Source organism: Arachis stenosperma, chromosome 10 (assembly GCF_014773155.1).
Source record: "Arachis stenosperma cultivar V10309 chromosome 10, arast.V10309.gnm1.PFL2, whole genome shotgun sequence".
NCBI classification, from domain to species: Eukaryota; Viridiplantae; Streptophyta; class Magnoliopsida; order Fabales; family Fabaceae; genus Arachis; species Arachis stenosperma.
Window position 1 is genome coordinate 86,360,587 of NC_080386.1, and position 144,179 is coordinate 86,504,765.

General features: G+C 37.1%; 2 protein-coding genes, 1 long non-coding RNA gene, 1 other non-coding gene and 1 pseudogene across 4 annotated transcripts; 4 read left to right on the top strand and 1 right to left on the bottom strand.

The window, feature by feature from the left end:
• Window positions 1–12,040: 12,040 nt before the first annotated feature.
• On the top strand, window positions 12,041–55,598 carry LOC130957298 (probable ADP-ribosylation factor GTPase-activating protein AGD6; annotated as a pseudogene).
• On the top strand, window positions 55,282–56,759 carry LOC130957299 (aspartic proteinase-like). The gene is made up of 6 exons (XM_057884166.1): window positions 55,282–55,392; window positions 55,759–55,942; window positions 56,044–56,084; window positions 56,198–56,262; window positions 56,405–56,523; window positions 56,693–56,759. The coding sequence occupies exons 2-6, from the start codon at window positions 55,773–55,775 to the stop codon at window positions 56,757–56,759; spliced, it is 462 nt and encodes a 153-aa protein (XP_057740149.1). The 5' UTR covers window positions 55,282–55,392; window positions 55,759–55,772.
• Window positions 56,760–57,356: 597 nt separating this feature from the next.
• LOC130954335 (uncharacterized) lies at window positions 57,357–59,019 on the top strand. The gene is made up of 5 exons (XR_009076280.1): window positions 57,357–57,370; window positions 57,460–57,519; window positions 57,627–57,679; window positions 58,733–58,808; window positions 58,891–59,019. It is a non-coding gene; the product is annotated as an uncharacterized LOC130954335 (long non-coding RNA).
• Window positions 59,020–62,911: 3,892 nt separating this feature from the next.
• On the bottom strand, window positions 62,912–68,867 carry LOC130956014 (WAT1-related protein At4g08290-like). Its single transcript, XM_057883037.1, has 7 exons — window positions 68,603–68,867; window positions 67,846–67,908; window positions 66,776–66,892; window positions 66,219–66,462; window positions 65,349–65,507; window positions 63,596–63,747; window positions 62,912–63,311 (listed from the first exon to the last, which is right to left on the bottom strand). Exons 1-7 carry the CDS (start codon window positions 68,809–68,811, stop codon window positions 63,164–63,166), a joined length of 1,092 nt encoding a protein of 363 aa, XP_057739020.1. The 5' UTR covers window positions 68,812–68,867; the 3' UTR covers window positions 62,912–63,163.
• Window positions 68,868–92,752: 23,885 nt separating this feature from the next.
• LOC130959304 (small nucleolar RNA R71) lies at window positions 92,753–92,856 on the top strand. Its single transcript, XR_009078396.1, has one exon. It is a non-coding gene; the product is annotated as a small nucleolar RNA R71 (small nucleolar RNA).
• The last annotated feature ends 51,323 nt before the right edge of the window (window positions 92,857–144,179 follow it).

Sequence of the window (144,179 nt, forward strand, 5' to 3'; positions counted from 1 at the left end):
AATAAGCAAAAACAAATATTTACAATAACCAATAATAAGGCACACGTTTGCAATTCCCCGGCAACGGCGCCATTTTGACGAATGGATTTTTGCGTGGTCTAGAATTTCACAAATAAGTTCTCATTGCAAGTATAGTTTCTAAACCAACAAGAATCCTTTCGTACAAAAACTTGGTTGTCACAAGTAACAAACCCCTAATAAAATTGATAACCGAAGTATTTAAACATCGGGTCGTCTCTCAAGGAATTGCAGGGATGTGTTCTTATTATTTGTTATGAGTTGTGTAAATTGGGGGTTTGGATTGAGAAATAAGAAGAGAAAATTCCAAAGAAAATAAATTAATAACAATAAAAAACCTTAACTAGGAGAAGATTAATCGGAAGTTCTATCCATGTTGGACGTTCCCAAGATCAGTTGATAATTGATTGTTGTTCCTACTTAGTTATCCCTTACCGAATAAAAGAAAGTCAAGTAGTGAGCCAACTTCTATTCACAAGTCCTAATCCTCTCCCTTGGGAAGGATTAGTGTTAGTAACTAGAGTGCTAGCCAACAACTTCCAATTACCAATTAATTCTTGAGTATTCCAATTCAAGGGTCTCCTCTGAATCAACTCCCAAGTTAAGTTAGGAGTTACTCTGTCAACATGAATACCATCTTCCTTGTTATGAAAAAGGAGTAGAAAAGAGACATGATAATTGGAATAAAATTGGAAGCAATTAAATAAATAATAAAATTAAATTCATAAAAGCAATAATTTTGAACAAGGATTAAGAATATGGAAGAGTAAGTGACAAGTAAGAAAACAAACTAGAATGATGAAATCCTCAGCAGAGGTAATGACTCTGTAAATATCCAATCCAACAGTATAAACCTAGGAATCCTAAATCCTAGAGAGATGAGAGAGCCTCTCTCTCTCTCTAGAAACTACATCTAAATTATGAAAAGTGAGTAGTGAGAAGTGTCTCTATGATCCCTCCACTCTCTAGCTTCTATTCTGTATTTTCTGGGCCGAAAACTGGGCCGGAAATAGCCCAGAAATTACTGGGGGTGATTTCTGCCATGCTGAGGGTGGATGCTCTTTCAGTCTGTGGTAATCCTCCCATCTACCATGAGTCTGTGGTGAATTGAATTTTGTTTGGAGATGAGTTGCTCATTTGTATTTTGGAAAGCCACACCATTGAAAATTGAAATTACTCATATCACAGATGAGAATTTCTTAGTGAGGCATAAACTCAAACACTTGGTTTCAATCTAAAACAGGAACAAAAATAAAGAAAATGCTGATCTAGACCACACCTCACTTAATCATTGTCAATCTATTCAATCCCCGGCAACGGCGCCAAAAACTTGATGTGCGGAAAACGATCCGACACAAAACTCACCGGCAAGTGCACCGGGTCGCATCAAGTAATAAAAACTCACGGGAGTGAGGTCGATCCCACAGGGATTGAAGGATTGAGCAATTTTAGTTTAGTGGTTGATTTAGTCAAGCGAATCAAGATTTGGTTGAGTGATTTGTGATTTGTAGAATTTAAATTGCATGGAAAGTAAAGGGAATGTGTAAAATGCATGAAATTAAAGAGAGCAAGAATTAAATTGCTAAATCTTAAAGAACAAGTAATATAAATTGCAGAAACTTAGAATGCAAGAAATGTAAATTGCGGAATCTTAAATTGCAAGAAATGTAAATGACTTGAAATGTAAAGGGAATTGGGAATTGGATTTGCAGAAATTAAACAAGGCAAAATAAATTGCATTAAACAGAAGAGTAAAAGGGGATTGGTATTGAATCGGATCTGAAGCAGAAGAGTAAATGAACATGAAAAGCAATAAACAGAGAATTGGAAATTGGAAATTCAGATCTCAGGACGCAAGAGACTAGATAATCGAGTCTAGATCTCAATGCCTTCCTAGATCCAACAAGAACACTTGCAAAGAAATTGTAAATAGCAAAGAAAGTAGATGAAGAGCAATTAACAGAAATTTAAACTCAATTATGTAATAAAGAAACAGAGAGATCCAAGGATGAGATTGAAACAGAATTTCTTCAATTCTCCAACCCAAGATCCAAGACAAAGTAATTGAGATTGAAAACAATAAAACTAAGAGGAAGGGAATTGAATTCTCCTTCCCCGAAACTAAGAAATTAAAGATTACTCAATACCAAAAGCTCTCCAAAAACTACTAAGCAAAACTAAAAGGAAAACTAAAAAGAAGAGCTCTTTGAATAACTTGAATTCTATCCTATTTATACACTTTCTTCAAATGATCTTCAGGCCTTGAGTTGGGCCTTTGCTCTTGGTGGAATTGGGTTGAAAGAGGCCTTGATTGATTGCTCTTGGAGTTTGGAGAGGAACCAAAGTGAACCAATTGAACCGGGTTGGAGTTTTGCAAAAGTTGGAGTAAAAGTTTGAGCAAAAGTTAGGGGTCTAACTTTTGCTCCAACTTTTCATATCAGCTAGCCTCTTTTGCTGATACCAACGTTGGTGCAAAAGTTAGGGGTCTAACTTTTGCTCCAACGTTGGCCCTTCCTAGTGCACCTATGGCGCCAACGTTAGCCCAAAAGTTAGGGGTCTAACGTTAGCGCAAACTTTTGCTCCTCCCCTTGTATTTTCATGTGCCAACGTTAGCCCAAAAGTTAGGGGGCTAACGTTGGCGCAAACTTTTGGTGGCCAGGGAGGCTTTTCTCATGCCAACGTTAGCCCAAAAGTTAGGGGTCTAACGTTGGCGCAAACTTTAGGTGCCCAGGGAGTGATTTTCAAGTTCTAACGTTAGCCCAAAAGTTAGGGGTCTAACTTTGAGGCTAACTTTTCACCCAAAAGTTTGTGCAAAAGTTTGAGGCTAACTTTAGGTCCAACTTTTTGCTTCCTGGTTCAATTTCACTTATTCCCTTGTCCTCTCTTTACTCCTAGCCATTCCTTCTTGCTTCAACCTTTCTCCAAGCTTTCTTCACCTATCATTAATCAACCAAACATATCAAAGCTATGCTTAAAATCATGAGATATTCATTCTTTCCTAATATGCATCAAATATAGCATAAAACCTCATGAAATTGCATTAATTCATCTATGGTTAATTCAATCAAAGGAAGCATGAAAATCTACCCAAATTGGCTTGCTTAGACCTCAAGAAAGTGCATAATTCAAGTGAAAACAAAAGAAAGAGACTAGTGAAACTAGGCTAAGATGACTTGTCATCACAACACCAAACTTAAAGCTTGCTTGTCCCCAAGCAAGAAATGAATTATGTTCAGAGGTTCTTTCAATTAAGATGGATTGAAGAACACTTGTAAAGTACAGTGAGTGAAGTGATTAAGTAACAGTGGGGTGAACTCTAAATTATATGCTCATGCAAGGGCTTCAGTGCTCACTAGTCCTTACATATTGGGAGTCGTAGGTCTTAGGATTTTCATCCGAATGGTATCATAGAGATCTCTTTATATGTAATCACCTTGAAGCAGCTTATGGTTTCTGTGCTTTGGCCTCGACTCTAAGTATCATGTCTCAAAGCGGCTCTTTAAATAAGTTTTCAATCAATACTCCTAAACCAGTTGGTTTTAAGGTATTAGGTGTTAAAGCACCCCTAAGGATTTACTTGCTCAAGCCTCTTTCCTTGACACACTTCAACCACAAGCATTTACTAGGATAGCAACTCTTTGAGTTTTTGTTTCTTTCTTTCTTTTTCTGCCTAGTAATTGATGCTCAGAGCCTTGGGCCATCTTTTTGTTTTTGTATTTTCTTTACTTTTCTCTCTCTTTTTTTTTTTTTTTTTGCTGCTTCTCGGATCAATTGATTTTTGAGAATCTCCACAATACTTCTTTGAACTTCATATCCTGCCTATGAGCTCCCATGCAAGTTTTCACAAGCATGCAACCACAATACATAATCGTACAACTAGAACCACCACTTCTCCTAATCTTTTGCTTACCTCAAAATTGTTTAATTCCTCAATCCTTCGTTTCAAAGAACTTTCATGTGATGCATTCTTGAAAATTGAGTGCAAACAAGTTTTGAAGATAAGAATGTTGTGAATAATCAAGCATCTTGCTTATTGAATTATAAAAAAAAAGACTATGCTATGCAGGCAGGCAGGGGTATATAAAGAAAACTATACTATGCAGACAGGCAAGACAAATAAGGATACAATCCAACTTTCAATTGCAGCAATATTTTATGTAAATTAATCACTTAACAATACAACCTGTTGGAGTTCACTTGCTTTCCTTCTTCTCATCATCATCAATGCTGACTTTCATGTTCATCTTTCACCTCTTTGGTTGATGATGCTAAAAATCTCCAAAAGTTTGTATGATATTCTGCAGTGATATTGGAAGTTGCTTGTTCCCCAAGCACTTGAGAGGTAGTTAGCATGCATGTATGCTTGTGATTCTGTGAACCTAAGTTGGTGTGGGAACACCAAACTTAGTTCCGTGCCTACTTCTATATGTAGCAAAATAAATACATGCATGAAACATCAAGTACTTTTATTAAGGAAATAAACTATGAACTAGAAAATAACCAAAAACTAGAAACATGACAATTGTTAAGCAGTTTCTCTGATGGTTTGAAGCCGATACTGATCATGCTGAGGGTGCAATGTGTTCTTAATGAAATTTTTGGTGGAACACCAAACTTAGCATCCAACATTCACCCCTTAACTATTTTGGTGTGCAACACCAAACTTAGCTCTTTGCAATACAGAGAAATCTACTCAACTCTTTTATTAAATTAGCTATGAAGAGAAAATTACCTCAGGTTGGGTTGCCTCCCAACAAGTGCTTCTTTATTGTCACTAGCCTGACATGTTGTTCTTCACTTTCTTCCTCTTCTTCCAGTTGGTTAAGAGGAATGACCTTAAGGGGGGGAAAGTTTCAGCTGTTGTCCCCTTTCTTAGTCTCTTCTCAGCAAGCCTCATTTTGTACACTGCTTGATTGAGCTTGCTTGCTAGTTCAGGGGAAGGATTGTTTGCAGTTGACCTTCTTTTGAATGTTGTCCTTTGTAGCTTGGTCACAATCCTCTTCTCGGTGCTTTTGTCAATTGCCTTCACTTCTTGGATGTCAAGACATGGTTGCTGTGTGATTATTGGAATGATTTCTTCATTAAGAGCCTCTTGTATTGGTGGTTCCATGTGCCCTTCCTTCATGTGATTTTCTGCTTCACTTGAGTGTGAATTTTCTGGAATGACTTCCTCACTTTCATGCTCCTCCACTCCTTTCTTTGCACCCAACATTTGCTTTAATAGCTTTATCATGGAGGAGGTTTGTTGATCTTCCCAACATTTCTTCATCTCCTCTTCATACCTTTCAATCATGGATTCAAGTGTTGAGGCGTTTTGGTCCAGGGAAGTTTGTGAGAGTTGTGAGTCTTCATGTTCTCTTGTCATCTCAAGTGCAGTTTCAGGTTCAACCACCTCTACCTCATTTTTTATTGAAATTTCTCTTGACACAGAGGCTTCCTCATCTTGCTTTTCCACTTCCTCACCCACAAATTTGTCTTCATCCGTACTGTTTGATGGTTCTAAGTTCCTCTTTGTTTGCTCTAAGGACCCATTTATCTGCTCAAGGATGGTTTCTTCCCAAGATGGGGATTTTGTGTAGAATTCCACTAGTTTTTTCTGTATTTCAATGGCTTCAAGGTATTCCTCATCTGTTAATTCAATGCCTTCAAGGTATTCCTCATCTGTTAATTCAAGAGATGAAGGTTGAGAGTAATTTTGGTGACGTGAATGTGTTGTGGTGAAGTTGTGTTGAGGGGTGTGGAATGAGTTGTGTGATTGATGGGATGACTGGTATGGATTTTGGAGGAAACTTTGTGTTGAGGCATAATCAAGTGATGAAGAACTTTTAATTGAGGAACTGGGACGTGAGGGTGGATGCTCTTTCAGTCTGTGGTAATCCTCCCATCTACCATGAGGATAATAATATGAATTATTTTGGAGTGGAGGTTTGTATCCCATATGCTTTTCCTGCTCATCTTGTGTTTCTGAAGCAAGTCTCCATGGAATGGAGTGCTCAGAATCTGTTAATTCTTGGTGATATCCCCAGCCACCATTAGAGGTTGGTGCTAGTGGGTGATATCCTGAAAAATTTTGTTTGACTGCAAGATGAGTTGAACTCCATTTGTATTTTGGAAAGCACAACACCATTGAAAATTGAAATTACTCATATCACAGATGAGAATTTCTTAGTGAGGCATAAACTCAAACACCTTGGTTTCAATCTAAAATAGGGAACAAAAATAAAGAAAATGTTTGATCTAGACCACCACCTCACTTAATCATTGTCAATCTATTCAATCCCCGGCAACGGCGCCAAAAACTTGATGTGCGGAAAACGATCCGACACAAAACTCACCGGCAAGTGCACCGGGTCGCATCAAGTAATAAAAACTCACGGGAGTGAGGTCGATCCCATAGGGATTGAAGGACTGAGCAATTTTAGTTTAGTGGTTGATTTAGTCAAGCGAATCAAGATTTGGTTGAGTGATTTGTGATTTGCAGAATTTAAATTGCATGGAAAGTAAAGGGAATGTGTAAAATGCATGAAATTAAAGAGAGCAAGAATTAAATTGCTAAATCTTAAAGAACAAGTAATATAAATTGCAGAAACTTAGAATGCAAGAAATGTAAATTGCGGAATCTTAAATTGCAAGAAATGTAAATGACTTGAAATGTAAAGGGAATTGGGAATTGGATTTGCAGAAATTAAACAAGGCAAAATAAATTGCATTAAACAGAAGAGTAAAAGGGGATTGGTATTGAATCGGATCTGAAGCAGAAGAGTAAATGAACATGAAAAGCAATAAACAGAGAATTGGAAATTGGAAATTCAGATCTCAGGACCCAAGAGACTAGATAACCGAGTCTAGATCTCAATGCCTTCCTAGATCCAACAAGAACACTTGCAAAGAAATTGTAAATAGCAAAGAAAGTAGATGAAGAGCAATTAACAGAAATTTAAACTCAATTATGCAGTAAAGAAACAGAGAGATCCAAGGATGAGATTGAAACAGAATTTCTTCAATTCTCCAACCCAAGATCCAAGACAAAGTAATTGAGATTGAAAACAATAAAACTAAGAGGAAGGGAATTGAATTCTCCTTCCCCGAAACTAAGAAATTAAAGATTACTCAATACCAAAAGCTCTCCGAAAACTACTAAGCAAAACTAAAAGGAAAACTAAAAAGAAGAGCTCTTTGAATAACTTGAATTCTATCCTATTTATACACTTTCTTCAAATGATCTTCAGGCCTTGAGTTGGGCCTTTGCTCTTGGTGGAATTGGGTTGAAAGAGGCCTTGATTGATTGCTCTTGGAGTTTGGAGAGGAACCAAAGTGAACCAATTGAACCGGGTTGGAGTTTTGCAAAAGTTGGAGTAAAAGTTTGAGCAAAAGTTAGGGGTCTAACTTTTGCTCCAACTTTTCATATCAGCTAGCCTCTTTTGCTGATACCAACGTTGGTGCAAAAGTTAGGGATCTAACTTTTGCTCCAACGTTGGCCCTTCCTAGTGCACCTATGGCGCCAACGTTAGCCCAAAAGTTAGGGGTCTAACGTTAGCGCAAACTTTTGCTCCTCCCCTTGTATTTTCATGTGCCAACGTTAGCCCAAAAGTTAGGGGGCTAACGTTGGCGCAAACTTTTGGTGGCCAGGGAGGCTTTTCTCATGCCAACGTTAGCCCAAAAGTTAGGGGTCTAACGTTGGCGCAAACTTTAGGTGCCCAGGGAGTGATTTTCAAGTTCTAACGTTAGCCCAAAAGTTAGGGGTCTAACTTTGAGGCTAACTTTTCACCCAAAAGTTTGTGCAAAAGTTTGAGGCTAACTTTAGGTCCAACTTTTTGCTTCCTGGTTCAATTTCACTTATTCCCTTGTCCTCTCTTTACTCCTAGCCATTCCTTCTTGCTTCAACCTTTCTCCAAGCTTTCTTCACCTATCATTAATCAACCAAACATATCAAAGCTATGCTTAAAATCATGAGATATTCATTCTTTCCTAATATGCATCAAATATAGCATAAAACCTCATGAAATTGCATTAATTCATCTATGGTTAATTCAATCAAAGGAAGCATGAAAATCTACCCAAATTGGCTTGCTTAGACCTCAAGAAAGTGCATAATTCAAGTGAAAACAAAAGAAAAAGACTAGTGAAACTAGGCTAAGATGACTTGTCATCACAAGTCATCATATACCCATTTTTCAAGCTAATTTCACTTGTTTTATTAGCATTTATGCACTTTCTTGCATCCTAAGTAAGTGATTTGGAGTGGAAATGCATAACTTCTTTAAATCAAACAACCACCATGAAATTAATGTTAACTCGTGAGGTTTAAGCTAAATTTAATTGATTTTTAATTGATTTATAAGCCTCTTGAATTTAGTGATACTTTGAGTGGTTGTTTTGGTTTATTGTAGGTGAAGAAAAGAAAAAAAAGGAAAAGCGTGGCCTAAGGAAGTGTGGCCCAAGGAGAAGAAAATGTGGTCACAGAGAGAAGAAGTGTGGCGCACAAAATGAGGAAGGCAAGCATTGCCCTCCACAAGGGCACACTGCCCTCTAGGAGGGCAACATAAGGGAACAAAGCATGAAAGGCAACTCTGCCCTGCCCACTACAAGGGCAGAGCACAAATTTGTGCCTTGGAAGCAAGAAGAACAAAACCTTGCCCTGCCCTCCACAAGGGCAGTATCGGGCTCACCAAGGGAAGAAAATCAAAGGAAAATGCCTACAATGCTTGCCACAAGAGTTGAACACGGGACCATGAGGAAGCAAGGAATTAAGCCTCACTTTGGTACCAAGAAAGCCAAGGAAAATGGGTAGCGTGTGTAGCATCCAAGTTTCGAACTCGGGACGTCAAAGTGGAAACACTGCCCTGCCCTCCGCGAGGGCAGGGCAGCATTTTGTTGTGGCATGAATCTGGCGCACCAAGGCACAATTCGCCCGCACCACGCACGCACCAAGCACCAAATCTTGCCCTGCCCTCCACAAGGGCAGGGCAGCCTCCTGGAAGCAATCCTTCATGGGCTAAAATTGGATTAAAAATCCAATAAAATTCAATTCTTCACCAAATCAAAAGCCCATACAAATCCCAAGATCCAAGAATAGAAAGTGTATAAATAGGAGTTAGTTTGATGTAAATAGGACTTGACTTTTCACTTTTACTTTTCACCTTTTCTTAGACTTTTGCATTGGGCACTTTCTGGGGAACTTTGAATTTTGCAACTTCTCTTGGTGACTTCACTGAGATTTCAGAGAATTGGGGAGGAGAATTGATCTCTCTTCTTCCTCGTTCTTGCTTGGGCACTTTTACTTTTCTTGTTTTGAGTTTTGGGTGTGAAGAATTGAGGAAATTCTGTCTCAATCTCCATTCAAAATCTCTTTAATTCCTTTCTGCACAATTGAGTTCAATTTCAATCTCCTTTACTGCTTCTTCTTCTATTTCTTGTCAATTGCTTTGTGAACTTGGATCTGGGAAGGCAATTGAGATCTAGACTTTGCTTTCTAGTCTCTTGAGACCTGAGATCCCATTTTCCTGGTTGGTTCTTCTGTGAACCTCTGCAATTTAAATTCATTTTCTGTTTGAAATTTAGTTTATCCCAATTCATCTTCTACTTTATTAATTGTTGCAATTTACTTTCTCTCGCTGGAATTTTAAATTCCAAATCCTTAATTCCCCTTTTATATTCAAGCACTTTACATTTCTTGCACTTTAAGTTACTGCAATTTACATTTCTTGCACTTTAAGTTTCAGTCATTTAATTTCTTGTTCTTTAAGATTCAGCACTTTTACTTTCCTGCTCTTTAATTTACTGCAATTTTCCCTCTCCATTTACATTCCAAGCAATTTAGCTTCTGTTAAATACAAACCACTCAACCAAAACTTAATTCGCTTGACTAAATCAACCACTAAACTAAAATTGCTCAATCCTTCAATCCCTGTGGGATCGATCTCACTCATGTGAGTTATTATTACTTGATGCGACCCGGTACACTTGCCGGTGAGTTTTGTGTCGGATCGTTTTCCGCACATCACACGCGTCGACCATGCGTGCATGTCACGTCTCGCTGGTCAGCTTCATTATTTCTTTGTGTTCCTTCCATTTTTGCAAGCTTCCTTTCCGTTCTCCAAGCCATTCTTGCCCTATAAGGCTTGAAACACTGAACACACAGATCACGACATCAAATGGTATAGAGAGGGATTATAATCTAACAATTTAAAGGCTTAGGAAGCAGGTTTTCAATTATAGTATTAGATCAGGAAGGTAAATGTATAACATGCTAATTACATGGATAAATGTGGAAAGAATCTGATAAAAACCACTCAATTGAACACAAGATAAACCGTAAAATAGCGGTTTATCATAACTCCCGTGCCGTCAACAAATACTTTTGTAAATTTTCATTATTACATTTAAATTTTTTTGATAATTGTTTAGTGTTCCTTGCTAATTAGTCGCTAAAGGGGAAATACAGATATTAAATGCCTAGGACTTAAGTAGCAAGCAATTTGTGACCGTTTAACAACCGATACACTTTGTTCGCTGATTTCAAGTCGCTGGTTAGCTAGGGAAATACATTTGTCGCTAAGTTGTCGCACATTTAATTTAGCGAGCGACTTGGCAACAGCAATATTGTTGCAAAGCAAAAGCTATATCCTACCTATTTTGTTGTAAATTACTCGCTAATCTCGTTGGAAATCCATCGCAGAGTTATAACAAATCCAAAGCTAACCAAGAAAATGTTAGAAGTAACTGGTCGCAATTGAGTCACTAATAAAAAGCTTATTTAGTGAGGAATTAGCGACCGCTTAACAACTGATAGACTTTCCTCACTTATTTCAAGTTGCTACTAATTTGTGAGGAAACACGTTAGTCCTTATTCCGTCACTACTTTAACTAGTGGTTCACGTGCCTGTTCAGCCACTTTTCTATTGAGTTTAAGAAATTAATTTTATATTTTCATTTTTAAAATTATAAATTTAATATTAATAATTAAAAATAAATTATAAAAAAAATAAAATATCTTAAATTATTTAACATGTAAAATGTATAAAATAAATAAATTAAAATTAAAAAATAAGATTAAAAAAATATTTTGTTGTTATTATGTGTTACAAAATCAATATAAACACTTACTAATATTATATAAAGATTAGTTATTTATAAATATTATTAAATTTATTTATTTTCTTAATTCTATTTAATTAGAAACAAATTTAAAAATTTATATTCAAATTATTCTTTATCTCCATCCATAATTCTAATAGCTAAAAAAATATATTTCTTCAATCTTATCTTGAACATATTTAATTTTTTTAATTTTATTATTTTTTAAAATTATTAATTTTTATTTTTATTATATCATCTCATCATATTATACACTATCATTTTCAATTAACTTTCTTTATACATGTATAATTATTATTGTCTATGATTAATATAACTGACATCTTAAAAATTGGTCAAAAATATAATTATCAGTTAATTTTTTTTCCTTCTTCTTACCGTTACTTTTTTTATTTTACACATAACTTTTATTCTTATTGTCTTCTTCTTTATTCTACTGAGTAAATGTAGTACTCTTTTCTATCTTTTCTTATCCTTAGTAAAAAAAATAAGAGAAAAGGACAAATAGGTCCTTGACCTTTTACCCCGCGGATATTTTCGTCCCTGACCATTGGAAAATACTTTTAAGTCCCTAACGTCCTTAAAATTAGGACGGATCAGTCCCTCCGTCAAAAAGCCACTGTCAGGCCCAATGAAAAAATCTGACGTGGCTCCCCTTCTGCTTACCTGGCATGACGGCTACCCACGTGGCACGTTAGGGAGATGGAGCATTTTAAAAGTGGACAAATAAGTCCCTGGCGCTCAAAACGACGTCGTTTAACGGTGTTGGTGATTCACGAACCACAGGGCACTCAATCCCAAAATATGTGTCTTCAAATCTCAAAACTCTTCTGAGTCTCCGTTTTCCCCTTTTTCCTTTGCCCCACACTCGTTCATTTCCAATTCCCATTTCTATCGTTCTTTCCGGATCGAATACATAAAAGACATGGCGGCATCACAGCGGTTGTGGGAACTGCAATCCCAGGCGGCAAACAAGATCTGCGTCGACTGCTCTCAGAAGAACCCACAGTGGGCCTCTGACTCTGATGAGCGGATAATTTATACGCCTTTTGGCATTGTTTTTAGGTAGTTTTTAGTAAGTTCAAGCTACTTTTAGGGATGTTTTCATTAGTTTTTATGTTAAATTCACATTTATGGACTTTACTATGAGTTTGTGTGTTTTTCTGTAATTTTAGGTAATTTCTAGCTGAAATTGAGGGACTTGAGCAAAACTCTGAAAAAGGCTGACAAAAGGACTGCTGATGTTGTTGGAATCTGACCTCCCTGCACTCGAAATGGATTTTCTCGAGCTACAGAACTCCAAATGGTGCACTCTCAACGGCGTTGGAAAGTAGACATCCAGAGCTTTCCAGAAATATATAATAGTAAGTACATGCTGCTGTCTGGAGTTAAACGCCAGAAACACGTCATGATCCGGAGTTGAACGCCCAAAACACGTTATAACTCGGAGTTCAACTCCAAGAAAAGCCTCAGCTCGTGGATAGATCAAGCTCAGCCCAAGCATACACCAAGTGGGCCCCGGAAGTGGATTTATGCATCAATTACTTACTCATGTAAACCCTAATAGCTAGTCTAGTATATATAGGACATTTAACTATTGTATTAGACGTCTTTTTGACCACGTTTCATCTTTGGTCTCAGTTTTGTTTTATTCTTCATCTTAAGAGGCTATTGATCACGTTTTAGGGGGCTGGCCATTCGGCCATGCCTGAACCTTTCACTTATGTATTTTCAACGGTGGAGTTTCTGCACACCATAGATTAAGGGTGTGGAGCTCTACTGTACCTCAAGTTTCAATACAATTACTATTACTTTCTATTCAATTCTCTTTTATTCTTATTCCAAGATATACATTGCACAACACTTTGATGAATGTGATGATCCGTGACACTCATCATCATTCTCACCTATGAACGCGCGTGACTGACAACCACTTCCGTTCTACCTTAGGCCGGGCTCAAATCTATTAGATTCCCCAATAGAATCTTCGTGGTATAAGCTAGATAGATGGCGGCATTCATGGGGATCCGGAAAGTCTAACCTTGTCTGTGGTATTCCGAATAGGATCCCAGAAATCCGGAAAGTCTAACCTTGTCTGTGGTATTCCGAGTAGGATTCCGGTATTGAATGACTGTGACGAGCTTCAAACTCCTGAAGGCTGGGCGTTAGTGACAGATGCAAAAGAATCAACGGATTCTACTCCAACCTGATTGAGAACCGACAGATGATTAGCCGTGCTGTGACAGAGCATTTGGACCATTTTCACTGAGAGGATGGGATGTAGCCATCAACAAGGTGATGCCTCCAGACGATTAGCCGTGCAGTGACAGCGCATAGGACCATTTTCTCGAGAGGATTAAAAGTAGCCATTGATGATGGTGATGCCCTACATACAGCTTGCCATGGAAAGGAGTAAGAATGATTGGATGAAAGCAATAAGAAAGTAGAGATTCGAAAGGATTCTAGCATCTCCACACGCCTATCTGAAATTCCCACTATTGATTTACATAAGTATTTCTATCCTATTTTATTTTCTGTTTATTTTTATTAATCATATTTGATTTTCTAAATTCCATAATTTTATCCTCCTGACTGAGATTTACAAGGTGACCATAGCTTGCTTCATACCAACAATCTCTGTGGGATCGACCCTTACTCACGTAAGGTATTACTTGGATGACCCAATACACTTGCTGGTTTAGTTGAATGAAGTTGTGATCATAAATTCCAATAGAGCCAATTTTTAAATCTCATGCAAATACAAAGAGGATCACAATTTCGTCCACCAAGTTTTTGGCGCCGTTGCCGGGGATTGTTCGAGTATGGACAACTGACGGTTCATCTTGTTGTTCAGATTAGGTAATTTTCTTTTCAAAAATCTTTTTCAAAATTTTTCTTTTCTTTTTCGTTTTCCTAACTTTATTTTTGAAAAAAAAATAATAATAAAAATCCAAAAAAAAAATTAGAAAATCATGAAAACCAAAAATATTTTGTGTTTCTTGTTTGAGTCTTGAGTCAATTTTTAAGTTTGGTGTCAATTGCATGCTTTAAAAATTTTTCTTGCATTTTTCAAAAATTCCATGCATTCATAGTGTTCTTCATGATCTTCAAGTTGTTCTTGGTAAGTCTTCTTGTTTGATCTTGATGTTTTCATGTTTTGTGTTGTTTGTTGTTTTTCATGTGCATTTTTCGTTTGTTAGAGTCCGTGCATTAAAGATTTCTAAGTTTGGTGTCTTGCATGTTTTCTTTGCATCAAAAATTTTTCAAAATTATGTTCTTGATGTTCATCATGATCTTCAAAGTGTTCTTGGTGTTCATCTTGACATTCATAGTGTTCTTGCATGCATCTTGTGTTTTGATCCAAAATTTTCATGTTTTGGGTCATTTTTATGTTTTTCTCTTTCATCATTAAAAAAATTCAAAAAAAAAATCAAAAATATATTTTTCTTATTTCTCTCCAAATTTTCAAAATTTTGGGTTGACTTGGTCAAAAATTTTAAAATTAGTTGTTTCTTACAAGTCAAGTCAAAATTTCAATTTTAAAAATCTTATCTTTTCAAAATCTTTTTCAAAAATTATATCTTTTTCATTTTTTCTATTTCTCGAAAATTTCAAAATTCTTTTTCAAAATATTTTCAAAATCCTTTTCTTATCTTTATATCATATTTTCGAAAATTAGCTAACAATTAATGTGATTGATTCAAAAATTTGAAGTTTGTTACTTGCTTGTTAAGAAAGGTTCAATCTTTAAGTTCTAGAATCTTATCTTTTAGTTTCTTGTTAGTAATTAATTTTAATTTAAAAATTAAATCTTTTTCAAACATATCTTATCTTATCTTTTATATCTTATCTTTTTCAAAATGTTATTTTTTTCAAAATTTGATTTTAAAATATCTTATCTAAACTTCTTATCTTCTTATCTTTTTAAAATTTGATTTTAATATCTTTTTCAACTAACTATTTGACTTTTTGTTTGTTTCTTATCTTTTTCAAAACCACCTAACTACTTTTCCTTCTCTAATTTTCGAAAATATCTCACCTCTTTTTCAAAAATTCTTTTTGTTCTAAATTTTAATTTTAATCTTATCTTATCTTTAATTTTCGAAAATTACTAACCCCTTTTTCAAAATTATTTTCGAAATTTCCCCTCTCTTTTCTTATTCTATTTAATTATTTATTTACTAACACTTCTCTTCACCTCCCCTATCCTTACTCTTTATACAGACTATTCATTCTTCTTCACTCTTCTCCCCTTTCTTTTTCTACTAACATAAAGGAATCTATATACTGTGACATAGAGGATTCCTCTTCTTTTCTTGTTTTCTTCTCTTTCATATGAGCAGGAACAAGGAAAAAGGCACTCTTGTTGAAATTGATCCTGAACCTGAAAGGACTCTGAAGAGAAAATTAAGAGAAGCTAAGTTACAACAATCTAAAGGTAACCTTTCAGAAACATTAGAACAAGAGAACGTTCAAATTTGATGGAAGAAACATCTCCATTCCTGCCATTGGAGCCAACAACTTTGAGCTGAAACCCCAGCTAGTTGCCTTAATGCAACAAAACTGCAAGTTTTAAGGACTTCCATCTGAAGATCCTTATCAGTTTTTAACTGAGTTCTTGCAGATCTGTGAGACTGTAAAGACGAATAGAGTTGATCCTGAAGTCTACAGACTCATGCTTTTCCCTTTTGCTGTAAGAGACAGAGCTAGAATATGGTTGGATTCACAACCTAAGGATAGCCTGGACTCCTGGGATAAGCTGGTCACAGCCTTCTTGGATAAATTCTTTCCTCCTCAAAAACTGAGCAAGCTGAGAGTGGATGTTCAAACCTTCAAACAAAAAGATGGTGAATCCCTCTATGAGGCTTGGGAAAGATACAAGCAGCTGACCAAAAGATGTCCATCTGACATGTTTTCAGAATGGACCATATTAGATATATTCTATGATGGTCTATCTGAATTTTCGAAAATGTCATTGGACCATTCTACAGGTGGATCTATTCACCTAAAGAAAACGCCTGAAGAGGATCAAGAACTCATTGATATGGTTGCAAACAACCAATTCATGTACACTTCTGAGAGGAATTCCGTGAATAATGGGACACCTCAGAAGAAAGGAGTTCTTGAAATTGATGCTCTGAATGCCATATTGGCTCAGAACAAAGTGTTGACTCAACAGGTCAATATGATCTCTCAAAATCTGAATGGATGGCAACATGCATCCAACAGTACTAAAGAGGTAACTTCTGAAGAAGCTTATGATCCTGAGAACCCTGCCATGGCAGAGGTTAATTACATGGGTGAACCTTATGGAAACACCTATAACCATAGTTATCAGAACCGGACCGGACCGGCCGGTTCGACCGGAAAACCGGTGAACCGGTGGTTGCAGACCGTTTCTGCAATTAACCCGGTCAACGGCGGTCAAACCCGTTGAAAACCAAACGAGTCAACGCGAACCGGTGCGGTTCGGGCGCATGAACCGCGCGTCTCCACGGTGCACCGGCGGGCATGCTAATCACAGTAGAAGCACCTTGTTAATTAATTCACAAAAATGCATCACCTGAGATTCGAACCAGGAAGCTTGTGCAAAATCCTCAACTCCCTTGCCACTATGCCAATCATTCTTCTTTGGTAATTATAAGCTAATAATAATATATAATAAGAAAATTTACATGACAATGCTCTAAGCTAACAACCATACACTAGTTCATATGTCTAACATTAATTTTATTTATATGTAACTTTTTTTTAGATTAGATCATTAAATTAAAGGCTAATAATTTATATAAATTATATATATATTATATTAAAGTAATAAGCTAATGAAATTTATATATAATTTATTTAAATTTAAATAATATAAAATATTAAACCCTAATTTTTATTTTTTAATAAATATTGTATTATAATTTTATATATTTATTTAATTATTACCGGGTTAAACGGTTCGACCACTGACCCATCGGTTGAACCACTAACCCAGTGACCCAGTAACTTCACCGGGTCGATTGCCGGTTCGATTCTGATAACTATGCCTATAACTCATCATGGAGAAATCATCCAAATTTCTCATGGAAGGATCAACAAAAGCCTCAACAAGGCTTTAACAATGGTGGACGCAATAGGCTGAGCAATAGCAAGCCTTTCCCATCATCTTCTCAGCAAGAGACAGAGAATTCTGAACAAAACACTTCTAATTTAGCCAATCTAGTCTCTGATCTGTCAAAAGCCACTTTCAGTTTCATGAGTGAAACAAGATACTCCATCAGAAATCTGGAGGCACAAGTGGGCCAGCTGAGTAAGAAAGTCATTGAAACTCCTCCCAGTATTCTCCCAAGCAATACAAAAGAAAATCCAAAAGGAGAGTGCAAGGCCATTGATATAATCAATATGGCCGAATGCACAAGGGAGGAGGAGGACGAAAATCCTAGTGAGGAAGACCTCCTAGGACGTCCCTCAAGCAAGAAGGAGTTTCCTATTAAGGATCCACAGGAATCTGAGGCTCATATAGAGACCATAGAGATTCCATTAAATCTCCTTCTGCCATTCATGAGCTCTGAAGACTATTCTTCCTCTGAAGAGGATGAAGATGTGACTGGAGAGCAAGTTGCTCAATATTTAGGAGCTATCATGAAGCTGAATGCCAAGTTGTTTAGTAATGAGACTTGGGAAAGTGAACCTCCCTTGCTCATTAATGAACTAGATACCTGGATTCAGCAAACTCTACCTCAAAAGAAACAAGATCCTGGCAAGTTTTTGATACCTTGTACCATAGGCACCATGACCTTTGCAAAAGCTCTGTGTGATCTGGGGTCAGGGATAAATCTTATGCCACTCTCTGTAATGGAGAAGCTGGGGATCATTGAGGTACAACCTGCCTTGTTCTCATTACAATTGGCAGACAAGTCATTGAGACAAGCTTATGGAATAGTGGAGGACGTGTTAGTAAAGGTTGAAGGCCTTTACATCCCTGCTGATTTCATAATCTTAGACACTAGGAAGGAAGAGGATGAATGCATCATCCTTGGAAGACCTTTCCTAGCTACAGCAGGAGCTGTGATAGATGTCAACAGAGGTGAACTAGTCCTTCAATTGAATGGGGACTACCTTGTGTTTAAGGAACATGGCCATCCCTCTATGACAAAAGAGAGTAAGCATGAAGAGCTTCTCTCAGTTCAGCGTCAAGAAGAGCCCCCACAGTCAAACTCTAAGTTTGGTGTTGGGAGGCCACAACCAAACTCTAAGTTTGGTGTTGGGACTATACAACATTGACCTGATCACCTTTGTGGCTCCATGAGAGCCATTGTCAAGCTATTGACATTAAAGAAGCGCTTGTTGGGAGGCAACCCAATTTTATTTATCTCATTTTTATTTTATTTTATTGTTATTTTGTGTTTTATTAGGTACATGATCATGTGGAGTCACGAAAAAAATATAAAAATTAAAAACAGAATCAAAAATAGCAGAAGAAAAATCACACCCTAGAGGAAGCACAGACTGGCGTTCAACGCCAGTAAGGAGCATCTGGCTGGCGTTCAACGTCAGAATAGAGCATGTATCTGGCGCTGAACGCCAGAAACAAGCAACATTCTGGCGTTTGAAAGCCAGGAATGTGCCTAGAAGAAAAGCTGGCGCTGAACGCTAGTAACAAGCATGAAACTGGCGTTCAACGCTAGAAACATGTTACATATGGGCGTTGAACGCCCAGAATGTGCACCACTCGGTGTTTAAACGCCATAATGGTGTGCAAAGGCATTTTACATGCCTATTTGGTGCAGGGATGGAATTCCTTGACACCTCAGGATCTGTGGACCCCACAGGATCACCTCAAGATCTGTGGACCCCACAGGATCCCCACCTACTATATTCCCACCTTACCTCCTAATCCTATTTTACTCTTCCCCATGTCACACTTCCCAAAACCCTTCACCAATCACCTCAATCTCTCTTTCCAATCACCTATTCACCACTCACATCCATCCACTCTTCCCCATAAACCCCACCTACCTTCAAAATTCAAAAACATTTTCCCACCCAATCCCACCCTAAATGGCCGAACCTACCCTCTCCCCTCTCCCTATATATACCCTTCCATTCTACTTCATTTTAACACAACACTACCCCCTCTACTATACCTTGGCCGAATCCATCTCCCCTAACTCTCCTCCATTTTCTTCTTCTTCTTCTCTTCTTTCTTCTCTTGCTCGAGGGCGAGCAATATTTTAAGTTTGGTGTGGTAAAAGCATAAGCTTTTTGTTTTTCCATTACCATCAATGGCACCTAAGGCCGGAGAATCCTCTAGAAAAGGAAAAGGGAAGACAAAAGCTTCCACCTCCGAGTCATGGGAGATGGAAAGATTCATCTCCAAGAGCCATCAAGACCACTTCTATGATGTTGTGGCAAAGAAGAAGGTGATCCCTGAGGTCCCTTTCAAGCTCAAGAAAAATGAGTATCCGGAGATCCGACATGAAATCCGAAGAAGAGGTTGGGAAGTCCTAACCAACCCCATGCAACAAGTCAGAATCTTAATGGTTCAAGAGTTCTATGCCAATGCATGGATCACTAGGAACCATGATCAAAGTATGAACCCGAGACCAAAGAATTATCTCACAATGGTTCGGGGGAAATACTTAGATTTTAGTCCGGAGAATGTGAGGTTGGCGTTCCACTTGCCCATGATGCAAGGAGATGAACGCCCCTACACTAGAAGGGTCAACTTTAATCAAATGTTGGACCAAGTCCTAATGGACATATGTGTGGAAGGAGCTCAATAGAAAAGAGACTCCAAAGGCAAGCCAGTCCAACTAAGAAGACTGGGCCTCAAGCCTGTAGCTAGAGGATGGTTGGAGTTCATTCAACGCTCCATCATTCCCACTAGCAACCGATCTGAAGTTACTGTGGATCGGGCCATCATGATTCATAGCATCATGATTAGAGAGGAAGTAGAAGTTCATGAAATCATCTCTAATGAATTTTACAAAATAGCCGAAAAGCCCTCCACCATGGCAAGGCTAGCTTTTCCTCACCTTATTTGCCATCTATGTTACTCAGCTGGAGTTATCATAGAAGGAGACATCTCCATTAAAGAGGATAAGCCCATCACCAAGAAGAGGATGTAGCAAGCAAGAGAAACCCTCAACGGTTCTCAAGAGATGCATGAGGAAGCTCATCATCAAGAAATCCCTGAGATGCCTCAAGGGATGCACTTTCCTCCCAACAACTATTGGGAACAACTCAACACTTCCTTAGAAGATTTGAGCCACAATGTGGAACAATTAAGGGTGGAACATCATGAGCACTCCATCATTCTCCATGAAATAAGAGAAGACCAAAGAGCAATGAGGGAGGAGCAACAAAGGCAAGGAAGGGACATAGAAGAGCTTAAGGACATTGTTGGTCCTTCAAGAAGAAGACGCCACTAAGGTGGATTCATTCCTTGTTCTTATTTCTTTTTGTTTTTCGGTTTCTATGTTATGTCTATCTATGTTTTGTGTCTCTACTTCATGATCATTAGTATGTAGTAACTATGTCTTAAAGCAATGAATAAAATCCATTAATCCTTCACCTCTCTTAAATGAAATATGTTTTAATTCAAAAGAAAAAGAACTACATGAATTTCGAATTTATCCTTGAATTTAGTTTAATTATATTGATGTGGTGACAATACTTTTTGTTTTCTGAATGAATGCTTAAACAGTGCATATTTTTTATCTTGTTGTTTATGAATGTTAAAACTGTTGGCTCTTAAAAGAATGATGAACAAAGAGAAATGTTATTGATGATCTAAAAAATCATGAAATTGATTCTTGAAGCAAGAAAAAGCAGTGAAAAAGAAAGCTTGCGAAAAAAAATAGAAAGAAAAAGAAAAAGCAAGCAGAAAAAGCCAATAGCCCTTAAAACCAAAAGGCAAGGGTAAAAAGGATCCAAGGCTTTGAGAATCAATGGATAGGAGGGCCCAAGGAAATAAAATCCAGGCCTAAGCGGCTAAATCAAGCTGTCCCTAACCATGTGCTTGTGTCATGAAGGTCCAAGTGAAAAGCTTGAGACTGAGTGGTTAAAGTCGTGATCCAAAGCAAAAAGAGTGTGCTTAAGAGCTCTGGACACCACTAACTGGGGACTTTAGCAAAGCTAAGTCACAATCTGAAAAGGTTCACCCAGTTATGTGTCTGTGGCATTTATGTATCCGGTGGTAATACTGGAAAACAAAATGCTTAGGGCCACGGCCAAGACTCATAAGTAGCTGTGTTCAAAAATCAACATGCTTAACTAGGAAAGTCAATAACACTATCCAAAATTCTAAGTTCCTAGAGAAGCCAATCATTCTGAACTTCAAAGGAAAAAGTGAGATGCCAAAACTGTTCAGAAGCAAAAAGCTACAAGTCCTGCTCATCTAATTAGAATTAATATTCATTGATATTTTGGAATTTATAGTATATTCTCTTCTTTTTATCCTATTTGATTTTCAGTTGCTTGGGGACAAGCAACAATTTAAGTTTGGTGTTGTGATGAGCGGATAATTTATACGCTTCTTGGCATTGTTTTTAGGTAGTTTTTAGTAAGTTCAAGCTACTTTTAGGGATGTTTTCATTAGTTTTTATGTTAAATTCACATTTCTAGACTTTACTATGAGTTTGTGTGTTTTTCTATAATTTTAGGTAATTTCTGGCTGAAATTGAGGGACTTGAGCAAAACTCTGAAAAAGGCTGACAAAAGGACTGCTGATGCTATTGGAATCTGACCTTCCTGCACTAGAAATATATTTTCTGGAGCTACAGAACTCCAAATGGCGCGCTCTCAACAGCGTTGGAAACTAGACATCCAGAGCTTTCCAGCAATATATAATAGTCCATACTTTATTCTGGAATTGACGACGTAAAGTGGCGCTCAAAACACGTCATGATCCGGAGTTGAACGCCCAAAACACGTTATAACTTGGCATTCAACTCCAAGAAAAGCCTCAGCTCATGGATAGATCAAGCTCAGCCCAAGCATACACTAAGTGGGTCCCGGAAGTGGATTTATGCATCAATTACTTACTCATGTAAACCCTAGTAGCTAGTCTAGTATATATAGGACATTTAACTATTGTATTAGACGTCTTTTTGACCACGTTTCATCTTTGGTCTCAGTTTTGTTTTATTCTTCATCTTAAGAGGCTATTGATCACATTTTAGGGGGCTGGCCATTCGGCCATGCCTGAACCTTTCACTTATGTATTTTCAACGGTGGAGTTTCTGCATACCATAGATTAAGGGTGTGGAGCTCTGCTGTACCTCAAGTTTCAATACAATTACTATTTCTTTCTATTCAATTCTCTTTTATTCTTATTCCAAGATATACGTTGCACAACACTTTGATGAATGTGATGATCCGTGACACTCATCATCATTCTTACCTATGAACGCGCGTAACTGACAACCACTTCCGTTCTACCTTAGGCCGGGCGCATATCTCTTAGATTCCCCAATAGAATCTTCGTGGTATAAGCTAGATAGATGGCGGCATTCATGGGGATCCGGAAAGTCTAACCTTGTCTGTGGTATTCCGAGTAGGATCTCGGGAATCCGGAAAGTCTAACCTTGTCTGTGGTATTCTGAGTAGGATTCCGGTATTGAATGACTGTGACGAGCTTCAAACTCCTGAAGGCTGGGCGTTAGTGACAGACGCAAAAGAATCAACGGATTCTACTCCAACCTGATTGAGAACCGACAGATGATTAGCCATGCTGTGACAGAGCATTTGGACCATTTTCACTGAGAGGATGGGATGTAGCCATCAATAAGGGTGATGCCTCCAGACGATTAGCCGTGCAGTGACAGCGCATAGGACCATTTTCCCGAGAGGATTAAAAGTAGCCATTGATGATGGTGATGCCCTACATACAGCTTGCCATGGAAAGGAGTAAGAAGGATTGGATGAAAGCAATAAGAAAGTAGAGATTCGAAAGGATTCTAGCATCTCCACACGCCTATCTGAAATTCCCACTATTGATTTACATAAGTATTTCTATCCTATTTTATTTTCTGTTTATTTTTATTAATCATATTTGATTTTCTAAATTCCATAATTTTATCCTCCTGACTGAGATTTACAAGGTGACCATAGCTTGCTTCATACCAACAATCTCTGTAGGATCGACCCTTACTCACGTAAGGTATTACTTGGATGACCCAGTACACTTGCTGGTTTAGTTGAATGAAGTTGTGATCATAAATTCCAATAGAGCCAATTTTTAAATCTCATGCAAATACAAAGAGGATCACAATTTCGTCCACCAGTCTCCTACGGCGTGTTCATGTGCCTCGAGTGCTCCGGCAAGCACCGCGGCCTCGTTGTCCACTTCTCCTTCATCAGATCCGTCACCATGGACTCCTGGTCCGAAATCCAGATCAAGAAGATAAAGGCTGGCGACAATAAAGCCCTCAACGCCTTCCTCTCTCAGTACGTTATTCCAAAGGAAACTGATATTGTCACAAAGTACAACACCAACGCCGCCAAAATCTACTGCGACCGCATCCAGGCCCTCACCGAAGGCCGTCCCTGGCGCGATCCTCCCATTGTTAAGGAGGATCTCCGCTCCTCTGCCAAGAAACCTCCCTTGTCGCACACCGGCGGTGGCAGTGGTGGTGGAGGTTGGAGGCAGTCGAAATTGGAGGCCTCCGCCGCTAACAAGGAGAGCTTCTTTGCTCGGTAGATGGCAGAGAATGACACGAGGCCTGAGGGGCTCCCACCATCGCAGGGTGGAAAGTACGTCGGGTTCGGATCGAGCCCTGCCCCTTCGCAGAGGAACATAAACCCCCAAACGACTATCTCTCTGTCATTTCGCAGGTGGTTCTCGATTGTAGTGAATTGAGTGTGTTGTTTGTTAATTTGTTTATATTTGAATGGAGATGTGTTTCTCTTTGTGATTAGGGGATTGGTAAATTATCATTGGTTGCTGCATCTGCCGCTCAATCTGCTGCTAGTGTTGAAGAAACAAGTATGCGGGTTAATACATTTATCTCATTATATCAACTACCAAGTCTTAGGTGTTTATTCTTTTTTGTTTTTTTTTTTAATTTTTAATGTATAATGAGAAATTGAGATGTATAATATATAATGAATTTTATGGAAGCAGGATCACATTTGTACAACGAGATTGAAACATCTCTAAATAAGTGAGTGAATAGTTACTTTTATATGATATTGTAAATGAGCTTTTTCCTTTATTAGTTTACTAATTGAGTTATGTTTTTTTAGGGCTATTGAATAGATAGAATAGGCATTTGATCAAGTCAAAGACTTGGTTATTATTAGGTTAAGCTTCAATATCCAATTTTTTCAAACATGATTTGAATTTTTTTTTAAGTATTTATAATTTTGATGAACTAATTATATTTGTATGCGCTATAATCTTTTACTTAAATGACTCAAATAAAAAATAATTTGAGGTTTATTTTAGTATACTGAAAAAATTGGTATTCTAAACTCGTCGATGATGGTGACAAATTAAAGACTATATTGCGACTAAAATATTTGTGAGATACTTTTAGATTTGTTACTAGTTTAAAAGGAATTTGTGATGATATTTTGCGATAGTATTGCAACTAATTAACTACATGTTATTTCCTAGCAAATTGACGACTATTTCATAACTCTACTTTCTCATTTCGAATAGCTTTGGTTTAGCGACAACATTCCTACAAATTTGATTAAGGATTTTCAAAGATTAGCTATAGATTTGCTACAAGATGTGACAGATTTGCGATCATATTAGCGGACAACTTGCGACGAGCTAGGTTCGAAAAAATTTCTCGCTAATTAGCGTCAACTAAGCATTCTATTTTGTCTACGAAGTTAGCTTGCATTTAGCGATGACTCTGCTACATTAGAGTTTGTCGCTAATTAGCGACTACCGTTTAGTCTATTTTTTCTATGGAATTAGCTTTTACTTTAATGATGGATTTGTGACTATCTATTCAGTAGCTAAAAAATTTTCCGATGAATTAGCGACTATTGTGTTTGCCTCACTAATCTGCGACTTGTAATTAGCGAGGAAAGCATTAGTTGTTAGGCGGTAGCTAATCCGTCACGAATTCTATTTTGCGTCAGATTAGCGACGATTTTACGACTCTTTTTGTAGTAGCTAATCGGCCATATTCTTGTAGTGCATAATTGTCAAAAAAAAAATCCAATTTGATTAGCTATTTAACTCTGTTGATTAACAGAAGAAAATTTGGTTGCTGCTTCTTTTATTTTGTTTTATTACTTCTAGAATAATTTTGTTTATGGTTGATGGTACTTTGTTAAATTTTTAGAATAATTTTGTTGATTTTGAAAAACTAAATTACACAGTGATGCGAATAACTACAAGAAATTTTCTTTTTTGGAGATAATCTACTTCATAAGAATTTCTAAAGAATTTGATGGTATATTTTTTTATGGCTAAAGTTTTATTTTGTTTTATGTAATTTATACTGTATGTGATTCCTGAGTTTATTTAGTTAAAAATTTATTGAATTTAAATATTGAAAACTATATATTAATTTTTTCATAATTTTATTTTATATTTAACTAAATCGGTTAAATTACGCTTAGATCATTGAATTCCGGTTGAATTACAGTTAGACTATTGAATCGGTCATTCTACCAGTTTATTGACCAATTCTCGCAACTTTGGTTGTGATCCCTATGATTAGTTTGTGTTCTTAAATATTGACCTAGCATGCAAAGTTCTGAAAATCGGTTCGAACCAATCGGTCGAAACTGATCAAATTACAAACTGATAAATATACAGTTTGAACTAAAGTCAAAACCGAAAATTTAAGAAATTGATATTGAACCCTCGAACTGACCAAAAACTGATTGATCGAAGTGAACCAGAACTCAGCCAGTTTTCTGAATTTTAGCAAAAATGGCCCCGTATGATTAAGTGTGTGTTTGGATTACAGTTTGCAAACGGGAGTTTGTACAAAATTGATTTTGCAAACTTGATTTTGATGAAAAGTAAGTTTATATTGAAGTGATTTATGTTTGGCTATCTTTATATCAAAATAGATTATAGTATAATAAATATTGTTTGGATTACACTATTCAAAATCACTTTTAGATGAAAAATTACTAAAATAGACATCAAGATTTATTTATTTCACTTTTTTTTTGTTTACAAAGCTAAAACAAGATTCAGAGGTGACACTAGAAACTCATACACTAGAAGTTGACATTTTTTTAACTAAACTTAAAAGTGTCTCAAATTCGCATAATAAGAATGAACACTACAAGATTTCTATTTATTTATGGAATTTTTTTTATGGAGGTTTTTTAAAACCTCCCCGATCTATTTTATTTGTGGCATAATCTGAAACTCCCATTAATTACTGCTAGTTAAAATTTAAAAATCTCAAGTCCAAAATAGTCCAAAATCCAAATCAATGTTTATGTGAGATCTGAAACCCTAGATCTACCGCCACCACTTTCATCTCTTCTCCATTATCACCATCAAGCTCGCTCCAGTGTTCGAGATCAGAGGGAGAGTAAGCTCGCCACTGTCACCATTCATGTCCTGGTCGTTGCCGCCATTGATGAGCGGATAATTTATACGCTTTTTGGCATTGTTTTTAGGTAGTTTTTAGTAAGTTCAAGCTACTTTTAGGGATGTTTTCATTAGTTTTTATGTTAAATTCACATTTCTGGACTTTACTATGAGTTTGTGTGTTTTTCTGTGATTTCAGGTAATTTCTGGCTGAAATTGAGGGACTTGAGCAAAACTCTAAAAAAGGCTGACAAAAGGACTGCTGATGCTGTTGGAATCTGACCTCCCTGCACTCAAAATTGATTTTCTGGAGCTACATAACTCCAAATGGCGCGCTCTCAACGGCGTTGGAAAGTAGACATCCAGAGCTTTCCAGCAATATATAAGAGTCTATACTTTATTCGGGAATTGATGACGTAACTTGGCGTTGAACGCCAAGTACATGCTGTTGTCTGGAGTTAAACGCCAGAAAAACGTCATGATCCGGAGTTGAACGCCCAAAACACGTCATAACTTGGAGTTCAACTCCAAGAGAAGCCTCAGCTCGTGGATAGATCAAGCTCAGTCCAAACATACACCAAGTGGGCCCCGGAAGTGGATTTATGCATCAATTACTTACTCATGTAAACCCTAGGAGCTAGTTTATTATAAATAGAACATTTAACTAATGTATTTGACATCTTGGGACGATTAGTTCTCAGATCATGGGGGCTGGCCATTCGGCCATGCCTGAACCTTTTACTTATGTATTTTCAACGGTGGAGTTTCTGCACACCATAGATTAAGGGTGTGGAGCTCTGCTGTACCTCAAGTATTAATGCAATTCTATTTTCTTTTATTCAATTCTCTCTTATTCTTATTCCAAGATATTCACTCGTACCCAAGAACATGATGAATGTGATGATTATGTGACGCTCATCATCATTCTCACCTATGAACGCGTGTGATTGACAACCACTTCCGTTCTACATGCAATAGAGCTTGAATGTGTATTTCTTAGATTCCCCAACAGAATCTTCGTGGTATAAGCTAGAATTGATGGCGGCATTCATGAGAATCCGGAAAGTCTAAACCTTGTCTGTGGTATTCCGAGTAGGATTCCGGGATTGAATGACTGTGACGAGCTTCAAACTCCTGAAGGCTGGGCGTGATGACAAACGCAAAAGAATCAAGGGATTCTATTCCAACCTGATTGAGAACCGACAGATGATTAGCCGTGCTGTGACAGAGCATAGGAACGTTTTCACTGAGAGGATGGGATGTAGCCATTGACAACAGTGATGCCCTACATACAGCTTGCCATGGAAAGGAGTAAGAAGGATTGGATGAAAGCAATGAGAAAGTAGAGATTCAAGAGGAGTACAGCATCTCCATATGCCTATCTGAAATTCCCACTATTGATTTACATAAGTATTTCTATCCCTTTTTATTTTATTTATCTTTATTTATCCAATCTAATCACATTTGACTTTATGAGTCCACTTAACTGGGATTTACAAGATGACCATAGCTTGCTTCATACCAACAATCTCCGTGGGATCGACCCTTACTCACGTAAGGTATTACTTGGACGACCCAGTGCACTTGCTGGTTAGTTGAACGGAGTTGTGACTTCAAATAGAGCCAATTATTAAATTTCATACAAATACAAAGAGTATGTGATCACAATTTCGTCCACCAAGTTTTTGGCGCCGTTGCCGGGGATTGTCCGAGTATGGACAACTGGCGGTTCATCTTGTTGCTCAGATTAGGTAATTTTCTTTTCAAAAAGTTTTCTAAAATCTTTCAAAAATATTTTTTTTATTATTTTCGTTTTTTTTAATATAATTTTCGAAAAAAATAATAAAAATACAAAAAAATCATAAAATCATAAAAAACCAAAAATATTTTGTGTTTCTTGTTTGAGTCTTGAGTCAATTTTTAAGTTTGGTGTCAATTGCATGCTTTAAAAATTTTTCTTGCATTTTTTTTTTAAATTCATGCATTCATGGTGTTCTTCATGATCTTCAAGTTGTTCTTGACAAGTCTTCTTGTTTGATATTGATGTTTTCTTGTTTTGTGTTGTTTGTTGTTTTTCATATGCATTTTTCGTTTGTTAGAGTGCATGCATTAAAGATTTCTAAGTTTGGTGTCTTGCATGTTTTCTTTGCATCAAAAATTTTTCAAAATTATGTTCTTGATGTTCATCATGATCTTCAAAGTGTTCTTGGTGTTCATCTTGACATTTATAGTGTTCTTTCATGCATCTTGTGTTTTGATCCAAAATCTTTATGTTTTGGGTCATTTTTGTGTTTTTCACTCTCATCATAAAAAAAAAATTTCAAAAATCAAAAAATTAACTTTTCCTTTTTTAACTCCTAATTTTCAAAAATTTGAGTTGACTTAGTCAAAAATTTTAAAAATTAGTTGTTTCTTACAAGTCAAGTCAAATTTTCAATTTTAAAAATCTTATCTTTTCAAAACTTTTTCAAAAACTAAATCTTTTCCTTTTTTTATTATTAATTTTCGAAATTTTTTTTAAAATATTTTTCAAAATCTTTTTCTTATCTTTTACATCATATTTTCGAAAATTAGCTAACAAGTAATGTGATTGATTCAAAAATTTGAAGTTTGTTACTTTCTTGTTAAGAAAGGTTCAATCTTTAAATTCTAGAATTTTATCTTTTAGTTTCTTGTTAGTCAAGTAATTAATTTTAATTTTAAAATCAAATCTTTTTCAAAATATCTTTTTTTATCTTTTTAATCATATCTTTTTATCTTATCTTTTATATTATATCTTTTTCAAAATTTTATCTTTTTCAAAAAAAATTTTGATTTCAAAATATCTTATCTAACTTCTTATCTTCTTATCTTTTCAAATTTGATTTTAATATCTTTTTCAACTAACTATTTGACTTTTTGTTTGTTTCCTATCTTTTTCAAAACCAACTAACTACCTATCCCTCTCTAATTTTCGAAAATACCTCTCTCTTTTTTAAAAAAAAATCTTTTTAATTGTTTTGAATTTTAATTTTAATTATATCTTATCTTTAATTTTTGAAAATTACTAACCACTTTTTCAAAATTATTTCGAATTCTATCTCTCCCCTTTCTCTATTTATTTATTTATTTACTAACACTTCTCTTCACCTCTCTTCATCTCAAATCACTACCTCTTTCCTCAACCATTCTTCTTCAATACTCTGCCCTTTCTTTTTCTACTAACAATAAGGATCCTCTTTACTGTGACATAGAGGATTTCTCTTTCTTTTTTCTTTTTCTCTTCTCTGTCACATGAGTAGGAATAAGGATAGGAACACCAAAATTACTAGGAATCATTCAACAGAAGCAAGGAAGAGACATAAAGGAGCTCAAAAAGCACCATTGGACCTTCAAGAAGGCGCCACCTTCACTCAGGTGGATTCATTCCTTGTTCTTATTTCTTTCTGCTTTTCGGTTTTTATGTTGTGTTTATCTATGTTTTGTGTCTCTACTTCATGATCATTAGTATGTAGTAACTATGTCTTAAAGCTATGAATAAATTCCATTAATCCTTCACCTCTCTTAAAAGAAAAATGTTTTAATTCAAAAGAAAAAGAAGTACATGAATTTCGAATTTATCCTTGAATTTAATTTAATTATATTGATGTGGTGACAATACTTTTTGTTTTCTGAATGAATGATTGAACATTGCATAATTTTGATCTTGTTGTTCATGAATGTTAAAATTGTTGGCTCTTGAAAGAATGATGAACAAAGAGAAATGTTATTGAGGATCTGAAAAATCATGAAATTGATTCTTGAAGCAAGAAAAAGCAGTGAAAAAGAAGAAGCTTGTGAAAAAAAATTGCAAAAAAAAAATTTAGAAAGAAAAAGAAAAAGCAAGCAGAAAAAGCCAATAGCCCTTAAAACCAAAAGACAAGGGTAAAAAGGATCCAAGGCTTTGAGCATCAATGGATAGGAGGGCCCAAGGAAATAAAATCCAGGCCTAAGCGGCTAAATCAAGCTGTCCCTAACCATGTGCTTGTGTCATGAAGGTCCAAGTGAAAAGTTTGAGACTGAGTGGTTAAAGTCGTGATCCAAAGCAAAAAAGAGTGTGCTTAAGAGCTCTGGACACCACTAACTGGGGACTCTAGCAAAGCTGAGTCACAATCTGAAAAGGTTCACCCAGTTATGTGTCTGTGGCATTTATGTATCCGGTGGTAATACTGGAAAACAAAGTGCTTAGGGCCACGGCCAAGACTCATAAGTAGCTGTGTTCAAGAATCAACATGCTTAACTAGGAAAGTCAATAACACTATCCAAAATTCTAAGTTCCTAGAGAAGCCAATCATTCTAAACTTCAAAGGAAAAAGTGAGATGCCAAAACTGTTCAGAAGCAAAAAGCTACAAGTCCCGCTCATCTAATTATAATTAATATTCATTGATATTCTGGATTTATAGTATATTCTCTTCTTTTTATCCTATTTGATTTTCAGTTGCTTGCGGACAAGCAACAATTTAAGTTTGGTGTTGTGATGAGCGGATAATTTATACGCTTTTTGGCATTGTTTTTAGGTAGTTTTTAGTAAGTTCAAGCTACTTTTAGGGATGTTTTCATTAGTTTTTATGTTAAATTCACATTTCTGGACTTTACTATGAGTTTGTGTGTTTTTCTGTGATTTCAGGTAATTTCTGGCTGAAATTGAGGGACTTGAGCAAAACTCTGAAAAAGGCTGACAAAAGGACTGCTGATGCTGTTGGAATCTGACCTCCCTGCACTCAAAATGGATTTTCTAGAGCTACAGAACTCCAAATGGCTCGCTCTCAACGGCGTTGGAAAGTAGACATCCAGAGCTTTCCAGCAATATTAATAGTCCATACTTTATTCGGGAATTGACGACGTAACTTGGCGTTGAACGCCAAGTACATGCTGCTGTCTGGAGTTAAACGCCAGAAAAACGTCATGATCCGGAGTTGAACGCCCAAAACACGTCATAACTTGGAGTTCAACTCCAAGAGAAGCCTCAGCTCGTGGATAGATCAAGCTCAGTCCAAACATACACCAAGTGGGCCCCGGAAGTGGATTTATGCATCAATTACTTACTCATGTAAACCCTAGGAGCTAGTTTATTATAAATAGAACATTTAACTAATGTATTTGACATCTTGGGACGATTAGTTCTCAGATCATGGGGGCTGGCTGATGAGCGGATATTTTATACGCTTTTTGGGGATAATTTCATGTAGATTTTAGTATGTTTTAATTAGTTTTTAGTTAAATTTTATTAGTTTTTAGGCAAAAAATCATATTTTTGGACTTTACTATGAGTGTGTGTATTTTTCTGTGATTTCAGGTATTTTCTGGCTGAAATTGAGGAAGCTTTGCAAAAATCTGACTTAGGCTGAAAAAGGACTGCTGATGCTGTTGGATCCTGACCTCCCTGCACTCGAAATGGATTTTTTGGAGCTACAGGAGTCCAATTGGAGCGCTCTCAACGGCGTTGGAAAGTAGACATCCAGGGCTTTCCAGCAATATATAATAGTTCATACTTTTCGCGAAGATAGACGACGTAACTTGGCGTTGAACGCCAAGTACATGCTGCTGTCTGGAGTTAAACGCCAGAAAAACGTCATGATCCGGAGTTGAACGCCCAAAACACGTCATAACTTGGAGTTTAATGCCAAGAAAGGCCTCTACTCGTGGATAGCTTTAGTCTCAGCCCCAGCACACACCAAGTGGGCCCCAGAAGTGGATTTCTGCACCAATTATCTTAGTTTACTCATTTTCTGTAAACCTAGGTTACTAGTTTACTATTTAAACAACTTTTAGTGACTTATCTTGTACCGGATGACATTTTCAGATCTGAATTACATACTTTTGACGGCATGAGTCTCTAAACTCCATTGTTGGGGGTGAGGAGCTCTGCAGCGTCTCGATGATTTAATACAATTCCTTTGTTTTCCATTCAAACACGCTTGTTCTTATCTTAGATGTTTATTCGCGCTTAATTATGAAGAAGGTGATGATCCGTGACACTCATCACCTTCCTCAATCCATGAACGTGTGCCTGACAACCACCTCCGTTCTACATCAGACTGAATGAATATCTCTTAGATTCCTTAATCAGAATCTTCGTGGTATAAGCCGGATTGATGGCAGCACTCATGAGAATCCGGAAAGTCTAAACCTTGTCTGTGGTATTCCGAGTAGGATTCCGGGATTGAATGACTGTGACGTGCTTCAAACTCCTGAGGGCTGGGCGTTAGTGACAGACGCAAAAGAATCAATGGATTCTATTCCAACCCGATTGAGAACCGACAGATGATTAGCCGTGCTGTGACAGAGCATAGGAACGTTTTCACTGAGAGGATGGGAAGTAGCCATTGACAACGGTGACACCCTACATAGAGCTTGCCATGGAAGGAGCCTTGCGTGTATTGAAGGATTTCAAGGAAAAGTTGAAGTCAAAGGACAAAGCATCTCCAAAACTCCAACATATTCCCCAGTACTGCACAACAAGTAACTCTATTGTTCTCGTTTATCTTTCCAATCAAATCTAATAATTCCAACTTACAATTTTAAACACTTTGACATCCTAACTAAGATTAGTAAAATAAATATTGATTGCTTCAAACCAATAATCTCCGTGGGATCGACCCTTACTCACGTAAGGTATTACTTGGACGACCCAGTGCACTTGCTGGTTAGTTGTGCGAATCACAAATTCGTGCACCAAGTTTTTGGCGCCGTTGCCGGGGATTATTGAGTTTGGACAATTGAAGGCTTATTTTATTTCTTAGATTAGGAATAATTCCTTTTTGTTGTTATAGAGTCATCAAATTTTGATAGGATAATTTATTTTCAAAATTTTTTTTTTCTCTTTCTTTTCAAAATATATTATTTTTCTTTATTAGTTGCTAATTTTCGTGAGTTTAGTGTCTTGTTCTAAGTTTGGTGTCAATTGCATATCTTATATTTTTCTTTAAAATTTTCGACTTGTGTTCTTTGTTCTTCATTGATCTTCAAGTTGTTCTTGTTTATTTTTCTTGTTTGATCTTTAATTTTTCTTGTTCTGTGTCTTTTCTTGTTTTTCTTGTGCTTTTTCAAAACATTAGTTTTCAAAAATTTATTTTATCCATAAAAATAATACATCTTTAAAATACGTTACATTTTTAACTCAGTTGGTTATAGCGTTGGCTTATGTTCTTGGCAATTGGGCACCTTCTTTTTAAAATCTTTTTTTTCAAAAATAATTTTTCTTGATTTAATCTTGTGCCAAACTTTAAGTTTGGTGTTTTCTTGTTAATCTTTTTATAATTTTCGAAAATTTTATTAAAGTTTTCTAAAAATCTTAAGTTTGGTGTTCTTCCTTTTGTTCTTGGTGTTCTTGTGAATCTTCAAGGTGTTCTTGAGTTTTTCTTGTGTCTTGATCTTAAAATTTTTTAAGTTTGGTGTTCCTTGGTGTTTTCCCTCCAAAAATTTTCGAAAAATAAGGAGCATTGGATCTAAAAATTTTAAGTCTTGTGTCTTTTATGTGTTTTTCTCTTTCATCATAAAATTCAAAATTCAAAAAATTTTATTTTCTAACTAATTTTGAACTACATTTTTCGAAAATTTTAGATAAAAATTCAATTTTCAATTTCAAAATATTTTCACTTTCTTTTATTTATTTCGTTTTTATTTTATTTTATAAAAAATTAATTTTTATAAAATAAATAATATCAACATATATACCATTTCTTTTATTCCAACATGGAATTAAGTGGGAATGAACAGTCCAAGAGGACTCTGGGGTCATATGCTAACCCCACTACTGCTTCATATGGGAGTAGTATCTGTATACCCTCCATTGGAGCTAGTAGCTTTGAGTTGAATCCTCAGCTCATTATCATGGTGCAGCAAAATTGTCAGTATTCTGGTCTTCCACATGAAGAACCTACAGAGTTTCTGGCACAATTTTTGCAAATTGCTGACACAGTACATGATAAGGAAGTGGATCAGGATGTCTACAGATTATTACTGTTTCCATTTGCTGTAAGAGATCAAGCTAAGAGGTGGTTAAATAACCAGCCTAAGAACAGCATAAAAACATGGAAGCAGCTGTCAGAAAAGTTCCTGAATCACTATTTCCCTCCAAAACGGATGACACAGCTAAGGCTAAGCATCCAAGGCTTCAAACAAGGGGATAATGAATCTCTTTATGATGCCTGGGAGAGATACAGAGAGATGCTAAGAAAATGCCCCTCTGAAATGTTTTCAGAATGGGTGCAATTAGACATCTTCTACTATGGGCTTACAGAAAAAGCTCAGATTTCTCTAGACCACTCAGCTGGTGGATCTATACATATGAGAAAAACAATTGAAGAGGCTCAAGAGCTTATTGATACAGTTGCCAGAAATCAACATCTGTACCTAAGCAGTGAATCTTCTTTGAAAGAAGAAGCTAAAACAGTAACTGCAGAACTCAGTCCAGTGGATCAGGCTAATGAATTCAATCAGCAATTAGACTTTCTAACTCAGCAGCTAGCCGAATTCAAGGAAATATTACAAGAAACAAGAATGGCTAACAGGAACATGGAAGTACAATTAAAGCAGACAGAAAAGCAACTGTCAAAACAAATAACAGAAGAATGCCAAGCAGTTCAATTAAGAAGTGGGAAAACATTAAATACCTCACTTCAAAGCAACAGGAAGCTAAGAAATGAACAGATGGCCAATCAAAATCCCTCTGAGGACAATCAGAGCCCAGAGAAGAATAATGCTGGCGCTGAACGCCCAGCCCATGCTCATTCCTGGCGTTCAACGCCAGAAACAAGCATGGATCTGGCGTTGAACGCCCAAAGGGAACATGGTTCTGGCGTTCAAACGCCAGTAACAAACAAGGAGGTGGCATCTAACGCCACTCCAGCTTCCACCCCTGGCATTCAAATGCCAGTGGGGGATCAGTCACATGCAAGTGCTGGTGACAACCCTTCTAAAAAGGCTTCCCAATCCACTCCTGTAGGTAATAAACCTGCAGCAACTAAGGTTGAGGAATACAAAGCCAAAATGCCGTATCCTCAAAAACTCCGCCAAGCGGAACAGGATAAGCAATTTGCCCGCTTTGCAGACTATCTCAGGACTCTTGAAATAAAGATTCCGTTTGCAGAAGCACTTGAGCAAATACCCTCTTATGCTAAGTTCATGAAAGAGATCTTAAGTCATAAGAAGGATTGGAGGGAAACTGAAAAAGTTTACCTCACTGAAGAATGCAGTGCAGTCATTCTGAAAAGCTTACCTGAGAAGCATAAAGATCCTGGGAGCTTTATGAAACCATACACATTAGAGGGTGTTTGCACCAAGCAAGCTTTATGTGATCTTGGGGCAAGTATCAACCTAATACCTGCATCTACTATCAGAAAGCTTGGTTTAGCTGAAGAAATCAAACCAACCAGGATATGTCTTCAACTTGCTGATGGCTCAATTAAATACCCATCAGGAGTGATTGAGGACATGATTGTCAAGGTTGGGCCATTTGCCTTTCCTACTGACTTTGTGGTACTGGAAATGGAGGAGCACAAGAGTGCAACTCTCATTCTAGTAAGACCTTTCCTAGCAACTGGCCGAACCCTCATTGATGTCCAAAAAGGGGAAGTAACCTTGAGAGTCAATGAGGAGGAGTTTAAGTTGAATGTTGTCAAAGCCATGCAACATCCAGACACCCTGAATGATTGCATGAGTGTTGATATTATTGACTCTCTGGTAAGAGAAGTCAATATGGCTGAGAGTCTTGAATCAGAGCTAGAGAACATCTTCAAAGATGTTCAGCCTGATTTGGAGGAATCAGAGAAGATAATAGAACCTCTGAAAATCCCTCAAGAAGAGGAGAAACCTCCAAAACCCGAACTCAAACCATTACCACCATCCCTGAAATATGTATTTCTGGGAGAAGGTGACACCTTTCCTGTAATCATAAGCTCTACCTTAGAGCCACAGGAAGAGAAAGCACTAATTCAAGTGCTAAGGACACACAAGACAGCTCTTTGGTGGTCCATCAGTGATCTTAAAGGCATTAGTCCAGCCAGATGCATGCACAAGATCCTATTAAAAGGTGACGCCAAGCCTGTGGTCCAACCACAAAGGCGGCTGAACCCAGCCATGAAGGAAGTGGTGCAGAAGGAGGTCACTAAATTACTAGAGGCTGGGATTATTTATCCTATTTCTGATAGCCCCTGGGTGAGCCCTGTCCAAGTTGTCCCTAAGAAAGGTGGCATGACAGTGATTCATAATGAAAAAAATGAACTGGTTCCTACAAGAACAGTTACAGGGTGGCGTATGTGCATTGATTATAGAAGGCTCAATACAGCCACCAGAAAGGATCATTTTCCTTTACCATTCATAGACCAGATGCTAGAAAGACTAGCAGGTCATGAATACTACTGCTTCCTGGATGGATATTCAGGTTATAATCAAATTGCAGTAGATCCCCAGGATCAGGAGAAAACGGCATTCACCTGCCCATCCGGAGTATTTGCATACAAAAGGATGCCATTTGGCCTGTGCAATGCACCTGCAACTTTTCAGAGGTGCATGCTCTCAATTTTCTCTGATATGGTGGAAAAATTCCTGGAAGTCTTCATGGATGACTTTTCAGTATTTGGAGACTCATTCAGCTCCTGCCTTAACCACTTAGCACTTGTTCTGAAAAGATGCCAAGAGACTAACCTGGTTTTAAACTGGGAAAAGTGTCACTTTATGGTGACTGAAGGAATTGTCCTTGGGCACAAAATTTCGAACAAGGGAATAGAGGTGGATCAAGCTAAGGTAGAGGTAATTGAAAAATTACCACCACCTGCCAATGTTAAGGCAATCAGAAGCTTTCTGGGGCATGCAGGATTCTATAGGAGGTTTATAAAGGATTTTTCAAAAATCGCTAAACCTCTGAGCAACCTACTAGCCACTGACACGCCATTTATCTTTGATAAAGAGTGTCTGCAAGCATTTGAGACTCTGAAAGCTAAATTGGTTACAGCACCAATCATCTCTGCACCAGACTAGACATTACCATTTGAATTAATGTGTGATGCCAGTGACCATGCCATTGGTGCAGTGTTGGGACAAAGGCATGACAAGCTTCTGCACGTCATTTACTATGCCAGCCGTGTTTTAAATGACGCACAGAAGAATTACACAACCACAGAAAAAGAACTACTTGCAGTAGTTTACGCCATTGATAAATTCAGATCCTATTTAGTAGGATCAAAAGTGATTGTGTATACAGACCATGCTGCTCTTAAATATCTACTCACAAAGCAGGATTCAAAACCCAGACTCATCAGATGGGTGCTGCTTCTGCAAGAGTTTGATATAGAAATAAGAGACAGAAAAGGGACAGAGAATCAAGTGGCAGATCACCTGTCCCGAATAGAACCAGTGGAAGGGGCGTCCCTCCCTCTCACTGAGATCTCTGAAACTTTTCCGGATGAGCAACTGTTTGCCATCCAGGAAGTGCCATGGTTTGCAGACATTGCAAACTACAAGGCAGTGAGATTCATACCCAAAGAGTACAGTAGGGTGCAATCAAAGAAATTAATCACAGATGCAAAGTACTATCTTTGGGATGAACCATATCTCTTCAAGAGATGTGTAGACGGAGTAATCCGTAGATGTGTGCCTAAAGAAGAAGCGCAAAAGATTTTGTGGCACTGCCATGGATCACAATATGGAGGACATTTTGGAAGTGAGCGAACAGCCACAAGAGTCCTCCAAAGTGGCTTCTATTGGCTTACTCTCTATAAAGATTCTCGAGCATTTGTGCTTAACTGTGACAGTTGCCAAAGATCAGGCAACCTACCTCACAGTTATGCCATGCCTCAACAAGGAATCTTGGAGATTGAGTTGTTTGATGTATGGGGTATTGACTTCATGGGACCCTTCCCACCATCATACTCAAACACTTATATTCTGGTGGCAGTGGATTATGTATCCAAATGGGTGGAGGCTATTGCAACACCCACCAATGACACTAAAACAGTGTTAAAATTCCTCCAGAAACACATCTTCAGCAGATTTGGTATCCCTAGAGTGCTAATTAGTGATGGGGGCACTCATTTCTGCAATAAACAGCTTTATGCTGCTCTGGTTCGTTATGGAGTTAGCCACAGGGTAGCTACTCCATATCATCCACAAACTAATGGGCAAGCTGAAGTCTCAAATAGAGAGCTCAAAGAATCCTGGAACGGACTGTAATTAACCGTAGAAGGGATTGGGCAAGAAGCTTGGATGATGCTCTGTGGGCATACAGAACAGCATTCAAGACCCCCATAGGGACCTCTCCATACCAGCTTGTGTATGGAAAGGCATGTCACTTGCCAGTGGAACTGGAACACAAGGCCTATTGGGCAACCAGATTCCTGAACCTTGATGCCAAGCTAGCCGGAGAAAAACGATTGCTCCAGTTAAATGAGCTAGAGGAATTTAGACTCAATGCTTTCGAAAATGCAAAGATTTACAAAGAGAAAGCGAAAAAATGGCATGATAAGAAATTGTCATCCAGAGTCTTTGAGCCGGGGCAGAAAGTTCTGCTATTTAACTCTAGGCTCAAATTATTCCCCGGGAAATTAAAATCCCGATGGAGAGGTCCATATGTCATTACAAACGTATCACCATATGGATACATAGAGCTTCAGGATAATGACTCTAACAAAAAGTTCATTGTTAATGGACAAAGAGTCAAACATTATCTTGAAGGCAATTTTGAGCAAGAATGCTCAAAACTGAGACTTAATTAAAACTCCGTAATGGTCCAGCTAATGACATTAAAGAAGCGCTTGCTGGGAGGCAACCCGGCCATTTACAAAGTTTATTTACTAATTAAATAAATTTTCTTTTTTTACAGGTATGTGTCCAAGTATCTTCAAAGGGTAAAAATAGCAATTGATTGAATTTACAGAGTTACAGGGAAATTTGGAAGCTCACTAGCGTGAAAAAGCCAGTAAGAAAGATTTTGGACGTTGAACGCCCAAAAGAAGCACCCACTGAGCGTTCAAAGCCAGTAAGGGTAGCCATCTGGGCGTTAAACGCCAGAAAGGAGCATCTTCTGGGTGTTGAACGCCAGAAAGAAGCACCTTCTGGGCGTTTAACGCCAGAGTGTTAGCATCCTGGGCGTTCAGAAAAACACCCAGTGACAAAGGACTTCCTGGCGTTCAACGCCAGAAAGAAGCATCAGCTGGGCGTTGAACGCCCAGGAGAAGCAGCATTTGGGCGTTAAACGCCCAAAACATGCATCGTTTGGGCGTTTAACGCCAGGATGGTGGGGAGGAGGTAAAATTCATTTTTCTTTACAATTTTTCTAATTTTTTATGTTTCAATTCATGATTTCTTGCATAAACATGTTTCAAAATGTCATTCTTCAAAATCAAATTAGTTTTCTAAGAACCCTAATTTCTAAAATCCCTTTTTTCAAAAATATCAAATGTATCTTAATTCATAAACACAAATCTTTTTCCAATCCAATTCTTTTTCAAATATTTTTAATTTCTTCTCATATCTTTTTCAACTCATCTTATCTTTTTTCGAAACTGCCTCTCCTTCTACTCCTCTCCTTTCCTTTCTTTTGCTTGAGGACAAGCAAACCTCTAAGTTTGGTGTGATTTGCCATGATCACTGAGTTAAAACTCATTAAGATCATGGCACCTAAGAGAACAGGAAGAGCAAGGATGTGAACTTAAGGGAGCTGAAGCGTCAGAAATTAATTCTTGAAGGCACCCCACAGACTAGAGGAACATCCACTTCCCAAAATACAGGTTGTTAAGTTCTAATTCTAGCTTTAACTCTGTGATAGTATTATTATAGGATTTTACCTTAGAAGTTATATAGGAGTAGTAGTAATTAGCATATCTATTTTGGCTTTATTTCCAATTAAGTTATAACTTATTTTTCTCATCATCATCAAACATGAATAAAATAGTAGATTTGTAGAATAAAGAGGCAATTTAATTTTTTCGAGTTCTTAATAAGGAAAATTCTAATTATTTATATGTGGTAGCAATACCTTTTGTCTTCTGAATGAATGCTTGAACAGTGCATATTTTTTATATTGAATTTTATGAATGTTAAAATTGTTGGCTCCTGAAAGAATGATGAACAAGAGAAATGTTATTGATGATCTGAAAAATCATGAAATTGATTCTTGAAGCAAGAAAAAGCAGTGAAAAAAAAAATCTTGCGAAAAAAAAATAATATTTGGATCAAAAGGAATAAAAGCCAAACAGCCCTTAAAACCAAAAGGCAAGGGTGAAAAGGATCCAAGGCTTTGAGCATTAATGGATAGGAGGGCCCAAGGAAATAAATCCAGGCCTAAGCGGCTAAATCATGCTGTCCCTAACCATGTGCTTGTGGCATGCAGGTCCAAGTGAAGAGCTTGATACTGAGTGGTTAAAGTCGTGATCCAAAGCAAAAGAGTGTGCTTAAGAACTCTGGACACCTCTAATTGGGGACTCTAGCAAAGCTGAGTCACAATCTGAAAAGGTTCACCCAATTATGTGTCTGTGGCATTTATGTATCCGGTGGTAATACTGGAAAACAAAGTGCTTAGGGCCACGGCCAAGACTCATAAAGTAGCTGTGTTCAAGAATCAACATACTAAACTAGGAGAATCAATAATACTATCTGAAGTCTGAGTTCCTATGGATGCCAACCATTCTGAATTTCAAAGGATAAAGTGAGATGCCAAAACTGTTCAGAAGCAAAAAGCTACAAGTCCCGCTCATCTAATTAGAATCTGAGCTTCACTTGAAACTCTGAGATATTATTGTTTCTTAATTTCTTTTCATCCTATTTTATTTATCTAGTTGCTTGAGGACAAGCAACAGTTTAAGTTTGGTGTTGTGATGAGCGGATATTTTATACGCTTTTTGGGGATAATTTCATGTAGATTTTAGTATGTTTTAATTAGTTTTTAGTTAAATTTTATTAGTTTTTAGGCAAAAATCATATTTCTGGACTTTACTATGAGTGTGTGTATTTTTCTGTGATTTCAGGTATTTTCTGGCTGAAATTGAGGAAGCTGAGCAAAAATCTGACTTAGGCTGAAAAAGGACTGCTGATGCTGTTGGATCCTGACCTCCCTGCACTCGAAATGGATTTTTTGGAGCTACAGGAGTCCAATTGGCGCGCTCTCAACGGCGTTGGAAATTAGACATCCAGGGCTTTCCAGCAATATATAATAGTCTATACTTTGCGCGAAGATAGACGACGTAACTTGGCATTGAACGCCAAGTACATGCTGCTGTCTGGAGTTAAACGCCAGAAAAACGTCATGATCCGGAGTTGAACGCCCAAAACACGTCATAACTTGGAGTTTAACGCCAAGAAAGGCCTCTACTCGTGGATAGCTTTAGTCTCAGCCCCAGCACACACCAAGTGGGCCCCAGAAGTGGATTTCTGCACCAATTATCTTAGTTTACTCATTTTCTGTAAACCTAGGTTACTAGTTTACTATTTAAACAACTTTTAGAGACTTATCTTGTACCGGATGACATTTTCAGATCTGAATTACATACTTTTGACGGCATGAGTCTCTAAACTCCATTGTTGGGGGTGAGGAGCTCTGCAGCGTCTCGATGATTTAATACAATTCCTTGTTTTCCATTCAAACACGCTTGTTCTTATCTAAGAGTTTATTCGCGCTTAATTATGAAGAAGGTGATGATCCGTGACACTCATCACCTTCCTCAATCCATGAACGTGTGCCTGACAACCACCTCCGTTCTACATCAGACTGAATGAATATCTCTTAGATTCCTTAATCAAATCTTCGTGGTATAAGCCGGATTGATGGCAGCACTCATGAGAATCCGGAAAGTCTAAACCTTGTCTGTGGTATTCCGAGTAGGATTCCGGATTGAATGACTGTGACGTGCTTCAAACTCCTGAGGGCTGGGCGTTAGTGACAGACGCAAAAGAATCAATGGATTCTATTCCAACCCGATTGAGAACCGACAGATGATTAGCCGTGCTGTGACAGAGCATAGGAACGTTTTCACTGAGAGGATGGGAAGTAGCCATTGACAACGTGACACCCTACATAGAGCTTGCCATGGAAGGAGCCTTGCGTGTATTGAAGGATTTCAAGGAAAAGTTGAAGTCAAAGGACAAAGCATCTCCAAAACTCCAACATATTCCCCAGTACTGCACAACAAGTAACTCTATTGTTCTCGTTTATCTTTCCAATCAAATCTAATAATTCCAACTTACAATTTTAAACACTTTGACATCCTAACTAAGATTAGTAAAATAAATATTGATTGCTTCAAACCAATAATCTCCGTGGGATCGACCCTTACTCACGTAAGGTATTACTTGGACGACCCAGTGCACTTGCTGGTTAGTTGTGCGAATCACAAATTCGTGCACCACTGGCCATTCGGCCATGCCTGAACCTTTTACTTATATATTTTCAACGGTGGAGTTTCTGCACACCATAGATTAAGGGTGTGGAGCTCTGCTGTACCTCAAGTATTAATGCAATTCTATTTTCTTTTATTCAATTCTCTCTTATTCTTATTCCAAGATATTCACTCGTACCCAAGAACATGATGAATGTGATGATTATGTGACGCTCATCATCATTCTCACCTATGAACGCGTGTGATTGACAACCACTTACGTTCTACATGCAACAGAGCTTGAATGTGTATTTCTTAGATTCCCCAACAGAATCTTCGTGGTATAAGCTAGAATTGGTGGCGGCATTCATGAGAATCCGGAAAGTCTAAACCTTGTCTGTGGTATTCCGAGTAGGATTCCGGGATTGAATGACTGTGACGAGCTTCAAACTCCTGAAGGCTGGGCGTGATGACAAACGCAAAAGAATCAAGGGATTCTATTCCAACCTGATTGAGAACCGACAGATGATTAGCCGTGCTGTGACAGAGCATAGGAATGATGAGCGGATAATTTATACGCTTTTTGGCATTGTTTTTATATAGTTTTTAGTAAGTTTGAGCTACTTTTAGGGATGTTTTCCTTAGTTTTTATGTTAAATTCACATTTCTGGACTTTACTATGAGTTTGTGTGTTTTTCTGTGATTTCAGGTAAATTCTGACTGAAATTGAGGGATTTGAGCAAAACTCTGAAAAAGGCTGACAAAAGGACTGCTGATGCTGTTGGATTCTGACCTCCCTGCACTCGAAATGGATTTTCTGGAGCTACAGAACTCTAAATGGCGCGCTCTCAACGGCGTTGGAAAGTAGACATCCAGGGCTTTCCAGCAATATATAATAGTCCATACTTTATTCGAAGAATGACGACGCAACTTGGCGTTGAACGCCAAGTACACACTCTTTTCTGGAGTTAAACGCCAGAAAAACGTCATAATCCGGAGTTGAACGCCCAAAGCACATCATAACTCGAAATTCAACTCCAAGAGAAGCCTCAGCTCGTGGATAGATCAAGCTCAGCCCAAACATACACCAAGTGGGCCCCGAAAGTGGATTTATGCATCAATTACTTACTCATGTAAACCCTAGTAGCTAGTCTAGTATATATAGGACATCTATCTATTGTATTAGACATCTTTTGACCACTCTAAGTCTTTTATCATTCGGTCACTTGATCATGGAGAGGGCTGGCCATTCGGCCATGCCTGAACCTTCTTTTACTTATGTATTTTCAACGGTGGAGTTTCTGCACACCATAGATTAAGGGTGTGGAGCTCTGCTGTACCTCAAAGATTAATGAAGTTCTATTTTCTTTTATTCAATTCTCTATCTTATTCTTATTCCAAGATATTCATTCGTACTCAAGAACATGATGAATGATGATGAGTTAGATAACCCTCATTGTTATTCTCACTCATGAACGCGCGTGATTGACAACCACTTACGTTCTACATGCACACAAGCTTGAATGTGTATCTCTTAGATTCCCCAACAGAATCTTCGTGGTATAAGCTAGATAGATGGCGGCATTTGTCTGGATCCGGAAAGTCCAACCTTGTCTGTGGTGTTCCGAGTAGGATCCTGGGAATCCGGAAAGTCTCACCTTGTCTGTGGTATTCCGAGTAGGATTCCGTTCATGAATGACTGTGACGTGCTTCAAACCTATAACCTGCTGGGCATTAGTGACAAACGCAAAAGAGGGATTCTATTCCAGTAGGGGAGGGAACCAACCGGTGATTGGCCGTATTGTGACAGAGTGCGTGAGCATTAGCTTTCACTGCGAGGATGGGATGTAGCTATCAACCATGGGTGATGCCTCCAGACTGGTTAGCTATGCGAGTGACAGCCGCATAGGATATTTTCCCGTGAGGATTGAAAGTAGCCACAGCTGATGGTGAACCCCTATACAAAGCTTGCCATGGAAAGGAGTAAGAAGGATTGAGTAGAAGCAGTAGGAAGGCAGGCGTCCGAGAGCTCTACAGCATCTCCATTCCGCTTATCTGAAATTCCCATCTATGAATCTACATAAGTATTTCTATCCCTTTTTAATTAACTTCTTTCTATTTTATTTAAACCCATAAACTATTTTAATCTCCCTAACTGAGATCTACAAGGTGACCATAGCTTGCTTCATACCAACAATCTCTGTGGATTCGACCCTTACTCACGTAAGGTTATTACTTGGACGACCCAGTACACTTGCTGGTTAGTTGAGCGGAGTTGTGACTTCAAATAAGGACAATTATTGAATAAATCCAATTACAATGAATCAGATTAAAGAACAGTGATCACAATTTCGTCCACCAAGTTTTTGGCGCCGTTGCCGGGGATTGTTCGAGTATGGACAACTGACGGTTCATCTTGTTGCTCAGATTAGGTAATTTTCTTTTCAAAAATATTTTTCAAAATTTTTCTTTTATTTTTCGTTTTTCAAAACCTTATTTTCGAAAAAAAATTAATAAAAATACAAAAAATTAGAAAATCATAAAAATTAAAAATATTTTGTGTTTCTTGTTTGAGTCTTAAGTTAATTTTTAAGTTTGGTATCAATTGCATGCTTTTAAAATTTTTCTTGCATTTTTTTCGAAAATCCATGCATTCATAGTGTTCTTCATGATCTTCAAGTTGTTCTTGATAAGTCCTCTTGTTTGATCTTGATGTTTTCTTGTTTTGAATTGGTTGTTGTTTTTCATGTGCATTTTTGCATTCATATTTTTCATGCATTAAAGATTTCTAAGTTTGGTGTCTTGCATGTTTCCTTTGCATCAAAAATTTTTCAAAATTATGTTCTTGATGTTCATCATGATCTTCAAAGTGTTCTTGGTGTTCATCTTGACATTCATAGCATTCTTGCATGCATCTTGTGTCTTGATCCAAAATTTTCATGTTTTGGGTCATTTTTGTGTTTTTCTTTAAAAATTTAAAAATTAAAAATATCTTTTCCTTATTTTCCTCCAAATTTTCGAAATTTTGGGTTGACTTGGTCAAAAAAATTTTCAAAATTAGTTGTTTCTTACAAGTCAAGTCAAAATTTCAATTTTTAAAAAAATCTTATCTTTTCAAAATCTTTTTCAAAAATCATATCTTTTTCATTTTTTATTTATTTTTTCGAAAATTTCAAAAATCTTTTTCAAATTATTTTCAAAATCTTTTTCTTATCTTTAATATGTAATTTTCGAAAATTAGCTAACAATTAATGTGATTGGTTCAAAAATTTGAAGTTTGTTACTTTCTTGTTAAGAAAGGTTCAATCTTTAAGTTCTAGAACCTTATCTTGTAGTTTCTTGTTAGCTAAGTAATTTTAAAAATTAAATCTTTTTCAAAATATCTTTTTCTTAAAAATCTTTTTATCTTCTTATCTTATTTGTTTCAAAAATTTTATATTTTTCAAAATTTGATTTCAAAATATCTTATCTAACTTACTATCTTCTTATCTTTTTCAAATTTGATTTCAAATCTTTTTCAATCAACTAACTAACTTTTTGTTTGTTTCTTATTTTTTTTTAAAAACCACCTAACTACTTTTCACTCTTCTATTTTCGAAAATATCTCTCTCTTTTTCAAAAATTCTTTTTAATTAATTAATTGTTTCATGTTTTAATTTTAATTACATTTTATCTCTAATTTTCGAAAATCACTAACTCTTTTTCAAAATTATTTTCGAAATCCCTCTTCTCTTTTCTTCTTCTATTTAATTATTTAATTACTAACACTTCTCTTCACCTCTCTTCATCCATAAAACCGAATCCATTCTTCATTCTTCTACCCCCCTTTCTTTTTCTACTAACATAAAGGAATCTCTGTACTGTGACATAGAGGATTCCTTTTTCTTTTCTTGTTTTCTTCTCTTTCATATGAGCAGGAACAAGGATAAAGGCACTCTTGTTGAAATTGATCCAGAACCTGAAAGGACTCTGAAGAGAAAATTAAGAGAAGCTAAAATACAACAATCCAGAAACAACCTTTCAGAAACATTAGCACAAGAGGTGATGGCCGAAAATAATAATAATGATGCAAGGAGAATGCTTGGTGACTTCACTAAGCCAACATCCAAGTTTGATGGAAGAAGCATCTCCATTCCTGCCATTGGAGCCAATAACTTTGAGCTTAAGCCTCAACTAGTTGCTTTAATGCAACAAAACTGCAAGTTTTATGGACTTCCATCTGAAGATCCTTACCAGTTTTTTAACTGAGTTCTTGCAGATCTGTGACACTGTAAAGACAAATGGAGTTAATCCTGAAGTCTACAGACTCTTGCTTTTCCCTTTTGCTGTAAGAGACAGAGCTAGAGTATGGTTGGATTCACAACCCAAAGACAGCCTGGACTCATGGGATAAGCTTGTCACTGCATTCTTAGATAAGTTCTTTCCTCCTCAAAAGCTGAGCAAGCTGAGAGTGGATGTTCAAACCTTCAAACAAAAAGATGGTGAATCCCTCTATGAAGCTTGGGAAAGATACAAGCAGCTGACTAAAAGATGTCCATCTGACATGTTCTCAGAATGGACCATATTAGATATATTCTATTATGGTCTCTCTGAATTTTCGAAAATGTCATTGGATCATTCTGCAGGTGGATCTATTCACCTGAAGAAAACGCCTGAAGAGGCTCAAGAACTCATTGACATGGTTGCAAACAACCAGTTTATGTACACCTCTGAGAGGAATTCCGTGAACAATGGGGTACCTCAGAAGAAAGGAGTTCTTGAAATTGATGCTCTGAATGCCATATTAGCTCAGAACAAAGTGTTGACTCAACAGGTCAACATGATCTCTCAAAATCTGAATGGATTACAACATGCATCCAACAGTAATAGAGAGGAAGCTTCTGAAGAAGCTTATGATCCTGAAAACCCTGCCATGGCAGAGGTTAATTACTTAGGTGAACCTTATGGAAACACCTATAACTCATCATGGAGAAATCATCCAAATTTCTCCTGGAAGGATCAACAAAAAACCTCAACAAGGTTTTAACAATGGTGGACGTGCAAGGCTGAATAATAGTAAGCCATATCCATCATCTTCTCAGCAACAGACAGAGAACTCTGGACAAAACAATTCTAATTTAGCCAACATAGTCTCTGATCTGTCAAAGGCCACTTTCAGTTTCATGAATGAAACAAGATCCTCCATTAGAAATTTGGAGGCACAAGTGGGCCAGCTGAGTAAGAAAGTTATTGAAACCCCTCCCAGTACTCTCCCAAGTAATACTGAAGAAAATCCAAAAGGAGAGTGCAAGGCCATTGATTTAATCAAAGTGGCCGAATGCACTAGGGAGGAGGAGGACGAAAATCCTAAGGAGGAAGACCTCCTGGGACGTCCCTCAAGCATGAAGGAGTTTCCTATTAAGGATCCAAAGGAATCTGAGGCTCATCTAGAAACCATAGAGATTCCATTAAATCTCCTTCTGCCATTCATGAGCTCTGAAGAATATTCATCCTCTGAAGAGGATGAAGATGTGACTGGAGAGCAAGCTGCTCTATATCTAGGAGCTATCATGAAGCTGAATGCCAAGCTGTTTGGTAATGAGACTTGGGAAAGTAAACCTCCCTTGCTCATTAGTGAACTAGATACTTGGATTCAGAAAACTCTACCTCAAAAGAAACAAGATCCTGGCAAGTTCTTAATACCTTGCACCATTGGCACCATGAGCTTTGAAAAAGCTCTATGTGATCTTGGGTCAGGGATAAACCTTATGCCACTCTCTGTAATGGAGAAGCTAGGGATCATTGAGGTGCAACCTGCCTTGTTCTCATTACAACTGGCAGATAAGTCAGTAAGGCAAGCATATGGATTAGTAGAGGACGTACTAGTGAAGGTTGAAGGCCTTTACATCCCTACTGACTTCATAATCCTAGATACTAGGAAGGAAGGTGATGAATGCATCATCCTAGGAAGACCTTTCCTAGCCACAGCAGGAGCTGTGATAGATGTCAACAGAGGTGAGTTAGTCCTTCAATTGAATGGGGACTACCTTGTGTTTCAAGCACATGGCCATCCCTCTATGACAAAAGAGAGTAAGCATGAAGAGCTTCTCTCAGTTCAGAGTCAAGAAGAGTCTCCACAGTCAAACTCTAAGTTTGGTGTTGTGAGGCCACAACCAAACTCTAAGTTTGGTGTTCAAACCCCATATCCAAACTCTAAGTTTGGTGTTGGGAATACCACACTTTAATTGACCTGATCACCTTGTGGTTCCATGAGAACCACTGTCAAGCTATTGACATTAAAGAAGCGCTTGTTGGGAGGCAACCCAATTTTATTTATCTAATTTTATTTTATTTTGTTTCTTTGTTATTTTTGTGTTTAATTAGGTACATGATCATGAGGAGTCACGAAAAAATCAAAAAAATTAAAAACAGAGTCAAAAACAGAAGAAAAAAAATTTTTCACCCAGGGGACGCACGGGCTGGCGTTCAACGCCCAGAAGGAGCATCTTTCTGGCGTTCAACGCCAGAACAGAGCATCTTTCTGGCGTTGAATGCCCAAAACAAGCAACAACCTGGCGTTAAACGCCAGGATGCGCACACAGAGGACAATCTGGCGCTGAACGCCAGAAACAAGCATGAAACTGGCGTTCAACGCCAGAAACATGCATAACATGGGCGTTTAACGCCCAGAACGTGCATCAATGGGCGTTTGAACGCCAGAATGATGCATGAAGGCATGTTACATGCCTATATGGTGAAGGAATGGTATTTGTTTTCACCTCAGGATCTGTGGACCCCACAGGATCCTCACCTCAGGATCTGTGGACCCCACAGGATCCCCACCTACCACATTTCTTTTAATCCTATTCACACTCTCCTAATCCAAATCTCATTCTCAATGTCACACTTCCCAACACCCTTCACCATCACCTCAATTCCTCTTCCCAACTTCCCCATTCACCATTCACATCAACCCCTCTTCCCCATACACCCCACCTACCCCCACTACTTTCAAATTCAATTTCCCACCCTTTCCCACCCAATATGGCCGAACCTATACCCTCCCCTCTCCCTATAAATACCCTTCTTTTCTTTTACATTTCCACACAACTCAAACCCACATTCTCCCACATAGCCGAACCCTCTCTTCTCCCTCTCTACCATATTTTCTTCTTCTTCTTCTACTCTTCTTTTCTTTTTGCTTGGGGACAAGCAAATTTTTAAGTTTGGTGTGGTAAAAAGCCTAAGCTTTTTGTTTTTCATTCACCATCAATGGCACCCAAGACCGGAGTCTCCTCAAGAAAAGGAAAAGGGAAGGCAAAAGCTTCCACTTCCGAGTCATGGGAGAAGGAGAGATTCATCTCCAAGAGCCACCAAGACCACTTCTATGATGTTGTGGCAAAGAAGAAAGTGATCCATGAGGTCCCTTTCAAACTCAAGAAGAATGAGTATCCGGAAATCCGACTTGAAATTCAAAGAAGAGGTTGGGAAGTCATAGCCAACCCCATACAACAAGTTGGAATTTTAATGGTTCAAGAGTTCTATGCCAATGCATGGATCACTAGAAACCATGACCAAGGTATGAACCCAAGTCCGAAAAACTATATCACCATGGTTAGGGGGAAATACTTGGATTTTAGTCCGGAAAATGTGAGGTTGGCGTTTCATTTGCCTATGATGCAAGGTGATGAACACCCCTACACTAGAAGGGTCAACTTTGATCAAAGGTTGGACCAAGTCCTTAGGGACATTTGTGTGGAAGGCGCCCAATGGAGAATGGACTCCAAAGGTAATCCAGTCCAACTAAGAAGGCTGGACCTCAGCCTGTAGCTAGAGGATGGTTGGAGTTCATCCAAAGATCCATCATCCCTACAAGCAACCGATCTGAAGTTACTGTGGATCGGGCCATCATGATTCACAGCATCATGATTGGAGAGGAGGTAGAGGTTCATGAAGTCATATCCAATGAACTCTACAAAATAGCTGACAAGCCTTCATACATGGCACGGCTAGCCTTCCCTCACCTCATATGCCATCTATGTTATTCAGCCGGAGTTATCATAGATGGAGATGTCTCCATTGAAGAAGACAAGCCCATCACCAAGAAAAGGATGGAGCAAACAAGGGAAGTTCCTCACGGCCCTCAAGGAGAACAAGAGGAGGTTCACCATCAACAAATGCCTCAAATGCACTTTCCTCCCAACAACTATTGGGAGCAACTTAATACCTCCTTGGAAGATTTGAGCCATAATGTGGAACAACTAAGGGTGGAACACCATGAACACGCCCTCACTCTCCAAGAAATAAGAGAAGATCAAAGAGCAATGAGGGAGGAGCAACAAAGGCAAGGAAGGGACATAGAAGAGTTGAAGAACATCATCGGTCCTTCAAGAAGAAGACGCCACTAGAGGTGGATTCATTCCTTGTTCTTTAATTCTTTCTGTTTTTGGTTTTTAATTATTGTGTTTATCTATGTTTTGTGTCTTTATTTCATGATCATTAGTATGTAACCATGCCTTAAAGTTATGAATAAAATCCATTAGTCCTTCACCTCTCTTAAAAAGAAAAAATGTTTTAATTCAGAAGAACAAGAAGTACATAATTTTCGAAATTATTATTGAATTTAGTTTAATTATTTTGATGTGGTGACAATGCTTTTGTTTTCTGAATGAATGAATGAACAGTGCATATGTCTTTGGATCTTGTTGTTTATGAGTGTTTAAAATTGTTGGTTCTTGAAAGAATGATGAACAAAGAGAAATGTTATTGATGATCTGAAAAACATCATGAAAATTGATTCTTGAAGCAAGAAAAAGCAGTGAAAAAAAAAAAAAAAAAAAAGAGTGGCGAAAATTTTAAAGCAAGGATCCAAGGCTTTGAGCATCAATGGATAGGAGGGCCCAAGGAATTAAAATCCAGGCCTAAGCGGCTAAATCAAGCTGTCCCTAACCATGTGCTTGTGTCATGAAGGTCCAAGTGAAAAGCTTGAGACTGAATGGTTAAAGGCGTGATCTAAAGCTAAAGAGTGTGCTTAAGAGCTCTGGACACCACTAATTGGGGACTTTAGCAAAGCTAAGTCACAATCTGAAAAGGTTCACCCAGTTATGTGTCTGTGGCATTTGTGTATCCGGTGGTAATACTGGAAGACAAAGTGCTTAGGGCCACAGCCAAGACTCATAAGTAGCTGTGTTCAAGAATCAACATGCCTAACTAGGAAAGTCAATAACACTATCCCAAATTCTAAGTTCCCCCAGAGACGCCAATACCTCTAAACTACAAAGGAAAAAGTGAGGTGCCAAAGCTGTTCAGAAGCAAAAAGCTATAAGTCCCGCTCATGTAATTAAATTAATATTCATTGATATTTTGGACTTTATAGTATATTCTCTTCTTTTTATCCTATTTGATTTTCAGTTGCTTGGGGACAAGCAACAATTTAAGTTTGGTGTTGTGATGAGCGGATAATTTATACGCTTTTTGGCATTGTTTTTATATAGTTTTTAGTAAGTTTGAGCTACTTTTAGGGATGTTTTCCTTAGTTTTTATGTTAAATTCACATTTCTGGACTTTACTATGAGTTTGTGTGTTTTTTTGTGATTTCAGGTAAATTCTGACTGAAATTGAGGGATTTGAGCAAAACTCTGAAAAAGGCTGACAAAAGGACTGCTGATGCTGTTGGATTCTGACCTCCCTGCACTCGAAATGGATTTTCTGGAGCTACAGAACTCTAAATGGCGCGCTCTCAACGGCATTGGAAAGTAGACATCCAGGGCTTTCCATCAATATATAATAGTCCATACTTTATTCGAAGAATGACGACGCAACTTGGCGTTGAACGCCAAGTACACACTCCTTTCTGGAGTTAAACGCCAGAAAAACGTCATAATCCGGAGTTGAACGCCCAAAGCACATCATAACTCGAAATTCAACTCCAAGAGAAGCCTCAGCTCGTGGATAGATCAAGCTCAGCCCAAACATACACCAAGTGGGCCCCGGAAGTGGATTTATGAATCAATTACTTACTCATGTAAACCCTAGTAGCTAGTCTAGTATATATAGGACATCTATCTATTGTATTAGACATCTTTTGACCACTCTAAGTCTTTTATCATTCGGTCACTTGATCATGGAGAGGGCTGGCCATTCGGCCATGCCTGAACCTTCTTTTACTTATGTATTTTCAACGGTGGAGTTTCTGCACACCATAGATTAAGGGTGTGGAGCTCTGCTGTACCTCAAAGATTAATGAAGTTCTATTTTCTTTTATTCAATTCTCTATCTTATTCTTATTCCAAGATATTCATTCGTACTCAAGAACATGATGAATGATGATGAGTTAGATAACCCTCATTGTTATTCTCACTCATGAACGCGCGTGATTGACAACCACTTACGTTCTACATGCACCACAAGCTTGAATGTGTATCTCTTAGATTCCCCAACAGAATCTTCGTGGTATAAGCTAGATAGATGGCGGCATTTGTCTGGATCCGGAAAGTCCAACCTTGTCTGTGGTGTTCCGAGTAGGATCCTGGGAATCCGGAAAGTCTCACCTTGTCTGTGGTATTCCGAGTAGGATTCCGTTCATGAATGACTGTGACGTGCTTCAAACCTATAACCTGCTGGGCATTAGTGACAAACGCAAAAGAGGGATTCTATTCCAGTAGGGGAGGGAACCAACCGGTGATTGGCCGTACTGTGACAGAGTGCGTGAGCATTAGCTTTCACTGCGAGGATGGGATGTAGCTATCAACCATGGGTGATGCCTCCAGACTGGTTAGCTATGCGAGTGACAGCCGCATAGGATATTTCCCCGTGAGGATTGAAAGTAGCCACAGCTGATGGTGAACCCCTATACAAAGCTTGCCATGGAAAGGAGTAAGAAGGATTGAGTAGAAGCAGTAGGAAGGCAGGCGTCCGAGAGCTCTACAGCATCTCCATTCCGCTTATCTGAAATTCCCATCTATGAATCTACATAAGTATTTCTATCCCTTTTTAATTAACTTCTTTCTATTTTATTTAAACCCATAAACTATTTTAATCTCCCTAACTGAGATCTACAAGGTGACCATAGCTTGCTTCATACCAACAATCTCTGTGGATTCGACCCTTACTCACGTAAGGTTATTACTTGGACGACCCAGTACACTTGCTGGTTAGTTGAGCGGAGTTGTGACTTCAAATAAGGACAATTATTGAATAAATCCAATTACAATGAATCAGATTAAAGAACAGTGATCACAATTTCGTCCACCAAGGAACGTTTTCACTGAGAGGATGGGATGTAGCCATTGACAACGGTGATGCCCTACATACAGCTTGCCATGGAAAGGAGTAAGAAGGATTGGATGAAAGCAATGAGAAAGTAGAGATTCAAGAGGAGTACAGCATCTCCATATGCCTATCTGAAATTCCCACTATTGATTTACATAAGTATTTCTATCCCTTTTTATTTTATTTATCTTTATTTATCCAATCTAATCATATTTGACTTTATGAGTCCACTTAACTGGGGTTTACAAGATGACCATAGCTTGCTTCATACCAACAATCTCTGTGGGATCGACCCTTACTCACGTAAGGTATTACTTGGACGACCCAGTGCACTTGCTGGTTAGTTGAACGGAGTTGTGACTTCAAATAGAGCCAATTATTAAATTTCATACAAATACAAAGAGTATGTGATCACAATTTCGTCCACCAGCCATCAAGCTTCTATGTCAATGTGTTGTTTCCTTCGTCTACACGCCATAGCTTTTGAGATCAGAGAGAGTGAGTTCGTAGCCACCGCCGGCGCCTCCATCAAGCTTATCCGTCGACGCGTTTGATTTTCATCTTAATCACCTAAGTTCAATTTCTATTTGTTCTTTTTTTTTTCTTTTTCATTGTTATTTATTTAACTCAGTTTGGATATTTTTTTGTTTTTCACTTTTCCTCTACATTTTTCATGCATATATAGCGTGGTTAGAATTTGTTATGAAGAAAGATCGCAGTGGTGGTAGTGCGGCGGCGGTGATAGCAATGACGGCGGTGGAGCGAAGAATGGCTCTTCATAGAGTGCAACAAGTGAAGAAAAGTAGACATGGACCGAGGTCGCGAAGCTCAGAGTATAGCGGCGTCACCTTCTATCGAAGGATCAGACAATGTGAATCGCATATTTGGTTAGCAATCAATAATTCAATTATAACTTTCTTGTTGAGTTTTATTTCTCCATTTTGATCATTTTATAATTGATGCTATTTTTATTTTTTTTATTCTTCCTTTTTCCCCTGATTCAACAACTCCATGCTCTGATTCATGATTATTGATTAATTATGCTCTTGATTCAACAACAGCATGATGGATTTTTCCCTTTTCTTGAAAATTGATGCTTTTTCCAACAACAACAGCACAGATTAGAGACCATTGGAGCAAAGCAAAAGCTGTTGATATTTGATAAGCACAACAATGACCCTCAGGTTAGTAAGTAGAACCATTTTCATTCATGTTATTTTTTCAACTCTTGTTTTCTCTATTTTATTGTATAAGTTGATTATAACATCTTTGCTCATGTCAGGATTAATACACTATCTAACTAACCTTGTTGTTGCAGTTTCTGAGGATGATGGTAATTAATGATGCAGTTTGCTTTAAGTTCAGTAGCAGGATTGATTTAAGACACTGAAGCTTTTGTTTGCAATTGTTTGAACAGAGCATTCTAATTAGTTTGCACTAGTCACTTTTAAGAGATAGTAGTTAGAAAAGCTGTTCTAGTTTAGAACTGCTAGCATCCAAATTTTGATTATTCATTTCTTCAAGTTCATATGATCCCTGTTTCTTGTCAGATATAATCTGTAACATGTACAATATGCTCGATCAATATTTTGTTAAGAAATCAGTGTTTTCATTTTGGCTGAACCGTAACCCAGAGGAAGAGAATGGGGTGAACTTGTTTTTGGAGGTGTTGATCCCAATCACTACAAGGGAAAGCACACTTATGTGCCTGTGTCAAGAAAAGGTTATTGGGAGGTTAATCATTAAATATAGTCTTTTTTCTTAAAAATTACAATGCATTTTTTATTTTCCTTCTTTTTTTTACTAACTTTTATTCTTTTTTTTCTTTGGAAAAGTTTGATATGGGAGATATACTTATTGGAGACAAAAAAAACTGGTATGTGAAGAATATAAAAATTAGTATAATTCTGCTAGTTTTTCATATGACATGATCATAAATGGTTCATGATTTCAGTTCTAATTTACTGACCTGATTGCATTGCTATCCAGGAATTTGTGCTGACAGCTGTTCAGCTATTACAGACTTAGGGACTTCTTTGTTGGCAGGTCCAACGGTATGAATAAAATAAGTACTCTAACCATGGTTGCCAGGTTGTTCTTCAATTCCTTTTGTAGAATTTAGGGAGGTTAATGAAAGGTAGGTAACGAATTCCTTGATTTGGGATATACAAAAACTTGGCCCCAACTTGCCATTAGGAGCTGGAATTCATACACAAGAGTAGCAGCACTGTTGGCTATAGACCCAATGTCTTCTCAACCACTCTCTCCAATCTCATTGCCACCAACTCTTACCACTTCCTCATTCCCCATTCGAGGTACTCTCTTTATCATCTTTCCCTCCATAGAAATTTCCAACCCCAACTAGTAAAAATATGAAAGATCTTGTTAGCATTTTCATATGTTTTCTCTGTCTTTCTAATATCATCCACTATATTCTAATGATACTGATCTTTGTTTCTGGTGGTAACTTTTTGCTTTTGGCAGGGAAATGGCCAGTGCTGGTTTATCTGGAGTTCTTTCGTCAGGAATTGGAAATTTGAGCCATCTCTAAATATTGTGAGTGTCTCTCTTATTCTCCACATAAATTGCCTATACTTTTCAAACTTAATGGTGAATTGTGGTGTATTTTTTACTCAGAAGTATCTGAAAGATGCCTTGTTTATTATGCTTTTTGTACAAAAATAGTCATAATAATCTTCCACTAATTTTTAATAGATGCCAAATAACGGTAGGAGAAAAATAAGTAGTCATAACTACAATGAACTCATTTTATCATGTGACTAAGTGAGTTTTTCATTGCTGAACTTATGTTACTGCAGAACAATCAGTTATTTGGTCCTATCCCAGCTGAGATAGGCAAGTTGTCAGAGCTTTAAACTCTAGACCTTTCCAGTAACCAGTTTGTTAGAGAAATTCCTAGTTCTTTGGGTTTATTGTCTCAACTAAGTTACTTGTGAGTGTGTCTTAACAAATAGATAGATGATGATGTTATTTTAACCCTGTTCTTTTTGTTCTCCTTAAATTTTAATTTTATTCATTAGTGTTTCTCTAACTCCATGGTTCCTAATTCAATCATGCCAAGCTTTTCAGGCGGCTCAACAAAAATAATCTATTTGAACAGATCCCTCCACTTGTTGCTAACTTGATAGGTCTTTCATTCTTGTATGTCCTCTACTCCTCTATGAAACTTTGTAATAACTTTACCTTCTAAATCAGTCCAATATAGTTCCATAACCTTATATTATTTGTAGGGACTTGTCATTTAATAATCTCAGTGGTCCTACTCCAAAAATTTTGACAAAAGATTACAGGTGAGTTCTTTAATTGTATTAGATTTTTTGCCTAGATATGCAACAGCTAAATTCTGATTATCCAATGGTGCATTTTTATAATTTTATATATTTGCATTGAATTATAGGAACCTTATCCGAGTGAGTACCAATGGCACAATCAGTGGCAGAGTTTGATGAGGTACTTTCATTTGTAATGTGCACCTCACCTGATATTTCTTTTTGTACTGTATTAAGGTGAAAATGTAATTTTAATATTTCTAAATTTCAATGCAGGTTGTGTCCACGTGTAGGAGGTTTAAAGTGTGTGAAAAGGCTCTAGAAGAAACGAAAGGTTTGATTAGGTTTCAGTGCTTGTTCATCCTTTTTAGTGACTTTTAGACAATTGAAGTGTGTTTGATACCTCCACTGGTAACACCCTAAACAATAATAATAATCATCCTCAAAAATCTGCCTCTGTAGTTCATTATTATTAGCTATCTATCTAGTTGCATTAACGCTAATTACTATTTATTAGTGTTATATGTGACCAAGTGTTTAAAGAAACAGTTTATATTAGTCTTTAAAAAGCAAAATATGACCAAATTTCTATGAACACTTGAAAACTATATTTCATTGATTTTGAACAGTAAATAGCTAAGTTGCATTGCAGGCCAAGTAGCAAACAAAGTATGAAGCTTTTTGTTTTTAAACTTATTATTATTATTTTGAAAGTAGAAATAAAACAAAAAAAGATTTGCAAGTATATATCAAGCGACTGAACAATTTAAATGTTTCAATAGATGCAGTTCAAAAATTTTAAAACAAAAAACACTCTAAAAATAAAGTTTTTACCCCCAATAATTTATCTTGATTATGGTTTTGGTTTGATTGTACTTTATTGTTGTTTTGGTAACCAATTTTGTTTTTTATTGTTCTTGACTGTCTATTAGTACTATTGTATTACAAATTAATGGCTTTTTAAGCTAACTAGCTACTATGCACATCAATCAAGTCCTGCTGCAGTTAAGCTTAAATATGAGAGAATCTGAGTTAATATGCGATTCATTCTTTTACTATATGTTATTAGTGAAGATCAGCTTTCAAAAAGTATTAACATTTAACATTATAAGCTCTCTGCTATTTATTATAAGCTCTCTACTAAATTAACATTTAATACAATAATAAGAGATATATATTAAGTGTGTGACATGTTAAGTATATTATTTTAATCCTAAGTGGGTTTGTGTGGCAGAAAATTAAAATAATGTGTGATATTTTATATTCATCTTGAGGCACTTCAACATTTTGCTAGGGGTGCTGATATTAAGGTAAATAGTTTCTACAAATATGTTACTAATCCAATCCTATTTAGCTAATCCCCATTATGATAAGATTGTTTATATTTTATAGGGCTGAAAAGCTGTGCTGGACAAGGCCGTGCATACTGATCCAAATTGCTCAGGATACTCAAAATACTGATCTAAATTGCAGTTGCTGTTTCTCAAACAGTTTCAATTATATGGGAAGCAAGTAGTTCATTCGAGGTTTAGTTACTTTAAAATTCTCCGTAGTTTCATTGAACTTCCATGTTGGATTTGAAATAGCTTTTTTTTGTGGATATTATTATAAGTTAGTGGAAAAACAAACCTGCTTCAGTTGCTCAATTTTTGAAGAACACTCCCAATCTGGATAAGGTTGTAACTTTCATGTAGTGCAATTTAATTCTAGATTCATGTTTGTTCTTGTAATATATACCTCTTGTTTGTATTGGGGTAAAAAATTATGAATGGAAGTTCCATGGAATTGATCCATGTGTATTTTGACTCATGTGCAAAAAATACTGTTGGTGTTGAATTTTGATAGAAAATCCTATGATTGCTAAGTAGCTAATTAATGAGATGAGAGTATGTAAATGAGATGAGATTAATGAATGATTTGAAATTAAAAATAAATAAATAATTACAGGATTTGTGGAGGTTTGAAAATCTCACAAAATAGTTAATTTTTGTTAAATTAAAAAATTAATTTGTGGGGGTTTTAAACCGTCACAAAAGTAATTTAAAACTGCCACAAAAATACAATATAAAACCCCCATTAAACACACACAAAACCCCCCACTAAATAGATTGTGGAGGTTTTTAAAAATCCCCACAAAAGAACTCGTGGCACCTCAAATTTTGGAGGTTTTGGAAACCCCCACAAACTATTTGGTGGGGGTTATAAATCTCCACAAATAGGAAAAAAAACCTCCACAAATAAACAAAAATTTTGTAGTGAAAAGAGTGTTTGCTAGAAGACCTAATGCTAATTTTAGGATCACTAGTTAACGAATTGAATTAATCATGTTCTTGGTAATAAACTAATAATGTTTGCTGACGATTTGTGTAAGTGGGTAAGTAGTTTTATCAAGAGGACTTGAGGTTGAGGGTTGTTTTATTTCCTTTATCATGCTAACTTTTTTGTTACTAATCAACATTTGACTCACTATCATAGCATACTTATTTCTTTCTGTTGAAGTGCTTGACATATGTATTTTAGGACTGAGTGAATTACTTATATTAAGAGAAATTGGAACGTTTATTTGATTTAATGTAAGGTATGTGCTTTTTTTTAATAATGTGTTGAATGTGTGGATTTAGGGGTGCACAGACCCGGCCCGGTTTGAAGGTTCGGCTCAGTCCCGAACATTTTAGGGACTAATTTGGTGTGATTTTAACGGGTTTAGGGTCAGGTAAGGATCTCAAAAATAGACCCGGTCATTATTTCGGGTCGGGTCCGAGCCATAGCTCGGGTCACCCGAAGTCGGCTTGGTGGCCCGGTCATCATACACAATTAATATTTTGTGTTATTAGTGATGGATCATGACTATTCTTATGTAGAATTTAAGTATTGTAAACCTTAATATTTTGTGTTATTAGTCATTATAAGACTATAAGTTAATGTTTTATGTTTAGAATGCATAAGACTTTAGACTAATGCATAATATTGTGTTATTTGTATTGATTTAAATATTTAGTATTATTAGACAATATTAGTATTGATTGTGGTTTTGCTTTAGTATTGATTGTGGTTATGCTTTAATTTTAAAGAAGGGTTGGTTCTTGTTATATTTTTCTAAGTAAATTTTACCATGTTAAATAATGGTTGGAGTCTTAGAAATTTGGATATTTTTACATGTTAGCTTACAAGAAGGTATCAACGTAATGTAATGTTAACGACCCGGTTTCACCCGATTTTCACCCGGTATAATTATGACCCGAAAGTGTATTAGTTTCATCCGGTCTAGGATCGAGTTCGGATCTAATAAATAGACCTGGTGTATATTTCGGGTCGGGTCTGGGTCCCATCAAACCCGGCTTCACCCGGCCATGTGCACCCCTATGTGGATTTGAAAAGATCTTTTAGTGTAAGAATTTCAGTTTGTATTAGCATTGTTCAATCCTTTAGTTATTTTGTGTATATGTTTTGGATTGAGTATTTTTTGTTTGAGTAAAGTATCGTTTTTTTCCTCCCAACGTTTTGGGATAAGTCTCAAAGTTGTCCCTAACGTTAAACGGAATTGACGATGGGACAAAATTGAGATGATTTTGAAACGTTAAGAACTTAAATAGGACGAAAACGTTAGGGACAAAAATAGTACATAAAAATAAATTTTAATGTTATCCTTCACCAATATCAATCTTTTATAGTACATAGTTATTCAATTATTTATTAATCACATTTAAGTAAATTATGCTTAATCACATTATTTTGATTCTAAATAAATTTATTTTTTTTTATAATTTCACTCTTAAAGATTTTTGCTCATCATGAAATATTTGTAAAATGACTAGAATTACATTACTTTATTTGTATATGTATCATTTTTTTCCCCCTACAAATTTATGTACTAGTCATTCTACAAACATTTTATGATGAGTAAATATTTTTAAAAGTAAAATTATAAAAAAATAAATTTATTAAAAAGTTTATGTGGCTATTTTCACCATAATGGGTTACTAACCTCGTCAAGATTGGTGAGACAAACCATGTCTCGGGGTCATAATTATTAATAATTCAGAATCTTTATCGGTGAAAGTTTTGAAGGTAATTTATTTCGAAGAAAGCAGTTTTTGGGAAGCAAGAGAGAAAGAGATGCTTATTGGGTTTGGAGAAGTATTATGAAAGAGAGGAATTTTCTAAGAAAGCAACGTAGATGGAGCATAGGAGAGGGCTCAAACATCAATATTTGGTGGGGTAAATGGGTTATTGGTCTGGATAAGATTCTAAGAAATAGTAACTCAAATTTGGAATCAGTTAAAGAATTGATTATTAATGGTATTGGTTGGATTGTAGTGTTGCTGAGGGAGGTTTTCCCAGAACCATTGAGGGAGAAAATATTGAGAACTTCAATAAGCAAGATAAAAAGGGAAGACAAGCTTATTTGGCCTCGTCAAGCACTGATTTGAATGAATTATGGAAAGACATTTGGAAACTATAGGCACCTCAAAAAGTCTTCACATGATATATACCAGTGTTATAACAATCTTTTTAAGAGAAAATTAATAATATTCCTAAATGTCAAATTTGCAGGGAAGTTTGAAACTACTGAGCAACCCTTGATATTTTGTTAGTGGACAAGAAGAGCCTGATTTGGAGGAGAGGTCTAGTGCAGCCCAACAAGAGAATCTGTCAAGCCTTTGGAAATCTGGCTTATGAACATATTCAACACGAAGGGGGAAAAAAAAGGAAAGGATGATGAGCGAAATTGGGTTTGTCTATTTGGGAAATATAGAAGGCAAGGAATCAAGCAACTTTTCAAAATATAACTGCAGACGCAACAATAGTTATAATGAAAGCAAATATACGACAAGTTAACTTCAATAATATAGGAAAGAAGAGGAAGGGTTACCTAGAAACCACTACCAAGGAGATGGACCAAGATTTATGTAGTTGTGGTTTTTAGGAAGGAAATAGCGAAAAAATCAATGGCAGCGGAAGCATATGCTACTAGGAATGCCTTAATTTCAAGATATTCAATGTGTGGATTCACTTGGACTCAACAAATTGCTAAATTGGACTTGTTCAGAAACCAAGAAAGATAGCAGGGTTGGAATCTTGCATGGGAGATTCGTTGCATTGTCGAAAGAGAAAAAACCATATGAGCAGGACGTCGCAGTGCGCAACAACAAAGGCATATTATGAGTGGGGAAGAAATTTTTTTCTTTCTTTGATTTTTACTCCACTGTTGATTGTTCTATTTATAATTTATGGCATAGGACCTCTTCATGAATCAATAAATTATGTTGACAAAATATCACGTTCCAGAAATTACATAGTTGACTTATCATAATAAGTTCAATTCCTTCATTAAAACTTCAGTTAACATCTCAACATAATACTCTTAATCTACTATGTTTCTATTCTTGATACAACTAGAATTTCAAAAGACTAAAATGAAAATAAAATTGCATATTCACTAAACACTTCAACTTTTGAATGATTTAAACAGTACAACAGAACAGTCGATCTAATATTGATAAAGAAACGAAGTCATATTTTTTAACTTAACATGGTTAATATATAATTTGCACACACTAAAACACAACCATCGTTCCAAGTGATGAAAACGAAGGGGTGAAGTAACTTTGTCACTTTCCTTCAAAATTATACACTCTCTATTCAGTATAAGTTCTGTCTTCACTTATTTTTCAGTTGGTGAGGTAATTGGAAGCTGCTGAGTTTCAGTTTCCTTTATTGTTGTTGATGATGTTGTGAGGTCTGTGTAGTCTTTTCCTTTACCCCACACCACAGAGTAAAGCCCTACTGCGATTATAATGCCTCCAATAATGCTGAGAGACAGAAACACAATCAATTAGAAATTTAGCACAAATGTATATTTTTTGCTCTGCCATAATATTTTCTAATTTGATGGGCAAAAGATTAATTTGCTAGGGATTTAAATTTTATTTAACAGTTTATCATTAATGAATTGTTATATGTACAAAGTGAAATTCAAATTCTTCGACACTTGATTTATTTATGATTTTCTTTTTACAAAAACAAAAGGAAGTGGACAAAGAGAGTGGTTTATGCTGGAAACAAAAGAAGAATAACAGAGAAAATGAAAGCATACCTTCCAAGGTGGAGCTGTTCTCCTAGTAGGAAGGATCCCAAAGCAGCAACGATGATCATGCAAAGCGGATTAAAAGACGTTACAAACACTGGTCCTCTGCTTTGCATTACTAACGCTTGTATATAATATGCAATTCCTGAACTCACTATTCCCTGACGTTTTCAGCAAAATTAACAAGATATTTAATAAGAAATGCATAAAAAAAAGGAAAACGTATTTTTTATTAGTATTTCAAACCTGGCCAAAACAAATAGCACAATATATAATTGTGATATAAAAGAAATTAGGACATTTTTCCAAGCCTATTAATAAAATTCCAAAAGTCGAGTACTAAAGATTCAAGTTTGTCATTTAAATTATAAGAACTAGCGTCATTATAGACACGTTAATCCGGGAAAACACAATGTTTGTAGTTAACAAAAGCTGGAGACACTAAACGAAAAAATCAAGTGGTAACTAAGGAAAAAATAATTGGATGTTAACTCCTGCAAATTTTCTTTATTATTCGTTCATTTTTTTAAGAGAAAATTACACTCATCTCCCTTGCGAGATGGTAAAATGACACTTCCCTCTTCTCTATTTTATAAATGTACATTCTCCTCTCTTCTAACTTTTAAAAAACCTCCTCTTTAATCCATTTTAAATTTTTTGTGTTAACTAATGTTAACTTTATCTATTTTTTAAGAAAAAATAAATTATTTTTTAAAAAAATACCCATTAACAAAAATTTTATTTTTTATCATTAAATTTTGCTTACCAAAATACCCTTTAATAAATTATTCTTTTATTGATTAAATTATAATTTTAAAAAAATTTAATAATTATATTATTTTTTTCTAAAATATCTTTCAATAATTTTTTAATTATTAAATTATAATTTTACCAAAATTTTTGTTAACAATTTTTTTATATTTTATTATTAATTTTTTGATATTTATATATATTATTTTAACATTAAATAAAAAATTTTAGTAAGATTATTTTTCAATATTAATATATATTAATTATTATACATATTAACAGTGATAAAAAATTTTTATTTAATGTTAAAATAATATATATTGATATCGAAAAATTAATAGTAAAATATAAAAATAATTGTTAACAAAAATTTTGGTAAAATCACAATTTAATAATTAAAAAATTTTTGAAGGGTAGGTATCTTAGAAAAAAAATTTAATTATTAATTTTTTAAAAAGTATTTTGGTAAAAATACAATTTAATCAATAAAAAAAATTTATTAAAGAATATTTTGATAAGAAAAATTTAATGATAAAAAATAAATTTTTGCTAATGAGTATTTTTTCAAAAAATAATTTATTTTTTCTTAAAAATAGATAAAGTTAATATTAGTTAATACAAAAAATTTAAAATAGATTAAATATGAGGTTTTTTAAAAGTTAGAAGGGAGAAAAATATACATTTTTAAAATAGAGGGGACGAGAGTGTCATTTTAACATCTTGCAAAAGAAAAGAATGAAATTTTCTCTTTTTTTAAATATTAACTGCATTTTAGATATTAATCAATATCTATTTAATATCAGATAAAAAAGTAAATAACAAAATAATATAACTTAAAAACTAAAGATTAACTACTAAATTAACTTATCTATACGTACAACTTCAAAGACAAAAGTTTTTCTATTGGTCTCCAAAATTCCCTTGTTCTCTCTCAGATGGGCATCTCACTATTTGTTTCATATACATATATTGATTGATTAGAATTATGATGAAAGAAAATAGTGGTACTAACAGTGTAGAGAGGACCGTAGAGGGTGTAGTTCCAGCCAATTGCCCACGCTTGAGGGCGATGATCTGAAATGAGAGCAACCACTGCACTTTCAAAAGTACCCGCCAAGCATATCAACGATGATAGTGATAGTTCTGCTGGGTACCTTCTCACTGTTATGGACTGTTTTCCACATTCACAACCACATTTTTTGTATGTTAGAATAACAAGATATACTAACAATGTATTGACTCATATTCATGTTATAATTACACTAAAATCAGTCATTAAAATTAATTATTAATATAAAATATATATTAAAAATAAGTTAAATCAAACCATATATATGTTTAAGCATTTTTAATTCGCTAATTTATAACCTAATTATGTTTCATCAATATTCTAGAATAAGATGCAAAAAGTAATAAAGCAAAAAAAAATCATTTTTACATTAATTTGATAAAATTAACTTGTAATTATTATTTTTAATTTTGAGGTGATTATTCTCTTACTTTATTATTTTTGCACATTCTTTTTCACCTTAAAAAAAAAAAATCAAACTTAAGTTATCTCAGGTTGTCTAGAACAAAATAGTTTTAATAACTCACTGTCATATACAAACAAAATAATTTTTAGTTGACTAATATTAACTAATTTTAAAATTTAGAATTTATAATTTAAAGTATAGCATTAAGAATTTATGATTTAAAATCTAAAATTTAAAATAAATAAAATAATTTTATAAAAAATCGATTAATATTGGTTGAAAAAAAAAACTTTTTAGTATTATACCTTCAAATTTTAAGAGATAACTTTGTTAAGGATGGGACTAAGAGGCTAATCTTAGTTTTCAGAATTAATTAAGGAAGTTAATTATATAATAATTTGATTTACCTGCAAAATGTAGAAACAAGACCAAGCAATACAACCAAGGAATATGAAAAGTGTGCCGGTGATCCAGTTTTTGTGAGAATCAAGAGAGTGACTTTGAGCATTCTGATGCATCGTGTTTGATGAATGAAACAAGTTGAATGCAGGGCCTTTGTAAAGCGTCATCAGCATAGCCCCTGCAAAAGTTACTAAGGTTCCAAGCAATTTTGCTTGACTCCTTATCTCCTTTATTTTTATGCGCTCGATCCTGATCAAAGATAAATATAATTAAAATAAAGATTTAGCTAACATCTACCTATGTTAAAATTACTAATGAAGAAATTCATTTTGTTAATAAGTAAGTAAGTGTTTCATGTGTCTGCCTAGCTAAATGCCTAAGATGAAACAGGCCTACGACTAGACACCCCAAAAATAACTAAAAAACAAAACAGGGCACAGGCCGTAATAAGAAATTCAAGGAGCTGAGAAAAGGAGTGTTATATATCAATATAATGCAACATGGACATACAAGCACCTTCATGGTTCGTTAATAGAGAAGTACGTAATTAACTGAATTTTACCTGAGAAGCACTGCAAGCACGAAGGTGACAGAGGGCACCGCGTTCATAACAGCTGATGCAAATGAAGCTGAAGTGTATTGCATCCCCAAGAAAGTGAACCCTTGATCAATCACCGGCCTGAAAAAACGTTCATAATATACACATTTTTTCACATAAAATCACATATCTCAACAAATTAAGTTCATAAGAGCAGTTATCTAAATAATTATATTTCTAATATTCTTATTATCAACATGTACGAAATGTCATAAAATTATTTATTCTAAAAGAGAAAGTTTAAAAAGCCAACATTTTTATTAAAATTTGTCCACAACTTAAACATAAAAAAAAATGAGTAATTCCACATCATTGAATGAAATCTCATGCCATTAAATTAAAAACACCAATGATAATTAATTGATGACTACAAATCACAAAATTTGTTGGCCTCTTAACACTCTTTATTTTAAAAATTTAACGTAAGTATTAATTTTATTTGTTCAAATAATTCATTTTTTTTTTTTTTGTGATGGATGATAGGATTTTTCAATATTAGAATCGAATGCATATTCTACATAATCCTTCGATGGTCTAAGTTTAATTTTGATTAAAGTTTTAATTTAAAAAATGGTCTTTGGTTTATATTAGTACTAAAACGGTTTGTTTTATGGTATATTTTTAGCTTTTAACTATTAATTCAGTAGGTTAAGAATTAATTTATTGTAATATAAATTAGAATTTTATTTAAGTTTTGTCTTTAATTAATGGATTATTATATGTATAACATGAAATTCAAAGTCTCAAGATTTATTTAACCAAAACAGTGAACTAACTAGTAAAACAATTCAAATTAGTTGGTTCACTATTTATATGAAACTCAGCATTCTCACCATAAATTCAAATATAGAATAATTAGGGGGAAATGCATGGTGTAATTACTAAAATTTGATTTGCTAATGAAATAATGAGTCGACGTCAAGTGTCATAACTAATATAAAGGGGTTCCGTTTATATTTATAATTAATTATTCGTGCATATTAATTAGCGTGTTACATGTCATGAATGATAAATAGGTTTTAGATAACAATTACTCTAGAAATCCAAGAGCCACTATCTGGAAGAATACAGAGATTGTCATCTTTGGCCTCACTTTCCTGCAAATAAAAATTACAAATTAAACAAATTAAGTAATCCCTAATTACCAATTAAGAAAACAGAAAAAGAAAAGTAGTAATTACCCATCAGTTTATTATTAAAGTTTACTAGCTTCCTAGAAGAGGTCAAATAATAACCCTAGATACATACATACATACATACATACATACAATTTTAAAAGGAGAGATATATGATTATTTAACATTTAAATTGTGTGTTTATGGACATAAAAGTAAAAAGAGAATCCAATAACAATAAAAAGAAAATTGCATATATAATATGAAAAAAGAGTGATGTTTTATTTGCACTCTTTTCCCCACGTTATTTAATTATCATTTAAGAAAACAAATAAGACTACATATAGAGTTTATGAAGTCTACAGTAGTTACTGTGGTTACAATATCCAAATTTAAAAAGTGCTACTAAAATTAGGGTCATATTCTTTTACAGATTAGTAATATTTTTTATTTTTTTAAATTTATAAATATTGTTAACTAACAAAAATATTACTTTAATTTTTTACAAAATTTTAAGTATTGTTAGAGTTATATAATCACAGCAGTCATTGTAACTATAAACACCACACGCACCATATGTGAACAGAAAAAAACGTACTAAAATACGAGAATTCGAGGGCTATAAAAATATATATATTTTCTCTTTTGAAAGTAGCATAGAGTGAGTAATACAGACCTTTCAAAAATCAATGCAAAAGGGGCAAGGGACAATGCAGCGATGGCATTGCGATAAACAATGAACACCAAACGATTCATTCCATGGTTAAGGCTAGCCATGGTGAAGAGGTACGTCCCTGCCATCCCAAATTGCAATCCCACAGTTAGCAAATAAGGCCTTGCCGTATTCATCATCTTACCAAAGCTAGCACCACAAAAATTTTCCATCCTCTATTTTATTTTATTTCCCCTTTTACAATGTGAAAAAAAATAGTGTTGGAGATGCATGCATTGCTATGAAATGTGCAAAATGGGCTTCCTTATAAACACCAAATAGCAATAATTAAGACAAAAAACACACGGCACTATTTTGAGCAAGTTGATAAGAATGTGATGGCACTGTATAAAGTTTGCTTTGCTCACTCTAATCAAATTTCTCATCTCCGATAAAGTTCCCATCCACTAATTATTATTATTTTCATTATCTCTTAATTTTTTTTTTAAAAGGCAATATTGTTTATTGGAGCACCCTGAGATTTGCTTGCTGCCTCATCACCTTCTTCGTGTTTGAATTCCACTGAGTCAGATTACACTTCGGCATACGTGGCACAATTTTTCATCTACGTACCCATGGATTTTAATTTGCTTCTGGCAATTAGTGTCACATTTTTCACATTCACAGTGTGCTATAATAGAATATGAGGAATGTCCAAGTCAGTCTCTAACAATTTTAATCATAAAGTCAGTTTTAATTTTTATTTCGTTAGAGAAATTAATTTTTATATTACATTATTTATATATATAAAAATATTTATTTAAAGAATTTTAAAGGTTATTATATTTTTATTAAATAATAATAGAAATTAATTTGTCTAAATTTATTTTTCTTAAAATTTGATGTAAATATTAATATGTTTAATAAAATAAAAAACTAAAGATTAAGTTTGTAATTAAAATTTATTAAAAATGAAATTATTTGACTAAAAATTCATTTGGAACTAATTTATATGATGTTATTCAAAAATAAATAATTGGTTATAAATTGATTGTGTTTAATAACAAATCTATAGTATAAATATTACTTTGTTCTCCACAGGGAAGTGACGGTTATTGTAAAGTAGAAGTAATATGCAACCAGTTACCCACGCATGCACTATATATTAGTCAAACATATGTGGACTTTTTTGTAAACGTTTTCAAGTTTTCTTTTCCCTTCTTTTTGATTTCCCCTAATCAAAACAATTTAATAAAGTTTTGTAGCGAATATATAGAGTACGCAAATATATAGTGCAAGAACCCGTCACGTTAATGATATGATGGAATATGGATATATACACTAATTGTGCACATGCACACATATTAAATTAATTAAGAGAAGATCAATAATTCTGTAGAAGAGTTAGTGAAGTTCTTCATCTCTCTAAATTAACCACATTATTGGACTCCAATTTGTCATGTATATAGTGTTTAATTACAATATTATTGTTACGAATAGGACGAGGTCTCTAAAATAAGGAGTAAAGACTCAATTCGATCTTGTTTATTTTTATTAAAAATAAGGTATTTTTTATCTAAAAAAATAAGATATTTTGGTTCTTAATTTTTTATTTTACGATACGATTTTTATATTAAAAAATTTGTCAAATAATAATAAAAATTCGTTTTGTGAGGGTTTTATTTATAATTTGTAGGAAGTTTTAAATTTTCACAAACTATTAATAAATTTATTTTTAAAAAATTTGTTTATTGGTGGTGGTTAAATAGAAAAAGAAGATTGTTAAAAATGATATCGTAGAAAAAAAAATTACAGTACGAAGACCTTTTAAAAAAATAGTATAAAACAAAAAATTAAATAAAATAATATTAATGTTGATAATATTTGTATTAATGATAATAACAGTAAAAAAAATAAAGATCGTGATAAAATATGATTACACAATAAAAATAATAGAGATAAAAGTGATAATAATAAAAATAAAAAAGATGATGATAACTATTAGTGATCATAGTTAATTATATTATTAAATTTTTTTTATAGAATTTAAAAATCCACAAATATAAAATTATTTTTTGTTATTATTTAATAAATTTTTTAATAAAAAATTATATTATTCTAAAATAAAAAATTAATAATTAAAATATTTTTTTAGACAAAGAAAAATATCTTATCTTTCATAAAAATGAACCGAATGAAACAAAATTAGGTCTTTACTCTTCAAACAAAAGCTGTGGGTGGACGTTATCTCTAACGTATTTATTATTACAACAATCTGCGGATTAATTCAGTGCTCAAGTTGCATTGTAGTCAACTATGATTTTGTTATTGAGTATCGTTAATGGGGTTTCGGCATTTTTATATCTTCCACTATACCCGTGTAACAACACTACTTAATTAGTTTCTTTTAGCGACCACTTTGTTAAATTAGAAAACTTCATATATAATTAAATATTTGAAAAGTAATTATATTACTTAATAATAATTTTTTGAATTGTTATTGAATGACTTAAACCCATATAGTAAACAAAGTAGAAAACTTAATGAAAAAAGGATAAATTGATTTTTGATATTTTGATAGACAAATATTTAAATTTTTGAGAATTTAAGTCTACGATCTCTTTAAAAGTTGGACACATTAATTTCTGAGCTTAAATTGTCCCATTATAAAAATTTTTTCACGTGTGCATCCGTATCGACCAGTTAGTACAACGAAAATCACGGTTGATTTTTTTTATTGAATCTAACAAATCTAAGTAAATAGAGAAATCGATGTGTCTAAGTTTTGAAAAAGTTAATGCTTAAATGTATTTTTAAATTCTCAAAATTTTAAATGTTTCTGGGCCAAAAAGTCAAAAACCTATTTGTCCCTTTCTCAAACATAATTAAAGAAATTCATAAAACAAATTAAAGAAATTTTATTTACTGATATTTTTCAGGAGGGCCCCAAATCGGGTGGGTCTAGCCCAATTTGATGCACATCGCCTTTATGGTACCCCGATCTGCTACACGTTTGCACATACTCAGCCGAATATGGATATAATTTAAGGAGCACTCTTTCAATTTTGTGGCACAGTTCGGCCCAACTTTCTCCAATTTTGATTCATTTCGCACCATATAAATTTTGAAGGTTCTTGATGGTCAAGATAAGGGGTGTTGAATCTATGGCCTTCTTTAAACTTGATTAATAAAGCCTTAAAACCAGAATTTTATAACATAGCTTCTGTTTGGTCTGCGTAACGGATTATGCAGGAGACAATTTTATTTTGACTCACAAATCGTGAAAAACAGAATTAGAGCAGAGAAGAAGAAGATGACACAGCCAAGTATCCTGATTTAGTTGCCTAGTGTAATGCAACCTACATCCAATCTCTACCATAACATTTGTGAAATTTTCACTATCTATCCAAGTATTACATACACCAATCCCAGGGACTCAACATAATCCTATCAGAGACACGTCAAGCTTTAACACAAACTTGACTTGGCTATGTAACTACCTAGACTCGACACACTAAGTGCTTATCCAACTTAGTAAGGAATATCTCACAGTACATGACACAAAACAGAAATACAACCAAAAAAAATTTGAAACCACTCTTGGCTTTTCTCTCAAGTGTTTCTCACAGCCTTTTCCTTCAATGGCTTTTTCTCAATACCTCTCTTTCTTGCGTTTTACCTCTGAATGAATACAAAGAAAGATACAACACTGAAATAGAAATATAAACAGTAAACCATGAAGGAGATGATAATTCCCAGCCTTGACTCTATGCACTGAACCCAACTTCTGAACTCAAAACATTGTTCTTCATCTTGGCAGAGTGCTCCATTTAGTGTAAGTGCAATACTTCCAAAACTTCAAACTCAGTTTGTGAGGTTTCTCTCTTCTATTCCTTTCGGGTTCTCTCTCCTTGAACTCAAATGAGAATCATTTTCCTTTTTGTATTTTGCTTGAGCCACAGCTAGGGTTTTTCCTCAAGGTCAACTCCTTGATCTTTGAACCAATTGTAACCCCATTTACCTTTTACTTAATTCAGACCACAAAATTAGAGATTTGAAATCTAATTTGAGCTTAACCGAGGAGATGGTGGCAGCAGCCAATTGCTTACTCACTGAGATTTCCAAATTTGCTTTGGCTCTAAGAAACGATGTAAGCTATTGATTCACAACAGAGAAAATTCAGCCACCGCTTTCTTCATCTTGCCCGAAATAGTGGTGTAGAGGGAAGGAGAAAATGTAAAGCAATTAACTTGCATGAAAATGGAAACAAAATACCTTTAACCTCTGAACTTGCTTAGCCTAATTTTGATTAACCTGATTTGACATTAGCTTTCTTGATTAGCTTTTTCTTTCTTCCTTAATGCTTGAATGAAAAAGTAAAGCTCTCTTTCTCTTCTGACCAACACTCGAAATGAATCCACACTGGGACTTAGCTTAGGGTTACTTTACTTTTGCTTGGTTGGCATTGGGCTTGATTTAGATTTCACTTTGCATTCAGTTGCCTTGAGTGCATTTGGTTTAATAGGTTTAGGCTGCAATAAAAACAGTTTGGGCATACACACAAAATTAGCATCATCAAACTCACTTGGATTATTAACCCAAATCAACATGTTTGTCATCATCAATATGTTATTTATTTTTCTAACTCAATAAATTCCCATTTCACTCTTACGTGTTGGCTTTAAAGAACCCAAAATTAACTTCTTCCTCTTTAGTTAATTTAGTTAATTTTGGGTTTCTTTAGTTAATTCTCATTTCACTCTTATATGGTATTTATTGAGTTAATTCTCCCACCTAGCACTTTTGTTTATTGTCCTTAAGTTGGACTTATGTGGAGCTCCTCTCAAGGTGGCTTGTGCTTGTAACCATCTTGGAACATCCACCAATGCTTGAATCTCCAATGAGCTCCATTCTTCCAAATTAATAGCTCCAAGCTTTGATGGAGTTCTTCACAAACCATGGGCTCCCAAAGTTGATCCTTATGTGTTCCCGGATCCCATATTTGTTTTCACACCCATCTCCAAGTTGATTATCATTAGTCCATGTGGGTGGTGAGCAAAGTGAATTCTCAAAAAAATGACCAAACATGCTCCTAAACCCAAGCGATCTAGCTCTATACCAACCCTTGCTATTAAGCTTTGGGCATGCAACCATCATGATCTTTGATTTATATTGCCAACCACTAACCATCTCCTTTTTACTTTTAAAGCCATAAATATATCTAAGTTGACCATCCGTTTCAAGCAAATCATATTCAAGGGGGAATAATAAAGCTTGAGTATAAGGAATTTACCCACTTAAATGAAAGAATGGATGGTGGTGGCTTGAGTATAAGCTCTACTCCCTTGTTTACTTCCTTGTCAATCTCCACCTCTTCATAAACTTCTTTATTCTCAATCCTTTGTTCATCAACTTCATCTAACTCTTCTCCATCACTCAAGTCATAAATGGGAGGTTGAGAGAAATCTACCTCCACATCACTTTCAAATTCATTGGGAGAAGGTTCTTTAAATTCAAAGGATTCTTCACCAAGAAGATTGGATGCATGATCTTCATCACCAAGGGAACTCAATTCTTGCTTCACTCCTTCCAAGTCTTCATTCAAAAATTGTTTTGGAGGTTGTGCACATTCCTCCTCAACAACAAATTCAATCTTCTTGGAGGTATGTTCTATGATTTTAGCTTCCCATGGAGGTTCCGCATCTCCTAGGTCTTCGACCACTTCTTCCTCTTCTTCAATGATCATAGGCTTCTCCAATTGTTCTAATACAAAGTGGCATTCCACATTTTCAACCGGAGTTTCTAATCTCCCCTTCAAGCTATGCTTTTTAATTAGTTCTCCACATGTGACCATGGGGGTGCTTTGAATACTCAAGCATTGGGAGGCTAAAATGCTTACTACATTGGTCAAGGTAGCCACAAATTCTAGTGTCTCCCTTCGCATTTCTCCTTGCCCTTGAAGTATAAGGCTAAGGATTTCATCCATTGAGGGTTGGGGTGGATAAGAGGGTTCAATGTCTTGAAGAAAGGGTTCATAATAGGAAGGTGGTTCTTCTTGGTAAGGTGGTGGTGTATATTGAGGTGGTTCTTGGGAGTATTGATATTGGAATGGTGGTTCCATGTATAGCTCATGTGATTCAAAGGGTGGTTGGTGTGTTGGATATGGATTAGGGTCATATAAAGGTGTTTGGTGAAAAGAGGCTTGTGAGTGTGGTTGAGATTCATGTTGAGGATATGATTCATAGGCATATGGTGGTGGTTCTTAAAAGTCACAAGGAGATTCACCATAGCCATTGGATTGATATGCATCAAAAAATGGCTCTTCTTCATAGTGCATTGGTGGAGGTTGTTGCCATGAAGATTGATCATATGCATATGGCTCATCCCACCTTTGGTCATCCCATCCTTGATACACATCCTCATTGAAGCTCTTATTTCCTACAACATAGTTAGAACCAAACTCATAGCCAAAGTGAGAATTCATAGTGAAAAGAGAAAATAAGAAATAAAAGCTAATAAGAAATAATGAAACAAAATCCTAAAGCTAGCAAAAACTAACAAACAATCCAAAAATCAAGCTATTCACAATATTCACATATATACAATAACCAATAACATAACACCATTGCAATTTCCCAGCAACGGTGCCATTTTGATGATTGGATTTTTTTACGGTTTAAAATTCACAAATGAAATCTCGTTGCAATATAGTTTCTAAACCAACACTAATCCTTTCATACAAAAATTTGTTTGTCACTAGTATAAAACCCCTAAATTTATAAACCGAAGTATTGAACCTCGGGTCGTTCTCCCTAGGAATTGTAATAAAGTGTCTTGTTATTGGTTATGAGTTATTTTTGGGGTTTTGATAAGAAACATGAAAGATAGATGGCAAGAAAGTAAACTAATGGCTAAAAAGGTCTTGGCAAGGGTTGGTGGTCAAGGATCTCTATCCTAATCACTAATCACAATATGAGAATTGGCAAGGATGAATCTCATTAAATCATCCTCTAACTAGTAGTAAAGAAAAGTCAAATGAGCTATATCAATCCTAGTCCATAAGTCCTAACTCTCCACTAATTCAATTAGTGAGAACTAGAGTCAATGGATCCCAATCATCAATTACTTGGACATTAGCAACTCAAGAAGTCCTAAGTTACCTTTCCAAGCCAAGAGCATAAAATTCTACTTTAAAATCCAACCAAGCATTTAATCAAACACTTGGAAGGCATAAAAGGAAAGCATATGAAATCTACAACAAGAATGAAATCTAACAACAATTATTGCAAAGAATTAACAACAATAAATCAAATGAACACAATTATTATGAATTACCTCTAATTGAATTGAAAGAAAAGAGAAGAGATAAGACTAGATCTACAACAAAATATAGAAGCAACATAAAGGAATTACAACAAAAGAATAGAAGAATGATGATTGCAACAACAATGAATTGAGAAGAGGAAGTAGAAGAAGATATGAATTAAACCCTAGATCTAAGAACTAAACCAAATCCTAATCCTAATCCTAGAGAGAAGTGAGAGCTTCTCTCTCTAAAACTAACTCTAAACTAATCCTAATGTGTAAAAAATGATCAAAAGTCTAGAATCCCCCTTTGCTCTTCAATCCTTGGCTTTAAATAGTATTTTTGGCGCCAAAGTTGGTTGGGATTAGGCCCCACAATCCTTCTGAATTCGCTGGCGACGTTTTTATTAAAAAATCATATACCAGCACCGACGCGTACGCGCACAGCACGCGTACGCGTCCATGGGGTAATTCGCAAGGTGCGCGAGCGCGTCCATGGGCGAGTTCAACTCTTTGGCTTTTCATGATTTCTCCATTATGCATGCTTTCCTCTTCACTCCTTTGATCCATTCCTAGCCTTTTTTAATCTGAAATCACTAACAAACACATCAAGGCATCTAGTGGAATCAAAGGGAAATTAAAATCATCAAGTTAAAGGCCTAAAAAGCATGTTTTCACACTTAAGCACAAATTAAGGGGACAATCACAAAATCATGCTAATTCATTGAATAAATGTGGGTAAAAGGTATTAAAATCTCCTAAAATCAATACAAGATAAATCCTACAAATGGGGTTTATCAGCAACTAATCTCACTTTATATTTCATGACATCACCATATATTTGGATGCCATTTGATAGCAAGAATCCATCAACATTCGATAATTTAAGTATCACGAACAACATATACAACAAACTAAGTATTAATGTTATAAAGAATTTTCATTGATAACTTGTAGGTCTAGTTGTTGCCATGTCCTATAAGTATCTTCATTCAATTTTTCGAGAAAAAGGGAATAAGTGCAACCACAATCCATAAACCTAAGCTCTATGGTACCATAATAGAGTCTAGTATTAAAGAGAGAATTGAAAGATGAAAAATGATGATGAATATCTGAATGAAGGTGGTGTCATTTTGGGAGGTGGTTAAGGGGTGCAATAGTGGCAATTGTTGTTTCCCAAATAGAGAGGAAGACAAAAGAGAAAGGTAGTAGAATATTTATTGATTATGCTACACATTTGTGAAATTTTCTAGAATTCTCATTATCTTATTTCATAAAAATAAATATTTATATATTATAATGGAGAACTCTAGAAAATAAATAAATAAATCAAGTAACTAGAAAGATCTAGGAAGATAATATCTAGAAATATCTATAATATCCAAGAACTAGAATTATCTAAAAATTGTAATGAACCAACTTGTGGAGCCTATAAATAGGCCATCATGGAACTCATTATAACTAACTAACAAATATATCAAATTTCACTAGCTTTTGTACTTTCTCCTTAACTCATGAATAATACAACTATCAAATTTTTCAAACCATTCATCCAAATCACTCTTTCATTAAAACCATCCCTTGTATTCTTACTACACAATTCAAGTCCATTATATATTAACCTAACTTTAAACTATTTCATAAAACTAACAATGGTATCCGAGCTATATTTGGTCATCTACTAGGCGTAAAATATTTTTTCCTAACCTACTATCAACTATACATATCTATCACATTATAACACACTCAAAAAAGAAATCTCTTTAACCATGACAATCTCAACTATAAATATTCTCGTTCATATATTGTCAAAAGATAATTATGAGAACTAGCATTCTCAAATGAAAATCTTTCTACAAGAACAAGACTTGTGCGATGTTGTCCATGAAGGGTTCATCATGCTAGAGAATCAAGCAACACTTTTCACTACAGAAAAGAAGAAATTGAAGGAAGAGCAACAAAGAAATTATATTGCTCTATGCTTCCTTCAACAAGTTGTAACGAAGACAATCTTCTCAAGGATAAGAGGAATATCGTCAGCTAAGAAAGTGTGAGAAAACTTGGAGCAAGAGTTCAGAGGCGACACAAAGGTACGCACAATCCTCTTCAAATCTCTAAGAAACCAATATACAAATATGAAAATGAAAGATTTTGAGAAAATAAAAAGTTACTATATAAGATTAATGAGCTTAGTAACTGAAATGAAAGCTTATGAGGAGGACTTGCCCGATAAAAAGATTGTGAAAAAAATACTTAATAGTTCGCCTTCCAAAAATTTTATCCTAAAGTGTTTACAATTAAAAAAACTAAGAATTTATCAATGCTAACACTAACAGAGTTAATAAGCTCATTACATACTTTTGAACAAAAAATGATAAGTCAAAATGATGAATATTCAATAAAAAATACATTTCAATCTAAGCTCAATATAAAATCTCATAATCTAAATAAAAGAAGAGGAAAAAACAAGAAATTTTTAGAAGTTTAGACACTTCTATAAAATTGAAAATAAAACTAAAGATTGAAAACAATATTCTCCATGTGGCATATGCAAGAAGACCAACCACCTAGAAAAGGATTGTTGGCTTCATGGAAAACCACAGTGCTGTAATTGTAAAAGGTTTGGGCATATGGAAAAAGACTGTAGGATGAAGATCAATTATCGTGAAAACTTCTCTAAAAAAAGGAGGGAGAAGAGTGCCTCTTCCATGAATCATCACAAGAAGAATGCAAGAAGAAAGATGACATATGGTATCTCGATAGTGGTTGCAATAATCACATGACAGGTGATCAAAGCCTATTTAGTGACATCAATAAATTTATTCGATCTGGCATCACACTTGGAGATGAAACAATCAAGCAAGCGAATCGAAAAGGTACAATCACCGTCCACATCATGATAGGAACTAAGAATATCCATGATATTTTGTTAGTTCCTAAACTGGCTCAAAGTCTACTTAGCATTAACCAAATGATAGAGAAAGACTACGTATTACACTTTGAAGAAGACTCATGCAGCATACTGAAAGAAAAACTAGAAGGCTTCTAGCAAAAGTCAAAATGAAAAACAAAAGCTTTCCACTAAAATGGAGTTATATTATAGAAACTTTATTAAAGACACAAGAAGATAATTCATGGCTATGGCATCAAATATTTGGCCATTTTCACTTTCATGGATTAAAGCTAATATACCATAAGCAACTAATGAGAGATCTACCAAGCATCACAGAGATTAATCAACCCTACAAAGGATGCTTACTTGGCAAAAACATCATCAACCATTTCCTTTTGAAAGAGCTTGGTGAGCCAAGGAGATGCTTTAATTAGTTTATATTGACATATGTGGTTCAATGAAGACCCCATCACTCAATAATAACAGGTACTTCAATTTTTTTATCGATGATTATACTAGAATGATGTGGGTATATTTCCTACATAAAAAATCAGATATTTTTGGCATCTTCAAGAAGTTTAAGAAATATGTAAAAAATCAAAATGGTCATATCATCAAGGTACTTCGTAGGGATAGGGGAACTAAGTACACTTCCAACGAATTTAATAAATTCTACGAAGAAGAGGGTGTCGAGCGTCAACTCACAGTGGGATATGCTCCTTAATGAAGAGGAATTTATCATCGATCTAGATTTTCACAAAGTAGAATTCTATCGTTGAAAGTATAGTCTAGACCAACAATTAATTTCCACATCAAATGTTTTAAATTCAAATCATAATAACCGTGATCGAAAGTAATTCAACCTCGGGTCGTCTTCCCTAAGAGTTGCAATGAAATGTACATTTATTGGCTATGAGAGAACATGGGGAATTGAGAATGCAAGAGAGCAAGAGATGTAAATAGTAAAAGAGCAAATAATCATGCAAGAAATTAAAAGAAAGCAAGTAAAGGCAATGAAAATGGAAAGTAAGTGCTGAAAATGACTCTTGGTGATAATTGGGGAATTTAGGATTCCTATCCTTGTTATGGACCACAAACATGATAATTGTGTGGAATCAATACAAACTAGTCAATCCTCCTTGAGAATTAGTCAAAAGAGCATAATTGATCTCAATTATTAAGTCCTAGTCAACTCACTAATTACTTAGTGAAAGACTAGCGTCAATGGAAACCAAACCAATTAGCCATTCCCACACAATGCGGAATGGACCTCCACAACTCAATTCCACCCAAACACCCAATTTCTCAACAAAGAGTGTGAAAACTAAACATGCAAGAAAGTAAACATCAAAGCAATAAAAGTCAAAGCAAGTAAACTTCAAATGCAAGAAAACCACTTGGCAAGTAATTGAGGGCTATAGTTACCTATCCTAGCCATTGACCACAAACACATGATGATTATGAAGAGTTAATCCTACTTAGTCAACCCTAACATCGAGAATAAGTCAGGTAGGCATAGTTAATTTCAATCCCTAAGTCCTATGTCAACACTAAGGGGTCACATAGTGTCAAGGGAAACCAAATTAACTAACTACTCTAATGTATCAAACAAGAATGGACATCAATGACTCAAGGATCACCAAAGTCATCAATTTCAAGCCAAGAGTGGAGAAAAACTAAGTAAAAACTAAGCCAAGCATTTTATCAAACACTTGGTGTGCATAAAAATAAAATAACATTAAATTGCATTAAAAATAAAAGCTAACTACCAAAAGCAAGAAAATGACAATAACACTTAAAGAAAGCATTAAATGAGTATAAAACATAAATTGCATTAATTGAAAATTAAAATAACAAGAGTGTGCATCAACATAAAAATGACAAAATAAACGAAAATAACAAGAGAAATTAAGAAGAACAAATATGCAATAACAATAAATGACAAAGAAAAGTAAATGAAAAAAATTAAAAGTAGAAATTACAAGAAATTAAACTAAAGAACCCTGATTCTAGAGAGAGGGAGGAGCTTCTCTCTCTAGAAACTAAGAGAAAACATCATAAAAATTAAACCTAATTACCCCCTCTTCATTCCTCTTCACTATGGCCTTAAATAACTTCAGAAAAATAGTTGGACTGGGTTTTGGAGGCCCAGAATTCGCCCCCAGCGATTTGCATTAATGACCTCACGCATATGCACGTGTGCGTACGCACGACCCACGGTGCGTGGCACAGTTGCACAGAATTCCCATCGTGCATACGCACGCATCACTGTGCGTACGCACCTTTGCAACAGCTTCCAAACATCATTTTTTTCATGATTTCTCCCTTTTGCATGCTTTTCTCTTCACTTCTTCCATCCCATACTTGCCTTGGAAACCTGAAATCACTCAACAAATACATCAAGGCACCAAATCAGATTAAATTGAATTAATTTTAACTATTTTAAGGCCTAAGAAACATGTTTTCACAATTAAGCGCAATTTAGGAAGAAATCTCAAAAGCATGCTATTTAGATGAATAAATGTGGGTTTCTATGACGAAATCCACTCAATTCAAACCAAAATATATCGTAAATTATGGACTAATCAATTCTCCCACACTTAAACAATAGCATGTCCTCATGCTAAACACAACCAAAGGAGATGAATGAAGGGGTAAACATCTTATTGAATACAACTATCTATATGCATGCAAGTATGTATATACTATATATACCTATATATATTATAGTATCCTATTGAATTCGTGAAAACAAACAATCAAATTCCCAAGAAAGTATATAGACATGTAGGGCTAAGCAAATCAATGCAATCAAAATCTAAAGAATTGATTCATCCATCAAAAAGAAGCAACTTGTAAGAGTGCATGATAAGAGAGGTGGAGACATAGAATTGAGTAATTGAACACTCACTAGGTGTGTATACACTCTCAACGCTCAGTGTTTATAGTCAATTCACTCAAGTCTCCTCTAATCATGCTTTCAAGAATTTGCTTTTCATCTAACAATCAACAAATATGTGATGTATGAATGCAAGTATCATGAGGTCTTTATAAGTTTGTAATGGGGTTGGAGTAAGGGTAGGATGAGTATATGGCTAGGTGGACTAAGGGATTGACTCTTTGATTAGCTCAAATATCCAACTCAACCTATATCAACCAACCCATAAAAATGCATTCTAGCCACCCATTACTTCTTTTCACATACATTCATGCCTTAGTTTCTATTCAAAACACATATGCATTTCTTATTCATCATTTTTCTTTCATTTCATTTTTTTTTCCTTTTCTTTGGGATAACTTTTGTCCCATCTTATTACTATAAATTTTTTTCTTTCATTTCATTCATTTTCTTTTTTTTTTTCTTTTTTGTGACAAATGCATATGGTTAAGGCAAATTGAAACATGAATGTGCACCCATTTTTCAAAATTTTTTTTTCAACAATTACCCAAAACAAAATTTTTCTCTACCAATGTTTTCTAAAATTTCCCCCACACTTAAATGATACACATTCCTCAACCTAAGACAATCAAAGATATAATTCAAGGTAATTCATGGTTTTTCGCTTAGGGTTGTGATGTGCTAACAATTAGAACAAATGGGATAAAAAAGCTCAAAAGGGGTTAACAAAGGTAGATGCAAGGGTAGGTCCATATGGGTGAGTGAGTTTGAATAAAAAATGGCCTCAATCATGCTAAATGCATTCAAAACATCAAACATCAGAAATAAAGAATCAAGCAAAACCAAGATCACAATCATAGAAGGAGATATAACACACAATGAACAAAATTAGTGGTTAAGAGGTGTAACCACTCATTCAAGCTCAAAAACTCACAATGTATTTTGTTCTTTCTCTCTTCTATGTTCCACAAAAATCATTCAAGCAAGTTAAAAAAAACAATTTTCTAATCAATTCAATAGAATGCCCTATACAAATATTCTTGGAAATCTTTGTTGTTTTTCACCAAAATTATTTCCTATATGTATGTATGATGTGATGGATGTATTTTTTTTCAAAATTTTTCTAGTTCTCTTCCTAATTTTCAACAAGCAAAAATTAAGATGAACATTTAGGACAAGATTGAACTAGGTGCTATACTATTCACATTACCCAATCACAACTTCTATCTACAAAATATATACTAAGAAAAGGATGCAAAAATGCAACATGCAATATCTAGAAATAAACTATACATAAGCTAAGATATATATACTAGAAGAAAATACAATGTAACAATCAAAAGCACTCTAAATATCTACAAGAAACATGATAAAAAGAAACAAAAATAAAGTGCAAAGTGTTCGGAAAAGAAAGTTTACGCCCTAAAATGACGAATTCTCCCCCACACTTAAGCGTTGCTCGGTCCTCCGTGCACGAACACAATCCGAGGAGAATGTCTCTCACAAGCTCCACCATCGGTTGGCAGATGCGGGGGCTCGGGTTGTGTGGAAACCGCCAATGTCCAACGCATTCTTGGCGTATCCATCCTCGGTGTCCTCCTCCTCTCCCGGCTCCTTGCCTTCATGTCTCATTGGTGTGCGAAATTGTGATCACTACTTTTCACAACTCAAATAATCCCTAGTAATGGCCCCAAAAACTTGGTGCTCAATACCATGGCATAAACACAACTTTGCACAACTAACCAGCAAGTGCACTGGGTCGTCCAAGTAATAACCTTACGCGAGTAAGGGTCGATCCCACGGAGATTGTTGGTATGAAGCAAGCTATGGTCACCTTGTAAATCTTAGTCAGGCAGACTCAAATGGGTATAGATGATATATGAATAAAACATAAAGATAAAGATAGAGATACTTATGTATATCATTGGTGAGAGCTTCAGATAAGCGTATGAAGATGCTTGTCCCTTCCGTCTCTCTGCTTTCCTACTGTCTTCATCCAATCCTTCTTACTCCTTTCCATGGCAAGCTTATGCAAGGGTTTCACTGTTGTCAGTGGCTACCTCCCATCCTCTCATTGGAAATGTTCAACGCACCCTGTCACGGCACGACTATCCATCTGTCGGTTCTCAATCAGGCCGGAATAGAATCCAGTGATTCTTTTGCGTCTGTCACTAACGCCCCGCCCTCAGGAGTTTGAAGCACGTCACAGTCATTCAATCATTGAATCCTACTCAGAATACCACAGACAAGGTTAGACCTTCCGGATTCTCTTGAATGCCGCCATCAGTTCTTGCCTATACCACGAAGACTCTGATCTCACGGAATGGCTGGCTCGTTTGTCAGGCGAGCGCTCGGTTGTCAGGCGATCAACCATGCATCGTGTATCAGGAATCCAAGAGATAAACATTAGAGCCTTGTTGCTTGTAGAACAGAAGTGGTTGTCAGTCACTTGTTCATGAGTGAGAATGATGATGAGCGTCACATAATCATCACATTCATCATGTTCTTGGGTGCGAATGAATATCTTGGAATAAGAAGAAGCGGAATTGAATAGAAGAACAATAATAATTGCATTAATACTCGAGGTACAGCAGAGCTCCACACCTTAATCTATGGTGTGTAGAAACTCCACCGTTGAAAATACATAAGAACAAGGTCTAGGCATGGCCGTGAGGCCAGCTCCCAGAACATGATCAAAGGATTCAAAGAGCTAAAGATGATCTAAGAACCCAAGATGAAAATACAATAGTAAAAGGTCCTATATATAGAAAACTAGTAGCCTAGGGTGTACAGAGATGAGTAAATGACATAAAAATCCACTTCCGGGCCCACTTGGTGTGTGCTTGGGCTGAGCATTGAAGCATTTTCGTGTAGAGACTCTTCTTGGAGTTAAACGCCAGCTTTTGTGCCAGTTTGGGCGTTTAACTCCCACTTTGGTGCCAGTTCCGGCGTTTAACGCTGGGAATTCTGAAGGTGACTTTGAACGCCGGTTTGGGCCATCAAATCTTGGGCAAAGTATGAACTATCATATATTTCTGGAAAGCCCAGGATGTCTACTTTCCAACGCCGTTGAGAGCGCGCCAATTGGGCTTCTGTAGCTCCAGAAAATCCACTTCGAGTGCAGGGAGGTCAGAATCCAACAGCATCTGCAGTCCTTTTCAGTCTCTGGATCAGATTTTTGCTCAGGTCCCTCAATTTCAGCCAGAAAATACCTGAAATCACAGAAAAACACACAAACTCATAGTAAAGTCCAGAAAAGTGAATTTTAACTAAAAACTAATAAAAATATACTAAAAACTAACTAAATCATACTAGAAACATACTAAAAACAATGCAAAAAAGCATACAAATTATCCGCTCATCACTCATCCTCAAAAAGAATGAATAAAGTATAATTGGAACTCATAGGCAAGTAGCACAAAAATGTAAGGGGGAGAGTAAATAAGCATCTAGTTGAGGAAGTTTGCATAGTGGTGTGGAATACACACAACGACCGGTTAAAGTGGCATCCACACAGTGAAAGAGTAAGCACGAGTTCTTCAATTAAATGGCCTAAGATGCAAGCAATAGATGAGCACCAATTAAGGACAAGAAAACTTAGGCAACTACCAACAAGAGTGAATTGAATGTAGGAATTATTGATATTGAAGTTGTGCATGTGAAAGAGCAAAATTGATATAAAATAGCACAACAAACAATAACCAATGCAATGATGAAAAGAAAATTACTTATTCATCCTTAGAAAAAATCAAATAATCACATGGTTAAGGTGTTTGTTACAAAAAGTGACAAGTCTTGATATGAATCAAGTCAAGTCAACTCAAACAAATGCAAATCATTAACAAGAAGCAATTCCATTCTATTCACTAAATTCAATATGTACTTGTTAAAAATTACACCAAATAAGAGACAAAAAGTCAATTTCTAAATCAATTTGGTGCTAGCAACTTAAAGCATTAAACAAGCACATTATTGAAAATTCAATCCCAAATAACATCATCATCATTCAAAAGTGCACAATTCTTAATTAGAATGCCAAACAAGAATATAGTCTAACACATATGGTCATGACAACATATGTATTAAACAAAAAGTTCATTCAGGCATTATGTCAAACACATGGAGTACAGTGCACATATTCATAAAATTCAAATCAAAATTCAAATATCAACAGCCCATAAATCAGAAATTTAAACACTTGCAATTCAACAAACAGAAAATTAAACAAACCTAAGCTAAATTACGAAAGTTAAATAAAGAAAATAAAAAGCAAGCAGCTAAACATAACAAATAAGATTAAAGCTAGAAAAGTGAAAAGTGAAAGTATGGAAAAGAAAAAGAAAGGGATTAGTGGCACTTGTGTTAGCCACTGCGAAGCTCACAGCGGTATTGCTTTGCCGGAGAAGAGAAGAATAAGAGAAGAAAAAGAAAGAAGGGAGAAGAAAGAAGAAGCGAAGAAGAAGAAAGAAGAGAGAGATGGGCGAAACAGGGCACCCTTTCTGATTGAGGCCCAGATCGTGACATGTGCATACGCACATGGTGCACGGAATTGTGATCATCAACAATAGCTCCAAAGACTTGGTGCTCTCAAACGTGAATCACACTTAGTCACAACTCCACACAACTAACCAGCAAGTGTACTGGGTCGTCCAAGTAATAAACCTTACGTGAGTAAGGGTCGATCCCACAGAGATTGTTTGTATGAAGCAAGCTATGGTCACCTTGTAAATCTCAGTCAGGCGGATAATAATTCATTATTGGGTTTTCGAATAATAATAAATAATAAACAAAAAATAAAGATAGAGATACTCATGTAATTCAATGGTGGAAATTTCAGACAAGTGTATGGAGGTGTTGTGTTCCTTCTGAATCTCTGCTTTCCTACTGCTTTTATCCAATCCTTCTTACTCCTTTTCATGGCAAGCTGTATGTAGGGCATCACCGTTGTCAATGGCTACATCCCATCCTCTCAGTAAAAATGGTTCAAATACTCTGTTACAGCACGGCTAATCATCTATCGGTTCTCGATCATGTTGGAATAGAATCCCTTGATTCTTTTATGTTTGTCATCACGCCCAGCAATCGTGAGTTTAAAGCTCGTCACATTCATTCAATCCCGAAATCCTACTCGGAATACCACAGACAAGGTTAGACTTTCTGGATTCCCATGAATGCTGCCATCCATTCTAGCTTATACCACAAAGATTCTGCTTAAGGAATTCAAGAGATATGTGCCCGGTCTAAGGTAGAACGGAAGTGGTTGTCAGTCACGCGTTCATAGGTGAGAATGATGATGAGTGTCACAGATCATCACATTCATCATGTTGAAGTGCAACGAATATCTTAGGATAAGAATAAGTCGAATTGAATAGAAAATAGTAGTAATTGCATTGAAACTCGAGGTACAGCAGAGCTCCACACCCTTAATCTATGGTATGCAGAAACTCCACCGTTGAAAATACATAAGTGATGAAGGTCTAGGTATGGCCGAATGGCCAGCCCCCAAACGTGATCAATAGTCTCCTAAGATGAATAATAGAATAAAATCGAGACCAAAGATGTAACGTGGTCAAAAGATGACTAATACACTAGTAAAAAGTTCTATTTATACTAGACTAGCTACTAGGGTTTACAAAAGTAAGTAATTGATGCAGAAATCCACTTCCGGGGCCCACTTGGTGTGTGCTTGGGCTAAGCTTGATCTTTACACGAGCTGAGGCTTATCTTGGAGTTGAACTTCAAGTTGTAACGTGTTTTTGGCGTTCAACTCTGGTTCGTGACATGTTTCTGGCGTTTGACTCCAGAATGCAGCATGGAACTAGCGTTGAGCACCAGCTTACGTCGTCTAATCATGAATAAAGTATGGACTATTATATATTGCTGGAAAGCTCTGGATGTCTACATTCCAACTCCATTGAGAGCGCGCCATTTGGAGTTCTATAGCTCTATAAAATCCATTTCGAGTGCAGGGAGGTCAGATTCTAACAGCATCAGCAGTCGTTTGTCAGCCTCCTCATCAGAGTTTTGCTTAGGTCCCTCAATTTCAGCCAGAAAATACCTAAAATCATAGAAAAACACACAAAATCATAGTAAAGTCCAGAAAATGTGAATTTAGCATAAAAACAAATGAAAACATCCCTAAAAGTAGCTAGATTATACTAAAAACTATCTAAAAACAATGCCAAAAAGCGTATAAATTTTCCGCTCATCACGACACCAAACTTAAATTGTTGCTTGTCCCCAAGCAACTGAAAATCAATTAGGATAAAAAGAAGAGAATATTCTATAAATTCCAAAATATCAATAAATATTAATTCTAATTAGATGAGCGGGACTTGTAGCTTTTTGCTTCTGAACAGTTTTGGCATCTCACTTTATCCTTTGAAGTTTATAATGATTGGCATCTCTAGGAACTTAGAATTTCAGATAGTGTTATTGATTCTCCTAGTTAAGTATGTTGATTCTTGAACACAGCTACTTTTATGAGTCTTGGCCATGGCCCTAAGCACTTTGTTTTCCAGTATTACCACCGGATACATAAATGCTACAGACACATGACTGGGTGAACCTTTTCAGATTGTTATTTAGCTTTGCTAGAGTCCCCAGTTAGAGGTGTCTAGAGCTCTTAAGCACACTTTTTTTGCTTTGAATCACGATTTTAACCACTCAGTCTCAAGCTTTTCACTTGGACCTGCATGCCACAAGCACATGGTTAGGGATAGCTTGATTTAGCCGCTTAGGCCTGGATTTTATTTCCTTGGGCCCTCCTATCCATTGATGCTCAAAGCCTTGGATTCTTTTTACCCTTGCCTTTGGTTTTAAGGGCTATTGGCTTTTTCTGCTTGCTTTTTCTTTTTCTTTCTGATTTTTTTTCGCAAGCCTTTTGCTTTTTCACTGCTTTTTCTTGCTTCAAGAATCAAATTTATGATTTTTTAGATTATCAGTAACATTTCTCTTTGTTCATCATTCTTTCAAGAGCCAACAATTTTAACATTCATAAACAACAAGATAAAAAATATGCACTGTTCAAGCATTCATTCAGAAAACAAAAAGTATTGTCACCACATCAATATAATTAAACTAAATTCAAGGATAAATTCGAAACTCATGTACTTCTTGTTCTTTTGAATTAAAACATATTTCATTTAAGAGAGGTAAAGGATTTATGAAATTTATTCATAGCTTTAGGACATAGCTACTACATACTAATGATCATGAAGTAGAGACACAAAACATAGATAGATATATAGCATAAAAATCGAAAAGCATAGAAATAAGAACAAGGAATGAGTCCACCTTAGTGGCGTCTTCTTCTTGAAGGGCCAATGATGTCCTTAAGCTCTTCTATGTCTCTTTCTTGCCTTTGTTGCTCCTCCCTCATTGCTCTTTGATCTTCTCTAATTTCATGGAGAATGATGGAGTGCTCTTGATGTTCCACCCTTAATTGATCCACATTGTGACTCAAATCTTCTAAGGAAGTGTTGAGTTGTTCCCAATAGTTGTTGGGAGGAAAGTGCATCCCTTGAGACATCTTCGGGATTTCTTGGTGATGGGCTTCCTCATGCGTTTCTTAGGTTCCATGAGTGGGCTCTCTTGTTTGCTCCATCCTTTTCTTAGTGATGGGCTTGTCCTCCTCAATAGGGATGTCTCCTTCTATGATGACTCCAACTGAGTAACATAGATGGCAAATAAGATGAGGAAAAGCTAGCCTTGCCAAAGTAGAGGGCTTATCGGCTATTTTGTAAAATTCAAGGGAGATAACTTCATGAATTTCTACTTCCTCTCCAATCATGATGCTATGGATCATGATGGCCCAATCCACCGTAACTTCAGATCGGTTGCTAGTGGGGATGATGGAGCGTTGGATGAACTCCAACCATCCTCTAGCCACAAGCTTGAGGTCCAGTCTTCTTAGTTGAACCGACTTGCCTTTGGAGTCTCTTTTTCATTGAGCTCCTTCCACACATATGTCCATAAGGACTCGGTCCAACCTTTGATTAAGGTTGACCCTTCTAGTGAGAGGCGTGCATCTCCTTGCATCATGGGCAAGTTGAACGCCAACCTCACATTTTTCGAACTAAAATCTAAGTATTTTCCCCGAACCATTGTAAGATAATTCTTTGGGTTCGGGTTTTTACTTTGATTGTGGTTCCTAGTGATCCATGCATTGGCATAGAACTCTTGAACCATCAAGATTCCGACTTGTTGAATAGGGTTGGTCAGAACTTCCCAACCTCTTCTTTGGATCTCATGTCGGATCTCCGGATACTCATTTTTCTTGAGCTTGAAAGGGACCTCAGGGATCACCTTCTTCTTGGCCACAACATCATAGAAGTGGTCTTGATGGGCTTTGGAGATGAATCTTTCCATCTCCCATGACTCGGAGGTGGAAGCTTTTGTCTTCCCTTTCCCTTTTCTAGAGGTTTCTCCGGCCTTAGGTGCCATCAATGATAATGGAAACGCAAAAAGCTTATGCTTTTACCACACCAAACTTAAAATATTGCTCACCCTCGAGCAAGAGAAGAAAGAAAAGAAGAAGAAGAAGAGAAAATATGGAGGAGAGTAAGAGAGGTGTATTCGGCCAAGGTGTAGAAGAGGGGGTTGTATTGTGTGAAAATTAAGGAGAATGGAGGGGTTTATATAGTAAGGGGAGAGGGAGTAGGTTGAAATTTTGAATTTCGAAGGTAGGTGGGGTTTATGGGGAATAGTGGATGGATGTGAGTGGTGAATGGGGTAATTGGGAAGAGAGATTAAGGTGATTGGTGAAGGGTTTTTGGGGAAGAGTGTTTATGGGGAAGAGAGGATGAATGTTGAGAAGAGGGGAGAATATGGTAGGTGGGAATCCTGTGAGGTCCACAGATCCTGAGGTGTCAAGGATTTACATCCCTACGCCAATTAGGCATGTAAAATGCCTTTGCATGCAATTCTGGCGTTTAAACGCCGAAGTGATGCATGTTCTGGGCGTTCAACGCCCATGTGCAGCATGTTTCTGGCGTTAAACGCCAGTTCCATGCTTGTTTTTGGCGTTCAGCACCAGCTCTCCTCAGGGTGCATTCCTGGCGTTTGAACGCCAGGGTGTTGCTTGTTTCTGGCATTCAACGCCAGATCCATGCTCTGTTCTGGCGTTGAACGCCAGCCAGATGCTCCTTACTGGCGTTTAAATGCCAGTAAGTCCTTCCTCTAGGGTGTGATTTTTCTTCTGCTATTTTTGATTCTGTTTTTAATTTTAATATTTTTTTCATGACTCCATATGATCCTGTACCTAATAAAACATAAAAGAACAATAAAATAAAAAATAAAATTAGATGAATAAAAATTGGGTTGCCTCCCAATAAGCGCTTCTTTAATGTCAATAGCTTGACAGTGGGCCCTCATGGAGCCTCACAGGTGATCAAGTCAACGTTGTATAGTCCTAACACCAAACTTAGAGTTTGGTTGTGGGGATTCAACACCAAACTTAGAGTTTGGTTGTGGCCTCTTAACACCAAACTTAGAGTTTGACTGTGGGGGCTCTGTTTGACTCTGTACTGAGAGAAGCTCTGCATGCTTACTCTCCCTTGTTACAGAAGGATAGCTGTGTGCCTTAAACACAAGGTAGTCCCCATTCAATTAAAGGACTAATTCTCCTTTGTTAACATCTATCACAGCTTCTGCTGTGGCTAGGAAAGGTCTTCCAAGGATGATGCATTCATCCTCCTCCTTCCTAGTGTCTAAGATTATGAAATCAGAAGGAATGTAAAGGCCTTTAACCTTTACTAACACGTCCTCTACTAATCCATAAGCTTGTCATACTGACTTGTCTGCCAATTGTAATGAGAATAAGGCAGGCTGTACCTCAATGATCCCCAGTTTCTCCATTACAGAGAGTGGCATAAGATTTATGCCTAACCCTAGGTCACACAGAGCTTTCTCAAAGGTCATGGTGACTATGGTACAGGGTATTAAGAATTTCCCAGGATCTTGTTTCTTTTGAGGTAAAGTTTGCTGAACCCATGTATCAAGTTCACTAATGAGCAAGGGAGGTTCACCTTCCCAAGTCTCATTACCAAATAACTTGGCATTCAACTTCATGATGGCTCCTAGATATTGAGCAACTTGCTCTCTAGTTACATCTTCATCCTCTTCAGAGGAAGAATAATCTTCAGAGCTCATGAATGGCAGAAGGAGATTTAATGGAATCTCTATGGTCTCTGTATGAGCCTCAGATTCCTTTGGATCCTCAATAGGGAACTCCTTCCTGCTTGAGAGACGTCCCATGAGATCTTCCTCATTGGAATTCGTGTCCTCTCCCTCCTCATTGCATTCGGCCATATTGATTATATCAATGGCCTTGCACTCTCTTTTTGGATTCTCTTCAGTATTGCTTGGGAGAGTACTAGGAGGAGTTTCAGTGATTTTCTTACTCAGCTGGCCCACTTGTGCCTCCAGATTTCTGATGGAGGACCTTGTTTCATTCATGAAACTTAAAGTGACCTTAGATATATCAGAGACTAAATTTGCTAAGTTAGAGGTATTCTGTTCATAATTCTCTGTCTGTTGCTGAGAAGATGATGAATAAGGCTTGATTTTGCTGAGCCTATTTCTTCCACCATTATTAAAGCCTTGTTGAGGCTTTTGTTGATCCTTCCATGAGAAATTCGGGTGATTTTTCCATGATGAATTATAGGTGTTTCCATAAGGTTCACCCATGTAATTTACCTCTGCCATTGCAGGGTTTTCAGGATCATAAGCTTCTTCTTCAGAAGATGCCTCTTTAGTACTGTTGGATGCATTTTGCCATCCATTCAAACTTTGAGAAATCATGTTGACTTACTGAGTCAACACTTTGTTCTGAGCCAATATTGCATTCAGAGCATCAATTTCAAGAACTCCCTTCCTTTGAGGCGTCCCATTATTCACGGAATTCCTCTCAGAAGTGTACATGAACTGGTTATTTGCAACCATGTCAATAAGTTCTTGAGCTTCTACAGGCGTTTTCTTTAGGTGAATGGATCCACCTGCAGAATGGTCTAGTGACATCTTAGAGAACTCAGATAGACCATAATAGAATATATCTATCATGGCCCATTCTGAAAACATGTCAGAAGGACATCTTTTGGTCATCTGCTTGTATCTTTCCCAAGCTTCATAGAGGGATTCACCATCTTTTTATTTGAAGGTCTGAACATCCACTCTAAGCTTGCTCAGCTTTTGAGGAGGAAAGAACTTAGCCAAGAAGGCCGTGACCAGCTTATCCCAGGAGTCCAGGCTATCTTTAGGTTGAGAGTCCAACCATGTTCTAGCTCTGTCTCTTACAGCAAAATGGAAAAGCATGAGCCTGTAGACTTCAGGATCTATTCCATTAGTCTTAACAGTCTCACAGATCTGCAAGAACTCAGTTAAGAACTGGTAAGAATCTTCTGATGGAAGTCCATGAAACTTGCAGTTTTGTTGCATTAGAGCAACTAATTGAGGTTTCAGCTCAAAATTGTTTGCTCCTATGGCAGAAATTGAGATGCTTCTCCCATCAAACTTGGACGTAGGTGTGGTATAATCACCAAGCATCCTTCTTGCATTATTGTTGTTAGGTTCGGCTGCCATCTCCTTTTCTTGTTCGAAAATTTCAGCAAGGTTGTCTCTGGATTGTTGTAATTTAGCTTCTCTTAGTTTCCTTTTCAAAGTCCTTTCAGGTTCTGGATCAGCTTCAACAAGAATGCCTTTTTCCTTGTTCCTGCTCATATGAAAGAGAAGAGAACAAAAAAGAAGAGGAATCCTCTATGTCACAGTAAAGAGGTTCCTTATTGTTAGTAGAAGAAAAAGGGGAATAAGAGTGAAGAAGAATGAATAGTCTGAATAAAGGGTAAAGGTAGGGCAGTGATTTGAGATGAAGAGAGGTGAAGAGAAGTGTTAGTAAATAAATAAATAAATAGAATAAGATGAGAAAGAGAAATTTTCGAAAATAAATTTTAAAAAGGAGTTAAATGATTTTCGAAAATAAAGATAAGAAATAAAATTAAAATTAAAATTTAAAATAATTAATTAATTAAAAAAAGAATTTTTGAAAAAGAGGGAAGTATTTTCGAAAATTAGAGAGAGAAAAGTTGTTAGGTGATTTTGAAAAAGATAAGAAACAAACAAAAAGTCAAATAGTTAGTTGAAAAAGATTCGAAAATCAAATTTAAACAGATAAGAAGATAAGAAGTTGGAAAAGATATTTTAAAATCAAATTTTTGAAAAAGATAAAAAGATAAGATAAGATAGATTTAATTTTTAAAATTAAAATTAATTATTTGACTAACAAGAAACTAAAAGATAAGATTCTAGAATTTAAAGATTGAACCTTTCTTAACAAGAAAGTAACAAACTTCAAATTTTTGAATCAATCACATTAATTGTTAGCATAATTTTCGAAAATAAAGATAAAACTAAGAAAAAGATTTTTGAAAAACATTTTTAAAAAGAAATTTTCGAAAATTAGTAAGAAAAAATGAAAAAGATTTGATTTTTGAAAAAGTTTTGAAAAGATAAGATTTTTAAAATTGAAAATTTGACTTGACTTGTAAGAAACAACTAATTTTAAAAATTTTTGACTAAGTCAACTCAAATTTTCGAAAATTATGAGAAAATTAAGGAAAAGATATTTTTTTATTTTTGAATTTTTAATGATGAGTGAGAAAAACACAATTATGACCCAAAACATGAAAATTTTGGATCAAAACACATTATGCATGCAAGAACACTATGAATGTCAAGATGAACACCAAGAACACTTTGAAAATCATGATGAACATCAAGAACATATTTTTGAAAAGTTTTTTATGCAAAGAAAACATGCAAGACACCAAACTTAGAATTCTTTAATGCTTGAACTCTAACAAACGAAAAATGCATATGAAAAACAACAAAAGATACAAAACAAGAAAACATCAAGATCAAACAAGAAGACTTACCAAGAACAACTTGAAGATCATGAAGAACACTATGAATGCATGAATTTTCGAAAAATAATGCATAAATTTTTAAAAACATGCAATTGACACCAAACTTAAAAATTGACTCAAGACTCAAACAAGAAACACAAAATATTTTTGGTTTTTTTTATTTTATGATTTTTTTGGATTTTATTTTAATTTTTTTTCGAAAAACATATAGAAAAAAAGAAAATAAGAAATCCAAAATTTTTAATAAGAATTCCAGGAATCTTTCAATATTAGCCTAAAGCTCCAATCCAAGGGTTGGGCATGGCTTAATAGCCAGCCAGCTTTAGAAGATATAAATCAGGCATGTAACAACTGATATTCCAATTAACTTGCCTCTATGCTGATGGTTTTGAAGCCTCAATCCAATTGAGTTAGACATGGCTTTATAGCCAGCCAAGCTTCAACATACTTTATGAAACACTAGAATTCATTCTTAAAAATTTTGAATAATTTTTTGAAAACAAAGAAAAAAATTTTGAAAACTTTTTGAAAAGAAAAATAAAAAGAAAATTACCTAATCTGAGCAACAAGACGAACCGTCAGTTGTCCATACCCGAACAATCCCCGGCAATGGCGCCAAAAACTTGGTGCACGGAATTGTGATCATCAACAATGGCTCCAAAGACTTGGTGCTCTCAAACGTGAATCACACTTAGTCACAACTCCACACAACTAACCAGCAAGTGTACTGGGTCGTCCAAGTAATAAACCTTACATGAGTAAGGGTCGATTCCACAGAGATTGTTGGTATGAAGCAAGCTATGGTCACCTTGTAAATCTCAGTTAGGCGGATAATAATTGATTATTGGGATTTCGAATAATAATAAATAATAAACAGAAAATAAAGATAGAGATACTCATGTAATTCAATAGTGGGAATTTCAGACAAGTGTATGGAGGTGTTGTGTTCCTTCTGAATCTCTGCTTTCCTACTGCTTTTATCCAATCCTTCTTACTCCTTTCCATGGCAAGCTGTATGTAGGGCATCACCGTTGTCAATGGCTACATCCCATCTTCTCAGTGAAAATGGTCCAAATGCTCTGTCACAACACGGTTAATCATCTGTTGGTTCTCGATCATGTTGGAATAGAATCCCTTGATTCTTTTGCGTTTGTCATCACGCCCAGCAATCGCGAGTTTGAAGCTCGTCACAGTCATTCAATCCCGGAATCCTACTCGGAATACCACAGATAAGGTTAGACTTTCTGGATTCCCATGAATGCTACCATCAATTCTAGCTTATACCACGAAGATTCTGCTTAAGGAATCCAAGAGATATGCGCCCGGTCTAAGGTAGAACGGAAGTGGTTGTCAGTCACGCGTTCATAGGTGAGAATGATGATGAGTGTCACGGATCATCACATTCATCATGTTGAAGTGCAACGAATATCTTAGGATAATAATAAGTCGAATTGAATAGAAAATAGAAGTAATTGCCTTGAAACTCGAGGTACAGCAGAGCTCCACATCCTTAATCTATGGTGTGTAGAAACTCCACCGTTGAAAATACATAAGTGATGAAGGTCCAGGTATGGCCGAATGGCCAGCCCCCAAACGTGATCAATAGTCTCCTAAGATGAATAATAGAATAAAACCGAGACCAAAGATGTAACGTGGTCAAAAGACGACTAATACACTAGTAAAAAGTTCTATTTATACTAGACTAGCTACTAGGGTTTACAGAAGTAAGTAATTGATGCAGAAATCCACTTCTAGGGCCCACTTGGTATGTGCTTGGAATGAGCTTGATCTTTACACGAGCTGAGGCTTATCTTGGAGTTGAACTCCAAGTTATAACGTGTTTTTGGCGTTCAACTCTGGTTCGTGACGTGTTTCTGGCGTTTGACTCCATAATGCAGCATGGAACTGGCGTTGAGCGCCAGTTTACATCGTCTAATCACGAATAAAGTATGGACTATTATATATTGCTGGAAAGCTCTGGATGTCTACTTTTCAAAACCGTTGAGAGCGCGCCATCTGGAGTTTTGTAGCTGCAGAAAATCTATCTCGAGTGCAGAGAGGTCAGATTCTAACAACATCAGCAGTCCTTTGTCAGCCTCCTCATCAGAGTTTTGCTCAGGTCCCTCAATTTCAGCCAGAAAATACCTGAAATCATAGAAAAACACACAAACTCATAGTAAAGTCCAGAAAATGTGAATTTAGCATAAAAACAAATGAAAACATCCTAAAAGTAGCTAGATTATACTAAAAACTATCTAAAAACAATGCCAAAAAGCGTATAAATTATCCGCTCATCAGCACAGCAGCAACGATCGAGGTTGTTCATACGCACAGGGCATGCAAACGCTACTGGCAGAGGTGGTGTTAAGGCGTGTCTATTCGCACGCTGCACACAGAACACTTTTTTTTTGAGAGGAAAGATCATGTGTGCGAGCGCACAAGAGCATAAAGAGTAGGGGTTCACACGCACAGGCTGTGCCAACGCTCCCACCAGAGTGGTTGCAAGTTGGCGTGCAGACGCACAAGCCTGTGCGGCCGCACAGATAGTGCGAAAAAGGGCACGTATTCGTACGCACGAGTATGTGCGCACGCACAGGTCATAGAAAACAGGGGAACGCGTGCACAAGGCATGTTGGCGCTGCGAACAGAGGGCATAAAAGCTTGTGTGCGTACGCATAGATGGGTGCGTACGCACAGGAGGTGAATTTTTGTTGTTACGTGCGTGCGCATAGGTGTGTGCGCACGCACATGTCCTATTTTTCCCAAAACTTTTTCTTCAATATCTAAGGTACCAAGTCTTAGTTCAATCAAAACTCAACACCAAACTTGCAAGAACCTATAAATTCATGATCCAAACCAAAATTAACTTACAAATATCAAAATTAAACTAATTCTAAGCTAACCAACCAAACAAACATGCAATAAACCAAAATATATACAAAAAGAGAAGAGTAGGAACAATGTTACCAAACACTTTTATTTAATGTCTTTAAGTTAGACAATTGGGAGAGCCCCTTGCTATGGTGGCTTGTGCTTGACTTTCCCACCAATGCTAGAATGTCCAATGTCCTCCGGGATTCCAATCCTAACAATTGACAAAAACAAAAGACAACCAAAAAGAAAAGTATTTACATATTAAGATATTTACAATAGCCAAAAACATACACCATTGCAACTCCCCGGCAACGGCGCCAAATTTGATGAAGAGGAATTTATCGTCGAACTAGATTTTCACAAAGTAGAATTCCATCGTTGGAAGTATAGTTTAGACCAACAATTAATTCCCACATCAAATATTTTAAATTCAAATCATAATAACCAAGATCGAGAGTAATTCAACCTCGGGTCGTCTTCCCTAGGAGTTGCAATGAAATGTACATTTTTTGGCTATGAGAGAGCATGGGGAATTGGGAATGCAAGAGAGCAAGAGATGTAAATAGTAAGAGAGCAAATAATCATGCAAGGAATTAAAAGAAAGCAAGTAAAGGCAATGAAAATTGAAAGTAAGTGCTAAAAGTGACTCTTGGTGATAATTGGGGAATTTAGGATTCCTATCCTTGTTACGGACCACAAACATGGCAATTGTGTGGAATCAACATAAACTAGTCAATCCTCTTTGAGAATTAGTCAAAAGAGCGTAATTGATCTCAATTCATAAGTCCTAGCGGAATGGACATCCACAACTCAATTCCACCCAAACACCCAATTTCTCAACTAAGAGTGTGAAAACTAAACATGCAAGAAAGTAAACATCAAAGCAATAAAAGTCAAAGCAAGTAAACTTCAAATGCAAGAAAACCTCTTGGCAAGTAATTGAGGGCTATGGTTACCTATCCTAGCCATTGACCCAAACACATGATGATTATAAAGAGTTAATTCTACTTAGTCAACCCTAACATCGAGGATAAGTCAAATAGGCATAGTTAATTTCAATCCCTAAGTCCTATGTCAACACTAAGGGGTCACATAGTGTCAAGGGAAACCAAATTAACTAACTACTCTAAAGTATCAAACAAGAATGGACATCAATGACTCAAGGATCACCACAGTCATCAATTTCAAGTCAAGAGTGGAGAAAAACTAAGTAAAAACTGAGCCAAGCGTTTTATTAAACACTTGGTATGCATAAAAATAAAATAACATTAAATTGCATTAAAAATAAAAGCTAACTACCAAAAGCAAGAAAATGACAATAACACTTAAAGAAAGCATTAAATGAGCATAAAACATAAATTGCATTAATTGAAAATTAACATAAAAATTACAAAATAAAGGAAAATAATAAGAGAAATTAAGAAGAACAAAGATGCAATAACAATAAATGACAAGGAAAAGTAAATGAAAACAAGAATTAAAAGTAGAAATTACAAGAAATTAAACTAAAGAACCCTAATTCTAGAGAGAGAGGGGAGCTTCTCTTTGTAGAAACTAAGAGAAAACATCATAAAAACTAAACCTAATTGCCCCCCCTTCATTCCTCTTCACTTTGGCCTTAAATAGCTTCAGAAAATGAGTTGGTCTGGGTTTTAGAGGCCCAGAATTCGCCCCCAGCGATTTGCATTAATGACCTCATGCATATGCACGCATGCGTACGCACGACCCACGGTGGGTATGCACAGTTGCGCAGATTCCCATCGTGCGTACGCACGCATCACTGTGCGTACGCACCTTTGCAACAGCTTCCAAACTTCATTTTCTTCATGATTTCTCCCTTTTGCATGCTTTTCTCTTCACTTCTTCCATCCCATACTTGCCATGGAAACCTGAAATCACTCAACAAATACATCAAGGCAGCAAATCGGATTAAAGTGAATTAATTTTAACTATTTTAAGGCCTAAAAAACATGTTTTCACAATTAAGCGCAATTTAGGAAGAAATATAAAAAGCATGCTATTTAGATGAATAAATGTGGGTTTATATGATGAAATCCACTCAATTTAAACCAAAATATATCATAAAATATGGACTCATCACTCCTGAGCAAAATGGAGTATCTGAGAGAAAAAATAGAACTGTGATGGAAATGGCTCGCTTGATCCTCAAGGAGAAAAATTCTCCAAAGAGCTTCTGGGCAAAAGTTGTTTAAACAGCAGTATACCTACTAAATCGTTGCCCCACTAAGATAGTAGAAAATAAAATTTCAATCGGAGCATGGAGTGGACGTAAACCTTTCGCAAAGCATCTAAGAGTCTTTGGATGCATATGTTATGTCTACATTCCCATACAAAAAAGAAGCAAGCTCGATGAGAAGACAGAAAAAGGAATCTTCCTTGGATATAGTACACTATCAAAAGGATATCATGTGTATAAATTGCAAATGAAAAAACACATAATTATTCGAGACATGGAGTTTGACAAAAAATGGTTCATGAAACTGGGAAGATGAAAATGTTGAGAAAGGAAGAATTTTCTTCAACATAATCTTTTTTTTTAACAACATAAAGAAGGGCAATTTTAACACAATCTTGGCAGTCATTCAGCTAGATAGGCTAAGAAAACACTTACAATTTCATACAATACTCAAAATGAAGCATTTTCTTCAACACAACCAATTCAACCAACCAAGATCAATGAATTCTCATGAATATCACAACAATTTAACAAAATCAACAGAATCTAGCACATCTAAACAAACTCAACAACATCAAGAAACACAAAATTCACAAAGGCCAAAAAACTAGATGTAAGAAAGTATATACAAAAAAGATTATACCATGGTGGGGTGTCTCCCACCTAACACTTTTCTTTAACGTCCTTAAGTTGGACGGTCATGGGCTTAAGCTTCTCCTCCTTTAGGTGCATCCTCAAGTAGGAACACCTCCACTTCTCTTGGTAATTTGTGGCCATGATACTTCTTCACTCTATGGCCATTCACTTTGAATGTTGCATTACTCTGAGATCGAGTAATTCGACCACAGTATAGGGCTTTACCTCCTTTACTCTAAAGGGTCCATCCCATCCTGAATAGAGCTTTCCAAGCAAGAATCTGAGCCTTGAGTTGTAAAGGAGAACTTCGTCACCTTCTTGAAAGTCTTTCTTCCGAATATAGTGATCATGAAATGCCTTAGTTTTTTTCTTGTAGATCTGAGCATTCTCATATGCTTCCATCCTAAGACATTTAAGCTCCTCTAATTGCATTTTTCCTGGCTATACACGCCTTGGTGATATCCATGTTACACTGCTTAACCGCCCAATAGGTCTTATGCTCAATTTCAATCGAGAGGTGGCATGTCTTCCCATAGACAATCCGGAAGGGGCTCATCCCTAACGGAGTCTTATAGGCCGTCCTATATGCCCACAGTGCATCTCCCAACCGAGAGATCCAGTCCTTCCTTTGTAGATTCACCATTGTTTCCAAAATTTGCTTAATCTCCCGGTTGGACACCTCCGCTTGCTCATTTGTTTGGGGATGATAGGCAGTTGCAACCTTGTGTATTACCCCATAGTTTTTGAATAGTGCTTCTGTCTTCCTGTTGCAAAAGTGGGAACCTTGGTCGCTCACGATTGCTCGTGGCGACCCATAGCAGCATACAATATTATTTCTAATAAAAGAAATCATAGCATTAGCGTCATCAAGGCGGGTAGAAATCGCTTCTACCCACTTTGATATGTAATCAACCGCCAACAAAATATACAGATACCCACTTGAGTTAGGAAGTGGCCCTATAAAGTCTATGCCCCAAACATCAAAGATTTCACAAAACAACATCGGTTGTTAAGGCATTTCATTCTTTTGGGATGCATTTCCCGACTTCTGACATTGGTGACATGACACACAAAATTGGTTAGCATCCTTGAATAATGTTGGCCACCAGAATTCACAATCCAAAACCTTTTTAGCCATCCGTTGGGGGCCAAAGTGGCCACCACACTCAGATGAATGACAAATTTTAAGAATGGGTTGGATTTCAGATTCCGGGACACATCTTCAAATTACTTGGACTACTCCCCTTTTCCACAAGTGAGGGTCATCCCAAATGTAATATTTGGAATCACTCCTCAACTTATCCCTTTGATGTTTTGAAAAGTTGGGAGGGAAGATCTTAGCATCCAAGTAGTTTGCCATAGGTGCAAACCAAGAAAAACTATCCGAAACAGCATGCAAACTATCCAAACGAAATGAGTCGTCAATTGGAAATGGGTTATATTTAAGATTTTCAAGGCGGCTTAGATAGTTCGCAACTAAATTTTGTGACCCACTTCAATCCCTAATCTTAATGTCAAATTCTTGCAAGAGCAAGATCCAATGTATGAGCCTAGTTTTCTACTCATTCTTTGCCAACAAGTATTTTAAAGCTGCATGATCCGTATATACCACTATTTTGGAGCCTAGCAAGTAAAATCTAAATATATCCAATGCATGAACAATGGCTAAGAGCTTTTTTTCCGTAGTGGTATAATTGGATTGTGCCGCATCCAGTGTCTTAAAGGAGTAAGCAATAATGTAAGGCTGCGCGGCACCTACGGCATGATTTACTGCGTCGCACATGATCTCGAACGGCTACGTCCAGTTAGGACCCCTCACAATTGGTGCTGTGGTAAGAGCTCTCCTCAATTCCTCAAATGCATCCGCACAGGCACTATCAAACTCAAAGTCTACGTCCTTTTGGAGTAGGCGCGACAATGGCAATGCGATCTTGCTAAAATTCTTGATAAAGCGCCTATAGAATCCTGCATGCCCCCAAAAGTAACGGACCTTCCTCATAGATGAGAGGTGAGGTAAACTGGTAATGACATCAACCTTGGCCGGGTGATAAACCACTATTTTATGGTTTATCTTGTGCTCAATTGAGTGGATTTTATCAACTCTTTACCCACTTATTCATACTATTTGCATGTTTTACATTTGCCTTCCTAATTATGTGCTTTGATTGAAAACATGTTTCTTTGGACTTATATTTGCTTATTATTAATCCTCTCTTATTTCCATTCGATGCCGTGATTAGTGTGTTGAGTAGTTTCAGATTTTCTAAGGCAGAATGACTTAAAGGATGAAAAAGGAAACATACTAAAAGAAAAGGAGAAAGCAAAACGGAGCTTTAAGGAAACTGGTATCCACGCGATCGCATGGACGACACGATCGCGTGCCAAGCACGAATTAGCAGCAACGCGGCCGCATGACTGACGCGACCGCGCGCCTTAAGCAGAACGCACATGACGCGGTCGCATGACTGACGCGACCGCGTGCCTTAAGCAGAACGCACATGACGCGGTCGCATGACTGACGCGACCGCGTGGCAAGGAAAAGCTCCGAATGACGCGACCGCGTGACCCACGCGGACGCGTGACAGAGGCTACGCACTAGAAATTGCAGAAAACGCTCATAACGAGTTCTGAGGCCCTTTTTTGGCCCAAATCCAAGTCCAGAAGGCACAGATTAGAGGCTATAAAGTGGAGGAATGCATCCATTCATAAGAAGGCTTTTTCATAATTCACTTCTCATGATTTAGATTAGGTGTGAGAGAGGTTCTCTCCTCTCTCTTAGGATTAGGATTTAGGACTTCTCTTAGTTTTAGGAGTAACTCTCAATCCCAGGTTCTTTATTTTTATTTATCCCAATTTAATTTATGAATTCTTCCATGTTACAGATTACTCTTTTAAATTAATGTTATTTGAGATATTTCAGATTGATGATTGCTGTCTTTTATTTATATAAATAATTTGGATTTTTCTATTGCCCAATTGGCTTATGAATATTGTTAGTTTTAGATTTTACTGCTTTGAATGAATTAAAGGTATTCCAGATATTTATGATTTTAATTTAGCTTTTTACATTCTTGGCTTTGGTTAAATAATTGGTGACTCTAGAGTTATCAAACTCATTGTTGATTGAAAATTGGATTTATTCGTTTCATTAATTCAAGTTCCAATAACTCTAGTCTTTCCCAAGGAAAGACTAGGACCTGAGGAATCAAAATTAATTCATCCACTTAACTTACCTTCATAGTTAGAGGTTAACAAAGTGGGAGAAAAATCCAATTCTCATTACAATTGATAAGGATAACCAGGATAGGACCTCCAGTTCCCATACCTTGTCAAGAGTTTATTTTATAGTTATTTATTTATTTTTCTTATTATTTTTTGTGCAACATACTGCCCCCTTACCTCCTAAACCCCAATTTACAACTCATAACCAATAATAAGAACATACCTCCCTGCAATTCCTTGAGAAGACGACCCGAGGTTTAAATACTCGGTTATCAATTTATTTAGGGGTTTGTTATCTCTGACAACCAAAACGTTTGTACGAAGGGATTTCTGTCGGTTTAGAGACTATATCTACAACGCGACTGTTTTTATGACATTCTTTACTGGCAAAAATCCTAATGTCACCGGGTCCACAGAAATGCCTTTATCAAAAACTGTGTGTCCTAATACTATGCCTTGTCTCACCATGAAATTACATTTTTCGAAATTTAGAACAAGGTTAGTGTCAACACACCTATCTAAGACCTTGGCCAAGTTCTCTAAACAACTATCAAATGAAGTCTTATACACACTGAAGTCATCCATAAAGACTTCCAGACAACTCTCCATAAGATCGGAAAAGACACTAGTCATGCACCGCTGAAAAGTGGCGAGTACATTGCATAGCTGGTGCACGAAATTGCAATCACACTTTTGCAATTCCGCACAACTAACCAGCAAGTGCACTGGGTCGTCCAAGTAATACCTTACGTGAGTAAGGGTCGATCCCACAGAGATTGTCGGCTTGAAGCAAGCTATGGTTATCTTGTAACTCTTAGTCAGGATATCAATAATTATCAGGTTTAATTGTGAAAAGTAAAAGAACATGAAATAAGTACTTGTTTTGCAGTAATGGGGAACAGGTTGAGGTTTTGGAGATGCTCTATCTTCTGAACCTCTGCTTTCCTACTGTCTTCTTCTTCAAGCACGCAAGACTCCTTCCATGGCAAGCTGTATGTAGGGTTTCACCGTTGTCAATGGCTACCTCCCATCCACTCAGTAAAAATGTTCAACGCGCTCTGTCACAACACGGCTAATCATCTGTCGGTTCTCAATCAGGTCGGAATAGAATCCAATGATTCTTTTGCGTCTGTGACTAACGCCCAGCCTTCAGGAGTTTGAAGCTCGTCACAGCCATTCAATCCTTGAATCCTACTCAGAATACCACAGACAAGGTTTAGACCTTCCGGATTCTCTTGAATGCCGCCATCAATTCTAGCTTATACCACGAAGATTCTGATTAAGGAATCCAAGAGATATCTACTCAATCTAAGGTAGAACGGAGGTGGTTGTCAGGCACGCGTTCATAAGTGAGAATGATGATGGGTGTCACATAATCATCACATTCATCAAGTTCTTGAGTGCGAATGAATATCTTGGAATAAGAACAAGCTGAATTGAATAGAAGAACAATAGTAATTGCATTAATACTCGAGGTACAGCAGAGCTCCACACCTTAATCTATGGTGTGTAGAAACTCCACCGTTGAAAATACATAAGAACAAGGTCTAGGCATGGCCGAATGGCCAGCCTCCCAATGATCTAAGAACTAGACGTCCAAAGATGATCTAGAGATCTGAAGTGATCAAAAGATCGAAAAATGATCAAAAGATGAAAATACAATAGTAAAAGGTCCTATTTGTAGAGAACTAGTAGCCTAGGGTTTACAGAAATGAGTAAATGACATAAAAATCCACTTCCGGGCCCACTTGGTGTGTGCTTGGGCTGAGCATTGAAGCATTTTCGTGTAGAGACTTCTCTTGGAGTTAAACGCCAGCTTTTGTGCCAGTTTGGGCGTTTAACTCCCATTCTTGTGCCAGTTCCGGCGTTTAACGCCGGGCATTCTTGAGCTGATTTGGAACGCCGGTTTGGGCCATCAAATCTTGGGCAAAGTATGGACTATTATACATTGCTGAAAAGCCCAGGATGTCTACTTTCCAACGACGTTGAGAGCGCGCCAATTGGGCTTCTAAAGCTCCATAAAATCCACTTCGAGTGCAGGGAGGTCAGAATCCAACAGCATCTGCAGTCCTTTTCAGTCTCTGAATCAGATTTTTGCTCAAGTCCCTCAATTTCAGCCAAAAAATACCTGAAATCACAGAAAAACACACAAACTCATAGTAAAGTCTAGAAAAGTGAAATTTAACTAAAAACTAATAAAAATATAATAAAAACTAACTAAAACATACTAAAAACATACTAAAAACAATGCCAAAAAGCGTATAAATTATCCGCTCATCACAACACCAAACTTAAATTGTTGCTTGTCCCCAAGCAACTGTAAATCAAATAAGATAAAGAGAAGAGAATATGCAATGAATTCCAAAAATATCTATGAAGATCAGTATTAATTAGATGAGCGGGGCTTTTAGCTTTTTGCCTCTGAACAGTTTTGGCATCTCACTCTATCCTTTGAAGTTTAGAATGATTGGCATCCATAGGAACTCAGAACTCAGATAGTGTTATTGATTCTCCTAGTTAAGTTTGATGATTCTTGAACATAGCTACTTTATGAGTCTTGGCTGTGGCCTAAAGCACTCTGTCTTCCAATATTACCACCGGATACATACATGCCACAGACACATACTTGGGTGAACCTTTTCAGATTGTGACTCAGCTTTGCTAGAGTCCCCAATTAGAGGTGTCCAGGGTTCTTAAGCACACTCTTTTTGCCTTGTATCACAACTTTATTTTTTGTTTTTTTTTTTGGTATTCACTGCTTTTTCTTGCTTTAAGAATCAATTTGATGATTTTTCAGATCCTCAATAACCGTTCTCCTTTTCCATCATTTTTTCAAGAGCCAACAATTTTAACATTCTTAAAACAACAAATTCAAAAGACATATGCACTGTTCAAGCATTCATTCAGAAAACAAAAAGTATTGTCACCACATCAAACTAATTCAACTAGTTTCAAAGATGAATTCGAAATCCTGTACTTCTTGTTCTTTTGTGATTAAAGCATTTTTCATTTAAGAGAGGTGATGGATTCATAGGACATTCATAGCTTTAAGACATGAACTTTAAATTTTATTAATCATGAATTAAGAACAAGACTCAAAAATAGATATAAGATAAGACTAATAGTAATAGAAAACAAAAATTTAAATAGGCTCCTAATGATAGAGGTTATCACAGAGTTAGGACTCAACAACCTTGATTTTGAGGAGTGGATGCTCCCTCAACTTGAGGGGAGAGCTTTTGGCGTTTCAACTCTTGAAGTTCACGCCCCTGCTTCTCTTGTTCCTTCAGCAATTTGCAGAGCATGCAGTTCTGATTCTGCTGTTCTTCCTTAAGTTGTTCCATAGTTTCTTGCAACTTGGTGATAGATGCTTCTAGGCTAGTCCAGTAGTCAATTACAGGAAATTCAGGGAGGAACTCCTGCGCCCTCTTTTTGATAGAGTTGTCTTGCATTTGCCCTTCCATTGACTTCTTGGTGATTGGATGTTCAATTGGTATGAATTCATCTACTCCCATCTTCACCCCAGCCTCTTTACAGAGCAAGGAGATCAAACTTGGGTAAGCCAGTTTGGCTTCAGTGGAATTCTTGTTTGCAATTGTGTAGGTCTCACAAGCAATCAGATGATGAACCTCCACTTCTCTTCCAAGCATAATACAATGAATTATCACTGCTCTTTTGATAGTGACCTCAGAACGGTTGCTAGTGGGCAATATGGAATGCCCAATAAAGTCTAGCCAGCTTCTTGCAATTGGTTTGAGGTCTCCCCTCTTGAGTTGGTTTGGGACACCTTTTGAATTGGTTATCCACTTAGTTCCAGGGAGGCAAATGTCCTCTAGAACTTAATCCAACCCCTTATCTGCTCTCACCATTCTCCTTTTAAAGGATTCAGGATCATCTTGCAGTTGAGGCAATTTAAAGACCTCTCTTATTTTGTCCAGATGGAAGTAGATAACTTTCCCTCTGACCATGGTTCTGTAAGTATGGAAAGCAGTTCCAGTCATTCTCTGCTTATCTGTCAGCCACAGATTTGAGTAGAATTCCTGAACCATATTTCTTCCAACCTTTATCTCAGGATTGGTTAGAACTTCCCATCCTCTGTTTCGAATTTGCTCTTGGATCCCCGGATATTCATCTTCTTTTAGATCGAATTTGACTTCCGGGATCACTGACCTCAGACCCATTTTTTTGAGATAATGGTCTTCATGTTCTTTGGTTAAGAACTTCTCTTGATTCCAAAGACTCTTTGGATTATTCTCTTTCTTGCCTCTTAAATTGGTTTGTTTTCCCTTAGGAGCCATGATCTTGATGAATCTTGGCTTAGTGATCACGGAAAAGCACACCAAACTTAGAGGTTTGCTTGCCCTCAAGCAAAAGAAACGAAAGAGGGGAGAGAGGAGGAGAGCAAATTCGAATGGTGGGGAGAAAGGGGTGGCCGAACGTGTATTTATAAGGGAGGGGGAGAGATTTCGAAAATTTTGAAGGAGATTTGAGAAGATATGGAAAGATTTTGAGAAATATTTGAGTTTTTGAAGAAGATTTGGGAAGGATTTGAGAGAGATTTGAAGAATGATTTTAATTTTTGAAAATTTGAAGGTGAATGATGAAAGTTTGAAATGTGTTTATGTAGAAAATTATGGATCAAAACAGGAAAGTTTGAAAAAATTTTGATTAGAAAGCGAAATCTCTGTCCCCACCATTCTGGCGTTAAACGCCCAGAATGGTATCCATTCTGGCGTTTAACGCCCAAATGCTGGCCATTGTGGGCGTTTAACGCCCAGCCAGGTACCCTGGCTGGCGTTAAACGCCAGAATTCCCTTCGTCACTGGGCATTTTGCTAAACGCCCAGGATGCTGCACACCTGGCGTTTAACGCCCAAAGTACCCCTTACTGGCGTTTTTTCGCCAGCAAGCTCTTTTTCTCTGCTTTTTGCACTGAATCCTTCTGTAACTCTGTGAATTCCTTCAATTTTTATAATTTCCCCTTGAGAATATGTATCAAACCTTGATTAAACAAAACAGATAACCTGCTAATGACTGGGTTGTCTCCCAGCGAGCGCTTCTTTATTGTCTTTAGCTAGACCTTCACTGAGAATCATTCAAGCCTCAGTTTTGAGCATTCTTGCTCAAAATTGCTTTCAAGATAATGCTTGATCCTCTGTCCATTAACAATGAACTTTTTGTCAGAATCAGTATCCTGAAGCTCAACATATCCATATGGTGATACTCCGGTAATCACATACAGACCCCTCCAGCAGGATTTAAGTTTTCCTGGGAACAGTCTGAGCCTAGAGTTGAAGAGCAGAACTTTTTGTCCTGGCTCAAAGACTCTGGATGACAACTTCTTGTCATGCCACTTATTTGCCTTTTCCTTATAGATTTTTGCATTTTCAAAGGCACTGAGTCTAAATTCATCTAGCTCATTTAGCTGGAGCAATCTTTTTTCACCAGCTAACTTAGCATCCAGGTTTAGGAATCTGGTTGCCCAGTAGGCTTTATGTTCCAGTTCCACGGGAAGATGACAGGCCTTGCCATACACAAGTTGGTATGGGGAGGTTCCTATTAGAGACTTGAATGCTGTTCTGTATGCCCACAGAGCATCATCCAAGCTCTTTGCCCAATCCTTTCTACGGGCAATTACAGTCCGTTCTAGGATTCTTTTTAGCTCTCTGTTAGAGACTTCAGCTTGCCCATTTGTCTGTGGATGATACGGGGTTGCCACTTTGTGGCTAATTCCATATCCAACCATAGTAGAGTAGAGCTGTTTATTGCAGAAATGAGTACCCCCATCACTGATTAGAACTCTGGGAACACCAAATCTGCTGAAGATGTGTTTCTGGAGGAATTTCAGCACGGTCTTAGTATCATTAGTGGGTGTAGCAATTGCTTCTACCCACTTAGATACATAGTCTACTGCCACCAGAATGTAAGTGTTTGAGTATGATGGTGGGAACGGACCCATGAAGTCAAGTTACCAGCTCTAAGATCCCTTGTTGAGGCATGGCATATCCGTGAGGCAAGTTACCAGCTCTTTGGCAGCTGTCACAGTTACGCACAAACTCTCGGGCATCTCTATAGAGAGTAGGCCAGAAAAAGCCACATTGGAGGACCTTAGTGGCTGTTCGCTCACTTCCAAAATGTCCCCCATACTGTGATCCATGGCAGTGCCATAGGATCCTTTGTGCTTCCTCTCTGGGTACACATCTTGATGAGCGGATAATTTATACGCTTTTTGGCATTGTTTTTAGGTAGTTTTTAGTAAGTTCAAGCTACTTTTAGGGATGTTTTCATTAGTTTTTATGTTAAATTCACATTTCTGGATTTTACTATGAGTTTGTGTATTTTTCTGTGATTTCAGGTAATTTCTGGCTGAAATTGAGGGACTTGAGCAAAACTCTGAAAAAGGCTGACAAAAGGACTGCTGATGCTGTTGGAATCTGACCTCCCTGCACTCAAAATGGATTTTCTGGAGCTACAGAACTTCAATTGGCGTGCTCTCAACGGCGTTGGAAAGTAGACATCCAGGGCTTTCCAGAAATATATAATAGTCCATACTTTATTCGGAAATTGACGACGTAACTTGGCGTTGAACGCCAAGTACATGCTGCTGTCTGGAGTTAAACGCCAGAAAAACGTCATGATCCGGAGTTGAACGCCCAAAACACGTCATAACTCGGAGTTCAACTCCAAGAGAAGCTTCAGCTCGTGGATTGATCAAGCTCAGCCCAAGCATACACCAAGTGGACCCCGGAAGTGGATTTATGCATCAATTACTTACTCATGTAAACCCTAGGAGCTAGTTTATTATAAATAGAACATTTAACTATTGTATTAGACGTCTTTTGACCACGTTTCATCTTTGGTCTCAGTTTTGTTTTATTCTTCATCCTAAGAGGCTATTGATCACCTTTTTTGGGGCTGGCCATTCGGCCATGCCTGAACCTTTTACTTATGTATTTTCAACGGTGGAGTTTATGCACACCATAGATTAAGGGTGTGGAGCTCTGCTGTACCTCAAGTTTCAATACAAATTACTATTACTTTTTATTCAATTCTCTCTTATTCTTATTCCAAGATATTCATTCGCACCCATGAACATGATGAATGTGATGATTATGTGACGCTCATCATCATTCTCACCTATGAACGCACGTGATTGACAACCACCTTCGTTCTACATGCAACCGAGCTTGAATGTGTATCTCTTAGATTCCCCAACAGAATCTTTGTGGTATAAGCTAGATAGATGGCGGCATTTATGAGGATCCGGAAAGTCTCACCTTGTCTGTGGTATTCCGAGTAGGATCCTGGGAATCCGGAAAGTCTAACCTTGTCTGTGGTATTCCGAGTAGGATTCCGGTAATGAATGACTGTGACGTGCTTCAGACTCGCAAGTGCTGGGCGTTAGTGACAGACGCAAAAGAATCAAGGGATTCTATTCCAGTAGGAGCGGGAACCAACCAGTGATTAGCCGTGCTGTGACAGAGCGCGTGAGCGTAGTTTTCACTGCGAGGATGGGATGTAGCCTTCGGCCAGTGTGATGCCTCCAGACGATTAGCCATGCGAGTGACAGCCGCAGAGGACCATTTTCCCGAGAGGATTCAAAGTAGCCATCGTCGAACGGTGAACCCCTATACACAGCTTGCCATGGAAAGGAGTAAGAAGGATTGAGTTGAGGCAATAGGAAAGTAGGCGTTCTTGAGCCATACAGTCTTTCCATTCGCTTATCTGAAATTCCCACCAATGAATCTGCATAAGTATTCTATCCCTTTTATTATTTCTTCTTTTTAATTAATTTTCGAAACCATAACCCAATTTAATCTGCCTAACTGAGATTTACAAGGTGACCATAGCTTGCTTCATACCAACAATCTCTGTGGGATCGACCCTTACTCACGTAAGGTTTATTACTTGGACGACCCAGTACACTTGCTGGTTAGTTGAACGGAGTTGTGAATTCAACTGATGCCATAATAATGATTTCTTACAAATACAAAGAACATGGATCACAATTTCGTCCACCAAGTTTTTGGCGCCGTTGCCGGGGATTGTTCGAGTATGGACAACTGACGGTTCATCTTGTTGCTCAGATTAGGTAATTTTCTTTTCAAACATCTTTTTCAAAATTTTTCTTTTCTTTTTCGTTTTTCCTAACTTTATTTTCGAAAAAATTAATAAAAATAAAAAAAAATTAGAAAATCATAAAAACCAAAAATATTTTGTGTTTTTTATTTGAATCTTGAGTCAATTTTAAGTTTGGTGGCAATTGCATGCTTTAAAAAGTTTTTCTTGCATTTTTTCGAAAATCCATGCATTCATAGTGTTCTTCATGATCTTCAAGTTGTTCTTGACAAGTCTTCTTGTTTGATCTTGATGATTTCTTGTTTTGTATTGTTTGTTGTTTTTCATGTGCATCTTGGCATTCATATTTTCCCTACATTAAAGATTTCTAAGTTTGGTGTCTTGCATATTTTCTTTGCATCAAAAATTTTTCAAAATTATGTTCTTGATGTTCATTATGATCTTCAAAGTGTTCTTGGTGTTCATCTTGACATTCATAGCATTCTTGCATGCATTCATTGTTTTAATCTAAAAATTTCATGCATTAAGTATTTTTGTTGTTTTTCTCTCTCATAATTAAAAATTCAAAAATAAAAAAAATATATCTTTTCCTTATTTCCCTCCAATTTTCGAAATTTTGGGTTGACTTGGTCAAAAATTTTTAAAATTAGTTGTTTCTTACAAGTCAAGTCAAAATTTCAATTTTAAAAATCTTATCTTTTCAAAATCTTTTTCAAAAATCATATCTTTTTCATTTTTTTTATTATTTTCGAAAATTTAAAAAAATTATTTTTCAAAAATCTTTTTCTTATCTTTTATATCTAATTTTCGAAAATTAGCTAACAATTAATGTGATTGGTTCAAAAATTTGAAGTTTGTTACTTTCTTGTTAAGAAAGGTTCAATCTTTAAATTCTAGAATCTTATCTTGTAGTTTCTTGTTAGTTATGTCATTTTAAAAATTAAATCTTTTTCAAAATATCTTTTTTCTTAAAACTTTTATCTTATCTTTTTTATCTTATCCTTTTCAAAATTTTATATTTTTCAAAATTTGATTTCAAAATATCTTATCTAACTCCTTTTCTTCTTATCTTTTTTAAAATTTAATTTCAATATCTTTTTCAATCAACTAACTAACTTTTTGTTTGTTTCTTATCTTTTTCAAAACCACCTAACTACTTTTTCCTCTCTAATTTTCGAAAATATCTCATCCCTTTTTCAAAAATTCCTTTTAATTGTTTTAAATTTTAATTTTAATCTTATTTTATATTTAATTTTCAAAAATTACTAATCCTTTTTCAAAATTATTTTCGAAATCTCCCTTCTCTTTTCTTCTTCTATTTAATTATTTAATTACTAACACTTCTCTTCACCTCTCTGCATCCAAAAATCCGAATCTCCTTCTTCATTCTTCTACCCCTTTCTTCTTCTACTAACATAAAGGAATCTCTATACTGTGACATAGAGGATTCCTCTTCTTTTCTTGTTTTCTTCTCTCTCATATGAGCAGGAACAAGGATAAAGGCACTCTTGTTGAAATTGATCCAGAACCTGAAAGGACTCTGAAGAGAAAATTAAGAGAAGCTAAATTACAACAATCCAGAAACAACCTTTTAGAAATTTTCGAACAAGAGAAGGAGATGGCAGCCGAAAATAATAATAATGCAAGGAGAATGCTTGGTGACTTCACAAAGCCAACGTCCAAGTTTGATGGAAGAAGCATCTCCATTCCTGCCATTGGAGCCAACAACTTTGAGCTGAAACCTCAGCTAGTTGCCCTAATGCAACAAAACTGCAAGTTTTATGGACTTCCATCTGAAGATCCTTATCAGTTTTTAACTGAGTTCTTGCAGATCTGTGAGACTGTAAAGATGAATGGGGTTAATCCTGAAGTCTACAGACTCATGCTTTTCCCTTTTGCTGTAAGAGACAGAGCTAGAGTATGGTTGGATTCACAACCTAAGGATAGCCTGGACTCTTGGGATAAGCTGGTCACTGCCTTCTTGGATAAATTCTTTCCTCCTCAAAAGCTGAGCAAGCTGAGAGTGGATGTTCAAACCTTCAAACAAAAAGATGGTGAATCCCTCTATGAAGCTTGGGAAAGATACAAGCAGCTGACCAAAAGATGTCCATCTGACATGTTTTCAGAATGGACCATTTTAGATATATTCTATTATGGTCTCTCTGAATTTTCGAAAATGTCATTGGACCATTCTGCAGGTGGATCTATTCACCTGAAGAAAACGCCTGAAAAGGCTCAAGAACTCATTGACATGGTTGCAAACAACCAATTCATGTACACTTCTGAGAGGAATTCCGTGAACAATGGGATACCTCAAAAGAAAGGAGTTCTTGAAATTGATACTCTGAATGCCATATTGGCTCAGAACAAAGTGTTGACTCAACAGGTCAACATGATCTCTCAAAATCTGAATGGATGGCAACATGCATCCAACAGTACTAGAGAGGCAGCTTCTGAAGAAGCTTATGATCCTGAGAACCCTGCCATGGCAGAGGTTAATTACATGGGTGAACCTTATGGAAACACCTATAACTCATCATGGAGAAATCATCCAAATTTCTCATGGAAGGATCAACAAAAGCCTCAACAAGGCTTTAACAATGGTGGACGCAACAAGCTGGGCAATAGCAAGCCATATCCATCATCTTCTCAGCAACAGACAGAGAATTCTGAACAAAACACCTCTAATTTAGCCAATATAGTCTCTGATCTGTCAAAGGCCACTTTCAGTTTCATGAGTGAAACAAGATCCTCCATTAGAAATCTGGAGGCACAAGTGGGCCAGCTGAGTAAGAAAGTCATTGAAACTCCTCCCAGTATTCTCCCAAGCAATACAGAAGAAAATCCAAAAGGAGAGTGCAAGGCCATTGATATAATCAAAGTGGCCGAATGCACAAGGGAGGAGGAGGACGAAAATCCTAGTGAGGAAGACCTCCTGGGACGTCCCTCAAGCAAGAAGGAGTTTCCTATTAAGGATCCAAAGGAATCTGAGGCTCATACAGAGACCATAGAGATTCCATTAAATCTCCTTCTGCCATTCATGAGCTCTGAAGACTATTCTTCCTCTTAAGAGGATGAAGATGTGACTGGAGAGCAAGTTGCTCAATATTTAGGAGCTATCATGAAGCTGAATGCCAAGTTATTTGGTAATGGGACTTGGGAAAGTGAACCTCCCTTGCTCATTAATGAACTGGATACTTGGATTCAGAAAATTCTACCTCAAAAGAAACAAGATCCTGGCAAGTTCTTAATACCTTGTACCATAGGCACCATGATCTTTGAAAAAGCTCTGTGTGATTTGGGATCAGGGATAAATCTTATGCCACTCTCTGTAATGGAGAAGCTGGGGATCATTGAGGTACAACCTGCCTTGTTCTCATTACAACTGGCAGACAAGTCATTGAGACAAGCCTATAGAATAGTAGAGGACGTGCTAGTAAAGGTTGAAGGCCTTTACATCCCTGCTGATTTCATAATCTTAGACACTAGGAAGGAAGAGGATGATTGCATCATCCTTGGAAGACCTTTCCTAGCCACAGCAGGAGCTGTGATAGATGTCAACAGAGGTGAATTAGTCCTTCAATTGAATAGGGACTACCTTGTGTTTAAGGCACATGGCCATCCCTCTGTGACAAAAGAGAGTAAGCATGAAGAGCTTCTCTCAGTTCAGAGTCAAGAAGAGCCCACACAGTCAAACTCTAAGTTTGGTGTTGTGAGGCCACAACTAAACTCTAAGTTTGGTGTTAAGACCCCATATCCAAACTCTAAGTTTGGTGTTGGCAACTATACAACATTGACCTGATCACCTTGTGGCCCCATGAGAGCCACTGTCAAGCTATTGACATTAAAGAAGCGCTTGTTGGGAGGCAACCCAATTTTATTTATCTAATTTTATTTTATTCTATTTTATTATTATTTTGTGTTTTATTAGGTACATGATCATGAGGAGTCACGAAAAAATCATAAAAATTAAAAACAGAATCAAAAACAGCAGAAGAAAAAAATTCACACCCTGGAGGACGCACAGGCTGGCGTTCAACGCCAGTAAGATGCATCTGGCTGGCGTTCAACGCCAGAACAGAGCATCATTCTGGCGCTGAACACCAGAAACAAGCAACATTCTGGCGCTGAACGCCAGGAATGTGCCCAGAGAAGAAAAACTGGCGCTGAACGCCAGTAACAAGCATGAAACTGGCGTTCAACGCCAGAAACATAATTTACATGGGCGTTGAACGCCCAGAATGTGCACCACACGGCGTTTAAACGCCAGAATGGTGTGCAAAGGCAATTTACATGCCTATTTGGTGCAGGGATGGAATTCCTTAACACCTCAGGACCTGTGGACCCCACAGGAACACCTCAGGATCTGTGGACCTCACAGGATCCCCACCTACCCCGCCCTCTCTCTCCCCATTCATGGTCATCCCTTCTGTTTTTCATTCACCACTCACTTCTATCCACTCTTCCCCACTCACCTTCAAAATTCAAAAACTCTTTCCCACCCAAACCCACCCATATAGCCGAATACACACATTCCTCCATCTCTTCTTCTTCTTCTTCTTCATCTTTTCTTTCTTCTCTTGCTCGAGGGCGAGCAATTTTCTAAGTTTGGTGTGGTAAAAGCATAGCTTTTTGCTTTTTCATTACCATTAATGGCACCTAAGGCCAGAGAAACCTCAAAGGGAAGACAAAAGCTTCCACCTCTGAGTCTTGGGAGATGGAAAGACTCATATAAAGCCGTCATAGCTCAGTGGTAGAACATGTGGCTGCAAATCAAGAGATCCCTGAGATACCTCAGGGGATAAGTTGTCCTCCACACAAATATTGGAAGCAACTAAGGGTAGAAACACCAAAATTACTAGGAATCATTCAACAAAGGCAAGGAAGGGACATAGAAGAGCTTAAGAACATCATTGGTCCTTCAAGAAGAAGACGCCACTAAGGTGGATTCATTCCTTGTTCTTATTTCTTTCTGCTTTTCGGTTTTTAATATTGTGTTTATCTATGTTTTGTGTCTTTATTTCATGATCATTAGTATGTAACCATGCCTTAAAGCTATGAATAAATTCCATTAATCCTTCACCTCTCTTAAAAGAAAAATGTTTTAATTCAAAAGAACAAGAAGTACATGAATTTCGAATTTATCCTTGAATTTAATTTAATTATATTGATGTGGTGACAATACTTTTTGTTTTCTGAATGAATGCTTGAACAGTGCATATTATTGATCTTGTTGTTTATGAATGTTAAAATTGTTGGCTCTTGAAAGAATGATGAACAAAGAGAAATGTTATTGATGATCTGAAAAATCATGAAATTGATTCTTGAAGCAAGAAAAAGCAGTGAACAAGAAGAAGCTTGCGAAAAAAAAAAAAGTGGCGAAAAAAAATAGAAAGAAAAAGAAAAAGCAAGCAGAAAAAGCCAATAGCCCTTAAAACCAAAAGGCAAGGGTAAAAAGGATCCAAGGCTTTGAGCATCAATGGATAGGAGGGCCCAAGGAAATAAAATCCAGGCCTAAGCGGCTAAATCAAGCTGTCCCTAACCATGTGCTTGTGTCATGAAGGTCCAAGTGAAAAGCTTGAGACTGAGTGGTTAAAGTCGTGATCCAAATCAAAAAGAGTGTGCTTAAGAGCTCTGGACACCACTAACTAGAGACTCTAGCAAAGCTGAGTCACAATCTGAAAAGGTTCACCCAGTTATGTGTCTGTGGCATTTATGTATCCGGTGGTAATACTGGAAAACAAAGTGCTTAGGGCCACGGCCAAGACTCATAAGCATCTGTGTTCAAGAATCAACATACTTAACTAGGAGAATCAATAACACTATCTGAAATTCTAAGTTCCTAGAGAAGCCAATCATTCAAAACTTCAAAGGAAAAAGTGAGATGCCAAAACTATTCAGAAGCAAAAAGCTACAAGTCCCGCTCATCTAATTATAATTAAAATTCATTGATATTCTGGAATTTATAGTATATTCTCTTCTTTTTATCCTATTTGATTTTCAGTTGCTTGGGGACAAGCAACAATTTAAGTTTGGTGTTGTGATGAGCGGATATTTTATATGCTTTTTGGCATTGTTTTTAGGTAGTTTTTAGTAAGTTCAAGCTACTTTTAGGGATGTTTTAATTAGTTTTTATGTTAAATTCACATTTCTGGACTTTACTATGAGTTTGTGTGTTTTTCTGTGATTTCAGGTAATTTCTGGCTGAAATTGAGGGACTTGAGCAAAACTCTGAAAAAGGCTGACAAAAGGACTGCTGATGCTGTTGGAATCTGACCTCCCTGCACTCAAAATGTATTTTCTGGAGCTACAGAACTTCAATTGACGCTCTCTCAACGGAGTTGGAAAGTAGACATCCAGGGCTTTCCAGCAATATATAATAGTCCATACTTTATTCGGAAATTGACGACGTAACTTGGCGTTGAACGCCAAGTACATGCTGCTGTCTGGAGTTAAACGCCAGAAAAACGTCATGATCCGGAGTTGAACGCCCAAAACACGTCATAACTCGGAGTTCAACTCCAAGAGAAGCCTCAGCTCGTGGATTGATCAAGCTCAGCCCAAGCATACACCAAGTGGGCCCCGGAAGTGGATTTATGTATCAATTACTTACTCATGTAAACCTTAGGAGCTAGTTTATTATAAATAGAACATTTAACTATTGTATTAGACGTCTTTTGACCACGTTTCATCTTTGGTCTCAGTTTTGTTTTATTCTTCATCCTAAGAGGCTATTGATCACGATTTTGGGGGCTGGCCATTCGGCCATGCCTGAACCTTTTACTTATGTATTTTCAACGGTGGAGTTTCTGCACACCATAGATTAAGGGTGTGGAGCTCTGCTGTACCTCAAGTTTCAATACAAATTACTATTACTTTTTATTCAATTCTCTCTTATTCTTATTCCAAGATATTCATTCGCACCCAAGAATATGATGAATGTGATGATTATGTGACGCTCATCATCATTCTCACCTATGAACGCACGTGATTGACAACCACCTTCGTTCTACATGCAACCGAGCTTGAATGTGTATCTCTTAGATTCCCCAACAGAATCTTCGTGGTATAAGCTAGATAGATGGCGGCATTTATGAGGATCCGGAAAGTCTCACCTTGTCTGTGGTATTCCGAGTAGGATCCTGGGATTCCGGAAAGTCTAACCTTGTCTGTGGTATTCCGAGTAGGATTCCGGTAATGAATGACTGTGACGTGCTTCCGACTCGCAAGTGCTGGGCGTTAGTGACAGACGTAAAAGAATCAAGGGATTCTATTCCAGTAGGAGCGGGAACTAACCAGTGATTAGCCGTGCTGTGACAGAGCGCGTGAGCGTAGTTTTCACTGCGAGGATGGGATGTAGCCTTCGGCCAGTGTGATGCCTCCAGACGATTAGCCATGCGAGTGACAGCCGCAGAGGACCATTTTCCCGAGAGGATTCAAAGTAGCCATCGTCGAACGGTGAACCCTATACACAGCTTGCCATGGAAAGGAGTAAGAAGGATTGAGTTGAGGCAATAGGAAAGTAGGCGTTCTTAAGCCATACAGTCTCTCCATTCGCTTATCTGAAATTCCCACCAATGAATCTGCATAAGTATTCTATCCCTTTTATTATTTCTTATTTTTAATTAATTTTTGAAACCATAACCCAATTTAATCTGCCTAACTGAGATTTACAAGGTGACCATAGCTTGCTTCATACCAACAATCTCTGTGGGATCGATCCTTACTCACGTAAGGTTTATTACTTGGACGACCCAGTACACTTGCTGGTTAGTTGAACGGAGTTGTGAATTCAACTGATGCCATAATAATGATTTCATACAAATACAAAGAACATGGATCACAATTTCGTCCACCACATCTGCGGATCATTCCATCTGCACATCTCTTAAAGAGATATGGCTCATCCCATAGGTAGTACTTGGCATCTGAAATTAATTTCTTTCTTTGCACCCTGCTGTACTCCTGGGGTATGAACCTCACAGCTTTGTAATTTGCAATATCTGCAAACCATGGAGCTTCCTGAATGGCAAAGAGTTGCTCATCTGGGAAAGTCTCAGAGATCTCAGTAGAAGGGAGGGACGCCCCAGCTACTGGTTCTACTCGGGACAGATGATCAGCTACCTGGTTCTCTGTCCCTTTTCTGTCTCTTATTTCTATATCAAACTCTTGCAGAAGCAACACCCATCTTATGAGCCTGGGTTTTGAATCCTGCTTTGTGAGTAAGTACTTAAGAGCAGCATGGTCAGTGTACACAATCGCCTTTGATCCCACTAGATAGGATCTAAACTTGTCAATGGCATAGACCACTGTAAGTAACTCTTTTTCTGTGGTTGTGTAATTCTTCTGTGCATCAGTTAGAACACGACTGGCATAATAAATGACGTGCAGAAGCTTGTTATGCCTCTGTCCCAACACTGCACCAATGGCATGGTCACTGGCATCATACATTAGTTCGAATGGCAATGTCCAGTCTGGTGCAGAGATGACTAGTGCTGTGACCAGCTTGGCTTTCAGGGTCTCAAATGCCTACAGACACTGTGTGTCAAACACAAATGGTGTGTCGACAGCTAGCAGGTTGCTCAGAGGTTTAGCAATTTTCGAAAAATCCTTTATAAACCTTCTGTAGAATCCTGCATGCCCCAGAAAGCTTCTGATTACCTTAACATTGGCAGGTGGTGGTAATTTTTCAATTACCTCTACCTTTGCCTTATCTACCTCTATTCCCTTGTTTGAAATTTTGTGCCCAAGGACAATTCCTTCAATCACCATAAAGTGACATTTCTCCCAGTTTAAAACCAGGTTAGTCTCTTGGCACCTTTTCAGGACAAGTGCTAGGTGGTTAAGACAGGAGCTGAATGAGTCTCCATATACTGAGAAGTCATCCATGAAGACTTCCAGGAATTTCTCCACCATATCAGAGAAGATGAATAGCATGCATCTCTGAAAGGTTGCAGGAGCGTTACACAGACCAAAAGGCATCTTCCTGTAGGCAAACACGCCAGAAGGACAAGTAAATGCTGTTTTCTCTTGGTCTTGAGGATCTACTGCAATTTGGTTGTAACCTGAATAGCCATCCAAAAAGCAGTAATAATCATGACCAGCTAGTCTTTCTAGCATTTGGTCTATAAATGGTAAAGGAAAATGATCCTTTCTGGTGGCTGTATTGAGTCTTCTGTAGTCAATACACATATGCCACCCTGTGACTATTCTTGTAGGAACCAGTTCATTTTTTTCATTATGAACTACTGTCATGCCTCCTTTCTTGGGGACAACTTGGACAGGGCTCACCCAGGGGCTATCAGAAATAGGATAAATAATCCCAGCCTCTAGTAATTTAGTGACCTCTTTCTGCACCACCTCCTTCATGGCTGGATTTAGCCGCCTTTGTGGTTGAACCACTGGTTTGGCATTATCCTCCAATAGGATCTTGTGCATGCATCTTGCTGGGCTAATGCCCTTAAGATCACTTATGGACCACCCAAGAGCTGTCTTGTGTGTCCTTAGCACTTGAATCAGTGCTTCCTCTTCCTGTGGATTTAAAGCAGAGCTTATAATCACTGGAAAAGTGCCACCCTCTCCCAGAAATGCATACTTCAGGGATGGTGGTAGTGGTTTGAGCTCAGGTTTGGGAGGCTTATCCTGCTCCTGAGGAATTTTCAAAAATTCTTTTGTTTCCTCTGGTTCTTCCCGATCAAGCTGAACATCCTTGAAGATGTCCTCTAGCTCTGATTCTAGACTTTCAGTCATATTGATCTCTTCCACCAAAGAGTCAATAATGTCAGCGCCCATGCAGTCATTTGGTGTGTCTGGATGCTGCATAGCTTTTACAGCATTCAACTTGAACTCATCCTCATTGACTCTCAGGGTTACTTCCCCTTTTTGTACATTAATGAGAGTTCGTCCAGTTGCTAGGAAAGGTCTTCCTAGATTGAGAGTTGCACTCTTGTGCTCGTCCATTTCCAGCACTACAAAGTCAGTTGGAAAGGCGAATGGCCCAACCTTGACAATCATATCCTCAATTATGCCTGATGGATATTTAATGGAGCCATCAGCAAGTTGGAGGCATATCCGGGTTGGTTTGACTTCTTCAGTCAACCCAAGTTTTCTGATAGTGGATGCAGGTATTAGATTGATGTCTTGGTGCAAGCACCTTCTAATGTGCATGGTATCATAAAGCTTCCTGGATCTTGAAGCTTTTCTGGTAAGCTTTTCAGGATGACTGCACTGCATTCTTCAGTGAGAAATACTTTTTCAGTTTCTCTCCAATCCTTCTTATGACTTAAGATCTCTTTCATGAACTTAGCATAAGAAGGTATTTGCTCAAGTGCCTCTGCAAACGGAATCTTTATTTCAAGAGTCCTTAGATAGTCTGCAAAGCGGCCAAATTGCTTATCCTGCTCCGCTTGGCAGAGTTTCTGAGGGTAAGGCATCCTGGCTTTATATTCTTCAACCTTAGTTGCTGTAGGTTTATTCCTTACAGAAGTGGTTGGAGAAGCCTTTTTAGAGGGGTTACTATCAGTACTCTTAGGTGTCTGATTCCCCATTGGCGTTTGAACACCAGGATTGGGTGAAAAATGGGCGTTTAACCCTAGCTTTTCCCCCTTTTCTGGCGTTTGAACGCCAGAACTGGGCAGGGAATGGGTGTTTAACGCTAGCTTTCCCCCCTTTTCTGGCGTTTGAACGCCAAGAGTATTCCTCTCTGGGCTCTTACTGTCCTCAGAGGGATTTTGGATAGTGGTTTGGCTATCCTCTGTCAATTGTTCCTTTATTGGCTTTTTGCTACTTTGAGCAGTGTTATTCAATGTCTTCCCACTCCTCAGTTGAACTGCTTGGCATTCTTCTGTTATCTGTTTAGATAGCTGCTATTTTGCCTGATTCAACTGTGATTCTATGTTCTTGTTAGCAATTTTAGTTTCTTGGAGCATCTCTTTAAATTCTACTAACTGTTTTGTCATCAGGTGTAATTGCTGATTAAGCTCAATCATCTGTTCTTGGTGATTAGGATCAGTGGCTATGGCCATAACTTCTTCTTTTGTGGAGAACTCATTGCTGGAGTACAAATGTTGATTTCTAGCAATAGTATCTATAAGCTCTTGAGCCTCCTCAATCATCTTCCTCATATGTATAGATCCACCAGCTGAGTGGTCTAGAGACATCTGAGCTTTTTCTGTAAGCCCATAGTAGAAGATGTCTAACTGTACCCACTCTGAAAACATTTCAGAGGGGCATTTTCTTAGCATACCTCTATACCTCTCCCAGGCATTATAAAGGGATTCATTATCCTCTTGTTTAAAGCCTTGGATGTCCAGCCTTAGCTGTGTCATCCTTTTTGGAGGGTAAAATTGATTCAGGAATTTGTCTGATAACTGTTTCCATGTCTTTATGCTTACTGTAGGTTGGTTATTCAACCACCTCTTAGCTTGATCTTTTACAGCAAATGGAAACAGTAATAATCTGTAGACATCTTGATCCACCTCTTTATCACGTACTGTGTCAGCAAGTTATAAGAATTGTGCCAGAAACTCAGTAGGTTCTTCCTGTGGAAGACCGGAATACTGGCAATTTTGCTACACCATGATAATGAGTTTAGGATTTAGCTCAAAGCTGCTTGCTTTAATGGGAGGTATACAGATACTACTCCCATATGCAGCTGTAATGGGGTTAGCATATGACCCCAGAGTCCTTCTGGACTGTTCAATTCCACTTAGGTCCATGATGGAGAAGGGGAATATGATATGAATTCACAAGTAAAGTAAAATTTTTTTTTGACCGAAAATAATAAAATAAAACAAATAAATAAAAAAAATCAAATTTCGAAAACTAAAAGAAAAAAAAATCAAAGCAAATTGAAAACTAAATCAATTAGTTAATTAAAAAGATTTTGGAATTAGCAATTGAAAATATATGATTGAAAATTATTTTGAAAAAGATTTGATTTTTGAAATGAGGAAAGAGAAAAACAACAAAATGACACCAAACTTAAAATTTTTAGAAAATCAAACACAAATTTTTGAAAATTTTAAAGGAAAACACAGAGAGGACACCAAACTTAGAATTTTTAGAGAACAAGAAAGGACTAAGAACATGCAAATTTGAAAAAAAATTAAAAGAAAACAAACGCAACAAAATGACACCAAACTTAAAATATGAAACTAAACTCAAATAAAAGACTCTAAACCAACAAAAATAAAACAGTCATAATCTAAGCAACAAGATAGACCGTCAGTTGTCCAAACTCGAACAATCCCCGTCAACGGTGCCAAAAACTTGGTGCACGAAATTGCAATCACACTTTTGCAATTCCGCACAACTAACCAGCAAGTGCACTGGGTCGTCCAAGTAATACCTTACGTGAGTAAGGGTCGATCCCACGGAGATTGTCGGCTTGAAACAAGCTATGGTTATCTTGTAACTCTTAGTCAGGATATCAATAATTATCAGGTTTAATTGTGAAAAGTAAAAGAACATGAAATAAGTACTTGTTTTGCAGTAATGGGGAACAGGTTGAGGTTTTGGAGATGCTCTATCATCTGAACCTCTGCTTTCCTACTGTCTTCTTCTTCAAGCACGCAAGACTCCTTCCATGGCAAGCTGTATGTAGGGTTTCACCGTTGTCAATGGCTACCTCCCATCCTCTCAGTGAAAATGTTCAACGCGCTCTGTCACAGCACGGCTAATCATCTGTCGGTTCTCAATCAGGTCGGAATAGAATCCAATGATTCTTTTGCGTCTGTCACTAACGCCCAGCCTTCAGGAGTTTGAAGCTCGTCACAGCCATTCAATCCTTGAATCCTACTCAGAATACCACAGACAAGGTTTAGACCTTCCAGATTCTCTTGAATGCCGCCATCAATTCTAGCTTATACCACGAAGATTCTGATTAAGGAATCCAAGATATATCTACTCAATCTAAGGTAGAACGGAGGTGGTTGTCAGGCACGCGTTCATAAGTGAGAATGATGATGAGTGTCACATAATCATCACATTCATCAAGTTCTTGAGTGCGAATGAATATCTTGGAATAAGAGCAAGCTGAATTGAACAGAAGAACAATAGTAATTGCATTAATACTCGAGGTACAGCAGAGCTCCACACCTTAATCTATGGTGTGTAGAAACTCCACCGTTGAAAATACATAAGAACAAGGTCTAGGCATGGCCAAATGGCCAGCCTCCCAATGATCTAAGAACTAGATGTCCAAAGATGATCTAGAGATCTGAAGTGATCAAAAGATCGAAAAATGATCAAAAGATGAAAATACAATAGTAAAAGGTCCTATTTGTAGAGAACTAGTAGCCTAGGGTTTACAGAAATGAGTAAATGACATAAAAATCCACTTCCGGGACCACTTGGTGTGTGCTTGGGCTGAGCAGTGAAGCATTTTCGTGTATAGACTTCTCTTGGAGTTAAACGCCAGCTTTTGTGCCAGTTTGGGCGTTTAACTCCCATTCTTGTGCCAGTTCCGTCGTTTAACGCCGGACATTCTTGAGCTGATTTAGAACGCCGATTTGGGCCATCAAATCTTGGACAAAGTATAAACTATTATACATTTCTGGAAAGCCCAGGATGTCTACTTTCCAACGCCGTTGAGAGTGCGCCAATTAGACTTCTGTAGCTCCAGAAAATCCACTTCGAGTGCAGGGAGGTCAGAATCCAACAGCATCTGCAGTCATTTTCAGTCTCTGAATCAGATTTTTGCTCAAGTCCCTCAATTTCAGCCAGAAAATACCTGAAATCACAGAAAAACACACAAACTCATAGTAAAGTCCAGAAAAGTGAATTTTAACTAAAAACTAATAAAAATATAATAAAAACTAACTAAAACATACTAAAAACATACTAAAAACAATGCCAAAAAGCGTATAAATTATCCGCTCATCAATAGCCTAAATGGCATCCTTTTATAAGCAAAGGTACCAAAGGGACAAGTAAATATGGTCTTTTCCTGATCCTCAGGAGCAATATATATCTAAAAGTAACCAGTAAAACCATCAAAAAAGCATTAATGGGATGTACCCACAAGTCAGTCCAACATCTGGTCAATGAATGGCAAAGGGTAGTGGTCTTTCCTTATTGCGGCATTTAACATCCTATAATCAATGCATACTCGCCAAGCCTTTTGCACTCTCGTGGTGATCACTTCACCATCCTCCTTCTTAACAACAGTGATTCTTGATTTCTTTAGAACAACTTGGACCGGACTCACCCATTCGCTATAAAAAATCGGATATATAATACCCGCATCAAGTAGCCTTGTGACTTCCTTTTTCACCACATCAAGAATAGTGGGGTTGAGCCTTCTTTGGGGTTGTCTAGCCGGCCGAGCTCCCTCTTGGAGAAAGATACGATGCATGCACATACGTGGGTCAATCCTCACAATGTCGGCCAAGCTCTAAGCGATTGCTTTCTTGTGCTTCCTTAGAACCTCTAGGAGCTTCTCTTCTTCTTGGCTAGAAAGCTCACTAGCAATAATGACCAGAAACTTTTGATTGTTCTCAAGGAATGCATACTTCAAGTGAGAGGAAAGAGGCTTCAATTCACTTTTTGCTTCAAGTTGAGGTTCTTTTTCACCAAGATCATGAAGTTCATTCTCAACTATTCTCTCTTGTTCACCCTCATGGTCATTCTTCTCTTCAACAATAGGGTAGCACAACTTGTTGTGATCTTCCCCTTGTATCTCCGCTACTACCTCATCAATTATATCACATCGGAGAACGGAGTGTTCTTCGGGTGGATGTCTCATGGCTTCTTCCAAGTTAAACTTGATTGTTTTGTCACCTACTTCAAAAGAGTATGTGCTGGTAAAGGCATCCAATTTGAATTTAGAAGTCTTCAAGAAAGGTATACTAAGCAAAACGGAGGAATAACTTCTATTATCTATTGGAGGCATTTCAAGGATATAAAAATCAACCGGAAACACCAAATCCTTGATTGCCACAAGCACATCTTTTGCTATCCCCATTACGGTGATCACACTCTTGTCGGCTAAGGTAAATTTAGTGGCCGACCTCTTTAATGGAGCTAAATTCAACCTTGCAAATACAAAAAGTGGCATGATGCTCACACAAGCCCCTAAATCACGCATACACTCATGAAAATTCACTCCACCAATATGACAAGACACCAAACATGGTCTGGGGTCACCACACTTTTCCAGAATAGGCTTCATCAATGAAGAAATGGAACTACCCAATGATAATATTTCTAACTCACCAATCTTATCTTTGTGTGTGCACAAGTCCTTTAAAAATTTTGCATACTTCGAAATTTATTGAATGGCATCAAGAAGTGGGATGGTTACCTCAAGCTTCTTGAATACTTGAAGCATGTTTAAATCAAACTCCGGTGTTTACTTTGCCTTCTTTACCATGGAAGGGAATGGGATGGGGATGGATTCATCCATTATAGCCTTCCTCTAGGGCTCCTTAAGGCTCATTTCTTCTTCCTCTTGCTTTGTGTCTACCTCCTCTTCCTCATGTGGAACTTAAACAACCACTTTCTCCTTATGAATGTCTTCCATGACCCTAGGAGGTATCTCCTCCAATATAGTCTCCGACCGTAGAGTGATGGCGTTGAGACCGTCCTTTGGGTTTGGAAGGGGTTAGGATGGAAGGTTAGAAAAACTTAAGGATTGGTTGGTGTTGTTGGAGGAAGGTAAAGCCATCCTTGAAAGCATCTCGGTGATGTTGGACAATTGAACACTCATGTTACCATATTGTGCATTCAAGTTACTAAATTGAGCCTTGTTGTTATCTTCATGTTTTTCTACCATAGCTCTAAGTCTCTCGTGCTCATGGGAGAGTGCGCGGTTGGGATCATCACCTTGGTTGGTATAGGGGGAAGAAGATTGGTTGGGTTGTTGTCTTTGATGAGGCGGTTGATATCTAGAGTGGTTGTTTTGGTTTTGGTGAGGTGCTTGGTATGATTGGTTATGGTTTTGGTTGGCTTGGTGGTTGTTGTTGTGGTAGTATTGGGATGAAGATTGGTGGTTATTGTGGTAGTAAGAAGAGGAGTTGTTCCATCTTTGATTTTTATTACTCCCTTGTGCATTGTCCCTCCACCCTTCATTGGAATTATTGCCATGAGAGTAGTTGTTTTGGCCTTGAGAGGGGTAGGGTGGACGATTGTTATAGTTCACATTGGCTGCAGCAAGGGTATAATCCGCTTGAATTTGGTGGCATTGGTCGGTGTAATGTGCCGTGCTAGAGTATAAACCACATATTCTAGGAGGCCCTTCAAGTTGGGGAATTTAGGGTAGGGCTTGGATGGCTTGGATAGAATAGAATGCCTTTTGTTCTTTGTGCATCTTTGTAAGGATAGTAGTCATATCCCCAAGCACTTTGGTCAAACTTGATTTGGAAGGAGATGCTTCCACCACACCTTTGAGGGGATTGTTCCTTGCCCTTACTTGTTGTGTAGCCTCGGCGACATCATTTATCAAGCTCCAAGCTTCTCCCACCGTCTTATTTTTGGAAAGGGAACCACCACTAGCGGCGGTGAGCAATCTTCTATCTTCCGCGCAAAGACCTCCGGTAAAATAACTAAGGAGCAAGTGAGTGTCCAATCCATGGTGTGGACAAGACTCCAATAGCCTTTTGAATCGAGTCCAATACTCGTACAAGGTCTCTTGGTCCTTTTGCATTATACCAGAGATTTCTTTCCGGATATAATGGGTCTTCTCCGGCGGAAAAAACTTGTCTAAAAACTCTCTTCTCAAGAAATCCCAATTGATCACAATCTCATCTGGTTGGGAATAGAATCACATTTTTGCTTGTCCCTCAAGAGAGAAGGGGAAAGAAAAAACCATAATAGTAATCTCATCGGCCCCATGCCTTCGAGTCGTAGAACAAGCAACTTGAAAATCTCTTAAATGTCGGATGGGGTCTTGACTTGGAAGCCCATGATACTTGGGAAGTAGATTTATCAAGTTATTTTTCAACTTAAAGTTTGGATCGAGATTGGGATACCTTGCTTGCAATGGTTGAAGTATAATATCCGGAGCCCCTTGTTCGTGCAAGGTGATTCTACGTGGCTCCGCCATATAATGTTCACCTGTAGGATGCAAAGAAGTATTAGTGGTGTCAATAGAAGAATAAGAAGTTATGGACTCCAAGTCACTCTCGGTCCCGTCTAATGATTCGGTATGCTCCTCAAGAGAGGCCAAAGCACTAGCCGTATAGTCCAACCGCCGCCTAGCTTGCCGAGTATGTAACAAAGTTCTTTCAATCTCAAGGCCAAGCTCGACTAAATTAGAGTTCAGTTGAGACCGAGTCATCAAACTTGGGAGTCATAGCACATGTACAAATGAAATCTAAACTAAAAACAAAATATTGGAAGCAAGTAAACTATCTACACTATCCACATATTCACATAACCAATGTCAAGGCATACGTTGCAACCATTCCCCGGCAATGGCGCAAAAAATTTGATAGTTGGGGTTATCGTTGGTTAAGAATTTCACAAAATATTCACGTTGCTACTATAGTTCCAAACTAACTAATAACTCTCAATGAAATTTTAATAGATAGTTGTCACAATGTTCAACCCCAAAATTAAACCAAAGTATTCAAACCTCGGGTCATCTCACAAGAAATGGGCAAACATGTGCATTAACATTGGTTAGAATTCCGGGGTTGGGAGTCATGATCAAGAAATTAAACTACTAGACTTAACATGCAAGAAATCTTAAAGCACAAGAAACTAAATCAAGTAACTAAAGTAAGGTATGAGCAAATTCAATCTAGCAAGAGAACATGTAATCTATTTCTACTCTAAAACTAAGCAATTAACTATAACAAGAATCAAGCAAATGGGATTTTTGGTTTTCAAATATGAATAATAAAAGGAACTCTTGGCTAGGCATAGGAATTGGGATCACCATCCTTGTCTAATAACTATATCTTGACAATTATGAGGAACCAAACTCACTAAGTCTACCTCTATGCTTGAGGTATGTTTAATGTCTACTTCAAAGCCTAAGCTACATCAAGTGGCTTGATCAATCTCAACTCATAAGTCCTAATCTAACTACCAATTGGTTTAGTAGTGGATTAGTGTCAATGGGTATCAACTTGACCACCAAGGGTTCTCAAATCACCAAATCAATTAGACCCGATGACTCAAGTTTAACCAATTCCCTTAACCTAGGCCAAGAGTAGAGGAAACTACTCCATAATCAAGGGAAACATTTCATCAAACACATGGTATGCACTAACAAAAGACATATTCAAATTGCAAATAAATTGGAAATTACAAATACCTACTAACAATTATCAATGAAAAATAACTCAAACAACACTATTAATCATGGAAAACATCAATACAACGGTAGAAATTCAAGATCCATTAAGTTCATAAAATGAGAAGAAAATAGAAAAATAACAAGGAAGCATAAATCCAACGCAAGATCCAAAATGAAATTATACTATAGAAATCAAATTAAGTAATTCAAACTAAAATCAACAATATCCTATTCAGAATTTCAACAAGGAAAATCAAATCAAACTAGATCTAGAGAAGAATGAGGGTTTCTCTCTCTAGAAGAACAAGAACAAAAACTAGCCAAAATTCTATGTAAGTGTGTATGAATGATCCCTCCCTTTTCCCCTACAAAGACGCATGTTTCCAACTAGCTGTTTAGAGGTTTGGAACGCTTAGATTGGTGCAAAAACATAGAAAATTTCAAAAAATAGAGCACCAACTCACGCGTACGCGCACCTCACGCATACGCATGCTCCCTAGCATTTCGGCCAATCCATGCGCACGCGTCACCCACGCGTACGCGAAGATGAAGTTTCATTCCTCTAGACACTTACCCGAGAGTTGTGCCTACATCGCGCAAACTTTGTGCATTAGGCACAAGTCAACCCACGCGTACGCGTGCCTCATGCGTACGCGTCGATCCTCTTGGACACCACCCGCGCGTACGCGTCGACCCCATTGCACCTCACCACGCGCACGCGTGCACTAAGCGTATGCGTGGATTGCCTTCCCCCATCATCTTCTTTTCTTCTCTTCTTTCCATTTCTTTCCTTCTTCTTACTTCTTCTCTTTTCTTTCCACTCTTCACCCCTCGTCCAACACTATCAAACACCATTTACAACCATTCTTTTTAGTTAATTATTTGTTTAGTTAGTTAATTTTACATTTCATTTTCTCTTTCATTAAAAGTGTTGGATTTTCGATCTTGTTTACTATATATTGCTACTTATTATTAATTGACTACTGTTTTAGCATAATTGTTTTTGATATTCATTGTTGGTTAACTATTGAGGTTATAATTTGCTATAGAGCATTTTGTTAACCTTTTCTCACATTTATTCAATAAAATAGCATAGTTTCATGATTGTCTCCTAATTTGTGCTTAAATGTGAAAATATGCTTTTGGACCCTTGATTTGATAATTTTAATCTTCCTTTGATTCCACTAGATGCCTTGATGTGTTTGGTAGTGATTTCAGATTGAAAAGGGCTAGGAATGGATCATAGGAGTGAAGAGAAAGCATGCAAAGTGGAGAAATCAAGAAAAGTCAAAGATTTGGGATGTGTCCATCGACGCGCACGTGCACTAGACGCATACGTGCGGATTGTAAAAATCCCATGGACGCGTACGCGTACTATACGCTTATACGTCGGTGCTGGCACGTGATTTTTAAGTGAAATCGTGCCTAGCGAATTCGTAGAGGCTGTGGGACCCAATCTGAACAACCTTGGCGCCAAAATGCTTAAAAGGATCAAGGATTGAAGGGAAAGGCATCATTCCACACCTTAGAACATAACACACCTTAGATCTAGTTTTAGAGTTAGGTTTTCTAGAGAGAGAAGCTCTCTCCTCTCTCTAGAATTAGGATTAGATTTAGGTTAGAATTTCTTAGATCTAGGTTTTAATCCTTGCTTTCATCTACTTCTACCTTTCAATTCTATGTTGCTACATCTTGTTCTTATATTCTCTTGTTGCAATTTCTTTTATTTTGTTTCTATACTTTGTAAGTTGATCTACTATTGTTCCTCTTATTTTCTTTTAATGCAATTTGAGGTAATTCATGATAATTGTGTTTTTCTTGATTGTTGTTGTTAATTCTTTGCAATTAATTGTTGTTAGATTTCATCCATGTTGTCAATTTACTATGCTTTCTGATGAGCGGATAATTTATACGCTTTTTGGCATTGTTTTTAGGTAATTTTTAGTAGGATCTAGCTACTTTTAGAGATGTTTTCATTAGTTTTTATGCTAAATTCACATTTCTGGACTTTACTATGACTTTGTGTGTTTTTCTGTAATTTCAGGTATTTTCTGGCTGAAATTGAGGGACCTGAGCAAAACTCTGATAAGAAGGCTGACAAAGGACTGCTGATGCTGTTAGATTCTGACTTCCCTGCACTCGAAATAGATTTTCTGGAGCTACAGAACTCCAAATGGCGCGCTCTCAACGGCGTTGGAAAGTATACATCCAGAGCTTTCCAGCAATATGTAATAGTCCATACTTTATTCGTGATTACACGATGTAAACTGGTGCTCAACGCCAGTTTCATGCTGCATTCTGGAGTCAAACGCCAGAAACACGTCACGGACCAGAGTTGAGCGCCAAAAACACGTTACAACTTGGCGTTCAACTCCAAAAGAAGCCTCTGCACGTGTAAAGCTCAAGCTCAGCCTAAGCACACACCAAGTGGGCTCTGGAAGTGGATTTCTGCATCAATTACTTACTTCTGTAAACCCTAGTAGCTAGTCTAGTATAAATAGGACATTTTAGTATTGTACTAGGTGTCTCTGACCATTCGGTCTTTTGACCACATATCTGGTCCTTCTCCCTATTTTCGAATTCATATCACATTTTGGGGGCTGGCCATTCGGCCATGCCTGGTCCATCACTTATGTATTTTCAACGATGGAGTTTCTACACACCATAGATTAAGGGTGTGGAACTCTGCTGTACCTCTGAGTTTAATGCAATTCCTACTATTTTCTATTCAATTCAGTTTATTCCTATTCTAAGATATTCGTTGCACTTTAACATGACGAATGTGATGATCCGTGACACTCATCATCATTCTCACCTATTAACGCATGATTGACAACCACTTCTGTTCTACCTTAGGCCGGGCGCATATCTCTTAAATTCCTTAATCAGAATCTTCGTGGTATAAGCTAGAATTGATGGCGGCATTCTTGAGAATTTGGAAAGTCTAAACCTTGTTTGTGGTATTCTGAGTAGGATTCAGGGATTGAATGACTGTGACGAGCTTTAAACTCGCGATTGTTGGGCGTGATGACAAGTGCAAAAGAATCAATGAATTCTATTCTGACATGATCGAGAACCGATAGATGATTAGCCGTGCTGTGACAGAGCATTTGGACCATTTTCACTGAGAGGATGGGATGTAGACATTGACAACGGTGATGCCCTACATACAGCTTGCCATGGAAATGAGTAAGAAGGATTGGATGAAGGCAGTAGGAAAGCAGAGTTTCAGAAGGAGCACAGCATCTTCATACGCCTATCTGAAATTCCCACCAATGATTTACATAAGTATTTCTATCTTTATTTTATGTTTTATTTATTATTATTATTCAAAAACTCCATAACCATATAGTATCCGCCTAACTGAGAATTACAAGATGACTATAGTTTGCTTCATACCAACAATCTCCGTGGGATCGACCCTTACTCACATAAGGTTTATTACTTGGACGACCCAGTGCACTTGCTGGTTAGTTATGCGAAGTTGTGAAGAAAGTGATGAGTTATAAATGCGCATACCAAAGTTGAATGCCATTATTAGAGATCACAATTTCGCCTACTAAGTTTTTGGCGCCGTTGCCGGGGAATCAATTTCGAACAACAATTTCACAATTGTTTACAGACCACAATGGTGACAAGTTTTTAATCCGGTAACAACACCAAGTTTTTGGCGCCGTTGCCGGGGATTGTTCGAGTTTGGACAACTGACGGTTCATCTTGTTGCTTAGATTAGGTAATTTTCTTTTCATTTATTTTCAAAAAAATTTTTCAAAAATCTTTCAAAAAATTTTCTCCCTCTGTTTTCAAAAAATCCTTCAGAGTTTTTAAGAATGAATTCTAGAGTTTCAAAATGGTATGCTGAAGCTTGGCTGGCCATCAAGCTTTAGACTAACCTGGTATGATTCCTGGAATTTTGATTGAGGACTTTGAATTCATTACTTCCTTTTTCCTATATGTTTTCGAAAAAAATAATAAAAATACAAAAAAATCATAAAAACATAAAAATCAAAAATATTTTGTGATTCTTGTTTGAGTGTGTGTCATGTTTTAAGTTTGGTGTCAATTGCATATTCATCTTGTTCTTGCATTTTTCGATAATTCATGCATTCATAGTGTTCTTCATGATCTTCAAGTTGTTCTTGGTAAGTCTTCTTGTTTGATCTTTAAATTTTCTTGTTTTGTGTTATATGATGTTTTTCATGTGCATTTTTGCATTCATAGAGTCTAAACATGAAAGATTTCTAAGTTTGGTGTCTTGCATGTTTTCTTTGCATAAAATTTTTTTCAAAAATATGATCTTGATGTTCATCATGATCTTCAAAGTGTTCTTGGTGTTCATCTTGACATTCATAGTCACTACAAGAAAAACACCCATTCAGGTACACTTGAAAAGAGTAGCCAAAAGTGAAAAAAAATGATGCCTTAGGCTACGGCTACGCTTTTTGGGCTACAGCTACGCTTTTAGGTCCCTCTTTTTTTTTCCTGTATACTATAGCTACTTGGTGCACGAATTTGTAATCCGCACAACTAACCAGCAAGTGCACTGGGTCGTCCAAGTAATACCTTACGTGAGTAAGGATCGATCCCACGGAGACTATTGGTTTGAAGCAAGCTATATTTATTTTATTATTCTTAGTCAGGAGGCCAATAGGATTAAAAGTGAAATTACTAGATTTGATTATAAAAATAAAAGAGAATAACAGTGTTACTTGTTGTGCAGTAATGAGAAATATGTTGGAGTTTTGGAGATGCTTTGTCCTTCGAACTTCAACTCTTCCTTGAAATCCTTCAACACACGCAAGGTCCTTCCATGGCAAGCTCTATGTAGGGTGTCACCGTTGTCAATGGCTACCTCCCATCCTCTCAGTGAAAACGTTCCTATGCTCTGTCACAGCATGGCTAATCATCTGTCGGTTCTCAATCAGGTTGGAATAGAATCCATTGATTCTTTTGCGTCTGTCACTAACGCCCAGCCTTCAGGAGTTTGAAGCTCGTCACAGTCATTCAATCCCAGAATCCTACTCGGAATACCACAGACAAGGTTTAGACTTTCCGGATTCTCATGAATGCCGCCATCAATCCGGCTTATACCACGAAGATTCTGCGTACTGAATCTAAGAGATACTCATTCAGTCTGATGTAGAACGGAAGTGGTTGTCAGGCACACGTTCATGGTCTGGGGAAGGTGATGAGTGTCACGGATCATCACCTTCTCCACAATTGAGCGCGAATGAACATCTTAGATAAGAACAAGCGTGTTTGAATGGAAAATAACGGAATTGTATTAGTTCATCGAGACGCTGCAGAGCTCCTCACCCCCAACAATGGAGTTTAGAGACTCATGCCATCAAAAAGTATGTAATTCAGATCTAAAAATGTCATGAGGTACAGAATAATTCTCTAAAAGTTGTTTTTATAGTAAACTAGTATCCTAGGTTTACAGAATATGAGTAAACTAAGATAATTGGTGCAGAAATCCACTTCTGGGGCCCACTTGGTGTGTTCTGGGGCTGAGACTAAAGCTATCCACGAGTAGAGGCTTTTCTTGGAGTTAAACTCCAAGTTATGACGTGTTTTGGGCGTTCAACTCCGGATCATGACGTTTTTCTGGCGTTTAACTCCAGACAGCAGCATGTACTTGGCGTTCAACGCCAAGTTACGTCGTCAATCTTCGTGCAAAGTATGGACTATTATATATTGCTGGAAAGCCCTGGATGTCTACTTTCCAACGCCGTTGAGAGCGCGCCAATTGGACTCCTGTAGCTCCAGAAAATCCATTTCGAGTGCAGGGAGGTCAGGATCCAACAGCATCAGCAGTCCTTTTTCAGCCTAAGTCAGATTTCTGCTCAGCTTCCTCAATTTCAGCCAGAAAAATACCTGAAATCACAGAAAAATACACACACTCATAGTAAAGTCCAGAAATATGATTTTTGCTTAAAGACTAATAAAATTCTATTAAAAACTAATTAAAACATACTAAAATCTACATGAAATTACCCCCAAAAAGCGTATAAAATATCCGCTCATCACAACACCAAACTTAAACTGTTGCTTGTCCTCAAGCAACTAGATAAATAAAATAGGTTTTAACAGAAATTAAGAAGTAATAATATTTTAGAGTTTTAATTGAAGCTCAGATTCTTATTAGATGAGCAGGGCTTGGAGCTTTTTGTTTCTGAACAGTTTTGGCATCTCCCTTTATCCCTTGAATTTCAGAATGATTGGCATCCATAGGAACTCAGAATTCAAATAGTATTATTGATGCTCCTAGTGTAGTATGTTGATTCTTGAACACAGTTATTTTATGAGTCTTGGCCGTGGCCCTAAGCACTTTGTTTTCCAGTATTACCACCAGATACATAAATGCCACAGACACATGACTAGGTGAACCTTGTTCAGATTGTGACTTAGCTTTGCTAGAGTCCCCAGTCAGAGGTGTCCAGAGCTTTTAAGCACACTCTGTTTGCCTTGGATCACGACTTTAACCACTCAGTCTCAAGTTTGTAACTTGGACCTGCATGCCACAAGCACATGGTTAGGGACAGCTTAGTTTAGCCGCTTAGGCCTGGATTTTATTTCCTTGGGCCCTCCTATCCATTGATGCTCAAAGCCTTGGATCCTTCTTACCCTTGCCTTTTGGTTTTAAGGGCTCGTGGCTTTTTCTATTGCTCCTTCTTTTTTTTTTTTTTGAATGCTTTTTCTTGCTTCAAGAATCAATTTCATGATTTTTCAGATCACCAATAATATTTTTCGTGTTCCTCATTCTTTCAGGAGCCAATATTCATCAAATTCAAAGTACAAGTCATGCACTGTTCAAGCATTCATTCAGAGAACAAAAAGTATTGCCACCACACATAATTAATTATAGTTTTTATTACTAAGAACTCAAAAAATATAAATTACTTCTTTATTCTAAAAAAAATTCTACTACTTTATTTATGCCTGATGATGATGAGAAAAATAAATTATAGCTTAATTGGAAATAAAATCAAAATAGACATACTAATTACTACTACTAAATATCTCCTAAGGTAAATTTCTATAATACTACTATCACTAAGTTAAAGCAGAAAAATTGGAACTCAGCAACCTGTTGTTTTGAGGAGTAGATATTCCTCTAATCTGTGGGGTACTTTTCAAGGATTAATTTTTGGCGCTTTAGCTCCCTTAGATCACGCCCCTGCTCTTCCTGTTCCTTAAGCAGTTTGCAAATCATGCTACTTTGATTGTTCTGTTCTTCCTTTATTTGGTCCATAGCTTCTTGCAATTTGGAAATAGAAGCCTCAAGATGTTCCCAATATTCGAATTGAGGCAGTTTTGGGAGGGCTTCCTGTGCTCTCCTCTTGGCAGAATCATCTTGTTGCTGTCGTCTGACCATTGATATTCCAGTGATTGGCCTCTCAACTGAGATATACTCTGTTATTCCCATCTTCACTCCGGCATCTTTGCAGAGCATAGAAATTAAGCTTGGATAGGCCAATTTGGCGTCCTTGGAATTCCTGTTTGCTATTTTATATAGCTCACATGAGATCAGTTGATGGACTTTTACCTCTTTTCCCAACATGATGCAGTGAATCATGATAGCTCTTTTGATGGTTACTTCAGAACGGTTGCTGGTGGGCAAGATGGAACGCCCAATGAAATCCAGCCAGCCTCTGGCTACTGGTTTTAGATCTTCTCTTTTGAGTTGAATTGGGGTGCCAGTGGTGCTGGTAGTCCACCTGGCTTCAGGGATGCATATGTCCTCTAGAATCTTGTCTAGACCTTTGTTTACCCTCATCATTCTCTTGTTAAAGGAGTCTGGATCATCTTTCAGTGGAGGAATCTTAAAAATTTCCCTGATCTTGTCAGGATAAGTATGAACAATCTTTCCTCTGACTAAGGTCCGATGGTCATAGAGAGCAGCTCCAATTATTCTCTGCCTGTCTGTCTGCCATAAATTGGCATAGAACTCCTGAACCATGTTTCTTCCCACTTTCGTTTCAGGATTGGTCAGAATTTCCCAATTCCTGATTCGAATTTGCTCTTGAATCTCTTGATATTCATCTTCTTTCAGATCAAATTTGACTTCCGGGATCACTGATCTGTGACTCATTATTTTGTAATAATGATCTGAATGTTCTTTAGTTAAGAACTTCCCTTGATTCCAAAGGGGCTTTGGAGCACTCTCTTTCTTGCCCCTTTGGGTGGGTTGCTTTCCTCTAGGGGCCATGAATTTGATGAGTATGTTTTTGTGATCACGGATAACCACCCCAAACTTAGAGCTTTGCTTGTCCTCAAGCAAAAGAGAAGAAGAAGAGGGATAGGAAGAGAGCAAGTGTGGCAAGGTGATGAAAAGTGGGACGCCGAACACAATATATGGGGAGGGGGGTGGGAAATTTTCGAAAATAAGAAAAAGATAAGATAGAAGATATGATTTATAAAAGATAGATATGATAAGAAAAAGATATAGTTTAAAAAAAAGAGAAAGATATGAATCATATTTAAAAAGATAGATTTGAATTTTTAATTTTGAAAAAGATTTTTAAAGATATAATTGAGTTTTGAAAACAAATTTTTAAAAGAGTTTGATTGGATTGAAAAATAATTTGTCTTTATGGATTAAGATACATTTGATATTATTGAAAAAAGGATTTTAGAAATTAGGATTTTTAGAACACTAATTTGAATTGAGGGATGATAATTTAAAATATGTTTATGCAAGAAATTATGAATTGGAACATAAAAATTAAGAAATTTGTGAAAAGAAACGAAATTTACCTCCTCCCCACCATCCTGGCGTTAAACGCCCAACTGCTGCATGGTTTGGGCGTTTAACGCCCAAATGTTGCTTCTCCTGGGCGTTCAACGCCCAGCTGATGCATCTTTCTGGCGTTGAACGCCAGGAAGTCCTTTGTTACTGGGCGTTTTTCTAAACGCCCAGGATGCTGTCAATCTGGCGTTAAACGCCCAGAAGGTGCTTCTTTCTGGCGTTTAACGCCCAGAAGATGCTCCTTTCTGGCGTTTAACGCCCAGAAGGCTACCCTTACTGGCGTTGAACGCCCAGTGGGTGCTTCTTTTGGGCGTTCAACGCCCAAAATGTTTCTTACTGGCTTTTTCACGCCAGTGAGCTTCCAATTTCCCTTATAACTCTGTGAATCCAATTAATTGCTATTTTACCCTTTGAAGATACTTGGACATATACCTGTAAAAAAAGAAAATTTATATAATTAGTAAATAAACTTTGTAAATGGCTGGGTTGCCTCCCAGCAAGCGCTTCTTTAATGTCATTAGCTGGATCATTACTGAGTTTTAATTAAGTCTCAGTTTTGAGCATTCTTGCTCAAAATTGCCTTCAAGATAATGTTTGACTCTTTGTCCATTAACAATGAACTTTTTGTTAGAGTCATTATCCTGAAGCTCTATGTATCCATATGGTGATACGTTTGTAATGACATATGGACCTCTCCACCGGGATTTTAATTTCCCGGGGAATAATTTGAGCCTAGAGTTAAATAGCAGAACTTTCTGCCCCGGCTCAAAGACTCTGGATGACAATTTCTTATCATGCCATTTTTTCGCTTTCTCTTTGTAAATCTTTGCATTTTCGAAAGCATTGAGTCTAAATTCCTCTAGCTCATTTAACTGGAGCAATCGTTTTTCTCCAGCTAGCTTGGCATCAAGGTTCAGGAATCTGGTTGCCCAATAGGCCTTGTGTTCCAGTTCCACTGGCAAGTGACATGCCTTTCCATACACAAGCTGGTATGGAGAGGTCCCTATGGGGGTCTTGAATGCTGTTCTGTATGCCCACAGAGCATCATCCAAGCTTCTTGCCCAATCCCTTCTACGGTTAATTACAGTCCGTTCCAGGATTCTTTTGAGCTCTCTATTTGAGACTTCAGCTTGCCCATTAGTTTGTGGATGATATGGAGTAGCTACCCTGTGGCTAACTCCATAACGAACCAGAGCAGCATAAAGCTGTTTATTGCAGAAATGAGTGCCCCCATCACTAATTAGCACTCTAGGGATACCAAATCTGCTAAAGATGTGTTTCTGGAGGAATTTTAACACTGTTTTAGTGTCATTGGTGGGTGTTGCAATAGCTTCCACCCATTTGGATACATAATCCACTGCCACCAGAATATAAGTGTTTGAGTATGATGGTGGGAAGGGTCCCATGAAGTCAATGCCCCATACATCAAACAACTCAATCTCTAAGATCCCTTGCTGAGGCATGGCGTAACTGTGAGGTAGATTGCCGGATCTTTGGCAATTGTCACAATTAAGTACATACACTCGGGAGTCTTTATAGAGAGTAGGCCAGTAGAAGCCACTTTGGAGGACTCTTGTGGCTGTTCGCTCACTTCCAAAGTGTCCTCCATACTGTGATCCATGGCAGTGCCATAGGATCTTCTGTGCTTCTTCCTTAGGCACACATCTACGGATTACTCCGTCTGCACATCTCTTAAAGAGATACGGTTCATCCCAAAGATAATACTTTGCATCCGTGATCAGCTTCTTTATTTGCTGTCTACTATACTCTTTGGGTATAAATCTCACTGCCTTGTAGTTTGCAATGTCTGCAAACCATGGCACTTCATGGATGGCAAAGAGTTGCTCATCCGGAAAGGTTTCAGAGATCTCAGTGAGAGGGAGGGACGCCCCTTCCACTGGTTCTATTCGGGACAGGTGATCTGCCACTTGATTCTCTGTTCCTTTTCTGTCTCTTATTTCTATATCGAACTCCTGCAGAAGCAGCACCCATCTTATAAGTCTGGGTTTTGAATCCTGCTTTGTGAGTAGATATTTAAGAGCAGCATGGTCTGTATACACAATCACCTTTAATCCTACTAAATAGGATCTGAATTTGTCAATGGCGTAAACTACTGCAAGTAGTTCTTTTTCTGTGGTTGTGTAATTCTTCTGTGCGTCATTTAAAACACGGCTGGCATAGTAAATGACGTGTAGAAGCTTGTCATGCCTTTGTCCCAACACTGCACCAATGGCATGGTCACTGGCATCACACATTAATTCAAATGGTAATGTCCAGTCTGGTGCAGAGATGATTGGTGCTGAGACCAATTTAGCTTTCAGGGTTTCAAATGCCTGCAGACACTCTTTATCAAAGATAAATGGCGTGTCAGCAGCTAGCAGGTTGCTTAGAGGTTTGGCGATTTTTGAAAAATCCTTTATAAACCTCCTATAGAATCCTGCATGCCCCAGGAAGCTTCTAATTGCCTTAACATTAGTGGGTGGTGGTAATTTTTCAATTACTTCAACTTTAGCTTGATCCACCTCTATTCCCTTGTTCGAGATTTTGTGCCCAAGGACAATTCCTTCAGTCACCATAAAGTGACACTTTTCCCAGTTTAAAACCAGGTTGGTCTCTTGGCATCTCTTTAGAACAAGTGCTAAATGGTTAAGGCAGAAGCTGAATGAGTCTCCAAACACTGAAAAGTCATCCATAAAGACTTCCAGAAATTTTTCCACCATATCAGAGAAGATTGAGAGCATGCACCTCTGAAAGGTTGCAGGTGCATTGCATAGCCCAAATGGCATCCTTCTGTATGCAAATACTCCAGATGGGCATGTGAATGCCGTTTTCTCCTGATCCTGGGGATCTACTGCAATTTGATTATAACCTGAATATCCATCCAGGAAGCAGTAGTATTCATGACCTGCTAGTCTTTCTAGCATCTGGTCTATGAATGGTAAAGGAAAATGATCCTTTCTGGTAGCTGTATTGAGCCTTCTGTAATCAATACACATGCGCCACCCAGTAACTGTTCTTGTAGGAACCAGTTCATTTTTTTCATTATGAACCACTGTCATGCCACCTTTTTTAGGGACGACTTGGACAGGGCTCACCCAGGGGCTGTCAGAAATAGGATAAATAATCCCAGCCTCTAGTAATTTAGTGACCTCTTTCTGCACTACTTCCTTCATGGTTGGGTTCAGCCGCCTTTGTGGTTGAACCACTGGCTTGGCGTCACCCTCCAGTAGGATCTTGTGCATGGATCTAGCTGGGCTAATGCCCTTAAGATCACTGATGGACCACCCAAGAGCTGTCTTGTGTGTCCTTAGCACTTGAATCAGTGCTTCCTCTTCCTGTGGCTCTAAGGTAGAGCTTATGATTACAGGAAAGGTATCACCTTCTCCCAAGAATGCATATTTTAGGGAAGGTGGTAATGGTTTGAGCTCGGGTTTAGGAGGTTTCTCCTCTTCCTGAGGGATTTTCAGAGGTTCTACTATTTTCTCTGACTCCTCCAGATCAGGCTGGACGTCTTTAAGGATGTCCTCTAGCTCTGATTCGGAACTCTCAGCCATATTGACCTCTCTTACCAGAGAGTCAATAATATCAACACTCATACAGTCATTTGGGGTGTCCGGATGTTGCATGGCTTTGACAACATTCAACTTGAACTCCTCCTCATTGACTCTCAAGGTTACTTCCCCTTTTTGGACATCAATGAGGGTTCGGCCGGTTGCTAGGAAAGGTCTTCCTAGAATGAGAGTTGCACTCTTGTGCTCCTCCATTTCCAGCACCACAAAGTCAGTAGGAAAGGCGAATGGCCCAACATTGACAATCATGTCTTCAATCACGCCTGATGGGTATTTAATGGAGCCATCAGCAAGTTGAAGACATATCCTAGTTGGTTTGATTTCTTCAGTTAAACCAAGCTTTCTGATAGTAGATGCAGGTATTAGGTTGATACTTGCCCCAAGATCACATAAAGCTTGCTTGGTGCAAGTGCCCTCTAATGTGCATGGTATCATAAAGCTCCCAGGATCTTTAAGCTTCTCAGGTAAGCTTTTCAGAATGACTGCACTGCATTCTTCAGTGAGGTAAACTTTTTCAGTTTCCCTCCAATCCTTCTTATGACTTAAGATCTCTTTCATGAACTTAGCATAAGAGGGTATTTGCTCAAGTGCTTCTGCAAACGGAATCTTTATTTCAAGAGTCCTGAGATAGTCTGCAAAGCGGGCAAATTGCTTATCCTGTTCCGCTTGGCGGAGTTTTTGAGGATAAGGCATTTTGGCTTTGTATTCCTCAACCTTAGTTGCTGCAGGTTTATTACCTACAGAAGTGGGTTGGGAAGCCTTTTTAGAAAGGTTGTTATCAGCACTTGTATGTGACTGATTTCCCACTGGTATTTGAATGCCAGTGGTGGGAGCTGGAGTGGCGTTAGACGCCACTTCCTTGTTTGTTACTGGCGTTTGAACGCCAGAACCATGCTCCCTTTGGGCGTTCAACGCCGGATTCATGCTTGTTTCTGGCGTTGAACGCCAGGAATGAGCATGGTCTGGGCGTTCAGCGCCAGCTTTATTCCTCTCTGGGCTCTGATTGTCCTCAGAGGGATTTTGAGTATCCATCTGTTCATTTCTTGGTTTCCTGCTGCTTTGAAGTGAGGTATTTAATGTTTTCCCACTTCTTAATTGAACTGCTTGACATTCTTCTGTTATTTGTTTTGACAGTTGCTTTTCTGTCTGCTTTAATTGTGCTTCCATGTTCCTGTTGGCCATTCTTGTTTCCTGTAATATTTCCTTGAATTCGGCTAGCTGCTGAGTTAGAAAGTCTAATTGCTGATTGAATTCATTAGCCTGATCCACCGGACTGAGTTCAGCAGTTACTGTTTTAGCTTCTTCTTTCATGGAAGATTCACTGCTTAGGTACAGATGTTGATTTCTGGCAACTGTGTCAATAAGCTCTTGAGCCTCTTCAATTGTTTTTCTCATATGTATAGATCCACCAGTTGAGTGGTCTAGAGAAATCTGAGCTTTTTCTGTAAGCCCGTAGTAGAAGATGTCTAATTGCACCCATTCTGAAAACATTTCAGAGGGGCATTTTCTTAGCATCTCTCTGTATCTCTCCCAGGCGTCATAAAGGGATTCATTATCTCCTTGTTTGAAGCCTTGGATGCTTAGCCTTAGCTGTGTCATCCGTTTTGGAGGGAAATAGTGATTCAGGAATTTTTCTGACAGCTGCTTCCATGTTTTTATGCTGTTCTTAGGCTGGTTATTTAACCACCTCTTAGCTTGATCTTTTACAGCAAATGGAAACAGTAATAATCTGTAGACATCCTGATCCACTTCCTTATCATGTACTGTGTCAGCAATTTGCAAAAATTGTGCCAAAAACTCTGTAGGTTCTTCATGTGGAAGACCAGAATACTGACAGTTTTGCTGTACCATGATAATGAGCTGAGGATTCAACTCAAAGCTACTAACTCCAATGGAGGGTATACAGATACTACTCCTATATGAAGCAGTAGTGGGGTTAGCATATGACCCCAGAGTCCTCTTGGACTATTCATTCCCACTTAATTCCATGTTGGAATAAAAGAAATGGTATA

Coding starts and splice junctions, on each gene's coding strand:
- LOC130957299 (XM_057884166.1), top strand. CDS start 55,773: ATGTACAATATGCTCGATCAATATTTTGTTAAGAAATCAGTGTTTTCA. Junction 56,085..56,197: donor ATTGGAGACAAAAAAAACTG/GTATGTGAAGAA, acceptor ATTGCTATCCAG/GAATTTGTGCTGACAGCTGT. Junction 56,524..56,692: donor TTCCTCATTCCCCATTCGAG/GTACTCTCTTTA, acceptor TGCTTTTGGCAG/GGAAATGGCCAGTGCTGGTT.
- LOC130956014 (XM_057883037.1), bottom strand. CDS start 68,811: ATGGAAAATTTTTGTGGTGCTAGCTTTGGTAAGATGATGAATACGGCA. Junction 67,909..68,602: donor TTTGCATTGATTTTTGAAAG/GTCTGTATTACT, acceptor TTTTATTTGCAG/GAAAGTGAGGCCAAAGATGA. Junction 65,508..66,218: donor CTTGTTTCTACATTTTGCAG/GTAAATCAAATT, acceptor TGTGGAAAACAG/TCCATAACAGTGAGAAGGTA.